The sequence below is a fragment of the Schistocerca piceifrons genome, chromosome 1, assembly GCF_021461385.2.
Source record: "Schistocerca piceifrons isolate TAMUIC-IGC-003096 chromosome 1, iqSchPice1.1, whole genome shotgun sequence".
Lineage (NCBI taxonomy): Eukaryota > Metazoa > Arthropoda > Insecta > Orthoptera > Acrididae > Schistocerca > Schistocerca piceifrons.
Window position 1 is genome coordinate 535,319,399 of NC_060138.1, and position 109,736 is coordinate 535,429,134.

The 109,736-nt window shown below is 40.2% G+C and overlaps 2 protein-coding genes across 2 annotated transcripts; one reads left to right on the top strand and one right to left on the bottom strand.

Moving 5' to 3' along the window:
- Positions 1 to 852: 852 nt before the first annotated feature.
- LOC124799026 (serine/threonine-protein kinase S6KL) lies at positions 853 to 83,903 on the bottom strand. The gene is made up of 9 exons (XM_047262566.1): positions 83,709 to 83,903; positions 54,803 to 54,915; positions 54,589 to 54,715; positions 20,141 to 20,242; positions 7,762 to 7,885; positions 7,530 to 7,637; positions 6,873 to 7,031; positions 1,082 to 1,170; positions 853 to 934 (listed from the first exon to the last, which is right to left on the bottom strand). Exons 1-9 carry the CDS (start codon positions 83,796 to 83,798, stop codon positions 872 to 874), a joined length of 975 nt encoding a protein of 324 aa, XP_047118522.1. The 5' UTR covers positions 83,799 to 83,903; the 3' UTR covers positions 853 to 871.
- Positions 83,904 to 84,240: 337 nt separating this feature from the next.
- Positions 84,241 to 89,352, top strand: LOC124799037 (cytochrome c oxidase subunit 6A, mitochondrial). Its single transcript, XM_047262578.1, has 3 exons — positions 84,241 to 84,398; positions 84,479 to 84,630; positions 89,167 to 89,352. Exons 1-3 carry the CDS (start codon positions 84,335 to 84,337, stop codon positions 89,254 to 89,256), a joined length of 306 nt encoding a protein of 101 aa, XP_047118534.1. The 5' UTR covers positions 84,241 to 84,334; the 3' UTR covers positions 89,257 to 89,352.
- Positions 89,353 to 109,736: the final 20,384 nt, after the last annotated feature.

Genomic DNA, 109,736 nt, shown 5'->3' on the forward strand with positions numbered 1-109,736 from the left:
TGGCAGAAATCAAACCTGCATTTGGATTGGACTTCCTTAACTCTTGTGCAGAAAGGCATGCAGTATACTGCTGCAACCATTTTCGATAAGCTACCACTTGAATTCAAAAATCTTAGCAGTAATCCACACACTTTCAAATTGAAACTGAAGAGTTTCCTCATGGGTCAGTCTTTCTAGTTTGTTGAAGAGTTCCTTGAAAAATTAAGCTGATTCTTGTTGTATTGATGATTGCATTTACTTAAACTTATGGATTGACTTTTTTTGGGTTCACAAACATTTTATTTTTATCTGTTATTACTTTAATGTTGTCATTTCATGTATTGACATGGTCCATGACCTTGGAGATTTATTCTTCAATTTGGTCCTATGGAACCTGACATGTAAATAAATAAATAAAAAATATATTTTCTACGTAATTCTGATATTATCTTGTCTTGCTGTATGTCAACTTTTGCATGATGACTAGCACGTAACTGTCACTCAGGTGCTGACACACAGATGTATTCATATTTTCAGAGTAAATGCCTAAATTCCCAACTTTCTTATGGGATATGCTGGAAAGTAATGCCTCTGAGTTTTTATATGAAAACTCTTAATGCTTTTTAAACTGAATGAGCGTTATTAATATTTTACATCTTTATTATTTATATCTACATGTTTGTTTCTCAACCTAATCACTCTAGCTATGAACACATTTCTCCCAATGAGAGATCAGTCTGTCAATATCGTTGCCGTAGAATGTTTGCCTTTGTTGATGGAGCCACAATCTCACCTCTACTTGCACTGCTTCATCACTAGCTAAGGGAAGTCATCAAAGGTTTCTTTAGGTTTTAAAACAGATGGGGCTGAGCTGTGACTGTATGGAGGATGATCAACTTTTCAGCACACCCTTGAAGACTTGGGCAAGCTGTGTTATGATGTTCGTAACAAAGCACTGTTGAGAAATTTGCCTATGACACACAATATCAAGAAACAATACACAATCTGAACATAGCTAATGTTAGTATCAGATAAAACAATGTTCACCTATTCATTTTTGAATTAGATATTGCAGAAGTAGTGTGTGTTTCAACAATCCTACCTCTCCGGTGAGTAAACAGCACATTATCACACCCAGGGACCACCAATCCACAGCATGACCATAGGGTTCCATACTAACTATGTCAGGAGCTGGAGAAAGAAAACAGAAAGTATGACATGATCAATTCAAACTGAAGTACAACACACAGATACCAAATCAACAGTTCCTGAAAGCAAAACATACAGATAGACATATTTGCAACGACTACAAATTTACATGACATTACAATGAAACTAATTACTGCACTATTTCTTACACATTTTGGAAGGTGACTGTCAACAGCCATTAAGTAATGTATAAAATACAATCTGAACCATCACCTTTTGTTATTTTAAACCCAAATATCTATAGGTTTTGGCCTTGGACCACCCTCATTAATGCTATCCAAAGATACCAATAATTTTTTGTATCTTTGGATAGCATCCGTGAAGATGGTCCAAGTTTGAAACCAGTAGATATTTGGGGTTAAAATAAAAACAGCTGATGGTTCAAATAAGCATTTTATACACTATTCTTTACAAGGAGCTGCTTTCTCCTAGACAATACAAAAAGCTTTAAAGTTAACATAGAAATGAAAACAAAGCAAATTTTATCCACATTTTATCAAGATACAGAAAATAAAAAAAATATTTAAACATCTTTAAGCTATTTCTTGTACCATCAGTAGTGATGCAAAAACAGGAAGGAAGGAAGATTAAGGTTTAATGTCATGTCAACAATAAGATCATTTAAGACAGAGCATGAGCTCAGTTTAGGGAAGAATAGGAAAGGAGAAACCATCAATGCTCTTTGATAGTCACAGTACAAAAATTTGCTTAAAGCAGTTTAGGGAAATAACAGAACATTGAAATTCAATGGCCAGACAGTGATTTGAACTGCCATCCTTTCGAATAAAAGTTCATTGTCATACCAGCACGCCACCTCGCTCAGTGGAGTGTTGCTAACTGTGCTAAGATCATGTGAGGTGATGGCATTCTCATCATAGGTGTGACCTTCATTTAGCGGAACAACCTAAAGCTACTATGTGCATTAGCAGTAATGAAAAAGAAAAAAGAGCAAATGAAAGTTGTTAGTACTAAGATACAAGCAAAAAATATATATCAAATGATAATACAAATTCCTACAAACAGTTAATATCTGCTTTATCACTATCACCAATCATAATAACGGTTTTGCGAGTCAGTCCTGGGTGAAAGTATGTAGCTGGGTAACTGTATGAACAAAGTGTTTGGAAATGCAGTCCAAAGGGATAAACCAGAACATAATCAGTGAGCTCATAAAGGTGTCAATGCTTCCTTTGTACACAGAAGGAACACCATGGCTGTATCATGAGGCTCTCTCTTCATTTTCATACAAGTTATGTAATTCTTGTAATAGACCAACTTCAGTGAACATTACAACACCCAGGAAGAATGCTCTGAATAATTCAAACTTAAAGGCTGTGTAGTGCAGTGCATCAAGAGTAAATGGGTTGGGTTGGGTTGGGTTGTTTGAGGCAGGAGACCAGACAGCAAGGTCATCTGTCTCATCGGATTAGGGAAGGACGGGGAAGGAAGTCGGTCATGCCCTTTCAAAAGAACCATCCCAGCATTTCCCTGGAACAATTAGGGAAATCATGGAAAACCTAAATCAGGATGGCTGGACGCAGGATTGAACCATCATCCTCCCGCAACAGTAAGTGACAAACACTGCAGAGATGATGTACACAGAAGTTTATAAGCACCCTCTTTCGTGTGACCAGGAAATTCAATGTTACATCAAGTTCAGTTGAAGGGCCAATAAAGGAGGCACAAAAGTAACTAACAGTATGGTTCCATGCACATAAAGACACACTATCACTATGTTAATGAGTTCAAACAGGGCAGAATAATCAGTCTCTGGGCAATAGGATTACCAAGTGTGATATGTTGGTTCATTCAGAGCATGCTGCTATTGATGCACGTGAAAAGCCAGTTATCAATAGCCACAGGACTATGCAAAGTGATCAGTGCATGAGATGATTGCTATATTCTGAGACTGGCTGTAATAAACTGTGTTACTTTCTCCACAGTGTTGGCTTGATGCTAGATAACTGTAATAGGTGTCTACATAGTTTGACACATATTACGATGGACATGTGAATTCCATTGATGACATACTGCCCTATCTGCAGTTGCTGCATGTGAGGCATATTCAACCTACGTGACCATCATCTGACATCTGCATTGTTCAGTGGCACTGCATCACGGCTGGAAAAAACTGGTTCTGGAGACAGATGACAACAACAGTGAGGGCATTGCCAAGACAGGTGTACAGCCAGCAGACATAACAGACATAAACAATGAGCTGGTTATGGAATATGCTGACAACAACATAGAGAGCACATTGACCCTGTCATTAGTGCCCATGCTATCAAAATGTTGCCAAAAGGTCATTGCATATCTTCATGTGATTTCCAACCCACATTGTTTGCGCATGTGACCCAGCCAGCTACACTTCTCCAGCACTGCATACGAGGCTTGCCAGGATCATCTAGAGGTACTTTGTGTTTGGTCAACAGAGCTTTTTGGACCAATGGAGACTTTGAGGAAAATCCAAGGTCAGGACACAAGCCATGGGGCAAATGTGATGTCTCCTTGAGCAGAGGCGACAGTGGAGGAAGTTGTAGTTCCGAACAGACACACTGGAGGTATGCAGCAATTATAAACCCAGTTCTGGGTCGCTGCTGTGAGAGGTGGGGCTCCTTTACAGGGAAAAGGACATGGTATTTGGGATGTTCTGGGGAGCTATGAATGTGTATAGAATAATTCAGCAGCTGTTGTTGGCGCCTGACATAATGGAGGGACTCCAGCCTCAACTAGTAGTGCTATTTCGAAAAGCTCATGTCACAAGTCAGATCTCAGATTGATGAATGGAATCCAATATCCACAATGCTGAGGATGATGCAGAACTATATGCAAGACTCCCATAGTCAACACAGGACTGAATAAGGGCTTTGTAGAGATGCAGACGGGTAAAATGAGCTACACCCCAACTAGTAATACTGAGGCAGTGAAGTACAACGTGGTGTCGCCAGCATTTGCGCTTAAATTAGCAAAGGTAGGGAACCTACATCAGCTGGGAATTAAAGCTAGTCCCAGAAAGTGGTGCATCTCAACTACAAGAACTAATTGATCATCTACGTAAAGCTCTGGATGTGGGTGGGCAGTACAATGATGACAGAAGTGCATGACTTGAGTCTTGGTGGCTGAAAACCAAAAGCCATGGGTGAGAGCCCATTACTGCGCCTTTCATATGGCACCCTGTAGGTGATGCTCAGCAACAACCATACTACAGGAGCAATAATAAAATCAAAAATTGTCAGCATATAAGAAAGACAATGCCAAATATCCCACAGCCACCACTACACCATTCATGGTCACCAGGAAGAAGAGGACGCTCCATACAGAACGCTGTTCTCTTGGATATGGCGGTTACTGAGTGAAGTGTCCACTTGAACTTGGAATGTATGTTGCAACAGGAAGTTCTTGCCAAAAATCATGGATTTTGGCAGCATATAGTGGCCTTGACAAGAACATGAAAGGTGTTTTGCTACACAAGTCTCCTATAAAACTGTTTCAAAGAAACTTCCCTTTTCGTCTGTTACTTCTGGTAATGTGGAAAATATACTTTAGTTAGGTGCATTCAAACAATTTGGTTTTTCCATTTCAAAGAAGGTGTGTTTGGCTTCCACAGAAATTCCATTTCATGGCATTGAAGGCTTAACTACTTCATTCCGATCTGTTTACTTGTTTACTCCTGGGTTAGGATGGGCTATGGATGTAATAGTAAAAACTCAATTAAAACCATAGTCTGTGCCTCACTTCTCGCGAGTGCTCCCGAGCCCACACATCCTGTGGGATGTGGTTAGGGCAGCATTGGACAGATTGAAGGCCCTTGAGGTGATTAACCCTGTCTCGTCAAGCCAACGGGCTTGTCCCCTTGCAAAAGAGAGGGGGGGAGGGGGAGGGGGGCAGGAGAGAGGAAAAAAGGATGGCTTTCTCTCCAATTACATGGCACCATTAACACCCAGTTCATCATCGATACCTTTCAAATTTACCACCCAGAAGATCTGTTTTCCAAGACAGAAAATGGTGTCTTCTGTACTAAGTTTCATTTGTCACAGGCATACTTACAGTTACCACTACATCCAAAATTTCAGGATCTGTTGGTGCTCAATACACCCTTTCACCTCCACAAGTAAAACAGGCTGCCCTTTGGTATTTTCAGCACTGCAGCAGTCTTCCAGCATTACTTGGAGAATCTGATACAGGATACTCTTTGATGTGGCAATTAGTGAAGTGACATCGTAGTGATGCGGATATCAACCAGAACCTTCAGAAATTGTAATCTTTGTTTGCTTAGTTAACCAAGGCTGGCCTCAAATGTAGCCTCCAAAAGTGTAAATTTTTCCAACAGTCTGTTGAGTGTTTGGCTTTATAATCAGCAAGCTGGTCATCCATCCTACCAAGCATCATGTCCGAGCTATTGCAAACATGCACAGGTCTAGACTCAAAAGGAACTGCAATCCATTATGGGAAAAATTAGCTACTATGGCCATTTTATCCCCGGTGTCACAAAACTGTCTAACCACTCAATGCACTGCGGAAAATAGGGGTTCTATTCCAGTGGTCCCCAAAGTGTGTGACAGCTTTTTCCATAAGTAAATAAGCCCTCCAATCAGTATCATGTCTTGCCCTGTTTCCATCATGGAAGCTTTTTCTTCTTATCACAGATGTCTTGCAGCATAGTGTTGGGGCAGCTCACAAGGAAGCGAATGGCTCCGAGCAGGCATTGGCCATCGTTTATGCAGTTAAGAAATTTGATACCTATCTGTATGGCATCAAATTCCAGCTGCTCACTGACCACAACCCATTACTCACATTGTTTGAACTGTGTTCTAGCCTTCCAGACAGAACAGCACAAAGGCTACAATGATGGGCATTGTTCATATCGGCCTATACCTATGGCAAAAACAACAACCACAATTACAATGTTTTCTGGAGAAGTGCAAAGTGCTTTTACGACCTTATTTGTTATATTTATGTGTGCATCACAACACCTCACCATGATGCTGTGAATAAAAGGGCTTGCCACACAAAAACATGACAAGCTACCTGTAATAAATAATAAACAAGTGGTCCTAAAAAATCATGCACACCAAGTGTAAAGGTTAAATAAAATGGAAACCCTCTGATAATGGCACAGTAGTGCTGAAACATGTTTGGGTACTTGAAAAAAATGATGTTTTGCGTAACTGGCAGACCTCACATCCTACAATTTTAACTGCAAACATGTTAAACACAAGGAGCTGCAAATCCAAAAGATGAATAAGTAGAGCAACGATTTTCTGTAAGGGAAACCAAAATTCTTTGATGTACATCTGGTCTGACACTTCATGATCATGTGAAAAATACATAGGCATATCTTCAAGAAGATGAAGAACAGCCATCTTTGGTGGCATGGACACGCAATTCGAGCACACCCAAACACAAAAGCAAAACAAAAATTTTTGTTGAAAGTCAATATAGGTAGTCAGTGACCTACTGGGAGACCACGGGAATATTAACTAGATCCCTCAATCACTCCTCAAGATAGTCAACCCCCATCCTGCCCAAGCACACGATTGTGTCAAAATAGAGTCAAAGAGCAAACCCTGCAACATTGTGATACAAATGCTGAGGTGGAGAAGGAGAAGGAGAAGAAGAAGAAGAAGAAGAAGAAGAAGAAGGACTAATACATCAGAAGAAAATAAGAATAACAGGAAACCTACCCATGTACTGAATAGTGCCACAAATGGTAGTAGTGCGAGATCCATATTTCAGCCATTTTGCTAGTCCAAAGTCTATCAACTTTAAATGGCCTTCCTCATCCAGTAACAGATTTTCAAGCTTCAGATCACGATATATAATACCAGCATTGTGAAGGAAATCTGAAAATATAAGTAATACTTATCCAGTAGCACATCACATTAGAATATGTAAAAAATATTTATAATCAAGGAATTGCATTTATTATTAGTATATAACTTGCCCATCACTTACCTATGGGAAACAGAGAAGATTATACAGAAAGTGATAATGCACATAGTGTAATGATTGTCACTGACTGAAAACAAACTGCAGTCATGCACATATTTAGGTAACTTTGTTAATGGACATTACTTGAAGAAAGAAAAAATTATAGTTAGCAGTCTTAATTAAATATCAAACAACGTATTGCATACACATTGGCAGTTATACTATCGCTAAAATCATTTCATGAACTTAGTGCCTGGTATTCAAAAACTGAAAAACATGCTGCCAGATTTTCTACAACTGTAAATAGTACAAAATATTAAAAGCACAGGGGTGTCCTTGAAAACCTTTCGTTATTATCAATCTACACTGTTAGTTTCTAATTGTTTGGCAAATGAATGTATGGTAATTACCTAAAGCCAGAGCAATTTCTGCAACATACACCCTCACAAGTTCTTCTGGTAAGGGTCCATAATCTTGACATATCCGTAATAATTCTCCACCGGCAATATAATCCGTAACTGTAAACAGATTTCAAAACAATCTTCATTTAAATTCTCTTCAACAAATTCAAATTATGGAATACATATGTTGTAAATTATTCTTAGAAAAATTATGAATCACAACTGAATGCTTAACACAAACCAATGAACAGCCGTTTTCGATTCTGCCAGAAATATGGACAGTTTACAATAAATGGGTGGTGTCCACAAATTGACTGGATTCTGACTTCATCTTTCACCTGTTCAACAGCATTTTGTGACAAAATCTGAAATAAAATAATTTTACATTAAAGTTATAATTCATATCCAACATATTTCCTACTTTTGAATATCTTTGTTCCATAAAAATTCAGATGTAACAGTTTTTACTTCTGTAGCAATACTAACTTTTAATCCATTTAAAATATAATTCAACTGGACTGTATTACATATACTTTCTGATCCAAATTGTAATTTTACAATTAACTTAATTGAAATGGCAATCAAAGTTTAGTTTCAGTTTTGTCTTCATTATAAAAGCTAAGACACGTACGCAAATAATTTGTGTATGGCAAGACTTAGATGAAGCAACATTAGTAGCCCTGATGGATTTACAAAACGAAAATACAAACATATCACTATGTGAAACATTGTCCATGTCCAGTGAAGATGCCTACAGATGGACACTGTCAATATTGCTGGCTGGTTGACTGAATTTCTGTAGCAGGCAAACATAAGGCCACTCAGTGTCAGTCTCTTCCTCAGTTGCTGTTATCTGACTTTCCTCTATCGCTGGACTCCAACTGTCACAACTCTTCACTGTGTATGTAGCGTTATGAACTATAAATGCATGGTTTCTACTTCTGCAAAGCTTAATGGAACTTCGTTTATTACCAGGCTTACTAAACCTGTGCATAGCAATGAGGTGGCCACAGTTCATCAAGCACTGCTATGGATACTACATTTCTCAACCAGTGGCAGTAGCAACTTAACTAGTACCAGGAAATGATCAGGCACTTAATTTTTCAATGCTGTTTCAGTACAGGTGCTGCCAGGCATACTGCCATTTCAGCCACTGAACAAGATTAGGAAGCATATCAAAAATGTCTTGCACTGCCCTTCTTGGCAAGTGATATCAAACAGCCAGACCTCCAATGGGCCTTTTTGTCATCCACAAATCCACAATCATTTTACTTACTTCCAAAGCTAGCCCCCTTCTCCAGAATATCTGTGTTACCATTGTCTGAAATGTTCTCTTTATTATCTCATCATTTTTCCAACAAAATGCATGTGATACCAGCAACACTACAATTCTTACAATACTGAAAGTCAAACACAGTCAGTTACATATCTTGGAGAGCAGATTCCCAGAAGTTAAGTTTAAAATGTAAATTCTCATGTGAGTGTAGTAAATCATACATAAGAAGTTTAATACTTGCTGTAATGATCTACTTATCCCCAGATAAGAATGTCCGCACCCAAGCCTAAAAACAAACTGACCATTCCCTGTCTGATACGCTTTGAACAGGGAATGCATTTGAAATTTTCTAAAATAATTTTTCAGCAGACTGTAGTGATACAATGCAGTTGGTTGCTATCATAGATTCTCTAATGACAAACATGCGTTCCACAGCAGTCACTTGGCCTCATTTTCTGCAATCCAAGGCTAGTTCCAGGCATCATTTGCAGCAACATACTTTGGTTCCAAGTTGTCCAGATTGATTTTCCTTGCATTCCAGATGGGTACATCCACATTATGAAGACGAGTGTTTTATGTTTTTGCACAAAGGTCACACTGCAGAAGTATACTGTAGAATGATGGACACCTGGCATCAGCCCCAGTTGATACAAACTAATAACATTTTAGTCACTGATAATGTGCTGGTTCTGCATACAGTTTTGTTACATGCAACAGTGCAGGACATTCCAGTGACCACCCTTTCACTACTGGTGCATTGGTCTCAACCATAAAGCAGTCTATGCATTTTAGTGTGAGCGCTCCCTTGCTCAGCAAGATGGAATCAAAGTTACTGGTGTATGCAGAGCTTGATTTGTAAAAAAGGAGGTTATGGTACTGGGACCTTCCAGGTGTTTTTGACTTCTTAAAATATAATTTTGCTGCTTTTCTGAGCATTTTAAAAATGTGAATACAACATTTGTTTTACGTCATTGCAACTTCAGAAAAAGTTCTGTCATATCATCAGCCCGCATCTCGTGGTCGTGCGGTAGCGTTCTCGCTTCCCACGCACGGGTTCCCGGGTTCGATTCCCAGCGGGGTCAGGGATTTTCTCTGCCTCATGATGGCTGGTTGTTGTGTGATGTCCTTAGGTTAGTTAGGTTTAAGTAGTTCTAAGTTCTAGGTGACTGATGACCATAGATGTTAAGTCCCATAGTGCTCAGAGCCGTTTGAACCATTCTGTCATATCATATCTCAAAATCTGTGGTTCTGATTTTTTTCCTCAGACATACCAGAACTGCATACCGATGTGTACTGCTACAAATCAAGTACTGAGTCCACTCTTAGGTCAAGTGAAATTAGTGATGACTTATAATCAGATGTTTTGTTCGTACATTGTCATTTTCAGTTGTAGCTGATCCTTTGGTCAAGAATATTTTGGTCTTGAGGCGTATTCCACCTCTGGAATATGATGTGCACACCGTCAATTAACAAGCACCCCATGCTGTCATTAAAACAATTCGTTTGCATCTGCATCACTGACTGAACAGGTGTTAGGTAAAGCAGTGGATTTTCAGGCCTACATTCGAGAGGTTTCTTGAACAGACAGTAGCAGGGATTCCATGTCACATCAATTATCTTGACAATATCTTTGTCACTAGCCATACAACAGAAGGAAATTTACACAATCTATATCATATTTTTGCAATCCTTGCACAGAGAGGTCTTTAGGTGTACTTTTTCCTAATGAGTTTTTCTTCAACCAGTGGTCACTTATTTAGGTTACTTCCTCAGTGAAGAGGGCCTACAGCACACCACAAAATATGCAAAGGCCATTTGGAATATGCTGTGTGTAAAACCATTAAGGATCTTCAAGTATTCCTAAGAAAAATGAATTACTATGCACAAATTATTCTCCAGGCAGCCTCCACAGCTACTTGCTAAATCATCTGTAAAAATGGAATCCCTTTCCAATGCTCTGAAGAGTGGCATAGGGCTTTTCATAACTTAAAATCAGCCCTCCAATGAGCACACTGTCATGTGACTTACCAGCCTCATTTGTCGTTTGGTATTGGCAACATATGCATCTCCACATGACATCAGGCCTGTTCTCTTTCATAAAAAAAAGAGTTGTTTATGTCAAAGATGCTTACACCAGCTCAAGAACATTATTCGCAGATGAAAAAGGAAGCACTGGTAATTATTTATGGTGTCCATAAATTTCACATTTTTTGTATGGTCACAAATTTCATCCTATTAGCAACCATTAAGCACTCTTGTCCCCCCATGAACCATGGACCTTGCCGTTGGTGGGGAGGCTTGCGTGCCTCAGCGATACAGATGGCCGTACCGTAGGTGCAACCACAACGGAGGGGTATCTGTTGAGAGGCCAGACAAACATGTGGTTCCTGAAGAGGTGCAGCAGCCTTTTCAGTAGTTGCAGGGGCAACAGTCTGGATGATTGACTGATCTGGCCTTGTAACATTAACCAAAATGGCCTTGCTGTGCTGGTACTGCGAACGGCTGAAAGCAAGGGGAAACTACAGCCGTAATTTTTCCCGAGGACATGCAGCTTTACTGTATGATTAAATGATGATGGCGTCCTCTTGGGTAAAATATTCCGGAGGTAAAATAGTCCCCCATTCGGATCTCCGGGCGGGGACTACTCAAGAGAATGTCATTATCAGGAGAAAGAAAACTGGCATTCTACGGATCGGAGCGTGGAATGTCAGATCCCTTAATCGGGCAGGTAGGTTAGAAAATTTAAAAAGGGAAATGGATAGGTTAAAGTTAGATATAGTGGGAATTAGTGAAGTTCGGTGGCAGGAGGAACAAGACTTTTGGTCAGGTGATTACAGGGTTATAAATACAAAATCAAATAGGGGTAATGCAGGAGTAGGTTTAATAATGAATAAAAAAAATAGGAGTGCGGGTTAGCTACTACAAACAGCATAGTGAACGCATTATTGTGGCCAAGATAGACACAAAGCCCATGCCTACTACAGTAGTACAAGTTTATATGCCAACTAGCTCTGCAGATGATGAAGAAATAGATGAAATGTATGACGAGATAAAAGAAATTATTCAGTTAGTGAAGGGAGACGAAAATTTAATAGTCATGGATGACTGGAATTCGTCAGTAGGAAAAGGGAGAGAAGGAAACATAGTAGGTGAATATGGATTGGGGGGAAGGAATGAGAGAGGAAGCCACCTTGTAGAATTTTGCACAGAGCATAACTTAATCATAGCTAACACTTGGTTCAAGAATCATAAAAGAAGGTTGTATACCTGGAAGAATCCTGGAGATACTAAAAGATATCAGATAGATTATATAATGGTAAGACAGAGATTTAGGAACCAGGTTTTAAATTGTAAGACATTTCCAGGGGCAGATATGGATTCTGACCACAATCTATTGGTTATGAACTGCAGATTGAAACTGAAGAAACTGCAAAATGGTGGGAATTTAAGAAGATGGGACCTGGATAAACTGAAAGAACCAGAGGTTGTAGAGAGTTTCAGGGAGAGCATAAGGGAACAATTGACAGGAATGGGGGAAAGAAATACAGTAGAAGAAGAATGGGTAGCTCTGAGGGATGAAGTAGTGAAGGCAGCAGACGATCAAGTAGGTAAAAAGACGAGGGCTAATAGAAATCCTTGGGTAACAGAAGGAATATTGAATTTAATTGATGAAAGGAGAAAATATAAAAATTCAGTAAATGAAGCAGGCAAAAAGGAATACAAACGTCTCAAAAATGATATCGACAGGAAGTGCAAAATGGCCAAGCAGGGATGGCTAGAGGACAAATGTAAGGATCTTGTCTCACTAGGGGTAAGATAGATACTGCCTACAGGAAAATTAAAGAGACCTTTGGAGAGAAGAGAACCACTTGTATGAATATCAAGAGCTCAGATGGCAACCCAGTTCTAAGCAAAGAAGGGAAGGCAGAAAGGTGGAAGGAGTATATAGAGGGTCTATACAAGAGCAATGTACTTGAGGACAATATTATGGAAATGGAAGAGGATGTAGATGAAGACGAAATGGGAGATAAGATACTGCGTGAAGAGTTTGACAGAGCACTGAAAGACCTGAGTCGAAACAAGGCCCCGGGAGTAGACAACATTCCATTAGAACTACTGATGGCCTCGGGAGAGCCAGTCATGACAAAACTCTACCATCTGGTGAGCACGATGTATGAGACAGGCGAAATACCCTCAGACTTCAAGAAGAATATAATAATTCCAATCCCAAAGAAAGCAGGTGTTGACAGATGTGAAAATTACCGAACTATCAGTTTAATAAGTCACAGCTGCAAAATACTAACGTGAATTCTTTACAGACGAATGGAAAAACTGGTAGAAGCCGACCTCGGGGAAGATCAGTTTGGATTCCATAGAAATGTTGGAACACGTGAGGCAATACTGACCTTATGACCTATCTTAGTAGAAAGATTAAGAAAAGGCAAACCTACGTTTCTAGCATTTGTAGACTTAGAGAAAGCTTTTGACAATGTTAACTGGAATACTCTCTTTCAAATTCTGAAGGTGGCAGGGGTAAAATACAGGGAGCGAAAGGCTATTTACAACTTGTACAGAAACCAGATGGCAGTTATAAGAGTCGAGGGGCATGAAAGGGAAGCAGTGGTTGGGAAAGGAATGAGACAGGGTTGTAGCCTCTCCCCGATGTTATTCAGTCTGTATATTGAGCAAGCAGTAAAGGAAACAAAAGAAAAATTCGGAGTAGGTATTAAAATTCATGGAGAAGAAGTAAAAACTTTGAGGTTCGCCGATGACATTGTAGTTCTGTCAGAGACAGCAAAGGACTTGGAAGAGCAGTTGAACGGAATGGACAGTGTCTTGAAAGGAGGATATAAGATGAACATCAACAAAAGCAAAACGAGGATAATGGAATGTAGTCAAATTAAGTCAGGTGATGCTGAGGGAATTAGATTAGGAAATGAGACACTTAGAGTAGTAAAGGAGTTTTGCTATTTAGGGAGTAAAATAACCGATGATGGTCGAAGCAGAGAGGATATAAAATGTAGACTGGCAATGGCAAGGAAAGCGTTTCTCAAGAAGAGAAACTTGTTAACATCGAGTATAGATTTAAGTGTCCGTAAGTCATTTCTGAAAGTATTTGTATGGAGTGTAGCCATGTATGGAAGTGAAACATGGACGATAACTAGTTTGGACAAGAAGAGAACAGAAACTTTCGAAATGTGGTGCTACAGAAGAATGCTGAAGATAAGGTGGGTAGATCACGTAACTAATGAGGAGGTATTGAGTAGGATTGGGGAGAAGAGGAGTTTGTGGCACTACTTGACTAGAAGAAGGGATCGGTTGGTAGGACATGTTTTGAGGCATCGAGGGATCACAACTTTAGCATTGGAGGGCACCGTGGAGGGTAAAAATCGTAGAGGGAGACCAAGAGATGAATACACTAAGCAGATTCAGAAGGATGTAGGATGCAGTAGGTACTGGGAGATGAAGAAGCTTGCACAGGATAGAGTAGCATGGAGAGCTGCATCAAACCAGTCTCAGGACTGAAGACAACAACAACAACAACAAGCACTCTTGTCACTTTTTGGACCTAAGGCAATATTGAAAGAATGTAATCATATTGCTTCATTGATTGGCTCTATATTTGACAATTTTTAATATTTCATTCATTATCACATTTACTCTCATCGTTCTAACTCTGAGGCACTTCGTCACAATCCAGAAGATCCCAAACCTGAATTTGAGTTTGTTTCCAGTTCAAGAGCCCCGGAGCAATTGCTTGATGATGTCCTCCTCAATTCCTGGGAAGTTGTGACAGCATCTAAGAATGACCAGCTGCTTCAATAGGCTTGCAATATGTCCAGCTGGGCTGGTCTACCACACTCTGCAATGCAGAACCACCTAGTCTCTATTAATTTTGTTCATTTTTCATACCAACTTCAGGTTAAGCAAATTGAGCTGCTCGTAGCAGAAGAAAATCAGTGCCAGGTGCTCGTGGTGCCATACTCCTTCCAACATCATAGCGCTGACAAAAGCCTTGAGACCAACTTCACAGGCCCTCTCTTGGGGTCCATACACTTAATTGTTGTGGACTCCTTCTCCCACTTCCCATATGTCATCCAATTTCAAAAGGTTTTGCACTAATAATGTAAGTAAACACCTTACCACATCCCCTTTCCATTCAGCCTCAAATGGACTGGCAGAATGATTTGTATGCACTTTCGAGATGCAAATGTTTAAAATCTTATGATTTGCCAAGTGCTCGAATGCTAAATACTTTCCTAGTTTCTTACAAGTCCATGTCTGCCATTGTAAAAGCCCAGCAGAGCTTCTTCTTGTGCCCTCACAGGACGCTTCTGGATCATCTCCTGTGTCCATCACAGAACATGAAGCACTTGTAGCCAAACTATTCCATGTGAGTACTCCCCCAAGAACTAGCAACAAAGGAGTGTCCCTTCATCACCCAGTACCATCCCAGAGTGGAAAAACTGAACCACGTCCTTCACCGGGCTTTGATCACCTATCATCATGCCCAGAAATGAGGTAATTCAGAAAACTGCCATTCAACCAATACTTGACTATTCCTCCTCAGTCTGGAGTCCTTACCAGGGAGTATTGGCAGACTGACATATTAAGTGCATAACACATGCTTACCAACAGTTTCTCCTGCTGCACACTATTTGCAACAGTGTACCAACTGAATTTTGATGTTTCTCAACTGAATTTTGATGTTTAACATCCAATTAAGTTATGGTTTTATGAATTATAGGTAGCATCTTCCAGTTCCAACCTCATTTCAGACCATACTTATAATGTTTATTTTCTCTGCATGGTAAAACTATTACGCTATGAGTGTTTCCCATTTTGTATAAGAAGCAGTCAAATGAAATGTGGTCTCAAGTATAAAGCAACAGTAATGATTTTATTAACTCAAAAATGCAGCTAAACACAGTACACATACTCAAAAATAGTCACAAAAACTGTTGGCACATTTATGCCAATGTGGCACTAGCTGGTCAATTCCATCCTTGAATAAGCTAGTAAGCTGCTGTCGGATCCAGGCCTGGACCCAGTCACACACTTCGTTGTCAGTTGTGAATCAATGTCTGCAAATACGTTGCTTTAGAGGTTCAAACACATGAAAGTCACATGGTGAAAGGTCGAGACTGTACGATGGATGTTCCGGCATTTCCCACCAAAACTGCTGCAATGTTGTCTTCATCATATTCGCTGTGTGTGGGTGGAAATTATCATGCAGGAGGATAACGCCATTGGAGAACATGCTTCAGTGTTCCAACATGATGGCTCGTCTAAGGTTCTGTAAAGTTGCTTGACAATGCTGAGCACTGATGGTGGTTCCCTGTTCCAGGAACTCTACAAGCAGTGGGCCCTTGTGGTCAAAGGAGGACATCATGAACTTTCCAGCCTTTGATTTCTTTGGAGGTGGTGAAGACCCATGCTTCCACTGCTTGCTCTAACGCTTGCTTTCCGGTTCAAAATTGTGACACCATGTTTTGTCACCTGTGACAGTACGCAACAGAAAGCTGTATTCCTCCTCATGATAACATTGCAGATGACTCCAAGACAGTGCCATTCGAGTACTGCACTGTTCTGCAGTCAGTTTGTGGGGAACCCACTGTGCACAGATTTTTCGAAAGCTCAAGTGTTGAAGCATCATGGTGTGGGCACTGGCCAGTAACAGATGGATCTCGTCCATGGTGAATTTGGGGTTTGCGACGTTTGCCTGCTTTATTTCTTCATTGATGGTCCTCGGTATTGACATGCTGTGTTGTGATACTGGCTGAAAAAATAGGGGGTGGAAGTGGGATACTGACTATTGTAAATGATGTAGCCAACAGGTGCACAGTTGCATTTCACTGTTCTTTACTTTCACTGTTCACAACACCCCCAATATTACATAGTTATATGGCCAGCGCACTATTGGTTAACTCTCAATAAGCCTCATTAATAGTTTGCAAGCAAACATCCACATACTACTACAAAGATTTACTGTTGAACATCTATGAGCAGTAAAAGCCTCACCACACAGTTCACAGTTATTGTAGAATGATACAGTACACACTGAACAGAAGCTGTCATTGTTTTAACACACGGCTTAATTGTGTTACACTTATTTCACGGATGCATTGTTGTTGATCTAACCAATACAGGTTTCTCATCTGAAACTCGGCCGTGGACTGACTGTCTCGGGACCAAAAATCGAGCCCTCATATATCCTCACAATAATAGGCACTGAAACTACACATTGTTTGATGTTTAATTTACATACATTACAATTAAAACTTATCTCATTAAATTAACTGAATACATCGAAAAATTTGTTCCTATTAACGGTTTCTTCTACTACAAGGGTTAGGCCAAATTATTTGTTTAAATGATGAAATTAACAGATATCGTTATGCAAACTATACTTTTGACAAAACTGTTAATTACTCTGAAATTAATTAAGGGCTGGCTTTGCTAACATGTTTTCGAATAGAGCAAAATAGAGCCTTTAAGAATACTATTATTAGTTGTTCATCCAAATGTTTATAATTAGAATGGAACTAATATTTGTTTGGAAATCAACAATAAGTAACAAAACTATCACTGACTTTCACCCTATAATGAAAGTATTAACTAAGAATAGTCAAAATAAATTAGAATATCAATTACATACTGGTACATAAAACTAAGCATAATATTAGATCTGGTGTTAAATTCTTTAAAACTGAGGGCCAACCTTTCTCTTTTATGAAAATGCAGATTATACTCATGTATGTTAATGGTAATCAGGTCAAAAATGAAGAAAATGAATCTTAAGGAGGAAGATGCCAAAACAAGAGGGGAAGTGAAAATATCCCAGCTTCCTTCATCACAGATTGTCCAAGACTAAAGCATTCACTTCCGCAACCATTTCCGGTGTGATGACATGATGAGCCTGTCCAGGACAAGCATCATCTTCCAGTGACTCATGGCCCTCAAAGAATCATTTGCACCATTCCACAACACTTGAACAACTCAGACTGTACTCACCGTACACAGCCTTCATCCTTTGATACATTTCACGGCCTTCAACTCTCTCCGCCACCGAAAATTGAATCACTCCTCGTTGTTACTGCTTACTCGCCTGCACGTTTGGTAGTGGACGATAACTTGTGTGACCACCTTCTCTTCGGCATGAAACCATACTGACTAGGTTTCACTTGAATGAACTTCATGTATATGGTTTTCAAGTACAGGCAAACTATTCACAAATACAGTCTGCAGTACAACAGTTTTCACATGAATCTGTGGTAACTTGTGGCAAGTCTCCTTGTTTGTATTATTTTTCAGATTTCTTGCATATGAGTCTGTACAGTTGGCATCTTTCACCTGATAAATAGTTGGCAAGAATCCATACAGATGTGACAGGTATTATTTCTTATCAACCCTATGGTAATAATACTCATACAGCATAACAATAATCCCCTCCTCCTCCTCTTCTCCTTTTCACTTCATGACTAGGCTTTAAACCATGTCCCATCTTTGATGAATAAATGGTGGATAGGGAATCATGGATGCTTTTCTTTCTACCTTAATGTGAAGTCTAGCATCTAGGATGGCTGCAGTAAGTATCAATACTTCAAAAGCTGAAGAGATGAATGAAAATTTGTACCAAGGATGGGATTCGAACCCAGGTCTCCTACGCACTAGGCAGATGCACTAACCACTATGCCATCCTGACACAATAGCTTTGTACAATTATGTGGACTACCCTAGGGCAGTGTGCAAGAGTAGTCCTGCTCACTAGGTAGATGTACTAACCACTATGCCACCCTGGCACAGTGGCTTTGCACAACTGTATCGACTACCCCAGGGAGACATGCTAGGTTAGTTCAGGCAGTTGTGTGAAGCTGCCGTGCCATAGTGGCATAGTGATTAGCACATATGCCTACTGAGCAGGAGACTTTGGTTCGAATCCCAGCCTTGGTACAAAGTTTCATTCATTGCTTCAATCTGAATAAATACATCTTAGTGTCTGATACTTGAAAGGGTCTCTGGAACCATACAGTATCCCCCATTTTGTTCAATGCTGACATGCTATTCCAGTATAGTCAGAGAGCCTCTGCAGTGCTGTTCAAGTTTAGCAGGAATACCAAGTGGGCTGAGGCATGAATAACAATTTGGATTGAGGAAGGAGGCAAGCTAAGATAGTCCACGCAGGTGTACAAGGCACTGCTCAAGGGTTTAGTGGTTAGCATATCTGCCTAGTGAGCAGGTGAATTAGGTTCAAATCCTGGTCTTGATGCAAATTTTCATTTGTTGCTTCAGTCCACATAAACACAGCATGAATGTAAATAGTTACAGATTTCTGTAATCACAACCCCCCTATTTGTAGCTACTAATATTCAGCAGGAATGATGTTCTTCACGGATTCAGTCACAGGTAATTTACTCATGCTTTCCTGCAGAAGTAAGATACTGCTCATTTAATTTCTTTTCTACCCTGTCAACTGCTGCAGACTTAACAAAATTCTGGCCATTTTTGCTTTGGAATGTCACTGACTACAGTTGATGTGATGAGTAAAAAACAAATAACTTAAAACGAGGTCACTTTGACATCCAGAAGAGACTGGTGACCTTGATATCTACATAAATCATAGAATTCACAGCAGTGGTCACATTTTCTTTTATTTTTTAAGCTAATCACACAGTCATTAGCTCAAAAAATAGCTCTACTTCTGGTGCCCAATTCTTAACAATTTACTGAGAATTATTTGGAAAATAGTTATGGTAACACCACTGTAAGTCTCTTAATTGTATTACCCAAATGAAATCAACAGGAATATTTCAAAGAACTATATATTGGCCAGGGGATCTGCAGTCAGCCAAGTTGATAGCTTTTCTGAAACTTCCGTGAACGTAATCAGTATAATAATAATCTCCTATAAAGTAGAATTTGATTAATGGCTACTATTTCACTACCTATCTGTCTCATAAATGAACATTGTGGGTAACAAAGTGAATACAAAATCAAATAATTTTACATCACTGCTTCATAGATTTGTCGCCAAAATTGATATTTTTCCAGCCACATACAATTTTCAGAATGTCACCTCACACACAATTCAAACATGTAATGCCCACAATGTTTGTAATGCGGAATTCTATGGTCCTCTACTCTATGATACACACTATGACAGATTAGTATCAATACAGTTAAACTGAGTCTACATCTCAGAACCAAGATGTCTTCACTGAACATTTCTGTCTGTATTTTAAAGGCTTCACATAGGTATACTCTTCTAGGTGATACACTGCTCACACATATTAAGGAACATAAACTATATTCCATAGAGAATAATGGTTTTCACTCCACTTACCTGAGATTTGGAGAGAATTTTCAGAGCATATTTCTGATTGGTATCTCTCTTACAAGCTAAGTATACTTTTCCAAATGCTCCACTTGATATAGTGTCAAGTACCTGAAATGGAAGGAAATAGAAAGTAAATGTAAGATACAAGGTCAATAAATAAAAATACAAATTATTGAATCAGATTTGAGAAAAAATGTGTTGAGTCTACAACATGCATTACATAAAAGTCGAAAACAAAAATGCATGGGAGACTGGAGAGAAGGAATATATAAACAGCTGATATTATTTTATCGCAAATTTTATCACTGAAATTCAATAATAACATAAAGGTGCACACAAATTGTCTCTGAGACCCTCTGCAACTCCTGAAAAAAGCTGCATTAAAAAAAATATAGCCTATTCACAATGTCAGAGTACAGAATCAAACAAATAGAAATTATTTACTGGCAGAGATAGTACAAAACTGGAACAGCAGTACAGGGGCTGAAAAGATGAGGAAGAGTATAAGAGAAAAAAAAATGCAAACTGAAAAGTGGAACTGAAGTACAGAAAACACAAACACACAAAGATAAATTGAAAGAAAAAAAGTAAGTGCTGTAAAGCAAGATAAATTAACTGCTGTAAGTAAAAAGTGATAAATGGAAAACTTCACCTAGAAGTGAAGAAATGTTTCAACAGAGCTGTCAGGAACATTTCAAAAGCATTACACAGTGTGTGGATAACTATTAGCATTGTACGTTCAGTCTGACTACTAAATTAGCTGTGAGACAAAAATCAGTTTAATCTGGAATATAGCTTTTTTACGACAAGTCCCTCTGTAATCCTACTTAAAACTGATTAGAAAAATACCAACTGCAGTCCATCACAGTATATTGCCGCAGTAGAGTTCACAGTGTGTCAGTGTGCTAACAAATTTTGTGAAAGGTGAATATACAACACACCACTTACTCATTATATACCATAGGTCCCAACAAGAATGGGAACACTAAACAATGTCAGACAATTCAAAACGTACATTAACAGAACATTGTAGATGCCAGAAACTAATTCCACAGGTCTATTAACAAATTAATTATGATTAAATTGATATATTCTATTTGTTCTTACACAGTCATAACTGAATATCATACAGATAAGATTGACAGAAAGCCACTGATTTCAAAAATGTTTGCCGGCTAAGGTGGCCGAGCGGTTCTAGGCGCTGCAGTCTGGAACTGCGCGACCGCTATGGTCGCAGGTTCGAATCCTGCCTCGGGCATGGATGTGTGTGATGTCCTTAGGTTAGTTAGGTTTAAGTAGTTCTAAGTTCTAGGGGACTGATGACCTCAGAAGTGGAGTCCCATAGTGCTCAGAGCCATTTGAACCAAAAATGTTTCTTCCTTACTCATTACTGCTTTCTTAATGTTTACATGACTACTGTAATGTTTATTAAAAAGCTAGCTGCATCCTGTGGTGTTACCCATGATTAAACAGTTATTTATAAAGAAACATTAATGCCAAAACTCACTACACACACACACACACACACACACACACACACACACACACACAAACACAAACACAAACACACACACACACACACACACACACGTTTAAGGAAAAACGTTTTCACATGGCGAGTATCGAATTACAAAATATGCCAGGAATGGGAAAGAATAATTTCAGGACTGTTTGCAACATGCCTAGCATGGAAAAGATCATAATTGTCTTGATGTGTATGGAGAGCCAGAAACCTATTGCAATACTTCTCTGTAAACAATGTTCTGAGACTTCTTGTTCACTGTGTGTATGTAGAAATTTCTGACTCTCGACACATGCAAGCAGCCAACATAAAGCTACCCATGTGAAAAATATTGTGTGGCCAGATGAATACCTGCCACTTTTAACATTTGTTCGTGGCTGTTATTTACAGTGATTGAGAAGGCCACTTTCAAGTGGAACTGCAAGTGTTTGGACTGGAAAGGCAAGCTTGGTACTATGATAGGAATTTGTGGTACAACACTGTCCCTCCTTTGGCTCTGCTGGTAAGGATGGTGGGCTGCTAGATAAGCATTCTCAGCTTTGTGATGCATAGCCTGCTGCCATTGCAAAATCTGGAATGGTTACACATCACTATGACAGGCGCACCCACTTTCAGCTCCAACTTGTAGCATGCCACCCCTGCCACCTTTAATGAGTTTACAAAATCATGATGTGAAGATGGTCACCTCACTAGTTACTTGATCAATAATATGTTTCTTGATGTTTCCCACTGATTCGGTCTTGGGCACCAGTATTGCTCTTTCACATAACCACTCCTCGCTGCTCAAGGTTATCTTCCAAGCTTACAACATTGCAGAAGTGGCTTTCAAAATTTATTAAGTCTTCTACAACCATTGCCATGCAGCCCAGCAATCACAAGGAGGTATTGGGCAAAGAGCCCAGACTCAATAGCTGCAGAGCAGTTGTGAGGTATAATTTTTCTACAGTGGCATAGATTTGAGGCACACAATGATCTCACCTGCCACAGTGCCTCATCTGATGACCAGTAGCATTTGTTAGAAGTTGCGTGCAAGCAAGACAACCACTCCAACCATCAAGATTTGGTTACCATGGATGCCCTGCACATTTTGACTGTGTGCCTTGATTGCACGCTTGTGTAACACTGACCATTCATCCCACAAGATCAATTTGTACTGTGGCAATATAGTGGAACAATCCCTGCTTTTGCTTATATTGCAAGTGGGTGTTTCCTCATTCGCAAGGTTCAGCAGAAGCTTTAACACTGGCAGTCCTTCCTCTGCTGAGCAAGGCCACATCCACCCCACAAGAGGCACAGCTATCACAACATTCCTGTCCCTGTAGAACTGCACTGTAGCAATTTTAACATGAATGTCTTGCCAACACCCCAAGGTTTGTCCAAGAAATTAAGACTCCCTTCTCCATTCTCCATGCAACTCAAAACGTTATTAAAATGTGCTTTTGCTCTGGTAATAGCTGGGGCTCAGTCTGGGCAACTTGATCCCCCAAGATTGTGGTGTCATAACTGAGCTCCCTGAGCAAATCAGTGGAAAACTCTCCTGTACACTGTCGGAGGAAGGGGGGGGGGGGGGGGGCATGCCGAAATTAGACAGCCATTTTCACACCACTGAGAAAACTTTGTCATCAATAAGTGTCAGCACTCATCACTGGCCTGTGCTGTCCCTTGGTACCAGTGTGCAATCTCTACTAATAATGTAGTTTCATATTTTGTTCCAAAATGTCATGAGGTTCATGAGTCCACAGCTGTTCAACATGATAGCGAGGATGTCTCTCAACCTGGATGGCAACTGGCACAATATGGCATCTTCCATCATAATGTCCCAAAGGCTATCATCTTCCAAAAGTCCCATCACTTCACATGCTTCCTGGAACATGGCTTTTTCCTGTCCATCAACTATTTCGAGGGCCTGAAAATTGATGTGGTCCAGACACAGGTCAGGAGCAAGTACACACAATAAGAGTGTTACATGCACAGCGTAAATTCTGCCCAGGGCATTTGCCACCTTCATACAATGCCAAACTTCAGTGGCGACACCCTGCACGAGGCAGTTCCATTCTTTCCGTGACACATTCCATGTGTAATATTTTGGCACTTCCACACACAGCAATGTTTGGGCAACATAGTCCATTTGGCACAGATGGAAAAATGCAGTGAGGGCAGCAGAGGGCAGTGTTGATACTCGATCACACAAGTTGGTCTCAATGAAGTACACGCGCACACCACTGGGAAGATACACCACGAGATGTGTTCAGTGTTGGGTGTCTCTTGTGAAATGGCAAGCCCAATATCCATCTTGCACTTTCTTGCTGCTCACATTTCATCTCTTGGGTCAATGAAAGCATAGCCATTATGATTCACAATAAATATCACCTGTACACTGACAGAAAAAAGTCACAACACCAAAAAGTAATTAATGTAGAGTAATTAAATTTGGGGAATACATTTGTTTAGGCAACATGTGTAAGTAATTAACATTGCTAGATCACAGGCTAACGTATGCGTGAGATAAGCCATTGCAAATGTGAAATGCTAGTACATTAATAACAGGTTTCACCACCAGAATATTGAATGCAAGCATGTAACCAATGCACAGATGCTGGATGTCAGTTTGTTGGATGGGGTTCCATGCTTGCTGCACTTGGTCAGTCAGTACAGGGACAGTTAATGCTGTTTGTGGATGATGCTGGATTTGTTGTCCGATGATATACTATGGCGTCGAGTATAGAAGTGTTGATGAACTGCTCAGTGAAAATTAGTTTTATAACATTGGTAAAGTGTGTATTATGTAATGAAATAGTTGAAAATGGAATAAGGATATGTTCCATTTCTCAAAATGATATCAAACAGAGTGCTTCAGTGTTTCAAATTTTTGTAATTCGTTTTGAGAATGTGGAGTACAAAAGTGTAATGGCCATCAATCTGCAGTAGAAATGTACACCACCTGACTCAAAGAAATTATGTCAATGTCTCTTCAGTGTGATATGGAGACATGTGAGCAGTATTTACATGTAATTTAAAAAACCATGAAAAGTGTCACAGGTATTTGAAATACTATTATTGACAAAATCAGTCATGAGTTTGATAAGCCAAAGAAGGTTGCGCATCATAAACAATGTGAAAAAAATGTGCCTACAGAGACACATAATCAATTCAGTATACTTGATGACGAAATAAGTACAGAAATGACTGTAAACAATATAAACAAACATGTGCAGAAAGAAAAAACAACAAGCCTAAAATTGCAAAGTACCAAGCTCAAAATGAATATACACTCAGTCACAGACATACCCCAGTGGAAAATTTACGTATTGAACATGGAATAAATGCTACTTCTTCTGTAAAACCAGGTGCACCAATGACTGAAGTATCAAGAAACACAAAAGATGAAAAAGTCTAATTCTAATCGACGTACTATAATAATTGGGGGTGCTAATGACATATATAAAAATGAATTAATTAAAGCCACAAATAACTCGAAACGAACCTTGAGTTGCAACACGAACGCATCAGCAGTTTTTGGAATTCCACACAGGCATGATCTGACAGAAAGTTCTAGTTTGAATGTAGAAATTGCTAAGGCAAACAGACAGCTCAAAAAAATGCAAAGCATTCCTCAACACACATTTCTTATCTCCTGATTTCTTGCAGAGAGAGAACTTTACTAAACATGGTTTGCATTTACATGTAAGTAGAAAGTCACTCCTTGGACATAAAATTGTAAAACTGCTAGATAAAAAAAGAATAGAGAGACCATTGCTGTACTGAGTACTCCAACATCAGCAGCAGTACCCAGTCAAGTAAAAGCATAAACAACAGCAGAAGCCCAACCAACACTACAACCAGCTTCATCTTCAGCAACACCAACAATGTCAGCAATGAGTACTCCATGAACCACCACAACAGTCTTAGGAACAACACCAGAAGCCCAACCAACACCACAATCAGCTTCAGTAACCACTTCATTAGAACCAACAGCAGCAGCAGCAATATTTTCTGGGTTACCAATTGGAAGAATTGTGAGGCAGCCAAATCACCTCAAGGATCTTTTTGTGTCTAAGAGCCTCAAGAAGTCAGCATTAAGATAAGTAATAACTTATTTAAGTTTGCATCTCATAATCAGCTTTCAGTCCTACATCAAAATTTTAAGGTTTATGCAATAAGTTGGGTGATCTTGAAGTCTTCTTAAGTGACACTTTTAACCAAGTATCTGTTAAATGTGTCAGTGAACACTGGTTACAAAACTCTCAAATATGTTCAGCAGCCCTCCCCAAATTTAAAATCATAAGCAGTTTTTGCAGACAAAAGTACAGATGTGGAGGTGTATGTATTTATGATAGAGGCAATCTTAATTCTAAAGAAGTAAAATTATGCAATGTGAAGTGTACAGAAAAAGAATTTGAATACTGTGTCTGTGAACTAACTGACAGTGGTTTGGTAATTGTCTGTATACATACGTCACCTTTTGGGAACATTCTTTTTTTTTTTATTTATTTTTTTTTTTAATCTTGAGGATGTTATGAACGAATTGAGACATAGGTCAAAATCAACAATTGTACGGGGTGATTTCAATGTCAATTTTAGAAGTTATAATTAAACATTTCGCTGACACATTTAAGTCTCTTTTTATCATCTAACAATAATGATCAAAGTAGATGAAATGAATTAAAATTTGTGCTGCGGACAGGACTTGAATCCGGGTCTTCTTGCTTGCTAGGTAGAAATGCTAACCATTACAACACCACAGGACAATGGTCAGCATTACTGCACAAACTACCTAAGCTGAGTGCCCTCCACTCATTACCCCACTGTACTGCAGTGGTGTAATGGTTAGCATTTCTGCCTAGCAAGCAAGAAGACCTGGGTTTGAGTCCCGGCCACAGCACAAATTTTAATTCATTTTGTCTGCTTCGATCATTAATTTTAGAAGTAATAATAATGCACACAAGGAACAATTGCTAAATCTCTTCAGTTGGTATAATTTAGAAGCCACAGTATATGATATCACCAGGTATGGAGATGGGTGTGAGACAACACTTGATCAGGTGTTTATTAACAAAGAGACCTGTAGTTATGAGGTTGAAGTAACAGATACCAGTTTCTCTGTCTACATGGCAATCAAGCTCTTACTAAAAAATATGGTTAGGAAAACACATAACAGTGGAAACTATATAGAAACAAGACACATTAATGAAAGTAGCCTTAGGAATCTTCATAGCATGTTGCATGGTGTTGAAGTCCACAGCTCGTGGTCTAGTGGCTAGTGCTGCTGCCTCTGGATCACGGTGTCATGGGTTTGATTCCCGGCTGGGTTGCGGATTTTCTCTGCCCAGGGACTGGGTGTTTGTGTTGTTCTTGTGTTGTCCTCATCATTTCATCATCCTCATGCTCATTTACGCAACAGGGTGGCGACAGAAAGGGCATCTGGCCTACCCTTAAATTAACCCTGCCAAATCTGATCATACCCATGCCGACCCTGCGAAACTGTTGGACAAAGGCATCAGGAAAAGAAGAAAGGGAGAAGTTGCATAGTGTTGAATGGGACAGAGAGACAAACAAAGCTGTAGACTCTAAATATTAGTCATTTTTCTCTGATTATAAATACTGCTTTGATGTCACTTTCCCCCTTAGAGAAGTAAAAATCTCTCTCAAATCTAATTAATGGTTAACTGTGAGAATTAAGAAATCTGCAGGCACTCTTAGAAATCTGGGTTGGCATTCAAAGTGTAATGCAGCATTAAAGCCATATCTTAAGTGCTACAGGAAAGTCTACAGAAAAGTTATTCATGCAGCAAAAAAACTGAACAATGATTTTAAAAATGTTCAAAAGTGTGTGAAATCTTATGGGACTTAACTGGTAAGGTCATCAGTCCCTAAGCTTACACACTACTTAACCTAAATTATCCTAAGGACAAACACACACACTCATGCCCGAGGAAGGACTCGAACCTCCGCCGGGGCCAGTCGCACAGACAATGATCTAATTATCAGAAAAGGCAGCAATAAAACCAAGTCAGTCTGGAAGGTCATAACCATAACATAGGTAAATCCAAAGTGACAAACAATAATCTTACCATAAAAAAGGAAGGAAAAGTTGTTGAAGACCCTCTATGTGTTGCCAATATGTTCAATATCTACTACATTAACACTGCTCAAAATCTCATCAAGATCCTGTGGAACTCAAAAGTTAGTAAGTCAAAAGTTCCCACAAATGAAAAGACAATGGTTTTGTACCCAGTTACGCATTCATAAGTAAGAAATGCAATCAATAAGCAGACAAATAAAATGTCCTGTGCATGTGATAGTACTCCTCAAAAGGTCACAAAACATATATGGTTATAGGCTATGCCCATTCCAAGGTTCATCCAAATCCACCCAGCCACTTCATTGTGGAGTAGTGACAAACATACTAACTAGACGACGAAAGAAAATAATCATTTCCTACTTTGGTGCAGTGTAAATTTTTTATTTGTATGTGCAACAACATCTGTCACGTGTGTACCTGTCACCAGTGGATACGCTCATATATCATAAATCCAGCATCACTAAAAGCCCACTATGTTCTTCATGTACAGGCACGATGTCTCTCTGTCATACAGCATTTAAATAAGACTGTCGTGTGTCTTCAAGCATCTCAGAAGTCATAACATACGACTGAGACTCAATGGTTAAAACACATTGAGCTTTCATGGAAGAGGACTGTATTAATTACGTTGAATCATATTATGTAGTGCATATTAAACAATAAAATCATTTTCACAAATACGATACAGTTCGAAAGTCAAAGAGTAAATAACTTTTGCTATGAGTAATTATTGTTCAAGATTTGGCACTCTATAAATATCATGTACTACACATTTTTAAAAGTAGCCCATGTTTTAATTCACTGTATAAGCTAACCCCATCAAAATCTGTACAGCCATTTCTGCGTGAAGGAGTAACAAACATACTTGCACACACACTTTTGCACTTATAATACATATGTGATAACAGGTACCTGCATGCTATAAAAATAGGGGCCTATTTATGGTGAAAAAGAGAGTACTTCAGTCACTGAATCTAAATAACAAATATACATGTGCACTCCATTGTTATTGGGACTGAACCTTGCTGCCACCATTGGGAAGCAATTGTGCAGTGGTCTATGATTTAAATGTGGCATCATTACTGTCACATTTACTCCCTGGAAACTCAGTTTCACTTGTCTCACTGTATTTATAATACTCTGGATTGTGAAACTTCTACACAGATTAAAAATGTGTGTTGGGCTAGGACTATAAGCCAGAGACTTGTCTTTCGTGGGCAATGTTCTTACTACCTAAGCTAATCAGACAACTCTTGATGCACCTTGTCAACTTCAAATTTGCTGGTTTCTCTCTTATATTTCAACATTCCAGACTAATTTTGGTTTATTCTTAGGCTAAAACCACACCACAAACCAGGGTAGAACTTCACATGGAGGGACGGTTTGTATAACTCAACGATACCAGTAACCATCATCTACATCTACGTCTATACTTTGCAAACCATCATGAGGTGTGTAACTCAACGATACCAGTAACCATCATCTACCTCTACGTCTATACTTTGCAAACCATCATGAGGTGTGTGTGTGTGTGTGTGTGTGTGTGTGTGTGTGTGTGTGTCAGGAAGTCGTTTCTGGAAGTATTTGTATGGATCACATAACTAATGAGGAGGTATTGAATAGAATTGGGGAGAAGAGGCATTTGTGGCATAACTTGACGAGAAGAAGGGACCAGTTGGTAGGACATGTTTTGAGGCATCAAGGGATCACAAATTTAGCATTGGAGGACAGCGTGGAGGGTAAAAATCGTAGAGGGAGACCAAGAGATGAATACACTAAGCAGATTCAGAAGGATGTAGGTTGCAGTAAGAACTGGGAGATGAAGGAACTTGCACAGGATAGGGTAGCATGGAGAGCTGCATCAAACCAGTCTAAGGACTGAAGACCACAACAACAATAACATGAGGTGCATGGCAGAGGATGCATCCCACTGTACCAGTTCTTACAGTTCTCCCCATTCCACATATGGAGCACAGGAAGAAAGATTGTTTGAATGCCTCTGTGCATGTAGTAATTATTCTAATTTTATCCTCACGATCCTCAAGTGAGCAATACACAGGGGATTGCAGTACATTCCTAATCATCATTTAAAGCTGGTTCTTGAAACTTTGTTAGCAGACTTTCTTGGGACACTTTACACCTATCTTCAAGAGTCTTCCAGTTCAGTTCCTTCAGTATCTCTGTGATACTGTCTCACAGATTAAACAAACCTGTGACCATGCAAGCTGCCCTTCTCTGTATATATTCAATATTCCCTGATAACACTTTTTGGTCCAGGTCCCACACATTTGAGCAATATTCTAGAATCGGTCACAAGAGTGATTTATAAGTTATCTTCTTTGTAGACTGACTGTACTTCCCCCTTATTCTACCAATAAACGGAAGTGATCATTCAATTTCATACTACTGCAAAGTGCTACATCCAGGTATTTGTATGAGTTGGCCAATTCCAACAGTGCCTAATTGATATTATATAGTCATCGGATACTATGTTTTGTTCATTTTGTGAAGTGCACAATTTTACATTTCTGAACATTTAATGCAAGTTGCCAGTCTTTGCACCATTTTGAAATATTATCAAGATCTGACTGAATATTTATGCAGCTTCTTTCAGATACTACTTCATTACAGATAACTGCATCATCTACAAAAAGTGTTAGCACACAATGAATATTATCTGCAAGGTCGTTAATATACAAGATGAACAGCAAGTTTTCCAACACAATTCCCAGAGGCACACCTGAAGTTACTTCTACATCGGACAACTCTCCATCCAAGATAACACGCTGCATCCTCCCTACCAGTAAGTCCTCCATCCAATCACAAATTTCACTTTATACTCTGATGATCACACTTTTGACAATAAGTGTAGGTGTGGTACTGAGTTAAATGCTTTTTGGAAATCAAAAAATACTGCATCTACCTGACTTCCTTGACCCAAGCTTTGATGTTTTTGGAATCAATGCTGGTTGGCATTGAGGAGGTCATTCTGTTCAGAGCACAGAAAATGTTATAAGATTCTATAACAAATAAATGTCAAGGATATTGGACTGTAGTTTTGTCGATCAATTTTACTACTCTAGACGGGTGTGATATGTGCTTTTTTTCAGGAATTGTATATAGTTTTTTGTTTGAGGGTTCTACAATATATTACAGTTAGAAGAGGGGCTGACTCATCCACAAATTCAGTATAGAATAACATCATAACATCAGAGAGGTATTTGGGAGAGGCCACAGAAAGATACTGTTCCTGAAGAGAAACAACAGTCTTTTCAGTGGTCACAGAGCAACAGTCTGGATGACTGATAGATCTGACCTTTTAATACTAGTCAACTTGGCTTTTCTATGCCAGTACTATGAATGGCTGAAAGCAAAGGAAAGCTACATTTGTTATATTTCCTGAAGCCCTGCAGCTGTACTTTATGGGTTAATGATGATGGTGTCCTCCCACGTAAAATATTCCATAGTTAAAATGGCACCTCATTTGGATCTCTGGGTGGGAACTACTCAGGAGGGTGTTGTCATACTGCCTTTGCACAAGTCAGAGAATAGAATGTTTGATACTTTAAAGGGAAGAAAGAGAAATGGATTGGTTGAATTTGGATACAGAGAGGTGACAAAAATCATGAGAGACCTTCTAATATCATGTCAGACCTCCTTCTGCCCAGCGTAGTGCAACAACTTGACATGGCATGGGCTCCAGTCATTGGGAGTCCCCTGCACAAATATTGACAAGGGAACCTCCCCATCGCACCCCCCTCAGATTTAGATATAAGTTGGCACAGTGGATAGGCCTTGAAAAACTGAACACAGATCAATTGAGAAAACAGGAAGAAGTTGTGTGGAACTGTGAAAAAATAAGCAAAATATACAAACTGAGTAGTTCATGGATAGATGGGCAACATCAAAGACACAGAGACCGCAGGAGCGCCGTGGTCTCGTGGTGACGTAAGCAGCTGCGGAATGAAAGGTCCTTGGTTCAAATCTTCCATCGAGTGAAAACTTTAATTTTTTATTTTCAGTTTATGTGACAAACTCTTATGTTTTCATCACTTTTTTGGGAGTGATTATCACATCCACAAGAAAACCTAAATCGGGCAAGGTAGAAGAATCTTTTTACCCATTCGCCAAGTGTACAAGTTAGGTGGGTCGACAACATATTCCTGTCATGTGACGCACATGCCGTCGCCAGTGTCGTATAGAATATATCAGATGTGTTTTCCTGTGGAGGAATCGATTGACCTATGACCTTGCGATAAAATGTTTTCGGTTCCGATTGGAGAGGCACGTCCTTTCGTCTACTAATCGCACAGTTTTGCGATGCGGTCGCAAAACACAGACACTAAACTTATTACCATGAACAGAGACGTCAATGAACGAGCGGACAGATAATAACTATGCAAAAATAAAGAAAGTAAAATTTTCACTCGTGTGAAGACTTGAACCAAGGACCTCTCCTTCTGCAGCTGCTCGCACTACCATGGGACCACGGCACTTCTAATCTCAAGTTTTCCTTGATGTTGCCTATGTAGCCCATGGACTACTCAGTTTGTATATTTTGCTTATTTTTTCACAGTTCCACACAACTTCTTCCTGTTTTCTCAATTGATCTGTGTTCAGTTTATCAAGGCCTATCCACTGTGCCAAGTTATAACTAAATCTGAGGGGGGTGCGATGGGGAGGTTCCCTTGTGAGCCATGCCGCCTATATAGCCATCCACAATTGTGAAAGTGTTGCCAGTGCAAGATTTTGTGCAAAACTGACCTCTCAATTATGTCCCGTAAATGTTCAAGGGAAGTCATGTCGGGTGATCTGGATGGCCAAATCCATCACTCAGAGTGACCACAATGTTCTTCAAACCAGTCGTGAACAACTGTGAACTGGTGACATGGCTGTCAACATAGAATTCATGAATGGCTGCAAATTGTCGCCAAGTAGACAAACATAACCAGTTTGAGTCAGTGATTGGTTCAGTTGGACCATTCCATCTAAACATAGATGACTGTATTATCCAGCTACCATCACCTTGCCACCACTGGCTTGCATAGTGCTTTGCTGACAACTTGGATCCATGGCTTTGTGGGACCTGCACCACATTCAAAGCCTAACATCAGCTCTTACCATCTGAAACAGGCACTCATCCGATAGAGACTCATCTGACCAGGTCACAGTTTTCCAATCACCTAGCGTCCAACCAATATGATCATGAGCCCTGGAGGTGGACTGCAGACAATGTCAAGCTGTTACCAAACACACTAGTGTTCATTGTCTGCTGTCATAGCTCATTAATGCCAAATTTCACCACACTGTCCTAATGGATATGTTTCTCATAGATCCCACATTGATTTCTGCAGTTATTTCACACAGTGTTGCTTGCCTGTTAAATCTGACAACTCTACGCAAACTCCACTGCTATTGTTCATTATGTGAAGGCTATTGGCCACTTTGTTGTCCGTGGTAAGGGGTAATGCCTGAAATTTGGTATTATCAGCAAACTTGGCGGCTAATCTCAGAATATTAAATTCCCTATTGATTTCCAAAATGGAATGTCGCATGAGTCTAGTTCCAACTACTATTCCACATTCAAAATCTGTTAATTTCCATCATATGGCCATACTCATGTTGAAAACCTTTTCATATAAATCATCTGAGAACAAACAACAGATCTGCCAACACACTGCCCTTCTACACCTTGTGTATACAACACTATTGCCATCTCTATAAGTGCATATTGCTATCCCTTGACTTTTGTCACCTCACTATATAGTGGAAGTTAGGGAAGTGTGGTAGCAGGAGGAAGAGGATCTCTGGTCAGGTGAGTACAAGGTTATCAACACAATATGCAGTAGTAGTAATGCAGGAGTAGATCTAATAATAAACAATGTGTTGTGTCGTTCCGAAATATATGTGTTAAACTTGAAGTTCTAACAATTGGCGATGAGGTAGTGGATTTTTCCTTTTCACCATTGACTCACAGGATTCCATGGCTACTGTCGAGCAACTATTGCAAAATCTCCTTGAACAGCAAATGCTTCTAACAGCGGCGATTCGCGATTTCGTCGCAGCGTCAAATGCGGGGCATTTCTCGTCGTTGGCTATACCTCCTTTTCCTCCTTATGACGAGACGGCGGAAGACTGGTCTGATTATGAAAAATGTCTTTGACAGCATTTCTTGGCATTTCATGTCACGGACGAACAACCATGTAAGTCTCTGTTCCTTTCCTGGATTTCACCTCAAATGTATCGGTTGTTGTCGCAATTGGCTCCTTTGAAGGATCCTGCGTCTTTGTCCTTCGCTGAAATTTGCTCACTTCTGTCTGTCTATTTTCAAAAGCAAATGCATGTGGTAGATTCTCGTGTTGCCTTTTATCGTTGTCAAAAACAGCCACATCAATTCTATCGCGCTTGGGCTGCTGAACTTCACGGCCTCAGTCGAAAGTGTCAATTTGTTACTGACGTTCACAAAGAATCCTATGCCGATTCCATGGTACGGAATGCTATTATCCGGTTGGCACCCGACAAAGAAGTTCGGCAACGTGCCCTTTGGTTGGCGAATCTGACTCTAGATGAAGTTCTCTCCATTGCGCAGTCTTTTGAAATTTCTCGCGCCGCTGGGTCGCAAATAGAGGCATGGGGTGACGTCGGGGAAATACAACCTCTGTGTGCTGTTGACGATGCGTGCGGCGCGTCCCCGCCGGCCGACGTGGCCGCAGTGCGCTCCAACGCGCAGCCTCGGCCTAGCAGTAAACAACCCGCTAAGAAACTGCAGCAAAACCCCCGGCAACTTCCTTCATGTCCGCAGTGTTTTACGAAACAATCACGCGAGGATTGCCCCAACGTTGGGCTGTGTGTCACAATTGCAAAAAGAAAGGTCATGTGACTTCCGTTTGCAAATCCGACCACATACACGATGTTCATGAACATGACGCTGATTCTGATTCTGTATTGTCTGTCAATTGCACTTCTTCCCTTTCAGGGAAGTTATTCCTCACTGTCCAAATCCTTGGTCGAGATGTTCGCATGCAAGTGGATATCGGTTCTGCTGCCACTATAATTAATTCTCAGACGTATCTTCAGTTGGGTTCTCCACTCCTATCACCTGTCACTCGGCAATTACGGACGTACAATAAACAGAAGATTTCTCTCTTGGGACAGTTTAATGCTGAGGTATCTTACAAATCTGTTGTTCGCACTGTTCCCATATTTGTGGTTGACCAAAGCAATGCAGAAAATCTTTTTGGTTTCGATGCCTTTTGCGCCTTTGGGTTCTCCATAGATGACTCTGTCAATATTGTCTCTGATGCTATTCCTTACGCTCAACTGGATTCCTTGTCGACGACATTTTTGTTCCTTTTTTCTCCTGGGTTAGGCCGTGCAAACGACTTGGAAGCTCATATCATGCTCAAACCCACTGCTCGGCCTAAGTTTTTTCGGGCTCGGCCCATCCCTGTGGCCCTTCGTGATCGGGTAAAACGGAAGTTGGATCGTCTCACTACTTCAGGGATCTTGCTTCCTGTCACTTCCAGTGAGTGGTCCTCTCCTGTCATTGTCGTTGCAAAGCCAAATGGTGATATTCATCTCTGTGGCGATTTCAAAGCCACTGTAAACGCTCAATGCCTCATCGACACTTACCCTATGCCCCGTCCTGAAGAACTGTTCACTAAACTTGCTGGAGGCCAGTATTTTTCTAAAATTGACCTGTCAGAAGCTTATCATCAACTTCCTCTCGACGCTGCTTCCCGGCAGTTTCTGGTCCTTAACACGTCTTTCGGCCTCTATCAATACCAACGCTTGCCATTCGGAGTTGCTAGCGCCCCTACTCTCTTTCAGCGGTTCTTGGAACAATTATTGCTCCCTGTCCCTGGGTGTATCAATTACATGGAGGACATTGTTGTCACTGGTTCCACCACTGAAGAACATCTTCAAAATCTCCGCACACTTTTTCATGTCTTACAGACTGCCAGTCTTAAGTGTAATCTTCAGAAATCACAATTTTTTCAGGCATCTATCACGTACTTGGGGTTTCAACTCTCTCGGGATGGTATCCGTCTGCTTCAGCAAACTGTCGCTGCAATCGATGCCCTTCCTCGTCCTACATCTGTTAAGGAACTGCAGACCTTCTTGGGGAAAATAGCATACTATCACAAGTTTTTACCGTCTGCGGCTTTGGTGGCTCAGCCGTTGCATCGCCTGTTGCATAAAAACGTGCCTTTTCACTGGTCCGCGTCATGCGAAGCAGCTTTCCAGAAATTGAAGACTATGCTGAAACAGGCCCCGTGCCTGGCTACTTATCGACCTGGCCAACATTTTGTTCTTGCCACAGACGCCTCTCAATACGGGGTCGGTGCAGTCCTTGCGCACCGTTTTTCTGACGGTTCGGAACAACCCATTGCTTATGCCTCCAAAACGCTCACGGATGCCCAACGAAAGTATTCTCAAATTGAGAAAGAAGCTTTGGCCATCATTTATGCTCTTCATAAGTTTGTTTTTTTTCTCTATGGCTCAAAATTTCATCTTGTTATGGATCACAAACCACTTGTTTCCTTAATACTGGCAGAAGTAAAGCTGTGAATACCGGGCGTGAGTCGTGCTTCGGTAGCTCAGATGGTAGAGCACTTGCCCGCGAAAGGCAAAGGTCCCGAGTTCGAGTCTCGGTCGGGCACACAGTTTTAATCTGCCAGGAAGTTTCACTTGTTTCCTTGTTTCATCCATCAACGTCACTTCCCGACAAGGCTACACACTGCCTCCAGCGTTGGGCTCTTTACTTGTCTCGCTTCAATTATGAGATTCATTTCCGGCCAACGGCTCAACATGCAAATGCTGATGCTCTGTCTCGCCTTCCCATGGGTCCTGATCAAGCATTCGATAGGGACGAACTTCTGTGTTTCCACCTGGATGTTGCCAAGCAGCGGGTTGTGGACGGGTTCCCCATCACTGGGGACAGGCTGGCGGCTGCTAAGGGTTCTGACCCTACCCTCTCCCGGGTTTTACGCTGTATTCAGAAGGGTTGGCCAGATCGCCTGTCAGCTAGGACTTCTGATCCATTGCGGAACTACTACACTTTGCGCTAACGCCTCACGGCTAGGGATGGTGTTATCCTCCTCTCCACTGACAATGCTTTGCCGCATGTTGTGGTACCTGCGTCTTTGCATGCTTCGGTCTTGCGCCTCCTTCACCAAGGGCACTGGGGTGTGTCTCGCACAAAATCTCTGGTGCGCCGTCATGTGTACTGGCCTGGCATCGACTCTGAAATAGCACACATGGTCGCTGCCTGCGGCCCTTGTGCGTCACAGGCCACTGCCCCGAAGTCATCTTTGTCACCGTGGCCTTCGCCTGAGAAGCCCTGGGAGCGCATTCATGCTGACTTTGCGGGACCCTTTTAGGTACTTATTGGCTCATCGTAATTGACGCCTATTCTAACTTTCCTTTCATTGTCTGTTGCATGTCACCTACCACCGCGGCAACCACCAGTGCTCTCGCCCACATTTTTTCTTTGGAAGGCCTCCCCTCTACTCTTGTTACAGATAATGGTCCGCAATTTGCCTCTTCCGAATTTGCGGATTTTTGTGCTCGCCACGGTGTTACGCATGTCACGGCCCTGCTGTTCCATCCACAATCCAACGGTGAGGCTGAACGGCAGGTCCGCACATTTAAGGCTCAGATGCGGAAACTTCTGACTTCTTCTGCTGCTGATGATGATGCGCTTCTCCAGTTTCTGGCATCTTACCGTTTCACCCCCATGGGCAACCACAGCCCGGCTGAGCTCTTACATGGCCGACAGCCCCGCACACTACTTCATCTTCTGCGGCCTTCCACCTCCCGGCCGCGGGTGCCTTCACTTGGCCGATTCACCGCCGACGACCTCATCAGGGTACGGGGATATGGCAGGCGGCCAAAATGGAGCCCGGGCCGCATCTTAAGACACCGTGGCCGATGCCTGTATGAAATCCAGACGGACACGGGTGTTGCAGTGCGTCATTCGGACCAGCTTAGGCCTCGTGTGCCGGCAACGCCTGTTCCAAATGCCGCCACACAACCTTTGGCTCTACCTGACGCTCGGGATCTTGGCATCTCTCAATACTCCCAACGCAGCCCTCTCAATGTCATCGCGCTTCCAGCACCAGAACGGACGCCACCAGGAGACGTGCCCATGCAGGAACCAGAGGACCATCCTCTGTCAGAGCAAATCTACTCGCCTCCTCCTCCAACGGACGCCGACACATCGCCCATGTCCCCTGTCATATCAACTGGACTTGCCGCAATGGGCAGATTGGTGCATGGGGCCCCAGAAGATTCGACCCCTACGTCTCCTGTCATCTCGACTCGTTGTCATCGGGGACACTTCCATCCGTACGGGAAGCCACCTCCTTGAGACTTTACGGCGAGTCAAACAACGCCTATGGACATTAGACATCTCCAGGACACCTCCATCAAGACCAGTGCAACAATTTTAAAGGGGGGAAAAGTGTTGTGACTCGCCAATCATTCAAAGTGCCGCCGCGCAATTACGCGCATCCTCTATGTGCGGCGCTGTCTGCCAGCCATGCAGCAGCTGCGCCACCTAAGCAGCCAGCCGAGCAGCGGCCGCTAGACTGGGACTCAGTGTTCATTCTAATGCTAACATGTACACATGTCTTACTTGTCAACTTACTCTGTGACTTATATGTGTTGTGTCGTTCCGAAATATATGTGTTAAACTTGAAGTTCTAACAGGAAAAAAATAAAAAGTGAATGTGGGGGAGAAATGAAAGGGAAAGTTGCCTGGTAGAATTATGCGCAGAGTTCAATGAAATCATTGTTGACCCATTGTTTAAGAAGCATCGTAGTATGCTGTATACATGGAAGAGACCGAGAGACATTGGAAGGTTTCACAGATTATATAATGGACAGCAAAGATTTAGAAATCAAATTTTAAATTGTGAAACTTTTCTACTAGCAGATGTGGTCTTTGGTCATAAAATGATGGTTGCAAAATGCAGATTAAAGCTGAAAAAATTGAAAAAAGATAGTACATTAAGGAAAGGCGACCTGAAAAAGATGAAACAAACAAATTTTGTTAAGAGTTTCAAAGGGGACAGTAGGCAACAATTAACTGAAAAAGGCAAAATAAATACTTAAAAGATGATTTGGTATCTTTGCAAGGTGGAAACTTATACGGGCCATGCACTAAGAGTGCTAGGCCCACATCAATCACCACGTTGCAGTTTTGAATAAGTAATTAGGACAGTAATGACACATAGCAGCACTGATGTGAACAACTTTACAGTTCCTCATCCTATGCTAACAGAGGGTGAGCAATGAGAATTTACTGCATTGCGTTAAGTGCAAATAATTTTGCAGACAGAGTTTTGTACAGGAGTTTACTCAGGGAGCCAGTGGCACGAAGCCAGCTGCACATTAGCCTGAAGGTTGAATTTTAAAATGTCTTCAGCGGCAGGGCTTTGATGTGGCATCATGGGCAGACAGTGTTTCCAGCTAAACACAGTGAGATAAGCAGAACTTCTCTCCAAAACAAGTACACTGGGAGATGCTGTTTCTCCTCTCAGCTATGTCTCCCTGGGTTCACAAAAGCATCACGGGTGACATTGCCAGTGAGGAACAGAATGTGTCTGTTTAGATACTGGTACCAAGGAAGCACCTGGAAAGTTTTTTGAATGAGCTGTGTCTCCCATAGGCCACCACAATTGGTGAGATCAGTGTGACATTAGCTGTGTTTCCTGTACACCTGCAGTCGGGTGGGAGAGGCATTCATTGGTTAAAAATTTGTTAAAATGTTACGACTGGACAGCTGCAGTAGCAGAGTGGCAAGCTGCACTAGATTTTGGTAGAAATGAGACACTCATGTTTCGGTGTCTGTCTGATAAAGGCACAGTACCCTGTACCGTGCAATATGGAGTTATTGTGGAGTAGTTTGTATCTTATCCAGAACTCCGGATAATATCACAAAATTGTGTCATGCATGTGCAGAGAAGTAGTTGCTATAACATCATACCTGATATGCATAACAGCATGATGAAGACAGCCAGCTGGGAACCCTGTTCTTGAGCAGCAGAGTAGAATAGGTAATATAGCCAGCACTGCCCATAGTACATAAGTCTTGCAGTTTACAGAAGTTAAACATGTGGCCATTGATCCATTGAGCATTGCAGCACATTCTCATATTTAGTTATGTGATTAGATTCTGATGGAAAGAACGTGACCTAGAATCTTGTGCTCTCATCCTGTTAAGGGGAATTGACAACCTGCATTGCTAGGTTTAATAGTTGTAGATTTGTGTTATTCTCCCCTTCCTCTTTATTAAGATATTAATTTGTCCACACTCAAGAGATATCACCTCATTCATTCAATTTGTTCATATGTGTAAATTGTGAAAAAGAATAAATCTGAGCATATTTCCTAGCATTTCAGGCTACATGTATTGACACTCCAACCCTTTCCAATGACCAAGTCGCAAATTTTGGTGGGGTTAACTTTGTTGTTGTTGTTGTGGTCTTCAGTCCTGAGACTGGTTTGATGCAGCTCTCCATGCTACTCTATCCTGTGCAAGCTTCTTCATCTCCCAGTACCTACTGCAACCTACATCCTTCTGAATCTGCTTAGTGTATTCATCTCTTGGTCTCCCTCTACGATTTTTACCCTCCACGCTGCCCTCCAATGCTAAATTTGTGATCCCTTGATGCCTCAAAACATGTCCTACCAACCGATCCCTTCTTCTAGTCAAGTTGTGCCACAAACTTCTCTTCTCCCCAATCCTATTCAACACCTCCTCATTAGTTATGTGATCTACCCATCTAATCTTCAGCATTCTTCTGTAGCACCACATTTCGAAAGCTTCTATTCTCTTCTTGTCCAAACTAGTTATCGTCCATGTTTCACTTCCATACATGGCTACACTCCATACAAATACTTTCAGAAACGACTTCCTGACACTTAAGTCTATACTCGACGTTAACAAATTTCTCTTCTTCAGAAACGATTTCCTTGTCATTGCCAGTCTACATTTTATATCCTCTCTACTTCGACCATCATCAGTTATTTTACTCCCTAAATAGCAAAACTCCTTTACTACTTTAAGTGTCTCATTTCCTAATCTAATTCCCTCAGCATCACCCGATTTAATTTGACTACATTCCATTATCCTCGTTTTGCTTTTGTTGATGTTCATCTTATATCCTCCTTTCAAGATACTGTCCATTCCGTTCAACTGCTCTTCCAAGTCCTTTGCTGTCTCTGACAGAATTACAATGTCATCGGCGAACCTCAAAGTTTTTACTGCTTCTCCATGAATTTTAATACCTACTCCGAATTTTTCTTTTGCTTCCTTTACTGCTTGCTCAATATACAGATTGAATAACATCGGGGAGAGGCTACAACCCTGTCTCACTCCTTTCCCAACCACTGCTTCCCTTTCATGCCTCTCGACTCTTATAACTGCCATCTGGCTTCTGTACAAATTGTAAATAGTCTTTCACTCCCTGTATTTTACCCCTACCACCTTCAGAATTTGAAAGAGAGTATTCCAGTTAACATTGTCAAAAGCTTTCTCTAAGTCTACAAATGCTAGAAACGTAGGTTTGCCTTTCCTTAACCTTTCTTCTAAGATAAGTCGTAAGGTTAGTATTGCCTCACGTGTTCCAACATTTCTGCGGAATCCAAACTGATCTTCCCCGAGGTCCGCTTCTACCAGTTTTTCCATTCGTCTGTAAAGAATTCACGTTAGTATTTTGCAGCTGTGACTTATTAAACTGATAGTTCGGTAATTTTCACATCTGTCAACACCTGCTTTCTTTGGGATTGGAATTATTATATTCTTCTTGAAGTCTGAGGGTATTTCGCCTGTCTCATACATCTTGCTCACCAGATGGTAGAGTTTTGTCATGACTGGCTCTCCCAAGGCCATCAGTAGTTCTAATGGAATGTTGTCTACTCCCGGGGCCTTGTTTCAACTCAGGTCTTTCAGTGTTCTGTCAAACTCTTCACGCAGTATCTTATCTCCCATTTCGTCTTCATCTACATCCTCCTCCATTTCCATAATATTGTCCTCAAGCACATCGGCCTTGTATAAACCCTCTATATACTCCTTCCACCTTTCTGCCTTCCCTTTTTGAGACGTTTGTATTCCTTTTTGCCTGCTTCATTTACTGCATTTTTATATTTTCTCCTTTCATCAATTAAATTCAATATTTCTTCTGTTACCCAAGGATTTCTATTAGCCCTCGTCTTTTTACCTACTTGATCGTCTGCTGCCTTCACTACTTCATCCCTCAGAGCTACCCATTCTTCTTCTACTGTACTTCTTTCCCCCATTCCTGTCAATTGTTCCCTTATGCTCTCCCTGAAACTCTCTACAACCTCTGGTTCTTTCAGTTTATCCAGGTCCCATCTTCTTAAATTCCCACCTTTTTGCAGTTTCTTCAGTTTCAATCTGCAGTTCATAACCAATAGATTGTGGTCAGAATCCACATCTGCCCCTGGAAATGTCTCACAATTTAAAACCTGGTTCCTAAATCTCTGTCTTACCATTATATAATCTATCTGATACCTTTTAGTATCTCCAGGATTCTTCCAGGTATACAACCTTCTTTTATGATTCTTGAACCAAGTGTTAGCTATGATTAAGTCATGCTCTGTGCAAAATTCTACAAGATGGCTTCCTCTTTTATTTCTTCCCCCCAATCCATATTCTCCTACTATGTTTCCTTCTCTCCCTTTTCCTACTGACGAATTCCAGTCACCCATGACTATTAAATTTTCGTCTCCCTTCACTACCTGAATAATTTCTTTTATCTCGTCATACATTTCATCTATTTCTTCATCATCTGCAGAGCTAGTTGGCATATAAACTTGTACTACTGTAGTAGGCATGGGCTTTGTGTCTATCTTGGCCACAATAATGCGTTCACTATGCTGTTTGTAGTAGCTAACCTGCACTCCTATTTTTTTATTCATTATTAAACCTACTCCTGCATTACCCCTATTTGATTTTGTATTCATAACCCTGTATTCACGTGACCAGAAGTCTTGTTCCTCCTGCCACCGAACTTCACTAATTCCCACTATATCTAACTTTAATCTATCCATTTCCCTTTTGAAATTTTCTAACCTACCTGCCCGATTAAGGGATCTGACATTCCACGCTCCGATCCGTAGAACGCCAGTTTTCTTTCTCCTGATAACGACATTCTCTTGAGTAGTCCCCGCCCGGAGATCCGAATGGGGGACTATTTTACCTCCGGAATATTTTACCCAAGTGGACGCCATCATCATTTAATCATACAGTAAAGCTGCATTCATAATTTACATGCATAACTACTTTCTATGAGGCAAGTGACCTCACCCAATCTGACTCTTCAACAGACTCCTCAATTGCATAGTCAGATGTCATTAAGCAAGAATTACATTCGGGGAATTTATAATACACACATCAATAAAAGTTTTGCATCACCACAGTTTCAAGAGTTTTGGAACCTGTACAGAAATTTGGAATAGAGATCAACATAAACATCATTTCTGCCCTTTTTATTGCCCCTGAAAACCACACACTGCATGTTGTACCACCATACAGTGAGACCTTCAGAGGTGGTGGTCCAGACTGCGGCACACACCAGTACCCCTAATACCCAGTAGCACGTCCTCTTGCATTGATGCACATCTGCATTCGTCGTCACTACTATACACAAGTTCATCAAGGCACTGTTGGTCCAGATTGTCCCACTCCCCAACAGCGATTCAGGGTAGATCCCTCAGAGTGGTTGGTGGGTGATGTGGTCCATAAACAGCCCTTTTCAATCTATCCCAGGCATGTTCGATAGGGTTCATGTCTGGAGAATATGCTGGCCACTCTAGTTGAGTGATGTCATTATCCTGAAGGCAGTCATTCACAAGATGTGCACAATGGGGGTGTGAATTGTTGTCCATGAAGACGAATGCCTCGCCAATATGCTGCCAATATGGTTGCACTATCAGCCGGAGGATGGGATTCACATACTGTACAGCCGTTAAGGCACCTTCCATGAACACCAGCGGCCCCACATAATGGCACCCCCAAAACAGCAGGGGACTTCCACCTTGCTGCACTCCCTGAACAATGTGTCTAAGACATTCAGCCTGACCGGGTTGCCTCCAAACACGTCTCCGATGATAGTCTGGTTGAAGGCGTATGTGACACTCATCTGTGAAGAGAACATGATGCCAATCCTGAGTGGTCTGTTTGTCATGTTGTTGGGCCCATCTGTACCGCACTGCATGGTGTCATGGTTGCAAAGATGGACCTCGCCACAGACATTGGGAGTGAAGTTGCACATCATGCAGTCTATTGCACACAGTTTGAGTCATAACACAATGTCCTGTGGCTGCACGAAAAGCAGTATTCAACATGGTGGTGTTGCTGTCAGGGTTCCTCTGAGCCATAATCCGTAAGTAGCGGTCATCCACTGCAGCAGTAGCCATCGGGCAGCCTGAATGAGACATGTCATCGACAGTTCCTGTCTCTCTGTATCTCCTCCATGTCTGAAAAACATCACTTTGGTTCACTCCGAGATGCTTGGACACTTCCCTTGTTGAGAGCCCTTCCTGGCACAAAGTAACAATGCATGGGCGATCGAACCGCGGTACTGACCATCTAGGCATGGCTGAACTACAGACAACATGAGCCATGTACCTCCTTCCTGGTAGAATGTCTTGAACTGATTGGCTGTCAGACCCCCTCCAATAGACACTGCTCATGCTTCGTTATTTACATCTTTGGGCGGGTTTAATGACATCTCTCAACTGTCAAAGGGACTGTGTCTGTGATACAATATCCACAGTCAACATCTGTCTTCAGGAGTTCTGGGAACCAGGGTGATGCAAAACTTTTTTTTGATGTGTGTAGAATTCCAAGTTCATAAAATAGTTCATTTGTGATATCACCTCACAGTAGCAAAGGAGAATTCGAAGGTCACTTCCCAGCTTTGAAAGATCAAATAAAGAACACAATAAACAGTAGTAAAAACGACTAGGTCCAGTAGGAATCCTTGAATTGCATACAAGGTTTTCAATTTAACTAATGAAAGGAGAAAATTAAAAATGAAGGATGCAAAAGGGAATATATATATCTAAAAAATTGTTGGGAATGGCTACACGACCAAGGCAAAGCTGTAGAAGCATGCATGACTATGAGAAAAGTAGAAGCCACATATTGGTAAATTAAAGAAACCTTTGGGGAAAGGAGAAGCAGCTGTATGAACAAGAATTCAGATGGCAAATCAGTATTAAGTAAAGAAGTGAAAGGTAAAACATGGAGGGAAAATTTATAAAAGAGAAAAAATTAAGACAACATTATAGAAGTGGAAGTGGATGAATATGAGAATGGGGATGAGCCACTATGAGAATAATTTGACAGAACACTCAAAGACCTAAGCCAAAACAAGGAGTCCAGGGTAGAAGACATTTCTTCAGAATTATTAACATCTTCGGGAGAACCACCCCGAGATAAATCTGTTCTCCCTGATAAGCATGCGACAAGTGAAATATTCTCAGATGTTAAGAACAATGTAATAATCACAATGCAAAATAGGCGAGATCTGACAGGTGTGAGTCTTATCGAACCATCAGCTGCAGAACACTAAAACGAATTATGTACATAAGCAGGGGATAGCTGGTGTATGCTGACCTGGAAGATGATCAGATTGGCTTCCAAAGAAATGTCATGAACACGTGAAGCACTATTGAACCTATGACTTGTCTTAAAAGATAGGTTGAAGGAAGGCAAACCCACATTTATAACAAGTTTCTTGTCCAGGCCAGAAGGATGTCAACCAGCTGCTGTGTCATCCTCTGCCACGTGGCATCATTCAATGCTGTATGGCGGCACATGTGATCAGCACACTGCTCTCCCAGCTGTTTTGTTGACTTTCCAGATCATGGAACCACTATTGCTCTGTCAAGTAGCTCCTCAATTGGGCTCTTGAGGCTGAGTGTACCCCATACCAGTCCCCCCACAAAAGAAAAATCCTTGACAGTATTCGGGATTGAGCCCGGTCCTCCACATGGCAGCCATCTATGCCGACCACTCAGTTATGGAGGTGGCCAAAATTCCATTCTAGTACTGGGAATCACACCTGACCCTCTTGGGTGAAAGTCAGGTATTCTAACCACTATACCACACCAGAGCTACACACATTTAAAGCATTCATAAATTTAGAAAAAGGTTTCAAAAATGCTGACTGGAATTCACTTTATAAAAGTCTAAAGTTATTAATACAGGGAGAGAATGGCTACCGACAACTTGTACAGAACCCAGACTGCAGTTATACGAAATGGAGAATGTGAAAGGGGGACCGAGATGAGGCTCCAGCCTATCCCCCATGTCATTCAGTCTGAATGTAGAGCAAGCACTAAAGGAAACCAAGAAGAAATTATGAAAATGAGTAGAAGTTCAAGAAGAAGAAATACATTTTTTTTCGTACAGCAGAGATGCTGAGTCACAGGTAGGCACAACAAAATGACTGTCAGAAAGTGAGCTTTTGGCCAACAAGGCTTTCATCGGAAAGATACAACATACACACACACTCACACAAATGCGACTCACACACATATGACCACAGTCTCTGGCTGCTGAGGCCAAACTGTCACATGGCAGTCTGGCCTTAGCAGTCGGAGACTGTGATCATGTTTGTCTATTTGAGATGAAGGCCTTATTGGCTGAAAGCTCACTTTCTGGCAGTCTTTTTGTTGTGTCTATCTGTGACTCAGCACTTCCACCATATGGTGAGTAGCAACCATCCTTTTCATAATATTGCTACATTCCATCCTGGAATTTCCATTGTTTGATACATTTCCTTTTGCTTTTTTTTTTTTTTTTTTTTTTCCATAGACATTTTCACGGCCTCCTATCTTCAAACTGAATCCATATTGCATCATCATAAACATTTTTTCCACAAATGGACATTTCACATTCTGCCTTCAAATATTTTGTCACAGAATACTGTCTAATATGAACATTGATGTTGGCCATTTTATCCAGCAACTGTAGTACTGGCATCTGTTGCATAAAGTTACTATTTCAGTGGAATGGGGAAGCAGCTCTGCAGAATGGCACCAAATTCAAATTTTTCACTTAACAAACTTTATTTTAGAAGAAAAAAAAGGAGGCCTTACTCTTTGACTGACTCTTGTAATTCTGTAAGAGACAGTAAAGAACTTGGAAGGTCTGTTGAACAGAATGGATAGTGTCTGGAAATGAGATTGTAAGATAAATATCAACAAAAGTAAAAACAAAGGTACTTCTGTGAGATGTAGGTATATGTATTTAAAGATGAGCTAAATTTGAGGGATTCACAAAGTTTTAACACTCTGCATTCCACACAAACTCTGTAAATGGACAACAGGTAATCTGTACCACTCTATCCCGAAACCTGGAAACATAAAAATGGCATCTGACAAGGAAAAACAGTTCAGAATAAAGCAGTGGTGTGGAATATTATTTTTTGCAGTGTCTAATATGTTTTTGTAGCTTAATGTCAATGGCAATAATCTGAACCCCAGTTAAGCAAAGGCAGCATTAGGATAAAAACCCACCTAGAATAAACTTTCTGCAATTTAATACTGATTTATTTTACCCACAAAGAGTGCTAAATCTACAGTGTGACAAGGTCACAGTCTACCTAAACATATTTCACACTCATATAGGAGCATGGCATGTGGTCTCTTCACCTATGAATAACTCTGCAGAGATTTTTTGATGTCAACTTCCATATGCATCATGCAAAGGAGGAGATCCATAAGGTCGGCATAAACCACTCATTTTCTGCCACCTGCTCCCAGGCATCTAGTTCAAAGGTCACTGTGAATTCTTTTCATTGTCATGCAGTTATTGGAGAGTATTCCTCTTGGAAAAAATTACTCCATTATGATACAGTTCTCATCCTGATGTAGAAACTCAAGATTCAGAACAGAGGCTGGAGCAGAGGAAGCCACTAGGTGTGGAAATAGGGATACATCATGCAGCTGTCCCACAGCTGAGTAAGGTGTTGTATCAAACCACATACCTGGCCAACCCAAAACGGTTACTGCAAGTGACCTACTGCCAGTTATAGCACCTGGCCCCCTTCAGGAAGATAACAATACCTTACCAAATATGGCCACAATGAGAGGCTTCCACATGACACATAAATGACACCACCATCAAGCAAACAGTAAACGGCATCACATTTACGTCCGATCCTGACATCATTTTTGTCACTCATCAGTTTTGTAGACTGTGATACATGGTCAGTCCGTGAGGCTCTGTCCCATGCAAATGATGCAGCTGCTTCTGCCACCACTTGGCCCCGAACCCTTGCCCCTCAACTAAGTGCCCGCCCTGGGAGCCATGCTCAGCATGCCACCAGCTGATGGGACAAGACGAGGGGTTCCAGCCTACTCTGCCCGTGCCAGGGTTACAACACAGGTCTCTGAGGCTCACAGCATGATACAGCCAGGGTCTTCCCCATCATTCCCTTCCATGGTGCAAGCCGGTACTATGGCCTTTCTGCAATGCAGCAATAGCAACTGCCACTAGCACCCGGTCAGCAGCCATGGTCCAAAACACCCAGCCTAGTGCAATAAATGGCTATCCATTGTATGCATTGTTAATAAAGTAGGATTGCACTTCATCAGTGCTTCCCATAATTGTTGGACCTCCTGTTTCATTGGCAGCAACCCACAGCCAACTACCTGCCATTCCTGTACCTCCTACAATTAGTGTCAGTATCCTGCTGAGACTGAAGATGCATGATGTCCAAAGTTCAACAACAGGTCATCCTACGCTATGCTACCTGTAAGTGTCATGTTTTAAGAATTCTTTTGGGTTCTGTTTGGTTGTCTGCTTTCCTTCCTTATCTTTCATTATTTTGGGGGTATATTTGTACTGGTAGCTAACAGGCATTATGTATACAGAAGATCAGGTAAGGAATTTTCAGCACAAAGCGCGGCATAACAAAGCATACTAAATCAACTGAGCTACAAGATCACTGTCCACTTAAACATATTTCACACCTGCACAAGAGTATGGACTGTAGTGTTAGCTCAATTAAGGGAGGAGAAATGGGAAACATCACTCACTACTTGACCTTTCCTTGGTACTAGTACCCCAGTATTGGGAAAACAGGGGAAGATATATTTGTATTCTTGGATAATCTGCATAATGGACGTCCTTAGGGAATGAGGATGAAGATCAGTTATTAAGCAAGGCCCAGCTTAACCTAACAGGTGATGCTATAGTTTATCTGATGTGCCACGAGAAGTTAGGAGAGGCTCGATCTTATGATGCACTCCAGGAAGGGCTACTTGATAGGTATTGAAGGAAGAAACATGGAGAATACCAGGAGAGTTTGGTCAATTGCAATCATAAAATCAATGTCAATATGTACAAACTCATGAACAATGACAAAATGAACAAGGCCTTTCTGCAAAAAGCTGAGCAAAGAGCTCTGGATACATACTAGAGGGGGTTACATGTTGATATTTAGTGGAAGGTACGAATGAAGTCACCAAACACACTGAATGAAGCAACTGAGGTTGTAGTGGTGTTAGCAGAAATAGATGCATTTGCTGGGGCAAAGGAAAGGAAGGTAGTATTTAACATGGACATTCAGTAAGTGTGGTTGCACAGGACATGTGAAAGGGAACTGTAGAGAGCAACAGCATCGCGCATGCAGGCGGTTTGGGCACTCAGACAGGAACTGCAGCACCAGGAATTTGCACAGGCATGGAACAAAGTCTCCAAATAACCATGCAACCCACCATTAAGCGAAATAGGGGGCGCTGTGGCTACTGTGCAACACGCCAGCTGAGGGTTAGCATGGGGCACCTCTGTGAAGAATCAGTGGCAGATCTTCATCTGACCAGGTGTGTGAATAATAATTAGGCAAATTTCTATTGGATATAAGGTCTAAGGTGCCTGTAGCCAGGACGGGTATACTTGGAGAAGCTGAATTAAGTCCACCACACTGGACACTGAGAGGTGTAGGTGGGGGTCATATAGATTCACTTAGGTCAACGGTAATGAGCTTCCGAGTGGGAGGTGTATCTTCTGGATGGATGTAGAAGTTCTTCCTAAGGTGGGCAGTGGCTATGATGTCGTACTCAGGTTGGATTTCCTAGTTATGCATCATGCTAAAGTTTGTTTGAAATGGCATGTCATAGAGCTGGATAGGACTCCGTTTCATCTCAAATGTATAGCCGGAAAACCATTACTGCACCAACACACACCTCTACGCCAGAGGGAGTCACATAAACGGCATTGTAGGTCCCTTAGACTCAAATCATGGGATATTATACCAAGAAGTACTGAAAGATTGATCTGGGTTGATGTGGCAGCTGATCTGCTGCTAAAATTAATTGTGTTTGGTGGATCCATTGTCAGAAAATGAGGAACTGGATGAAATTCAGTGTTTTGCACAACATAGCTTGTCCTGTGTCAGGAAATTAAAGGACATAAAGTGGTACCAATAAGTACTGATAATTTCAGCCACGATGACATGAAACTACCACTTGGTATTCAGTAGCTATTTTAGAAATAGTGGATGAGGATAAGATGGAAAGATAATTCTTGCCTTACTGTGCAGCTTCGAACGGTCCATCAGTTTGTCTGCACAGGAAGGAAAAGTAGCACATCTGCAGGAGAGAGACAGGGAAAGCATGGAGAACATGTTGCAGGAATATGTAACCTATTTGACCCTTCTAGGCCTCTGCCTGCCATCAGAGACCAAAGCACCTGTCTATAGGGATTCATAGAGAATAACACAGCTTATTATGGGAGAATTCATTAATCAATAGCTGAGAGATGGCATCACAAAACCTAGTATTAGTCTGTGTTCGGCATCTTTAGTCACTGTACCAAACAAAGTCACCACACACCTTGAATGAGAAAACTGTTTCAGATGCATACCATATGTCTAACATTAATGATATCCTAGATTATCTGGAAAATGCTGATGCTTCATGACTATGGACCTTAGGTCCACATATCACCAGTTAGAGGTAGCACCTGAAGATCGAGCAAAAACTGCATTTTCCATCCCATCTGGGCGTTATCAGTATCAGTGCATGCCTTTCAAACTAAACAATGTGCCAGCAACTTTTCAGGGGCTTTTGGATGGTGTACTGAGAGGTTTAAGGTCTAAACAGTGCCTCGTACATTTGGATCATATAATAATATTAACTAAATTCATCTCCCATGATTGCATGAAGTTTTTGATTAATTACATTCAGCTAGACAAACACTTAGTTTAAAGAATTTCCATTTCATTTTGACTGAAGTTCATTATTTAGGACACATCATTGGACAGAATGGTGTGTGCACTGACTCTTGTCTGGTGGAAGCAGTAACAAATTTTCTAACACCATATTCAATTATAGTGTTACAGTTGTATCTTGTCTCGTCGTATTTGTATGGAAAATTTGTGCCACACTTAACTGAAACTGCAAGACCACTTACACAGTAATTGCACAATGGGATAATATTTCAATGGTCTGAAGGCTGTGAAGTGACATCTCAAGAATTAAGAGACTTATTAACTTAAAGGCCAGTTTTCAAAAACAGTTAATATTATCTTGTGGTTCTACCACCTTTGCTCTTGGATGTGTTCTGAATCACTAAATCAACAGCCGTGAGCATCCCACAATCTACACTTCTAGGGAATTAAATTCAGGTGACAAAAACTATTCAGCAACTGAGGAGGAAATTCTTGCACTGATACTTGTTACAACACATATCAAATGTTATTCGTAAGGTAGATTATTTCGAGGTCATTACAGATCATGCAGCACTTCAATGGCTACTAGGTCTTGAAGACCCAACCAGCAGATTGACAAGGCGGGGTTTACGTCTCAGTGAATTTGATTATAATGTGATACATCATCTGGGCCAGTGATACATAAACGTAGATGGCCTGAGTTGCAAAATTCATATTGTGCAATGTGCTGGTGTCAATTTTGATGTTTGGAGGCAAGCACAGAGTCATTACTCAGATTCTCAACAATTCACAAGGCAAACAAGATGCGGGTTACATGTGGTAGTGTCAGCTGAGTTGTGAACAGAAGTACTGAGGCAAGCTCCTGACAGGGCCAGTCATGTGGATGTATAGCAGCAGAATGCAGAGTGTCGTGAACATACTGGTGGATAATACATAAGCAAGACACCAAGCATCACGTCAAGAACTGCATTTCATGTGCCAAAAAAGCACATCAAAGCCACTGAAAGATTTCATTACAATGACTACCTGAAGCTGGTAAACCTTTTCAAATGATTGGAATTTATGTGTGCAGACCATTTGCCTGCACACCGGCAGAAATCCAGTATGTGCAAACACTTACCAGTCAGTTCTCAAATTTTATAGCTATGATAGCCATGCCTAACCAATAGGTAGAAACTTTAGCTCAAACACTGGTGAATCAAAGGTCGCAGAAGTATGACACACTAAACCATCATAACTGATCAGGGAACAAATTTCATGTCTGACCTAATGAAACACTTGGGACATTTATTGAGTATTAAGGAAATATGGACCAATGCTTCACCCACAGCTGAACAGCTGTACTGCGATGATCACAGAACAATAAATAAAATATTAAGTTATAATGTAATTAAAGTGCACAGACTGGCATGGTCTACTTCCTGATGTAATTGGGGCATACAACTCAGAAGTCCATCAGAGCATGGAACTATTCCCATATAAGGTTAATTTTGGTCAAAATATGCCTTTGTCCTTTGACTTTGTCAAGCCATCCCAGGGAGAATATGCTTCACAACTAAAATATTTTTCAAAATGTTTGAAAGCGATTTGATGACAGTTATAGAAACTGAACTCATAAGCTTTAGAGCAACAGGAGGGGGCTCATAACAAAAACTCAGTATTACCAAAATATTGGGTACACCAAAGGGTCTTGATAACCAACCCTTATCTACGTAACGAGACAATAAAGAAATTTGTTATATGTTATCAGGGGCCATTTCAGGTGATTGAGGTGCCATCATCATTAAATGTACTGGAGCTGTCATAGATCTGCTACCTCCTCTGTCAGCAGTCTCTCTCAAAGGAAAGCAGGGACTAATTGAAATGTATATGAGAAAAAAAAACTGGGCTGCACAGTCACTAACCTGACGCATCACTACACGCTTCGAGCCTGAGGTGGGACAATAAACTAACATTAGGCTTTCCTTTCCCTTAGGGAATGGAATGGTCTGATCCCAGGACAAGGAAAGGCAGTTCCAGCACCTTAGGGAATGGAATGATCTGATCCCAGGACAAGGAAAGGCAGTTCCAGCACCAGGCATCAAGCCCATGATGATGGGGAAAAGGAACATGAAGATAATCATCCTAATGGGACTCATGAGCTGGTGCACGATGATGGAAGCACTTGAGGCATGGGAGGAGTTTTATTCATGCAAGCCAGACATAATTGTGTCAGACCACTTGTGGACTTTAAGGCTATATTTCAATATTTGGGCAGTAAAAAATGAAATCAGGTAGCTTGAAGGTACTTTTGACAAGCAACAAGCTATGATAGATAACAAGACAGAACTCAGAGACGTGCAGGGAGAGAACCAATTACTGCGATCACCTTTTACTCAACTACATAGTCAGTTTTGCCAGACCATCGAGATAGTCCTGCAGATACGACAAAAAAGGGGTTGCATAGATGCAGGTGGCTACATACTAAAAACCATCTTAGTACATCCATCTCAGAGGACATTGAAAAGATCAACAAAACCTTGCAGCAACTGCAAGCTGCTGAAGATGCTAATTAATAGATGTGTTGTGGTTGATGGTCACACTCAATAATAAATGTTAAATTCTAATCACCAGAATTAACAATGCCTTTACCTTTAAAAATCAGTCAAGACTAAAGAAAATGTGTAGAGACAGTAGAAAAAGTACAGAAATGGAACAATAAAAACAACAAAATGGGGCATCTCCAACACTTCATTCATGCATAAACCAAAAATAACATTAGAAAACGACATTGTGCCTTGCAGAAACCATGATCACTCTCGAATCTTAAAAGATTATTTACTTAATGTCAGGATCAAAATAGAAGGCTTTGGTGGTTGCCAATTTCATGTTTTTACGCTGACCAACTTTGGACCACATCACTTCTTCTACTCATTACTTATACATAAAATGCCATATTGTGTGCTCAATGAATAGATGCACTACTATAGTTGGAGACATGAATAATGCAGTAGAGTTTAAGCTGATTTTGCACCTCTAAGTCACTCATTCTCCAACAACCAATGAGCACTCTGTTGTGAATGTCATAGCAAATGCAAGCATTAAACACGATTGCAGCAAGTTTTTCAGTGAATTATTATTCTATTTGTTGAAAGTTGTCATTGCTGATGGTGGTGACAAGTGACTCATTCTACATGAAGAAGTGAAAGATGTAATTTGCAGGCATACGCTTTCTTCAAGCACACATAAACATCTACAGCAACTGTCACCTGGAATGGGCGACAATGTAATTCCCGTTGATGCCTTGACATGCATGAACTGCTATTGTTCTTAAATCTGGTTACAGTAGAAGGAATGAACTAACCTGAAGATGGTCCATATGATAAAAGCTTAAAACTTGCTTTGTAATTCTCATGGTAAATAAATACTCTGTTAAATAGCAATAACAACTTAGGGGTCACTCGAACGTATTAATAGACTTGCAATTTTTGACTTGAGCCGAGAGGAAAGGAAACAATAACTGAAGGAGATAAGTGGGACAGATGTGCTTCAAAATGAAATTACATTTTGTAAAACAGGTTACACACACACACACACACACACACACACACACACAACATAAAAAAAACAGTTGTAGCACTATACTAATTACCTCAAAGCTGTTTTCAGTAACATCACCCTTGATTTTAAACTCTGGAAGAAATGCAGCTTCTATGTATGGCACAGGCCATGCAGTCTTTGAAGCTTCAAGAGGATCTGTGAGTGTTGAATTATTCCATCTGAAAAAGACCACCAATAGATAAATATATCAAGCTCAAGCGCTTGTCCTTAAACTAAAGAATTATTTGTTAGTTTCACTCGCTAACCTGCGCCGTGATACTCTTGACCAAGGCCTTGACACACTATACGTAGACTGTTGGCTTGTGGCACTAACAAACGATCTACCACTTAGGTCCTTCACAAAAGATGACAAGCTAAACTGTAAATAGGAAGAAACACATAGTAAAACATAAAGCTCTGGTGTGAATTTCTGTATAAACACTAACTGATAAATTAATAAATTTGCAAGTGGTTATTTTGGAATGTGTTGGTCCTCCTAAGTGAATGAAATGCATTTAATATGGATCAAGAAGATGAGATCAAGTTTAAGTTCATATATTAGAAACATAACAGTGATGCGGAATGTTCACAAATCTAATTTGGCTTTTAGTCATATTGCTGAACCAAATTCATCAAAATAAAACCCATACATGTTTACCATTTCCCATCTCCAAGTACAGGGCTATTCAGAAAGAAGAAACAGATTTCAAACATTTGCAGCTTCCAAATTACAAAAGGTAGCACCATAATTCAAACGTATCTGGACAGACAACAGTTTAAAATTTGAACAGTCTGGGTACACATTTCAATCATGGCCACATTGGTGCTGTTAGTTCCCTCTTCAGGAAGAAAACTGTGACAGGTTATGCTTCAAAACTAGTTATTTCCTCAACTTCAAGATAATTCAAATGATTTCATCTTCTACATCTACATCTACATCCATACTCTGCAAGCCACCTGATGGTGTAAGGCGGAGGGTACCCTGAGTACCTCTATCGGTTCTCCCTTCTATTCCAGTCTCGTATTGTTCGTGGAAAGAAGGATTATCGGTATTCTTCTGTGTGGGCTCTAATCTCTCTGATTTTATTCTCATGGTCTCTTCGCGAGATATACGTAGGAGGGAGCAATATACTGCTTGACTCTTCGGTGAAGGTATGTTCTCGAAACTTTAACAAAAGCCCGTACCGAGCTACTGAGCGTCTCTCCTGCAGAGTCTTCCACTGGAGTTTATCTATCATCTCCGTAACGCTTTCACGATTACTAAATGATCCTGTAATGAAGTGCGCTGCTCTCCGTTGGATCTTCTCTATCTCTTCTATCAACCCTATCTGGTACGGATCCCACACTGCTGAGCAGTATTCAAGCAGTGGGCGAACAAGCGTACTGTAACCTACTTCCTTTGTTTTCAGATTGCATTTCCTTAGGATTCTTCCAATGAATCTCAGTCTGGCATCTGCTTTACCGACGATCAACTTTATATGATCATTCCATTTTAAATCACTCCTAATGCGTACTCCCAGATAATTTATGGAATTAACTGCTTCCGGTTGCTGACCTGCTATTTTGTAGCTAAATGATAAGGGAACTATCTTTCTATATATTTGCAGCACATTACACTTGTCTACACTGAGATTCAATTGGCATTCCCTGCACCATGCGTCAATTCGCTACAGATCCTCCTGCATTTCAGTACAATTTTCTATTGTTACAACCTCTCGATACACCACAGCATCATCTGCAAAAAGCCTCAGTGAACTTCCGATGTCATCCACAAGGTCATTTATGTATATTGTGAATAGCAACGGTCCTATGACATTCCCCTGCGGCACACCTGAAATCACTCTTACTTCGGAAGAGTTCTCTCCATTGAGAATGACATGCTGCATTCTGTTATCTAGGAACTCTTCAATCCAATCACACAATTGGTCTGATAGTCCAAATGCTCTTACTTTGTTCATTAAATGACTGTGGGTAACTGTATCGAACACCTTGCGGAAGTCAAGAAACACGGCATCTACCTGGGAACCCATGTCTATGGCCCTCTGAGTCTCGTGGACGAATAGCGCGAGCTGGGTTTCACACGACCGTCTTTTTCGAAACCCACGCTGATTCCTACAGAGTAGATTTCTAGCCCCCAAAAAGTCATTATACTCGAACATAATATGTGTTCCAAAATTCTACAACTGATTGACATTAGAGATATAGGTCTATAGTTCTGCACATCTGTTCAATGTCCCTTCTTGAAAACCGGGATGACCTGTGCCCTTTTCCAATCCTCTGGAACGCTACGCTCTTCTAGACACCTACGGTACACCGCTGCAAGAAGGGGGGCAAGTTCCTTCCCGTACTCTGTGTAAAATCGAACTGGTATCCCATCAGGTCCAGCAGCCTTTCCTCTTTTGAGTGATTTTAATTGTTTCTCTATACCTCTGTCGTGTATTTCGATATCTACCATTTTGTCATCTGTGTGACAATCTAGAGAAGGAACTACAGTGCAGTCTTCCTCTGTGAAACAGCTATGGAAAAAGACATTTAGTATTTCAGCCTTTAGTCTGTCATCCTCTGTTTCAGTACCATTTGGTCACAGAGTGTCTGGACATTTTCTTTCAATCCACCTACCACTTTGACATAAGACCAAAATTTCTTACGATTTTCTGCCAAGTCAGTACATAGAACTTTACTTTCGAATTCATTGAATGCCTCTCACATAGACCTCCTCACACTACATTTCGCTTCGTGTAATTTTTGTTTGCCTGCAAGGCTTTGGCTATGTTTATGTTTGCTGTGAAGTTCCCTTTGCTTCCGCAGCAGTTTCCTAACTCGGTTGTTGTACCACGGTGGCTATTTTCCATCTCTTACGATCTTGCTTGGCACATACTCATCTAACGCATATTGTACGATGGTTTTGAACTTTGTCCACTGATCCTCAACACTATCTGTACTTGAGACAAAACTTTTGTGTTGAGCCGTCAGGTACTCTGTAATCTGCTTTTTGTCACTTTTGCTAAACAGAAAAATCTTCCTACCTTTTTTAATATTTCTATTTACGGCTGAAATCATCGATGCAGTAACCGCTTTATGATCACTGATTCCCTGTTCTGCATTAACTGTTTCAAATAGTTCGGGTCTGTTTGTCACCAGAAGGTCTAATATGTTATCGCCATGAGACGGTTCTCTGTTTTAACTGCCCAAGATAGTTTTCAGATAAAGCACTTAAAAAAATTTCACTGGATTCTTTGTCCCTGCCACCCGTTATGAACGTCTGAGTCTCCCAGTCTATATCCGGCAAATTAAAATCTCCACCCACAACTATAACATGGTGGGGAAATCTACTCGAAATATTTTCCAAATTATCCTTCAGGTGCTCAGCCACAACAGCTGCTGAGCCAGGGGGCCTATAGAGACATCCAATTACCATGTCTGAGCCTGCTTTAACCATGACCTTCACCCAAATTATTTCACATTTCGGATCTCCGTCAATTTCCTTCGATACTATTGCACTTTTTATCGCTATAAACACGCCTCCCCCTTCACTGTCCAGCCTGTCTCTGCGGTATACATTCCAATCTGAGTTCAGGATTTCATTACTGTTTACGTCTGGTTTCAGCCAACTTTCTGTCCCTAGTACTATATGGGCGTTGTGACCATTTATTAATGAGAGCAGTTCTGGGACCTTCCTATAGACGCTTCTGCAGTTTACTATTAGCAAATTAATATTGTTATTCCCTGTTGCATTTTGCCTACCTCTACCTTGCCGCATCTCAGGAGGCGTCTTGTCGGGCCTAGGGAGGGAATTCTCTAACCTAAAAAACCCACATGTGCACCCACACGTACTCCGCTACCCTTGTAGCCACTTCCACCGTGTAGTGCACGCCTGACCTATTCAGGGGGACCCTACATTTCTCCACCCGATAGCGGCATGCAAGATGATGCCCCACCTCATTTCTCTAAGCACATTCAACGTTATCTGAATGGTACCATTCCAGGACATTGGATTGGATAGGAAGGAGCAGAAGATGAACTTCATCACCAGCAGCCTCCTAGGTCTCCAGACCTTGTGACTTCTGTGACAAAAAATAAAAACACCTACAGCCGTCCTTATGGTTTTAATTTAGCAACCATCAATGGTTGGTGTGCTGACACATTCTCTGCATATCCAGCAATGCTGGCAACTGATGGGTTATGCATGGGGATCTTATCAACCTGTACCGCATCGAAGACAGCCTGAAGATGACGCAATGATGCGTTGAAACTGGTAGCGACAAAATAAATTAAAACCATAAGGACGGCTGTAGGTGTTTTTATTTTGTGTCACAAAAGTCACTGCTGACACATTCTCTGTGTATCCAGTAATGCTGGCGATTGATGGGTTACGCAAGGGGATCCTATCAACCTGTACCACATCAAAGATAGCCTGAAGACGACACAATGAAGCATTGAAACTGGTAGAGACAAAATAAATTAAAATCATAAGGATAGCTGTAGGTGTTTTTATTTTTTGTCACAATAGCAAACAGCCGTCATCCCAGAGACCTCCTGCTAAAAGGATGGACATACAAAAGCTTATGACATTTATCTGTGAGGTTACGTAAAAGACCGTATTTTTGTCCTCCCTATGCTGATAATCTTAAAAGTCTGCAACACTGCATTATTGAAGCTGTGTATTCAATAATGAGAGGCCAGCTGCTTCATGTGTGGCAAGAAATGAGGCAGCATTTTGATATTTGTTGTGTAATGCATACTGCTCACATTAAATGCATAAAAATTTGAACTTTTCTCTTTCCAGGAACTTTGGAATTTTTTTCTATTTTTTGTAGTTTGGAAGCAATTATTGTTTGAAATCTGTTCCTTCATTATGAATAGCACTGTACATTTCATATACACAAAAAGGTGAAAATATACAAAGCAAATGTGACATGATAGTCATAAAAATAATTGCAGTATAGGCTTTTCTTTAATGCAGCATTATACAAAATACCTAGTAGGAGCTAGAAATTGTAAACTCCAGAATAAAATTTTCACTCTGCTGCAGAGTGTGTGCTGACATGAAACTTCCTTGTAGATTAAAACTGTGTGCCAAACTGGGACTCAAACTCGGGACCTTTGCCTTTCAAATTGTAAACTGTCCACACAGAAATTATATACACCCCTGATTTGCTAAAATTTGGTAAATGCAAATGGGGGAAACAGAGTGTCTTTCAATGGGAGTTGTTGTTGTTGTTTTTCTTAAAAAGAAACATAGAAACTTCATACGCAGGTAATGCATGGAAATTGTCATACTACAGGGTGGTTGTGTTCACTAAACGGAATCTTCAAGACTGGTTAACATAGAGTGACACTAAGATGAGTCTCTCTAACTGTGTGAGAATCATCAGAGACTAAGTACTAGACCACTGGTACGAAAACAGCAAAACAAATATATTATGACCCAACGGAAGGTACCACACACTGTTAAATATTTGACTGCTGAGCTTTTGGTATGCACTGAGAGTGTTAGGAATACTTCAAAAATAAAAAAAAGTTAAAATAAAAAAACCCGAAGTAACAAGGTCAACAAGTCCCAAGTGACTTCATTTTATGACTGAGGAAAGTTTGTTTTTAAAGTTTACGCCATTTACATTCATATCTGACATGTTTTCATTGGCCAGGCATATAAATATATTTGTAGCTGTGATATATTCAAACACTCACAAAATGAAAAGCCTTAATCAGGTTATTTGCAGCTGATTAGTTTTTGGTTAGATGTTACACCACAAAAAAGCTACTCCAATCTCTACTACAAATCAAACATGTTCTGTTTGGTTTACAGGAAACAAGAAAGTATTGTGAGGGTTGACTATTCATTGAAGCTATCATCATGTTTTGTAGGTTCCACCAAGAAGAGGAACCCACAGGGATGTGGAATGAATCAAGGTATACATTAACAAAAGGAAACCAGGTAACAGAAACTAAATCCGTATATTGTATTAACAATAAGGTATCACTATAATGCTTAAACACATGCTAACAGTAACTGAACTTACATTAGAAAGGAAGACAGCACTTTTTTGGGGTTGGGAGGGAGGGGGGTTGTGGACCTTCCTATACAGTTACATTAAATAGTTATTATTTATCTTTTGTGGTAGTTTAATATTTATTTGATTACATTTGTATTTTTTGACAAAACAAGTTGCCTATTACAGTAAAATTACCACTTGTCATGCAGCTTAAAATAAACATGTGTCAAGTAGCTAATGGAATTTTTCAATCCTTGAATGTGAATATTCAGACAATTTGTAAAAACAGTGGCTGGTGGGGTACGTTTAAAATTTTCTTTTGACCTGATAATATCCACAATTTCTAACTTTCCGTTAGATGGAAACTTGTTGAATACTTTCACAACTGAGTGCATATTCCATTCTGAAACTAAAATACGGGGACAAAGTATGCATTAACATTATTTTTGGGTCTTATGGTGTGGTTTTGTAAATCACAGTTCAGCTGAAACCAGTTTTTATTGTTGGCAACAAAAACCCTTAAGGAACAAATGTCTTGCGAAATGTTTGTAAGTATCACAAGATCCTTAAAAAGGCCTTCTGCAAGACGTGTGGTCATCTTCTTTATTCAGTCTCACATCTCCTTCTTACAGAATGGCCACTTTATTTACTATACATGGACTACCCCAGATGATAATTGTTTAATATTCCTGCTAGCAGAGGATATTAATAGCAGATCGGAGGCATTCCAATTGTTATGGACCCCTAGTCTGCACCCAGCAGGGACAGCACGCTGCTCTCCTGCAGCTAGTGGTTAAGCACCAACAACTATGTCACCTGGTTGTCACAACTGTGACCCCCCCCCCCCCCCTCCCTTTTCTGCATTTGATGAGTTGTCAGAGAGTTGAGACATGTATCTCCAACATCTTGAACTGCATTGTCATGCTTATGACATTCCAGTGAGCGACAATGTGATTTATTCTTGTCACCTAGTAGTCATTTATACTAAGTGCTATGGAAACTGCAAGCACTCTTGGACGACAGCGAATTGTCTTTCAATTATTCCTATGCTCTGTTAAAAAATACTACAATCAGCAGATATACAAGGTGCGACAATAAAGTAATGAGACTGATTTTCTTTGCAAGATGTGACAACCCTGCAGACTTGTGTAGGCACAATATTTTTGACCTTGGCCTATAAGCTGCTTCTAGTCCACGTCTCACATCAATGCAACTGCTCAGTCGTGAGTTGTGCTGTAATAAGTTAACACATGTTTGTGTCTCTCATCACGGAAATGGAATCGCATAATATTGCACAATGGTATGCCATTTCTTTTTGCGTTAAATTGGGTGAAAACGCGACGACAACTTACGGTAAGCTTCAGAAGGCTTTTGGAGAGGAGGTTATGTCAAGAGTTCAAGTTTTTCATTGGCATAAAATGTTTAGTGAAAGCAGAACGAATGTTGAAGATGAAGCCCGCACTGGACGACCATCAACCTCACGGACGGATGTCAACTTGGCCAGGGTGCGTGAACTTGTATGATCTGATCGAAGATTATCCATGAAAATGATTGCAGAACAACTGAACATCAATCGAGAAATGGTTTGTCTTACAATAACTGAAGATCTTGGTATGAGAAAGATTTGTGCAAAAATCTCACACCACAACAGCGAGAAACACGGAAAAATGTGGCAGCTGATCTGTTAGAGCAAACGGAAATCAATCCAAAATTGTTGAGCCATGTTATTACTGGTGATGAAAGTTGTTTTTTTACAGCACGATCCAGAGACAAAACCCCAAAGTTCGCAATGGTGCTCAAGGTGCTCAAAGGGACCACCCAGACCAAAAAAAGCTCGCATGTCAAAGTCAAAAGTGAAATGCATGCTGGTGTGCATCTTTGATTCCAAGGGAATTGTTCATAAAGAGTGGGTGCCTCCTGGACAAACAGTTAACCAATATTACTACAAAGAAATTTTAGAAAGACTTTGTAAAAGAGTTCTTCGTGTCCATTTCAACATTGCTGATAATTGGATTCTGCATCACGATAATGCACCATCCCATACTGCTCTGTCAGTACAGCAATTTTTAACCTCAAAACAAATTTCAGCACACTACAGCCACCTTATTCACCAGATATTGCTCCCTGCAACGTTTTTCTATTTCCAAGAGTCAAAATGGCAGTCAAGGGACGCCGTTTTCAAACAACACAAGACGTCCAAAAATCTGTGACAAGGGTCTTAGAGGATATTACAGAAGATGAGTTCCAGAAATGTTACCATCAACGGCAGAAGTGCTGAAAAAAGTGTGTGCAATCAGAAGGGAACTACTTTGAAGGAGACAACACTAAACTTGACTAAAACGGCAAGTAACATTTTTTTCCACATCAGTCTCATTACTTTATTGTTGCACCTCATAAATTGCTGAGGTAAGCTTAAAGTTTAATCAATGTCATAAACAACACGGACAGTCTTACTCCATTTGGGCAGCCAATTTGCAGGATCTTGCATGCAAGTGCAACTTCATATGCCAGAATTGTAATGTTTTGTATGGAGAACCATTGATTCAAGATGTGATTGTATGCTTTGGCCCTGGCATGGCAGGAGGGAGGGAGCTTTGGCTAAGTCTGATCCTAGTCTTGGTGAAGTGCTTAAACTTGCTAAATCTTTTGAGGTTTCCCCAAGTTGTTTGTTACCATCACAGGCAGCAGTCAACTGATGATTTTGACTCATCATACTCTAATCGTGCCTCCAAGTTTCACTCCAGTTTAAGACATCTGGATCACTGGCTTTCCATGAGATACTTAAGTACATCTATCAATCAGCTCCCCTCTCAGCATGGAGTGCACTTTTTTGTACTGTTAACAGGACATGTCATAAATGCTCTTCCCTCAGCATCACATAATTTGTCACACACGTCAGTGAAATTCCAATCCTGTCCTGAGTGCGGCAGTGGACATGACAGAAGCTATAGCCCCAACTGTATGGCAACCTGTTGGGCCTGCAGCGAGTGCAGTTACCTGGCAGCCTCCCGCGTGCTCAGTTGTGGCAAGGCGACAATATGGCAATCCACACTGACACAGCTGCAGTGCAGTAGATGCCTGTGCCACTGTGAAAGACCACTTTGGACTTGATGCTGTTTGGCCAGTCAGAGGAATTCCAGCTGGACTCCAGTGCTGCCATATCTTTAATCAAGAGGACACATATAGCTGGCTCAATTTGCTTCCATTGTGTCAGACCCAGTGCCAGGTTCTGTCTTACTGCTGCAGGACCATGCCTCTCCTCGGGGCACTGTCACTAGTGACTAAGTACAGAAACTAAAGCTTTTAGTTGTGTGTGCTCCCCTACTGCTACTAACATTTTAGGTTTTGAGATCAAAGTGGAGAACCAAGTTGATCTTGTGCCAGACACACTGTTTTTTGTTTTTTTTTTTTTTTTTCCCCCCATCTTGATGCCCTGTGTACTTCATGTATGGGGATTTTTGAACCAACACTCATGTGTCCCTGTAACGGTTCACATTTCTCTGAGGCCCTCTGTGGTGCCTAAATTTTGCCTAGCTCACCTATTTCTGTATGCAGTCCATAAGGCTGTTTGGGTAGAACTCACACAGCTTTAGAACCGAGGCATTAATTCCTCATTTTCCACCATTCAATGGGCAGTGCCTATGGTTGTCATTGAAAACCAAACAGTTTGTTATACACTCCTGGAAATTGAAATAAGAACACCGTGAATTCATTGTCCCAGGAAGGGGAAACTTTATTGACACATTCCTGGGGACAGATACATCACATGATCACACTGACAGAACCACAGGCACATAGACACAGGCAACAGAGCATGCACAATGTCGGCACTAGTACAGTGTATATCCACCTTTCGCAGCAATGCAGGCTGGTATTCTCCCATGGAGACGATCGTAGAGATGCTGGATGTAGTCCTGTGGAACGGCTTGCCATGCCATTTCCACCTGGCGCCTCAGTTGGACCAGCGTTCGTGCTGGACGTGCAGACCGCGTGAGACGACGCTTCATCCAGTCCCAAACATGCTCAATGGGGGACAGATCCGGAGATCTTGCTGGCCAGGGTAGTTGACTTACACCTTCTAGAGCACGTTGGGTGGCACGGGATACATGCGGACGTGCATTGTCCCGTTGGAACAGCAAGTTCCCTTGCCGGTCTAGGAATGGTAGAACGATGGGTTCGATGACGGTTTGGATGTACCGTGCCCTATTCAGTGTCCCCTCGACGATCACCAGTGGTGTACGGCCAGTCTAGGAGATCGCTCCCCACACCATGATGCCGGGTGTTGGCCCTGTGTGCCTCGGTCGTATGCAGTCCTGATTGTGGCGCTCACCTGCACGGCGCCAAACACGCATACGACCATCATTGGCACCAAGGCAGAAGCGACTCTCATCGCTGAAGACGACACGTCTCCATTCGTCCCTCCATTCACGCCTATCGCGACACCACTGGAGGCGGGCTGCACGATGTTGGGGCGTGAGCGGAAGACGGCCTAACGGTGTGCGGGACCGTAGCCCAGCTTCATGGAGACGGTTGCGAATGGTCCTCGCCGATACCCCAGGAGCAACAGTGTCCCTAATTTGCTAGGAAGTGGCGGTGCGGTCCCCTACGGCACTGCGTAGGACCCTACGGTCTTGGCGTGCATCCGTGCGTCGCTGCGGTCCGGTCCCAGGTCGACGGGCACGTGCACCTTCCGCCGACCACTGGCGACAACATCGATGTACTGTGGAGACCTCACGCCCCACGTGTTGAGCAATTCGGCTGTACGTCCACCCGGCCTCCCGCATGCCCACTATACGCCCTCGCTCAAAGTCCGTCAACTGCACATACGGTTCACGTCCACGCTGTCGCGGCATGCTACCAGTGTTAAAGACTGCGATGGAGCTCCGTATGCCACGGCAAACTGGCTGACACTGACGGCGGCGGTGCACAAATGCTGCGCAGCTAGCGCTATTCGACGGCCAACACCGCGGTTCCTGGTGTGTCCGCTGTGCCGTGCGTGTGATCATTGCTTGTACAGCCCTCTCGCCGTGTCCGGAGCAAGTATGGAGGGTCTGACACCCCGGTGTCAATGTGTTCTTTTTTCCATTTCCAGGAGTGTATATTGGTGGTGACTTTAAGTCCGCTACTAATTCCCAATCCTAATACTGATCTATATCTACTGCTTCCCCCAAAGTAGTTGTTGGCTAAACTGAGTGGGAGCCACTATTATTCAGACACAGATTTAAAGAATGCATATCTCCAAATGCCACATGATGCTTCACATAAGTTTCCAGTCTTAAATGAGCTGTTCAGCTTATTTATGTACAGTCGCTTACCGTATAGGGTTGCAAGTGCACTCACCATTTTCCAGAAGTGTTTAGAACAATTCCCATAAGCTGTCAGATGGTTCTGAGTGGCCAATTTCTTTTGGCTCCAAAACATTAAACACTGCACAGCTCAAATATTCCCAAGTTGAGAAAGGGCCTTTAGTGATCATTTATGGGTTCAAGAAATTTCAAGAGTATTTGTATGGCAGCAAATTCCAACTGCTGACCAACCACAAACTGTTAATTTCCTTATACCGGCATCGTTCTAAGCCCCCGGAGAAGATAGTACAGCATCGGCAGCACTGGGTGTTGTTCTTGAGTGGACACCACTACAAAATCCCAAAATCCCCTTTTTTGCCCCTCCTCTCCCCCCCCCCCCCCCCACACACACACAAGCACCCCTCTGCCCAACATGCCATCACAGATGCCCTGTCCTGGACAAATCTCAATTGGCAGTGCATATGGTAGCCTCAGCAAGGCCCTGCACCCTGTCCTGAGGAAGATTTTGCAACAGTCCAGCAATGGTGCCTGGAGAAAGTTTCCCAAAAGGCTTTTTGAAATTATTTTGCACCACACTACCACAGAGGTCTCTGACTGCTCATTCCCCAAACCACCCCAACTCTAGCCCCACATCCTCCAGTTCTTTCATGTGTAACATTGGGGGATGACACACACAGAGGCATTGGTGAGGCAGCATGTTTATTCACCAGGCACTGATGTCAATATTGCACACATGCCAATATTGCACACACTTGCATGTGCTCCTACTATGGCTACTCCCTCAGTCAAGTGTCCCCAGCAAAATGATTTTCACCATGGCTCCATACCAACCACCTCTGGGAGAGGGTCTATGTTGAGTTCACCAGTCCGTTTCAAGGGACTACATGATTGGTGGCAAACCACCCTGCTACCACCTGTGTCCTCGAGGGAACTATCATCACTGAGGGGGAACCTTGCACCCTGATGTTAGAAAACAGGCCCCAATTTAGGGTGACTCATTTTCAGGCCTTCTGTCATCGTAATAATATCAAACATGTGACCATTTCCATTTTTCACACCAGCTCCAATGCAAAGGGTAAGTGGATGATTCTCACGTTCAAGATCCAGATGGGGAAGGCCTTACAGACATCATTGAGCAAGGAGGTTTTGCATGATTTCCTGATGGTGTATAGGTCCACCCCTGTCAAGATACTGCAAAGAACCATCATCACACCCTGTTAGACTTCCTGCATCCCAAGCAGTGTGTCCATCTCCCATACAACCTCACCTACTTTTTAGGGCAGCTGTGTCGGGACGCCCATTCAGCTGGCATCCACGGTGGTCTGAAGGGGTCGCCATAGACAACAGAGGCTGTCAGCTGTATGACGTCATGGCCGGGCATGTCATCTGACCCACCATTGCAATCAGCCATGGCCACGACCACAGTCGCAATCAGTACCCCTGCTCTTTCCTCTGCCTCTGACCTCTCCACCAGACACCAGGGTCACAACCAGCCAGGCCCTCTTGCCCCCTCTCACTGTCTCCTGCACCTTGGTACGACCTCCTAACCCATGCCACATTTCACTGGCAGGTACGCAAGGCAGTCATGGTTTTGGAGTCTATGAAGATGGAATCACTCCCTCTGGCCCATCTGTCCCTCACCCCGATGGTACTAAGGCAATCTGCTTCCACGAGCTTGCTGAAACCTCTGCCACCCCCGCCATCTTCAACTGGTGCTCCTGGCGGTGTAAATATTGAATCAATGATACTGGGTCTGACTGCAGAGAGTTCTGACATCCCTCCCATTCCTGAACACTGACATTCTCACTGATGAGGACATGTTTGGACCTACATGCCAAATTTATTATCCCTGCCAGTGGAGGACATCAACAGCAGATCAGAGCTGTTGCAGCTCATGAGTGCGGAACACTGCCAGGGGTGCAGCATGTGGGTCATACAGGCTGCGCCACTGACAGCCTCAGGCTAAGCCAGCTGTCACAGCTCAGTTTAGTATAGTATGATGCATAAGTAAACACTTTTCATATCTAGTTGCTACTGTGGACTTGGATTTTGTGGATATCATTATTGGCATTCTTCCTGCACCCTGCTCACAACAAACTTGGCTTTGCATATTGACAGCACTTTCATCTGTGGTGCAATTGCTTTAAATTGTATACAACAAATTGAAATAAAAAATATGTTAAATAAGTGTAGTTACTACATAGTACACAATACCAGACCAAAGTAACCCAAATAAGGCTTTATTCATAAAGCACTAAACTACAACAGGAAACAGACTCCCGTGGATTCCCAAGTAACAATTCCCGAGCAACAAGACATAGTGCACTAATGTGATAAGCACACTGGGAAGACACAAAAGAGAGCCAGTTAGTGCTGCTCCATGCATATATATATATATATATATATATATATATATATGGACACCACACAGATGGCATACCCAGCAGTGGAAAACTGTAGGTAATATCCTCTGGGGCTGAAGAACCAAACCTGCGTCCATGCCAACAATCCTGGTGTGAAGAGACCAGATGAACCTTACAATGGAAGGTGTGGCACAGGCCACAGAAGGTAGAGGAGCATGCACGGCTGCCAGCTGTGAAGCAACTCAGGCAGGCTCTGCTCCCCCATAGGCATGCAGCAATAGATACTCAGAAAATGGAAAAGTGTGTCATCTGATGAAGAATCCACAACAAAGTTTTTAATTTGGGACATGAATGTACACACTAGTCATTCTGCCTTGCCATTTCATTGTTGGTGGAATGGTGGAGCCAAAACATATGAATGCTGAGATGGGAACAAACCAACTGAAACGTATGAGAAATAAACTGGGGGCCACTATCAGAAAGTAAGGCATAAGGCAACCCCTCAATAGAAAAAAAACTCTCAACATAATACAAATTGTGACCTCAGCCAATGTCGACAAACACCAGAGAATATAAAGAAACTGAGAAAATGCATCCACAACCAAGAGCCAATAGGAATTCAAGAAGGGACTCACAAAGTCTACACCAATGCATTCCCATGGCTGGCACGAAGCAGGCCAGGGGGACAGAGACACTCAGAGGGCTACTTGTTGTCGGGCACACTGTGATAAAATGGACAATTTTGCCATCAATCCCTGGCCAAAAAACATGTCTTCTAGCTACAGTTTAGTGTGCAAAATTCCCCAATGTCCCAGATGTGGAAGAGATGGAACGTTGTGCCATAATGCAGCAGGAATAACTGCTCTGGGAGATAGGCCTTCCATGGACAACAGCAAAACACCATCAAAACAAACAGGCAATACCACACAGAAAATTAGTTGCACAAAGGGTCCAAAGCCCAACCCAGCTATTTATCTGGCCAGCCCTTTCGCACAAACCAAACCACCTGGCAGAGAACAAAGTTGGCAGCAACAGCAGCTGCTATGTGCGAGCCCATAACTGGGAAACATCGATTGCTGTGTGCATTTCAGTGGAAGCAAAGCAATTCTTCACGATCAAAGTTAGGATCAGACCCACAGGAAGGTGGGGCATGATGTCTGCATAAGCACGTTTAGACATAGGTCAAAAATGGATTTCATAATTGTAGCAAGAAAAGAAAAGCACCAGCAATGTAGGCAATGTGCTACCCTGTCAGGCAAGGAAGTGTGAGGGTTAAACGAGGAAACAAGGGTTTATGGTCAGTAATAAGGTGAAACTTGGAGCCACACTAAACAACAAGAAATTTCTTGAAAGTATGGGCGATGCCAAGAGCCTTTTTTTCCACCTGAGAGTAACACCAGGCCAGTGTCAGAGATTTAAAGGCAAATGTAACAGGTCGTTCAGAGCTATCAGCATACTGGTGCGCGAGGACCATGCTGACACCATACTGTGAGGCGTCAGTCACCAACATTATATGGTGGTCTGGAGAGAACGTAACTAAACAAGGGGCCAAAAGTAGTTGGATTTCAACATTTGAAAAGCACACTTGCAATCTGGGCTCCAGCGGAAAGGTATATTCTTGCATAACAATGCATGTGACGGGTGGGCCAATGTGGCTGCCCCCAACAGGAATTTATTATGGTAGTACGCTATCTTCCCTAGGAAGGGCTGAAATTCCTTCATGAACAAGGGGCAAGGCACAGACATAACAGCAGAGATGTGGTCCAGCAGGGGGAGAGCCCCATCCTACGAGACCTCGAACACCAAATAAACAATAGAAGGTTGAAAAATCTGAGATTACATTACAAGAAAGAGAACAAAGTGTACAAATTTTCCAAATGATCAGCTGTGGAAGAGTGCATCACAACAATATCGTCCAGAAAATTAATGCATTCTGGGACAAGCACAGTCAATTGCTCTAAAAATTGTTGGAAAATAGCAGGGATGTTAGCTACATCAAAAGGAAGGTGCAAATATCCATAGAGACCCAAAGGAGTATTTAAAACCAGAGCTCGCTGATGTACTTAGTCCACAGAAACCTGCAGATATGCTTCAGACAAACCAATTTTACAAAAGTGCTGGCAACCCGATGATTTTGCCAACAGTTCCTCCTGGCATCGAAGAGGATACGTGTCCACGATTGCCTGCATGTTGACAGTAGTATTGATGTCACCATAGAGAAAACGTTTCCCAATGGTTTCCAACCTACAGCCAGCAGAGACAACCATTCAATACCCATAACAGGTTGCATCATCGCTAGAGGTCGAAGTCTGTCCAGTTCTGCTTTCACTTGATCTTTCAGGTTGATAGGAATAGGACAGACACAACAAAAACAAGGCCAAGCCATGAATTTCAAAGAAATATGAGCAGAAAAATTCATAGCACACCCTGTGTCTTCCAAAAACTACTCCAAAAACTCCTCACACAGTGTTTCCAATTGGGAATACAGTACCTGATCGGACACAAGGTGAATTGTGTCATTGACAGAAAATCCAAATGCCTGAAATGCCTCCATCCTGAACAAGTTCTCAACACCAGCATGAGCAACCACCAAAAATGTAACAGAATGCCGTAAATTGTCCCAATAGTGCAATGCTCTGTGTGTTATAGCTGACCAGCTTCTGTGTGAGTGGTGTCATCAGTGGTGACCATAAACTCAAGGGGGGTTGAGAAATCCATAATGTCACTGCAGCACCTTTGTTGACCCGTAGCTGGGTCACTTGGCGAAAAACACTTAACTCACTAAACAATTTGGGGGAAGTCGCAAGCATTAGAGTCACACAGTTTACGTCCATGCCCATATCCTGAGCAACCGTTGGTGACCAACACACGGAGGCAGTGTAGCCTTTCTTCCTGCAACCATTACAAGTAACCCAGCGTTCATGGCATGCTGAATGTTTGTGCTGGATAAAACAGAAAGGACAAGATGGAAATGGAGAATGCTGACACAGGTGCTGTGGCAGTTGTGGCTGTGACTGCTTGGCCCAGCCTTGGTCAGCTTGGCACTGAGCCCGCATGTTTGCCACTGCTACTGCCACTTCCTCGTGTAAACTATCTGTCCACCTAGTGGGAACATCTTTTGACACTACTGCCGCATCACCCCACACTTCAGTTTGGTCACCTGCTGCCCAAGAAACCTCAAAATATAGTGCTATTTGCAAATCTTCAGCCAATGGGGGTTTCAACACAGTAAAGCCTTCTGGTACATTTTCTTGTCCAGAGCTAAACAGATAACTTCATCATGCACCACAGAGACCACATAAGAGCCATTATGGGGGTCAGTAATGGATTGATACTTACAGTTAAGGCCATATAGTTCGGTTGCCCAGGTCCTGTATGACTGGCTTGGTTTCTTGTGGCATCAGTAGAATTCAACTCACGCCACTGTGACATGTGTTCATTTATGATTGGAAAATAAACTGCACATGTGATCAAAAGTAAGAGCTGCCAGCTCTTGTAAAGCAGCAAGTTGACAAAGTAAGGTAGAATCCATGAAAGGAAGAAGGATTTGCACAAATTTGAGTCTGTCACACCAAAAGCCAAAAAATGCTGACTTGAGCCTCTTTTTGTAAATGTACCAATCTTTGGCTGAATCATAATATGTAAGGAATGTGGGTGGGTGGACTGGAGGAACAATACCCTGTCTGTTAATGGAAGTTAACAAGGTTGTCACAGCCAAAGTACACTGTTAAATCAGGGCTGGTATCATGGTGTCCATAATGAATAAACCCAATGAAACTGCGCATAAAGATTGCAGATGCAGAAACCATCCCATCCTCGTCACCAATTGTGTAGGAACTGTGTAGTACACAAGATCAATCCAAAGTAACCTAAATATGGCTTTATTCATAAAGGACTCAACTACCATGGAAAACAGACTCCTTTGATCCCCACGTAACAAGACACAGTACACTAATGTGAGCGACACACTGGGAAGATGCACAATAGAGCCAGCTAGTGCTGCTTTGCACATATGTCTGCAAGAGTTGCTGGTAGACAGTGCAGTAGAGATCTCGCCATGCACACGCGACCCACAGGTGACCTCCAGCGGCCAGCCCATGCTGATACAGTTGGGGCTAGTTCTAACTGAAAGCAGGACGACACCTCCTTCAGCGCACATGCGCTAGTCGCAGAATATAACAATAAGAAAATATGTAAAATAATCCAACACTCTTATCTTTTTGTCTACACAGCGAGAGATGTTTCTAAACTAAAACATTCTAAATTGAGCTTTCTTGGTTATTTTAACTATTTGTTGTCTCCATTTTAACATATTATCACACTGAACCCTAAGGAATTTTATAAAGGATGTTTCACTTAGTGTATGACTATTAATATTTACTTCCACTGCGAGGAGGTTATTTTTGTTTGCCTGAAATCACTTAATATGAGTCTTTCTGAGATTAATAGTTAAACTGTAGGCCGATTCAGCTTTCATTACAACTGTATCTGATAAAGTACATTTGTGTCATCAGAAAAACACAGTTTTTAAGCATCCATTAAAGTCACTGGAAGATCATTTACGGAGGTATATGTAAGACCCCACATTATATTTCTCTGTTCTTATGTAGAACCCATGCCTGTGCAACAGACCCTCTGCTTACTGTTATGAAGATAAGACTACACCCACACAAGAGGGAAATGTAGTGGCTGGTTGAATTTTGTAATCTCCTTTGTAGTTTTGTTTCTGAAACTTGCATCCATTGGTGGTGCATGCAATATCTGTACAAGTGAACCTAAAGCATCTGTATTTTTTTGCAACATTTGCTGCCACAGTGAGGAACTGATCATTCAGTTTGGTGCCCAATGATTTGAAAGATCACCATTTCTGCCAGAGCTATTTTCTGGAGAATTGATTTCATTTGGATCACTATTTTTTAATAATATTCTGAATTGGTTTTGCCTCATTCTTAGGGTGTTATTTCACCTGCTTCACTTTTTTAAATAACAGGTTGAACAGTTTAAAATATCAAACATAATGGAGATTCAGCTCTTGACTACAGCTTCTCCACTGGCAAATACTTTTATCCCAGAACTAATTCACTCTAATCCTTGCTTCTGTATGATTTCACTATTATTTGTTTTTGAGGAAAATAAGATTCAAAGTGTTGTAGAAATATGTTTAAAAAAAGAATTAAATTTTCCATTTATCCTGCCTGCCTTACAAATTTCTCTTCAGTGTCCTGCAGTTTCTCTCTGAACACCAGGACTGAGTAATTTTTTTGATTAACAAAGAGATAGAGGGGCTGGCCAGTACTTACCTCAGCTCAGTGCAGCCGATAGATACACAAAAAACAGAACCGAAAATTTACGTTCCTAGCTTTCGGAACAAATGTTCCTTCATCAGGAAGGAGAGAGGGGAAAGAAAGGGGAGAAGGGAAGAAGGGAAAGTGGATTCAGTTACTCACAACCCAGGTTATGAAGCAACAGGGAAAGGAAAGCAGGGAGGGTAGCAAGGATGGAGGCATGGTTGTCAGGGGGAAGCCAAAGATATTCTACTGTAAGTACTGTGCCAGCTTCAAACCAAAGAGGATTTTCCATTAATCATTTGATTTTTTTGATTCTATGATACAATGCTTTTCTTCCATGATGAATAACCAATATATTTCATTGTTAGATAGTGCTGACATTAAGTTGCCTATGAAGTTGTATACTTTAAACCAAAACAGCATCTACTGCATTCAAAGCAAATGATAAACTATGGTGTGTGCCCACCAGTAGCACTTCCATCAATGTGTCATCAAAGCCAATCTGGGATAAGTAACAGACAAGCATGGGTCTCAAAACTACTACTGCAATAAAACATACTGCAGATGCATAGGGTGTAAATTTCTGTAGCAGTCAACTACAGTCCCAAATACATTTGTAGTACCATCTTAGACATTAAATAAGCATTTTTTGGTATTAGTCTAGAGGATTATTTTGCACTGTTGTGAAAATTCATACCAGCAAAAATCAAACTACAGAATAAATAAACACATTTCTTTAATTCATGAATTCATTCCTACAGCATCTTAAAAATATCTCAACATAAAGGATCTCCAATATTGAGGAGAAATGTACATCAACAACTATATTGCAACAACTATACCCTATTTGAAAAAATACAGCTTGTAAAAATAACATGCTGGTCTTATATTTCCATTAAATAATAGCTTTTTATCTCTACTGCTCATTTAAAATTTATCCAGGCAATAGTTTTCACAATTATCTACACAGTAAGCAAGGAGGATTGTAGTAGAGTGAATTTTTATTTATAATGCTAACAACAGAGGTTTGAAGTTCCAAATCACAATAACTGGGTAATTTACAGAAGTGGCTAACACTATGTGACTGTAATTCATTTTTGAATCAATTGGGACTCAGTTTTTTGCCTTTGTATGCTTGCAGCATGTTAAAAGTAATTTAACAGACACTTGGAACCCTAGATCAGGAAACATAGTCGACACAGATGTTACGTGTCTTGTATTAATGTTGAGTAAAACTAAGCTATTTTGAAACTGTTTTTCATTATTAGCCAGGAATAGCATTAAGGAGTAAATAAGCTGGAAAGTGGGAGTAACATTTCCAACATCTTTCAAAAGGTGTCTGAAAGCTTTGAGGTTATCTACTTTACACAACATTATTATTGGTCAGTTATACTAAATAAATGCTTTACTTGCTTAAGGTATAGAGAATAATTTCATAAGACAATAGTATCTCCAAGTAAAGTTAACATCTTTATTTGCAAGTTATCTCAATGAGAAATGCATCAAACTGCAAAAAATACTAACATCAAATTTTTCATGTGGTTATCTGTGTACCTTTTTTGTTACTGATCTGGACACCAAGGTTATGGCCACTTAATCGTTTTATTATCTACAAATCAATGGATATTTGGAATGGATCCTCTTTAATGAAGATGTATTACTATTCACCAAACAGGAGAGAGGGAGGGAGAGAGAGAGAGAGAGAGAGAGAGAGAGAGAGAGAGAGAGAGAGAAACAAGGCCCCTTGAGTAGAAGACATTCCCCAGAATCACTGAGATCCTTGGGACAGCAAGACATGGGTGATATGCAAGATATACGAGACAGGTGGAATACCCTCAGAATTCAAGGAGAATTTAATAACTTCAGTTCCAAAGAAAGCAAGAGTTCATGGACGAGAATATTACCAAACTATCAGTATAATAAGTCTCGGTTGCATAATACTGATGCAGATTCGTTATAGAAAAATGGACAATTGGTAGAAGCTGACCTCGAGGAAGATCAGTTTGGATTCTGAAGAAATGCAGGAGTACATGAGGCAATACTGACCCTTGGACTACATATTAAAGAAAGGCAATATTTACAACATTTGTGAACTTAGAGAAAGCTTTTGACAATGTTGGTTGTAGTGCATTCTTTAAAATTCTGAAGATAGGAGGGGTAAAGTACAGGGAGTGTACAGTTATTTACAAGTTGTACAGAAACTAGATTGCAATTATAAGAGCCAAATGGTATTAAAGGCAAAGCAGTGGTTGAGAAAGGAGTGAGAAAGGGTTGTAGTTCATCCCTAGTGTTATGAAATGTGTACGCTGAACAAGAATGTAAAGGAGACCAAGGAAAAATTTGGAGAAGGACTTAAAGTTCAGGGAGAAGACATAAAAAAATTTTGAGGTTTGCCAATGATATTGTAATCCTGTCAGAGACACCACAGGATCTGGAAGAACACTTAAAAGGAATAGACAGTGTCTTGAAAGGAGAATATAAGATGAACATCAACAAATGCAAAACAAAGTCAATGGAATGTAGTTGAATTAAATCAGATTATACTGAGGGGCTTACATTATGAAAGGATGTTATAAGTAGATGAGTTTTGCTATTTGGTACTAAAATAACATTACAAACTTTCAGCATGCTGGAACAGCTGTGGGTCAGCAACTTATGTTAAACGGTACAACAAAAAACCAGTCCAAAGTTGTAAGTTCCACTTTTTTTATTCACTCAACAACTAATTTCAAGCCGAAACCATTTTCAAACCATTGCAACATAGTCAAAAATGGTATTTCCAAACATGCATTTATCAGTATGCACTGTAACTGTTCATTTGCACATTTTTAACATGCTTTTTTTTTACATTTTCAGAAATACCATTTTTGACCATGTTACAATGATTTGAAAATTGGTCCCAGCCCAAAATTAGTCATCGAGTGAATAAAAAAAGTGAAATTTGCAACTTTGGACTAGTTCTCCATTGTACTAGGAAAAATAACTGATGATGTCCAAAGCAGAGGGTCTGCATTTGTGGACTACAGTGGCGAGAAGAAGAAAAGAAATTTGTTAACACTGAATATATATTCAGGTGTTAGTTATTTTTTCTGAAGATACTTGTCTGGAGTGTAACCATGTATGGAAGTGAAATGTGGTCAATAAGCAGTTCACACAAAAAGAAAACAGAAGTTTTTGAAAGGTGGTGCTACAGCAGAATGTTAAAAATTAGATGGATAGATCGCGTAGCTAATGAGGAGGTACTGAAAACAAGTGAGGAGAGTAGAAAGAAGGGATTGGTTGACGAGTCGTATTCTGAGACATCAAGGAATCATCAGTTTAATATAGCAGGAAGTGTGAGGAGTAAAATTTGCAGAGAGAGGCCAAAAGATGAATATGCAAGCAGGTTCTTATATATGCAGGTTGCAGTATTTATTCAGAGATGAAGAGGTCTGCACAGGACAGAGTAGCATCGCGAACTGCATCAAATTTGTATGTGGACTGTAGACTACAAGAACAACAACGATGTTCATGCTTTCATTCATAATTTTTATGTGAAACTGGTTAAATGCTTTTTGGAAGCAAGGAATACTGCATCTACCCAATTGCCTTGATCCATGTTTTTCAAGATAGCAAGTGAAAAAAATCACACATTGGGCTTTACATGACCATTGTGGATTCCATGCTGGTTGGTATAAAGGAGATTATTCTGTTTTAAGATACCTCACTATGTTTTTAGATCAGAATATGTTCTACAATTTTTCATGAGATGAATATCAGTGTTATGCTCAACGAAGACACTGTATATTAAGGTTGGAAGAGGGGCTAATTCAGCCACAAATACTGTATAGAATTTGACAGGGATCCTGTCAGACCCTATGGCTTTGTTCAATTTTCACGATTTCAAAGTTTCTTTATGCCACTTACAACAATATCTACATCACACGCCTTTCCAGTAGTCTGAGTATTGAACAGGAAAATTGCTACTACATTTTCCTTTCTCAAGGTCTAGAGATGCATTGATTATCACTATTACTATATAATAAAGAAAAAAGAGCAGCTTATCTTAAAACATCAAGTTGGCTAGGCCAAATACTGGAGTACAGTCAATTTTTCCAAATCAGAGAAAAGATCAGGGAGAAGCTGCAGAACTCTTTACGACACGATAACCATGTAGAGTGCTCATAAAATATCTTGGCCTGTACCTGCACAGATGGCATGGTAGGAGAGAAAAAAAAATTAGTAGTGAGGGTTCTCTTGTGAACAAAATGTGCAAGTTGAGCAGCATGATAAGTCCTGGATGAAGTATTTGGTGGAATGTACAATGCAGAGCTTGAAAGATCACCCAGGGAAGACGAACATTAACACATAGGTGTGACTGATGCAACTCTCCTAATTTAGTCAGATCAAACTTAGTATGATTTGCACCTGAATGTGTCTGGTAAGACACTACCAGCACAGTTAATTATTAAAGGTATCCTGTCTCATCAAGGTAGTATCCACCCTATCCCAGTAATTTCCAATATGCTACCTAAGTTTTTTTTTTCTTTCTTTTGTTTTCGAAGGGCAAATTCATTCAAAAGACAGAGAAGTATAGTAAATAAAACAGATGCTGGAAAAAGAAAGTTCATTAATAAAAAGAATGAACTACTCATATCCATACAGAAAAATGTAAGGATATATGGAATGTCAGCAGACTTTTGTATATCAGAGCATTACACGGAAATCACTGAAATGCAATAGATTAATCTTGATGTATACCAGATAATATCACATTACTGTAGGACTAGTAAGAAAAAATGGAGAGTAGCTTATGCAGTTAAAGAAATCAAGTGTCAAGTCCTTCCGGTTAATGATTGTTATGTTGAACAGCTCTTTGCATGTTGAATAAGATCATTCACACTTAACTGGATAATCATAGTTGATGAGGAATTTGATGTTGATTTTCTGTTAGATAGTGCTGAACCTTAAATATTTCAAAAACCAATATCATACAGTTTCTGACAAAAAATAAAAAAAATAAAGCTCCTGAAATACAGGTTAACAATCACAAAATTAACGAAATCACACATACAAAATTCCTAGGTATCCAGATAGACAGTCACCTAAGATGGAAAGAACAAATTGATCAGCTGGTCAAGAAACTTAGCTCATTGTGCTTTGCACTAAGAGCTCTCCATCAGTTAGTAGACAGAGAAATAAAGTCTTCAGAATACAAAAATGAGCAGTGAGGCTAATATGTGGGGTCCCTAACGGGACATCTTGCAGAGGTCTCTTCAAATCTCTCAGGATACTTACCATCACAGGTCAGTATATATACTCACTGATGTTATTTGTAGCCAATAACAGGGAACTGTTTCTGAAAAATTGTGACATCCACAACCATGACACAAGACAGGTGAAAAATTTTCATCAAGGCTCTGCAACTCTCACTAAAGTACATAGAGGAGTTACTGAGTCAGGTATAAAGGTCTTCAATAAGCTCCCCATCAATATAAAAAAGGAAATAAATAATGTACAGGTTTTCAAAAGGAAACTAAAACTATTCCTCATCGAACAAACTTTCTATAAAATGAATGAATACCTAGAGTTATGATGTACAAGAGTGGGGGAAACTGCCTAAGAAAAGCACTCCCTTAAAGATAAAGTGTGATGCTGTTACTTGTAGTTTAACTGAAATTGTGGTGATAAAATGTAAATCTAACTGTTTCATTACGAGAAAATGTGAACTCCCATGTATCCCACTCTCTTGAGCCTCCACTTAAACTTCTTCTTAAGGAATACAGTTATGCACTGTCACTTATTCTACTATTTTAAACAATCACTTAAACTCTTTTTGGCATAATGCAGGCTTTAATACTGCATGCAAGTAATTGTTCTTGCAAAATAAACCATTGTCTGTGCAATGTGATGTATAAATGTTAATGTACTACTGTAATTGCATCAATTGACTTGTCCTATACTACTTGTACTCTGGCTGTATAATACGTAATCAACAGGACCAAATAAATAAATAAAATAAAGATCAAAGGCACCTAGAATTTTGGTTATTTATTTACCACTTGAACTTTAGCCACATTTTCTATACATGCTCATTGCCCATAAATAATGCTATCTCCTGGCTGGGAAATGTGAAAACCTCATCATTATTCATTTCATGGAACATGCCAATTTTTTCTTTTTAGTTTTGTACTCCTTTAAAGCATGGAGGGCATTGTTGCTACAACTATGTCAAGGTCATCACAGTCATTTATCACAGACTCTAGGCAAACATGAAAAGAGAGAATCAATCTCTTTTGTTAGTGTCAAGTCTACTCGATTTACATCGTGCCTTGTCTCTTCTACTAACATTACAAAGAATGCTTTTAGATGTTTATCATCTCTTTTGCCACTTGAAAAAGTATAATTTTTACAGTCAGTTCTTTTATAGGAATGTTGCCTACAGGAAAATTAAAGAGACCTTTACAGAAAAGAGAAGGAGCTGTGTGAATATCAAGGGCTCTCATGGCAAGCCAATGTTAAGCCAAAAAAGGAAAGCTGGAAAGTGGAAGGAATATATAGTGGTACTATATAAGGGAAACAAACTAGGGTGCAATGTTACAGAAAGACATGTGGATGTAAGTGGAGATGAGGTGGGGGATATGATACTGTGAGAAGAATTTGACATGGCACTGCAAGGCCTAACTGGAAATAAATGGCACTGAAAGACCTAACTGGAAATAAGGCCCCTGGAATAGATGACATTCCCACAGAATTATTGAGATCCTTTTTAAAGGTAGCCATGAGAAAATTATTCCACCTGGTGTACAAGATATATGAGACAGGCAAAATATCTTCAGACTACAGGAAGAATGTGATAATTCCAATTCCAAGGAAGGCAAATGTTGCAGGTGAAAACTATCATATCATTAGTTTAATAAATCATGGTTGCAAAATACTGATAAATGAAAAGAAAAACAAGAAATGCAGAAACACGCATGGCAATACTGACCCTATGACTTCAGGTTGAAGAAACCCTAACCTACATTTCTAGCAATTGCAGATTCAAAGAAAGCATTTGACGGTGTGATTTTGATTAACTTTTTGAAATTTTGAAGGTATCAGAAATAAAGTACAGGGGCCAAAATTACGGCACAACTTGACTAAATGAAGGAATCGGTTGATCGGACACATCCTGACAGATCAAGGTATTGTCAGTATGGCAATGAAACAAAGTGTGGGCAATGGGAAGTGTGTCGGGTAAAAATCATGGTAAACAAGTTTAAATGGCTGTAGACTGTTAGTTATACAGAGATGAAGAGGTTTGCACAGGGAAAACTAACATGGAGAGCTATATGAAACCAGTCTTAGGGCTAAACAGTTTTAAGTGGGTATAGTTTTGCAGAGAAGAAGAGGATTGCACTGGACAAACTAGCCTGGAGTCTTCAGACTAAAGAGAACACCACAATGCCAACAACACATCTGCTGGGAATTAATATCACCTCCAACTATGTGGGATGGCTTACGTACATACATACTAGTGGTATTAGGGGTTCTATGAAAATTTTAGTTACCTCTGCAGTTGTGTGTGCCTAATGGTAAACAGAAGGCTCCAAAAGCCTTTATTCTGTGTTTTATAGTTACTCTTGCCAAAATCAAATATAGATTCAATATATATCCAAGTTAATTTAACATTATCTTCTATTGTTATAAAGACATTATCTAGCATCCTATGGAGCATGAGTTTCAGAAAGAAGATCTCACTACCATGTATTTGTTGAATCCAACTTGGATATATAGTTATATTATTATCCCTGTAGGCTGAGTAATTTCTTAGATATTAGACCTGCCAAAATAAAACAAAGTACAGAACACTGAATTAATCCCTCATACAGACCTAGATATAAATAAATCTATCATGCATGGAGCCTTTATTACTTCATCCCAGAAGCTTCTGATGATCTGCTTACTACACAGTATTATTATCAGTTGGTTAGTTTCATGTTCCACAGATCACTTTGGATGATACATCGTAATGATGTGGAAAGAATCATTTCACATTCACATCACAAATTCATTTGTACATATAGTTACATTCTGAACATTTCTAAGGGCTTTTCCCAAAAAGAAAAAAAGATATACAGATGTTATGAGTTAGTAAGTCCTATCCACCACCTTTCACACATTACAGTAATAGAAATTCTTCTATGGGACAGAAGGTGTTGCCAAGGTGAAATTTACTCAGTTTGTTTTCAAATTTTACTTTGCTGTTTATCAGACTCTAAGTCCACCTTTGAAGCCTTTAGCTTCTCTGTTACTTTATGTGAATATTTAACTTCATCTGCAAATCTATGCTTCTGTGCAAATCACTGTGAAGTGTATGGCAAAGGACACTTTTCTTTGCACTATTTATTAGGTTATTTTTCAGTTGCATTCACAGATGAAACATTGGAAGTGTGACTATTTCATGTCTCTGCAAGACCTGTTATTTACCTTATTTTTTCCATGCAGTCTTTACGGGACAGATATGTAATCTATCCAGCCCTGAATTGTCAATGACATAGGATTGGTACAAAATGGGAGCTGAAGAATATTCATAGTTTTTCCCCTGAAAGGCAGTGCTTTAACTTTCCTTAGCAGATTCTTTTAAGACATACAGTGAATTTCTTAAACTTATTGCCTGTTATGATTCATCAATATTTCTGTTGCACTTTATTACAATTCAAATGCACCCTACTTTGTATACACTCAGTGTCCGTTGTTAGTCTGACGCGATATGGATCCCACTTACTCGAACAGTGTTCAAGTACAGGCAATGCGATCTCTTTTGCAGATGACCAGTAGCTTCCTAGTATCCCACCAATGAATGCATTAACTGTAGCTATAGGCCTATCGTCATTCCATTTTGTCGTCTCTACACATTATTATTCCCAAATAGTTCTACGACATGACTGACTCATTAACATGGCAGCATTTCTGTATTGTGAATTGCACAACTTTATATTTCTTTACAATAAGAGTCAGTTGCCAGTCTTTAAACAAGGATACTATTTTTTTGAGGTATAACTGGATAGTACATCAATTTTTAGCAGACAGGAATCCCTCATAGATAACTATATCACCTGTGAAATATTTTAGTTTGTAACTAATGTTATCTGCTAAGTTGTGTTGTTGATGTGATCAATCCAAAGACACACTTGATGCAGCTCTCTATGCGGTTCTGCCCTGTGCATCTTCATCCGCATACTTATAGCAGCCTTTACCATCTTGAACACAATTACTGTGCCTCAGGATGCATCCTATCAACTGATTCCTTCTTTTAGTAAGTTGAAGGCCTACTATAAATTCATTTTCTCCCCAATCAATACAGTACCATTTCATTCACTATCTGAAATACCAGTCTTATCTTCAGCATTCTTCATTGGTACCAGATTTCAAATACCTGTAGGTTATTGTGCTGATAGTTATTTATTGATGAAGTATGAGCAACTTTATAATTACATTATGATTAATTTCCTCTCTGTTTGTATCACAGGAAATAAAAAAATTCATCTTTACATTCAAAAGATTAGCCTATATGCAGTCCGTCAGGAGCTATATGACAACACAACTGATTATACCTTGGGGGCAATACCAATTCTGATTGGATAAATCAGCTGTAATTAACATTGTGAACACACAATGATAGGAAAGGGTAAATGATTCTTTTTCCGCAAGAAGAGCTAACTGTTGCAACTTATACTATTTCATTATCTGTTTTTATACAACCATTCACGAAACGCGTTATTTTGTGGTTGGTGGTATTTAGACCAGTGTTTAAACCACAGTGAATGAGCAATTATATTACTCCTGCGCAAGTGAAAATACGTATGCAAGATACAGACTAAACGCTGTAGAATCTGTCAGTCGCACAATGGCCAAAAGCGCTGGACATAATGACACGAACGCTCGTCGCTGGACTTCAGCGGTCCCTCAGAATCCTTATCGCTTAACAAAAAGGCAAAGATTTGTCCACTGCTTGGCGCTACTGATGTTATGTTGTACTGTGTTATAGTAGTAGTTTTCCACTAAGCTGAAAAGAAGAACTTCGCATTTGTCCAGTTTGCATACGATATGAAATCTACGACAGTATTAATGCCATAATAGGCAAGAAAGTTATTTTATTGGGCATTTCATAGTCATAAATTATATGCATAACATTAACTTGTTCAGCAACTAATTCGATTTGTAGGCATACATTAGGTTATATTTTTAAATTTACCTCGCTTGAGTACTGCTCATGTGATTTATTAGACTTTTTGGCATATTTTGGCGTTATTTCGCAAGATTTCTTCCGGTTAGTGTTACCCATAAATTTTAGGCATTAATTATAATGCTTTCCCAGGCAAATAACAATACTTTATTACTACAAGAAACACACTTAGTCAACGGACGGAATAACAGAACGTGCAGTGGTCGTAGGATTCCCATGCAGTGGCATTTATTTTTGAGAAGTAATATCCACAAATTGAAGATTTCACATTTATTAGAGTTAGAAAGCGATTGATTTTGTCCCTTTTATTTTCAGAGCTGACCCATTTCTCAGATGTTCGTGATCTCACATCGTACTTTGCAAAGTAAAATTAGACATTAATATCGTTGCAAGATACAGTAGCGAAGTGGCAATAATTTAAAATAATCTATTATTTCAATAACTGCAGCAGCTCTTTAATTGAACAGTACTAAAGTACATATCTGTTAAATGGAGCGCTTTAGATAAGGGCGACACTGATTTTTTTACATGACAAATGTTGGCGACAATTAGCCCTTCAATTTTCATCTTTGTCGAAGGAAGTCCTAGAGATTGTTCGTGATTCGTGTTTCAAGAGACTCATTTGGAGAAGAAATATGTTGCTGTCTGCAGCGAGATATGCAGCTGTGAAAGGCCCTTCAGCTGTTGCGGGCCATGGAGGTCTTAATCGCATATATTATTTTGAATTTTGGCCATTTGTATAAGTACTATTATCTAATGGAATATTGAAACTGTTGCAGGGGGTGGCGTTAAGCTGTGGAAAAATCTGTCTTTCTTCGTTGCATTACCAGCGGTTGGTCTGTGTATGTTAAATGCTTGGCTCAAGCATCAGGAAGAGCCTCACCACCGACCAGAATTTATACCTTATGAACATCTGAGACTGAGAACAAAGGTAGTTTGATATGTAATGAAACAGATCATTCATATTATCTTATTGCCTAAAGGTTTCAGAATACATATAGACGCCCCGAGAGGCTAAAAAAAGTAGTTAACAAAAAAAGTTGTAAATTATCGAACAATTCAGGCGTTATGCTGAGCACATAATTTAGGTTAAGTTAGCCATATATATGGAGTCATAGGTGAATCATGTTGTAAGTATGAAAATCCTCATCCACGTAATGTTGGAAGGATATGCTGTGGTAACCCAACTACTTCCTACATATTTCACTTATTTTGGAGACAATGTTTTCTTACCTATGGTATAGATATTTGCAGAAACCTGTATTTTTATCTATTCTACATTGCATGCACAGCAGTGACAATGTTCATAGTATTTATAAGGTAACTGGTTTGTATGCTATATGCTTTGGGCTTCTGCCAGAGTGCTTTAGTGTTTGATTTGCAGTAAAAAAGATAAAACTGTTGATTTGGTCTCTATAGCCTTCACCCCCACACATCAGAATTGAATGACCACTTCAGTTACGGGGGGGGGGGGGGGGGGGGGGGGGGGGAGGAGGAGGAGGAGGAGGAGGAGGAGGAGGAGGAGAAGTGTGACATGTCAATATGGACTCAAAACCATTCTGTTATCTGGTATTTATTTCATTAATGGAAATATTGCCAGAGGCGAAACCCATAAGTGATAGGAAAAAAATCCTAGGATCAAATGGGAATTGAATCCTATAGTAGTTCACCAAGCCTCAAAAACATGACGCAATAAAATATTTGTGCTGTAGCCCATTTGGTTATCAGTGCCCAATGGTTCAAGTGGAAATTGCAGCAATTATTTAGAAAGTGTGTTAAGATTGATAGTTTATGAAGCATATAATAGTGCAATCAATTGCAAAAACTAATACCAGTAATAATACTCTCAACACCAGTGTACATTATGCATTGATGACAAAACAAATTATTTCCATTCCTGGGATGATTGAGCGGTAGTGTTAAAGTAACCCCATAAATGGAAGGTGAAGTCACATTGTGACAATTGGGAAGAGGTGTATATGAAGAAATGCAAGTTAGCTAATTAAAGACACAAATCAAACATTGCTCATTGTTTGCCGAATCAAGGAAGTAATTTTTTGACAGTTTTTTCATCTCTTCATTGCATGGTAAGTAATTGACAAAGTGAGGCAACAGTCTCTCTAGTTGTTGCCAAAAACTGATATATTGTGGTGCGTTTTTTATTAAGTACATAGGCACCACATGACAAAAGAAGCAGAAATCTTTGTTGAATAGTGGAACACTTAAATGGAAATTTGGAAGTATTATGTGGAAAAGTAAACAATATTGTCTGAAACTATCATTTTTGTTCTTCTGAATGTCAGTAATCAAAGTAGTTTTTGAAAGTATGTGTTATTTCAGCAAGTTTAACTTATTTTTGCCTGTGTAATTTACGGTACTCAGTGTCAAAGATGCTTGTGTTAGGTTTGCGAAGTTCACAAATACTATAGGAATTAAATATAAAGTCACCTCCTTTATAAATAAATGTTAATAATAGCCTTCCAGAGTTTTGTTTGCTTTACCTTGTAAATGAGTTTCGTACCCATAAATGACAAGGAAATAATAGGTGAAGCATGTATTAAAACTATCACCACCTTGGTGGATACTTCCCTACACAGTAAAACTCTGGCACACTAGGACTTGAGCCTGAGACCTAACAGTGCACACTTTACTGGGGAGTGAAAATTCATTCTGGAACCACAATGGTTATTTGAAATTAGTAAGGCATGCATGATGTGTGCAGTGGTCATAGCAGAAGTTGGAGATTTAACAAAACAGAATCTGTGAGCACAGGTATAAAAGCAACCACTTCAGGTGAAAGAATGGCAGGATAATTTCTTTGACAATGACATGGTCTAGTTTCTGCCCTATCCCTAACACTTCCAAGCTTGTGATCATTCTCTCTTGAAATAATGAGCTTTGGTAAACTTAAGTACAATGAAATCGGCAGTTCGTACAAAAGTGTTTAGTCAGTTCCAAAATGAGAATATGCACCATCCGCATCTATGCTCTGTGAACCACTGTGAGATGCATGGCAGAAGGTACTACACAAGTCATAGTTTCTTCCTGTTCCATTCGCAGATAGAATGCAGGAAGAATGATTGTTTAATTATCTCTCTATCTCTATCTCTGTCTCTGTCTCTATCTCTGTCTCTGTCTCTGTCTCTATCTCTATCTCTCTCTGTGTGTGTGTGTGTGTGTGTGTGTGTGTGTGTGTGTGTGTGTGTGTGTCTAGGATGGGATGTACTAATGTTTTTTATGCAGTCTCTCTTGTGACTGAGTGCCCTTCCCTAGTATTCTACCAATAAACAGAAGTCTACCGCCTGCTTTACCCATGGCTGAACCTATGTGATCATTCCATTTCATATTCCTACAAAGTGTTATACCCAGGTATTTGTACGGGTTGGCAAATTCCAACAGTGACTCACTGATATAGTCATAGAATACTGCATTGTTTTCATTTGGTGAAGTGCAAAACTTTACATTTCTGGACATTTAGAGCAAGTTGCCAGCCTCATCACATTGAAATCTTATCCAGATCTGACTGAATATTTGTCACAGCCTCTCTGATAGTATTTCATTAAAGATAACTTCATCATCTGCAAAAGCCTTATTTTACTATTAATATTCTCTGCAAGGTCGTTGATATACAACTAGAACACAAAGGGTCCCGACATACTTCCGTAGGGCACACCTGAAGTTACGTCATCTGGCAATGACTCTACACCCAAGATAACCTGCTGCACCCTCCCCACAAAAAGTTCTCAATTCAGTCACAAATTTCACTTGATACCCCATATGATTGTACTTTTGACAGTAAGCATAGGTGTGGTACTGAGTCAAATGCTTTTTACAAATCAAGAAGCACTGCATCTGCCGGTTGCCCTGATTCAAAGCTTTCAGTATCTTATGTGAGGAAAGTGAGTTGGGTTTCACGTGATTGATGTTTTCAGAATCCATGGTGGTTGACATTGAGGAGATTCTTCTGTTAAAGATACCTCATTATGTTTGAGCTCAGTACATGTTCTAAGATTCTATAACAAATGGATGGCAAGAATATTGGACGGTAGTTTTGTGGATCACTTGTACTACCCTATTACAGACAGGTGTGACCTGTGCTTTTTTTCCAAATACTGACAACAGAATTTTGTTAAAGAGGTCTGAGGTAGATTATAGTTAGAAAGGGGATAATTCAGCCACAAATTCAGTGTAGAATTTGACAGGACCTGCAGCTTTGTTCTGTTTTAATGATTTCAGTTGTTTCTTAAACACCACTGAGGATTAAATTGGGGCAATTCTACTTGGTTTTCCTATATGAAGGAACATTTGAAAAGCATTTCAAGCTTTTGCTTGGCTAATCTTAATTTCAGTTCCTATCTCATTTGCTAATGACTGCACACTAACTTTGATGCAAGTAACAGCGTTTGCATAAGACCAAAATTTATTTGGATTTTATGAAATGTCAGTTGACAGTATTCCATTACAGTATTTACTGAAGGCATCACTCATTGTTCTCTTGATAGCCAAACACATTTCATTCAGAATCTCTATTTATAACCCTACACTTTTACACTTATTATGCTGTAATCTCTGTTTCTTTAGAAGTTTCTTTAAAGTGACTGTATACCATGAAGGTTCCCTCCCATTATGAACTGTTTTAGTGGGTACATATCTATCCAATGTGTGGTCAACTATTCTTTTAAACTTGAGCCAGAGTTCCTAGTTACAAGCTCCGGATCGGTGCTTAAAGTGTAAAGTTCAGCATTGAGATGACACCAGTAGATTTTTAATCTAGTTTTCTGTACATATATATCTTTCTGCTTATTTTAGTTGTCCGTTGTACTTTGGTAATCATTGCTGCAACAGCTGCATCATGGTCACTGATACCAGTTTTGACGTGGACATCCTCGAAGAAATCGGGTCTATTGTTGCCATTAGATCCTACATATTTCCATCATGAGTGGGGTTTCTATCTTATCTGTTCTAGGTAGTTTTTAGAGAAGGCATTTAGTTAAGTTTCACAAGCTGTCTTATCATGCGCACCACTAACAAAACTGTAATTGTAAGGTGATTAGTCTACACTGATGATCACAGTATGATTGGGGAACCTACATCCAAGTGAACTGGTAACACCAGCCTGATGACTACTTACCAGATAGGGCTCTTTAGAATAATGTTTGAAAAACGTTCACAGGACTGTAATAGGTGAACTGCAGAGTTAAGGGGAAATATATGTGTGTATTGTACAGTAGAGGTTTTACCTTGAATAGATACATGAGTTTAAATCTTGGAGAATGGTAGTTGTATATGATTGTGTTCAATATTTAATAATACATATTTTAATGACAATATTTGTTAGTCAAAAAGCAGTACTATATTTACTTGTGTAGTCTTGTAATTTTGTTGTAACAGTACAAAACAGCTCATGTTTTTGAATGCATAACTAACTATATATGTGACTGAGGTTGTAATAACTTTTCTTTTTCAGCGGTTCCCATGGGGTGACGGAAACAAGAGCCTGTTCCATAATCCTCATACAAATGCCCTCCCTGAAGGTTATGAAGATGCCCACCATTGAATTGTTTACTTATTTCAAAATGCTGTGTAGTGAACCATTATTGTATTGGATGGATGTTTAATATGTATATAGCAATAAACAACTTACAATAAAGGACATATCTAGTTGAGGTTTAATAAATCCTAATCAAATTTTGAAAATGGGTGCTTCCAATCCAATGCCTCGTGTACTTTGAACATTTTCAAGGATATAATATAGCTCGACCAAAGTGAATGCAAGGAGTTGCATATAAACCAGCTTCAAATGAGAAATGTAAAATAATTTTACTCTCAGTTCTCTTTAGAGAAGAATAATGGACATGAATATATTGCACATTAGATCAAAGCACACAGATCTCTTGTTTGGGTTAGTTTGCTGTTCCAATGGTTTTAAGCAACAGTTATTGAATTCTTAGGAAGTAAATGAACAGTATGCTGTAAAATAAACCTAAGAGAAAGTGCTGGCCCATCTTTGCCTAAACATTGGTGTATGAAAGTTTGTGATGAGTTCGGTAAAATTTGTAAATATTGTTTCATCAGAAACAATATGGGCTGCGACATCTTTGTGAAATGAGATATTGTGTAGTTCTGGACGTCTAACATGGGCAGCTTTGGTGAACTGTGAAAAACACAGAACTGCTAATGTGGATTGCTGTTACTACTGTAGCTGCAGTGACTTGCAGCAATGATGACAATTTATTGCTGTGTGATGTGAATGGTCCAAAATGAACATACACAAACAAGTACTAAGATTCAATAAGGAAAGAGGCGAAATTAAATTTGCTTTCCTTACAAAACCCCAAAGTTAATTTCCAGCCTGTCTATAATTAGAATTCCTTTTTTCTGAAGTCACTTTAAATTTTCATCTTATTCCATCTTTCTTCTCTGATACAACAGTGTGACTACTTTCATTATTAAAATTGTTAGCCTTTGGACATATATATTTAAATAGAAGAGTGAATGATGATCATTAGATTAGATCAAATCTGTGACTTTTTGGCTACCAACTCTTGCCTCTCAGCCCCTCCCCCGCTTGTGGGTTGGAGCTGTTTTTCTCGTTCAGCATGTACTCTCTAAAATGTAATTGTCGTTAACTTACCAGCAGTTGAAATTAAAAAAGAAAAAATAATCTGCAGAAGTGTTGACAAATGCACATTAAAAATAACTTGAAAAAACATTAAAACTCCCATCCCGACCCCTAAATCTTTTGATTCAGTTTAGAGGTAGAAAACAAGGCAGGATGATATCGAAGTTCTGCAAGGAAGGAATAGCTGCTACAAAGCCTTATGGGAGGGGGGGGGGGGGGGGGATGAATAGGTAGTTGCAATGAGCCACATTAAAACAATGAATCAAAGATAAGTAAAACTGCTTGTGAGGAACAGATGAGAGATATATGGTAGTTGGGAGGGACTAAAAATAGTGTTGGAAAGAAAAGGATAATAATGCACACACTAAAATTTAATTAGAAAATAAATATTAGGTATCCTAAGTTGAAAATGGAAAGAAAGTGGGCCATGTAATAGAAACTGAGGATGAACAACGGTAAATTAAGCCTAGGTGGATGAGATCCCATGTGTATCTGAGTGAGTTTGCAACAACATTCTTCATGTACTATCAAGATGATTCAAGCAGTGAAATATGTGACCATTATCCATTGTTTAGACTGTTGTGGGCATGACACAGGAGATTACATAAGCAGATCAGAAACTGAGATGTGAAACAAATACTAACAAAGAGAGAGAGAGGGGCTGGCCAGTACTTACCTCAGCTCAGTACAGCCGATAGATTCACAAAACAGAACAGAAAATTTACATTCCTAGCTTTCAGAACTTTGTTCCTTCATCAGGGAGGGGGGAGGGGAAAAAAGGGATGCCTTCGTCCTTGCTACCCTCCCTGTTTACTTTTCCATGTTGCTTCATAACCTGGGTTGTAACTGAATCCACTTTCCCTTTTTTTCCCGTCTCTCCTCTCTGATGAAGGAACAAAGTTCCGAAAGCTAGGAATGTAAATTTTCTGTCTGTTTTGTGAATCTATCGGCTGTACTGAGCTGAGGTAAGTACTGGCCAGCCCCTCTATCTCTTTGTTAGTATGTGTTTCACATCTTAATATGAGATTTTCCATTAATCATTCAGAAACTAATGAATCATTCTAGCAGTGATACAGGCCACAAATGAGGGAATCCATTGCTAACCAGATTATTATGGCACGACAATGATCAGTAGGAATATTATGTAGTGTTCAGCTGCAGTCATTATGTAGGTAGGTCTCCAAGAAGTTAAGCATTTTAAATGCAGCAGCATAATACATAGATTTGTAATGAAATTTGTCATAAATAATCAATTATGATTTGAGAACAACAGTGATGTCCATAATTGTAGCACCAGACAAATTATCTTTATCACCCATTATTAACACTTTCGCTGCGGCTGATGCTTATAAGCTTCACAATAAGCCATGAGCCAGTGCGGCTGACGCTTACAAGCGTCGGCGCTCACTATCGGATTACTCAGTCTAGTTGCAGTGTCTAAGCTAGCATCATAGTGTGTAAACTTTTGTTTTGTGTGGTCAGTTATCGAACGTATATTGTTCGTAACGGCGGCTAATGAACATTTGAATGACGCCTGTGTGACCCCTTTAGGTGTCAGACAGCAAACAGACTTAAAAATATGACCACAATACAGTCGAAGCTTATTTGAAGTAATGCATCTAAGGTGTCATCATTAAGTCGGTATAGAACATGATCCTACAGATCTTACAAGGTCTTGACGTCAGCCTGTAGCTCAGGTGTGCTTACGAGCGTTAGCTCCGAGCGGTTCCTGCCGTTTCGGAGCGTTACCGGCCCGCACTCACATGTTGCCGGGCCGCACTGGAGAGTTGCGCGCCTGCACCGATGCCGCAGCGCAAGTGTTAAAGTTGTCAAGTGACTTAGGAAGGAGTTAGTATCCAGCAAAAACAATTTTCAATCATTTGCCCACAAACATAAAATTTTTGACAGGTAACAAATCTTAGCCAGTCCAATCTAACATAAAATCATTTCTCCTGAACAACCCCTGTTCTGTGAATTAATTTTTATTTAAAAACTTGTAGCCTGTGGCTTGGTTTTATATATGTTAACACTAATGGTATACATGTACTGTAAACTGACTGATTCCACATTACTTTGATAAAAGAATTGTTCAAATGATCTCTGGGACATGCAACTAACTATTGTAACTGTACTCTCTCTGCTTCAGCAATCATCAGTTATTTTCCTGCCCAACTAGCAAAACTTGGCTTTTTGCATGTTGCTATCGTGCAATTGTATGGAAAGTGTCTGAAGAATAGTGAAAGGTGTGAAGGTGTTGGACCTCCATGCCTAATCACAGAACTTGGGAGTCAGAGACTTGTCCACTTTGTAAAGTAGAATAGGCTGCAGTCTGTGGCAGATCTGTTAACAGAATATAATGCTGGTGCAGGCACAAGTGATTCAGTATCTACTGTCAGTGTTGAAGATGGAGCTCTGCCGAAGACGACCTTGTGTGTTCCCAGTGACGTGATTAATATTGTTGCAGTGGGCATGGAATCATCAGAAATTGGACTGTGGATCAACGTTTCGCTGGTCGGATGAATCACGTATCTTGTTACACCAGGTCAGTGTTGCGGCCAGATATATCTGCATCCAGATGAACAACTACTCAAAAACAGGCATCATTTCACATATGCGGGCTGACGGAGGGTCTGTCACCTGGGCCTCCATGGGACCTGTAGGCATAATCAAAGACATCATGACAGCTATGGACTACATGAAAATTATCATGGACAATCTGCCTCCCTTCATGCTTGTGTCTTCCCCAATGGCAACTGTGTCTTCAGCACGATAACTGTCCATGTCTCAAAACTAGAATCATGGTTCAAATGGCTCTAAGCACTATGGGACTTAACTCTAGAATCATGCTGCAGTAGTCTGAGGAGCATGATAGTGAACTCATGTTCATGTTTGCCTGTCTGAATGATGATCACATCTGGGATACTGTCAGATGCCAGCTCTGTGGCCAGAAACCACTAACCCTAAGTTGGAACTGTGTAACATTTGCTGCCGCATACCTCCAGAAACGTATTGACTTATCAAAAATGCTTGCCACACAGAATCGCTGCTGTATTGCATTGCAATACATAATGTCTTGGCTCATCAGTGTAGGTATGTAAGACAATGTTGCTGTGTTTCATAGCATGTCCTGCAACAATGTAGTGTGTGATAAAGAATTCATGAATACTCATTCTGGCAGTGTGTCACTACAGAAACCTTAAAAAGTAGTTGTAGGGTTATGCATACACTTTCTGGTCACCCTTTTCTTGTAATTTTTTTTTTCCATTAGGGAGGCTGGTGTATGTGTTTTACTGTGTAGCTACTTATACTGACAACATCTGAGGTGCAGAGCAAAATACATTCATTTAGGTGTACATACACAATTGAACTAAGAAAAATACATGCAAGCAAAACATCTGATTGTGGAACAGCCCAAGTGTAAGAGGCGAAAATCCCATTGTTTGATTTGGCCAATTCTTTTTTAAGGAAAATTGTTTACAGGAGGTAAGGCTGCACAAAACTGATAAGCTGAATTCTTTATTCATTATTTATTTATTTATTTAAAACATCACATCAGCACTTCACAATCAGAAATACGTATACATATTTTTAAACTAAAATGTTGCCACAGTACACATCAGTCTGCAAGAAAGTATTTTGCAAACCATTCTCTTCCTGCTCTGAATAATTATTGCTGCCAGCTTGCAGGTATCAGCCCTGAGCATTTATGCTTCACCATGTTCCTGGCTGGTAAACTCCACTTCCCGCATTCCGCTGGTATATCAGTTGTGGCTGTACATATTGGTGGAGAGCTGTTTTTCTCTGCTAGTTATTACTGCACATGTGACTGACAATTTTTTCACTATTTATGGTCAAAGCGGTATTGACTTTTCAAAAGCACATAACTTGAAAACCAGAATTCCACAACAAGGCGAGCCCTCAAAAGTCTGTAATTGAATATACAGCCTTTGAAAAAGGCTTTCTTAAATGTGGTGATAACAGAAACATGTAATCATTAACTAAAACTGCATCTTCTGGCAGGCCAAGAGTTCTCGACTGTGTTAATGATTTTAGAGTATTGTTGTTGTTGTGGTCTTCAGTCCTGAGACTGGTTCGATGCAGCTCTCCATGCTACTCTATCCTGTGCAAGCTTCTTCATCTCCCAGTACCTACTGCAGCCTACATCCTTCTGAATCTGCTTAGTGTATTCATCTTTTGGTCTACCTCTACAATTTTTACCCTCCACACTTCCCTCCAGTACTAAATTGGTGATCCCTTGATGCCTCAGAACATGTCCTACCAACTGATCCCTTCTTCTAGTCAAGTTGTGCCACAAACTCCTCCTCATTAGTTATGTGATCTACCCATCTAATCTTCAGCATTCTTCTGTAACACCACATTTCGAAAGCTTCTATTCTCTTCTTGTCTAAACTATTTATCGTCCATGTTTCACTTCCATACATGGCTACACTCCACACAAATACTTTCAGAAACGATTTTCTGACACTTAAATCAATACTCGATGTTAACAAATTTCTCTTCTTCAGAAACGCTTTCCTTGCCATTGCCAGTCTACATTTTATATCCTCTCTACTTCGATCGTCATCAGTTATTTTGCTCCCCAAATAGCAAAACTCCTTTACTACTTTAAGTGTCTCATTTCCTAATCTAATTCGCTCAGCATCACCTGACTTAATTCGACTACATTCCATTATCCTCGTTTTGCTTTTGCTGATGTTCATCTTATACCCTCCTGTCAAGACACTGTCCATTCCGTTCAACTGCTCTTCCAAATCCTTTGCTGTCTCTGACAGAACTACAATGTCATTGGCGAACCTCAAAGTTTTTATTTCTTCTCCATGGATTTTAATACCTACTCCGAACTTTTCTTTTGTTTCTGTTACTGCTTGCTCTATATACAGACTGAATAGCATCGGGGATAGGCTACAACCCTGTCTCACTCCCTTCCCAACCACTGCTTCCCTTTCATGTCCCTTAACTCTTATAACTGCCATCTGCTTTCTGTACAAATTGTAAATAGCCTTTTGCTCCCTGTATTTTACCCCTGCCACCTTCAGAATTTTAAAGAGAGTATTCCAGTCAACATTGTCAAAAGCTTTCTCGAAGTCTACAAATGCTCGAAACATAGGTTTGCCTTTCCTTAATCTTTCTTCTAACAAGGGAACCTCCCCATCGCACCCCCCCTCAGATTTAGTTAAAAGTTGGCACAGTGGATAGGCCTTGAAAAACTGAACACAGACCAATCGAGAAATCAGGAAGAAGTTGTGTGGAAGTATGAAAAAAATAAGCAAAGTATACAAACTGAATAGTCTATGCATATGATATGCAACATCAAGGACAGCCTGAGCTCACGAGCACCGTGGTCCCATAGTTAGCGTGAGCAGCTGCAGTACGAGAGGTCCTTGGTTCAAATCTACCCTCGAGTGAAAATTTTAATTTTTTATTTTCAGACAATTATTATCTGCCCGTCCGATGCGATCACTTTTTTGGGAGTAATTATCACATCCACAAGAAAACCTAAATCGGGCAAGGTAGAAGAATCTTTTTACCCATTCGCCAAGTGTACAGGTTAGGTGGGTCGACAACTTATTCCTGTCATGTGACGCACATGCCGTCACCAGTGTCGTATAGAATATATCAGACGTGTTTTCCTGTGAAGGAATCGGTTGACGTATGACCTTGCGATCAAACTTTTTCGGTTCCCATTGAATAGGCACGTCCTTTCGTCTACTAATCGCACGGTTTAGTGGTGCGGTCGCAAAACACAGACACTAAACTTGTTACAGTGAACAGAGACGTCAATGAACGAACGGACAGATAATAATTGTCTGAAAATAAAAAATTAAAATTTTCACTCGAGGGAAGACTTGATCCAAGGACCTCTCCTACTGCAGTTGCTCACGCTAACCACAGGACCACGGCACTCATGAGCGCATATTCTCCGAGATGTTGCCTTCCTTAGCATGGACTACTCAGTTTGTATATTTTGCTTTTTTTTTTTTTCATACTTCCACATAACTTCTTCCTGTTTTCTCGATTGATCTGTGTCCAGTTTTTCAAGGTCTGTCCACTGTGCCAACTTATAACTAAATCTGAGGGGGGTGCGATGGGGAGGTTCCCTTGTAAGATAAGTCGTAGGGTCAGTATTGCCTCACATGTTCCAACATTTCTATGGAATCCAAACTGATCTTCTCCAAGGTCGGCTTCTACCAGTTTTTCCATTCGTCTGTAAAGAATACGCGTTAGTATTTTGCAGCTGTGACTTATTAAACTGATAGTTCGGTAATTTTCACATCTGTCAACACCTGCTTTCTTGGGGATTGGAATTATTATGTTCTTCTTGAAGTGTGAGGGAATTTCGCCTGTCTCGTACATCTTGCTCACCAGATGGTAGAGTTTTGTCAGGACTGGCTCTCCCAAGGCTGTCAATCCCAGCCTTGGGATTTTAGAGTACTGTTTGCAAAAATATGACCATCACATGCCCTTCCTGCTTCACCTATTGTGAAGGGAACAATGCTGAAGATGTGCTTGTAATTATAGAACTAAGAAATGCTCCTTGGTAGACATTTTTATCACATATTCCCCATCCACTGCACCAAAGCAGGGAAGTTCCATTGAATCCCAGAGTTCTTCATTATACCCCTCCATTCATCATCAGCATTGTAGTTCACTAGAATGATAGCAAAGCTCAAGTGCTGACAGTCTCATTCTCCGCCTTTTGGAATTATGGTAAAGTATATGAAAAAGACAAAAATCAGCAACAAATCGAGAAGACACTAATAAGTGAACCACAGTCAGCCACACCTAGCATAAGCAGAATCAGTGACAGTGTTTTCGCTCTTGCGGCACCATCTCACATTCACCAACAAAACTGGCTATGAAGAAAATACGTGTTGAAGACCCTTACCAGCATCTAAAAAATTCTGCTGATGCTGTAAGGTCAATCAGACATCAACCCGAGGAGGATCATGAAATTGCCAGTTTTTGCACGAGCATTATGAGGCAAATGCAGAAACTGTCAGAAGAGAATGACATTGAACTAATGAAGGAAATGAGTGCTAATTACCTATACATGAAAGTGTTTCTTGACTGAAAGACAAAAGGACGAACAGGCGCATTGGGGACAGTTTGTTGCTGCCAAGAAGATACTGGGTGGGGAAGAAGGGCTGTCACAGTCAGAAGCCATGACCTTGTGCTATGGCACTGCAGTGAACTTAAGTTAAATTGTACGGTGTGTCGTTACTGCAGATGTATTTTTTGATCTTTAATAATAATAATAATAATAATGATGATGATGATGACATAAATTAGTAAATGGAATTACACTTCACCTTCAAGAATTCTGTAAGTCCCATGTAGATGGCATCACAAACAGCTGGAACAAATTTGCCAAGTGTGAATTTTGGAACATGGTATGGATACTCTAGAGGTGAACATGAATCCCCACCCACTAATCAAGAAAGACAATGTGGTTTATAAAGTCCATTCTGGCAACAGTGCTTCACTAATTAAAGTATCTTTCTACCTTATTGGATTTAGAAGAAATGGTGACATTCTAAGATGATTAAAATAACTTTTATGCTTATACACTATAATTTCTTTCAGTGAAGTCACTGAGCAACAGAGCTGATGTCTTTTCTTTATTCAGTCATGAGCCCAAATGCATTTTTTAGTCTTTTTTTCTAATGCAGTGATTTCATGCAAATCAGCATTAACTCTGCAACAACTCTTATAGCTACCAACACTTTCATGTCTAACAAAACTGAAATGTATACTGGTGGCACCTTTCTGCAGACGTATACAGAAGCATTTGCGTGCAACTCATTTTGCGATACATTGGCACAACCCAGTGTCATCGTGTAAACTATTGTGAATTGTGTTTTATTCCTCTCACAACATACATTTGCAAGCCGTTTGGTTTGCGTACAGGAGACATGTCAAAAATTTATGATACAGTTACAATGATTTTTACATTAATAAATAAGAGCACTACAATAAATAATAATATAAGGATATTTCTTGGAATGTGCAACACATTGTATCCAGCTCAAATTTCCAGTTTGTCCTGCACAAATTCATCCACTTAGTAATAACACTTCAGTGTCAGTATCTCATATAGATTTCTTTTAAGTGAACCTAAATTCATCTTCATCAACTTGTTCCCTTTTAATTTCTTACAAATTTCCATTCCAATGTATTGAGGTCCCTGGGCATACAGTCTGAGGTGGTGGGCGGGGCGCATAAAATTTTCTTTGTTTCTAGCATCATGTGAATGGACAAAATGATTTACCTCAAATAATTCGTGTCTGGTGTACAGAAATATAATAATCTTATATATGTGTAAGGATGGCAGAGTTAATATTTTAAGTTTTCTAAATAATGGTCAACATGGTTCTTTGTGATTTACAGTGCACATATTTCGAATGATTTTTTTCTATATTTTTAGTATCTGCACTATGTTTGCCAAGTTACCCCAAAAAACAATACCATACCTAATGATGGATTCGAAGTAGCTTGTACATGGTGCTTTTCGTGTGTCCATGTCAGTTGCAGTTGATAATATTTCCATTGCAAATGCAAAGCTGCTCAGTTTGTTTGCCAGGTATTCAATGTGTGCCTGCCTGCTCAAATTTTTATCTACATTTGAACCTAAGAATTTGACCGAGTCAACTTATTTTATATCTTGGTTGGTGTATACAATCTTAATCTGCTCACATTTTGACTGTTTGGTTTTGAACTGTATCACTTGAGTCTTAGATTTAATCCATTTAACTGAAACCAAATTTGTAAGGTACTGAGGGTACTGATCACAGATTTGGAATTTTTTTCCAAATCGTGATCTTCAACTAAGACAGATGTATCATCTGCGAACAGAACTGATGGGGAGCTGATATTTACCGTATTTACTCGGATCTAAGCCGCACTCGAATCTAAGCCGCACCTGAAAAATGAGACTCGAAATCAAGGAAAAAAATTTTTCCCGAATCTAAGCCGCACCTGAAATTTGAGACTCGAAATTCAAGGGGAGAGAAAAGTTTTAGGTCGCACCTCCAAATCGAAACAAAGTTCGCCTAGTTGTAATATGAGACACAATTTAGGTCGAATGAATGACGATACAGCTGCAGTAGTTTGGTTCGAGTCGTAAGCTTAGCAGTTACGGTTTACCAGGTAGCCATTGCTACGCGTCACGCGCTCCGTCCGTATTTATACGGATATCCTTCCTTTTTCACGTGCTTCGTCTGGTTTGGATTGATTGCTTATTTTTCTTTGATCTGATAAGTGCCGTTCTCTTTGTTATAGGTGTTTACATCACTCTAAGCTGAAAATGCATTACTGTACTGTGTCATGCATTGTATGTCGCATTCTGATAGTGCGTGTTTACGGCCTGTCGCCGCTCGCGGTGTGGCTTGCTTTTGTGCGCGCCACCGCCGCTTACAAATAAAAAATAGAGAGGAGTCGTCTCATTAGCGAAACATTTGTTGTTACTTACACTACTTCTTTCTTTGATAATGATCAACAAGAACCAAATAATAGACTGCGTATGATAGATGTTCTGAACGAAATTTTAGCGAAAATGTTTCTCCATTTGAAAACCTTTGCAGGCGCCTCTTTAGTTCATTACATTCTGCACAGAAATTAGAGTCATCTTAGATTTAAAAATCTAGTCAGTTGCCGTGCTTCATTTCTGACTGTATCACTATCAGGCATAAGAATAATACGAATATAAACATGACATGATATGTATATTATGTATATTCTTCCGCGTTTGCTGTTGTCTCACTCTAGTTTCGTAGTTTATTAGGCTGACAGGATTTAAATGAGATAGTAGCAAACACGAAACAATACGTGGCAAAATGTTTATATTCGTATTAATCTTATGGCGAAGAGAATACTACATGTGATTCACAATTCATAAAAGCTCCCGTAGTTTATTAGGCAGACAGGATTTAAATGAGATAGTAGCAAACACGAAACAATACGTGGCAAAATGTTTATATTCGTATTAATCTTATGGCGAAGAGAATACTACATGTGATTCACAATTCATAAAAGCTCCTATTAGCAACCATCTCTTCTCACAGGTAGGAAAAAATTCAGAACGTAGAGTTGGCCATATTGACAAACATCCCAAACAGTCTTACCAGTCGGATTTTCGTAGTACATTGAAATACTGCTACATTCGAAGATCAACAATACAGAATTTGTATTTACTTCGTTGGATAATGTACCAAAACGCAGTGGTCGAAACTCTGGGCGGAGGAAAAAGGCTGGTCTTCCACTTTCTTTTAAATTTATTTACTGACGCAGAGATTTTGGTGCCAGTATTTATCTTTGTGCCTACACAGCATGCCTGCGTGGCGCTACATATATTCGACGGCAGAAGTTAGTTGTGGCGGCACCCACCAACATTTTTCAGAACTCCCGCTTGCTTTGCACTCGATTCTAAGCCGCAGGCGGTTTTTTGGATCACAAAAACCGGAAAAAAGTGCGGCTTAGATTCGAGTAAATACGGTAATGGTAAGTTATTAACATACAAGAGAAATAGGACTTGGCCTAATATGGAGCCTTGTGGAACACCCTGAGATTTTTTTTTTTTTTTTTCCAGTCAGAAAAATAATAAGCGCCGTTTGAGGAGATGCTAACTCTTTGCTTTCTGTTGGAGAAGTAGGATTTAAGCCATTGTAGGGCACTGCCGCTAATGTCATTCTTTTCAAGTTTGTAAACAAGCAATGTATGGTTTACATAATCAAACGCCTTTGTGAGGTCGCAGAAAACTCCTGCCACCGTATTTCTCTTGTCTAATGATGTACTTATTTTCTCAATGAAACTGTTTACTGCATCTATGGTGTTTTTCCCCTGCTGAAAACCAAATTGAATGTTTAGAATAACAGAATATATTACAATGAAGTTTTGGATTTGTGCAACAACAGATAGGACTGGGAGAATCGAGATAGGACAATAATTTCCCATGATCTCTCTTGATCTCTTCTTGAAGAGTGGTTTGACTTTAGCGTATTTCAGTACCTCTGGGAAACAGTCCTCTTCAAAACATTGATTTATTATTTGAGCTAGTGGGTTTGCAATTCTAAGGTGTACCACTTTAATAACTTTGGTGGGTATTCCACCCCAACCTGCAGATTTTTTTGTTTCTTAATGTTAGAATAGCATTTTCTACATCCTCCACAGAAACTTTTAAGAATTTTGTAAAGTTTTCAGACTTTTCACCTAGACCAAAGGGATTTACTTTGTTGTGATAATCTGTAACGTCTACATCAGACTTTGCTACATTTATAAAGAATTCATTAAAGTACTCAGGTATTTGAGTTGGATTTACAATAGTATTTCCTTCAATGTCAATTTCTGAAATTTCTTGGTTACAGACTTTAACACCTAACTCAGATTTAAAGACTGACCACACAGCCTTTGTCTTATTTTTATGATTTAAAATTAGCCTGTTATTTGTCAGTTGTTTTGCTGCCCTGAAAACTCTTTTAAATATGGTTCTATAGAGTCTAACATATTTAATGAAATCAATATCTTTATTACATTTTAGTTCCCTGTGCAGTTGCCTCTTCCTTACACTGGAAATTTTTATGCCCTGGGAAATCCACTTTATTTGTTATTTTATTGCTGCAGACTCTAGGTGGAAATGTTTCATTAAAGACACCAAGCAAACTATTCAGAAATTTCTCACAGTTTTCGTCACTTGAGTTACAATGATCAAAGACCATGTTTTCTCTTTTAGCTTCTCACTAAATGTTAGCAAGTTTTCTTTGCTAAAGTTCCTGCTCATATGGGTTCTCATACGTGAAATGTTCGTGTCTGTGGCAGCTCAATGAATAACGCACAATGATCTGAAATACCTAGATCTAGACAAAATTTATACACATCTTCATACACATAATTAGTTAGAACATTGTCAATACATGTTGCTGATTCCCATTGTCTCTGGTAGATTCAAAGAAATTCAATTTGAAACCATGTGATATCAATATTAAAATCAGCAGCTATTACTTTTTTTTTTCTCTAGAAAGGTCTTCTAGTATAATTTGAAGCTTCGATAGGAATAGTTCTGTTGTTGACGTCCCTGGAATTCTGTACATTGAGATTATTATAACATTTGCTAGTGAGTCCACTATTTCTACGCAACAGCTCTCAAACACACATTCTTCATTTAAATAATTAAAACAGTTTCTGGTCTCATAATTTATATCACTATGTAGAAGTATATATGAGCCTCCATGTGACTTGTTTCTTCTTGCAAAAGCTACTTGCTAATCTGAAGTTCCCTATTTTATTTAGAATTTTAATTGTGTCATCAGTAAACCAGTGCTCATTTAGTCAAGCAACACTAATATTTGTACATTCTGATAGAATGATTTCCAATTCATCTATTTTGGAACTTTTGTTGATTGAAGCATCAGTGTTTAAACCATTTATATTCCAGTGGATAACATACCTACTTTGACTATTAGTTATGGGCTTTAGTACGTTTCTTGCCAGATAATGGTTTGATTTTGTCTTTCTTATTGCTACGCAAGTTTTTTTCACCCTCATCACTACTTATCAGTTTCCCTTATTTTTTATGACCTGGCAAGTATCTACGAACATCTTACTGAATATTTTTGAGCCCAACCTATTCAGATGTAGACCATCATGGCAAGACACTTTGCATTTAGAACTTTGTTGGGATCAGTGAAAATGACTCCTAGTTTATTGCACTGTTCTTCAATATTGCCATTTATTCTCTACACACAGCTGTCACTCACCAATCTCTAGGCTGTGAATGCCTCAAATATTTTCTTTTATAAACTCTCATCAAGGTCCTTTTAGGATCCAGAAGGTCCAATTCTATTAAGGAAAGAACTTTTGGATTAAAATTGCTGCTGGTTGTTAATGGGTTTGATTCACACAGGCATACAAGTATATACGAAAAGTAAATGTTATCTATGGATCTCACGAAGATCATAAACTGATTGGAATGAGTCACTCGTATCTCCTTTACTGTGTCTCTGCTCTATTCATACATTTCATTACAATTGTGAGGGCAAGTTAATTATATGATGCTGCCACATAGTTAGTAGTGGTGCTCTGCCACATACGAGGTATAATCATTAGGTTCTACTATCACCTTGAAATAATAAAGTTACACAATTATTTTTTTGTCTGTTTGCAAGTACATGTCTGCAGTAATGGTACACATTGAAATTCCTGCACCACAGTACCACAACATGCAGCTAGAAAAGCCAAAAGAAAATGATGCAGCCCACTGATGAAGTTGAGTGTTATTTGGTAGTTCATTTTCTGCAATTAAAGGGGAATAATGCTGCAGTGATTTAACTTAAGGTGAAAGAAGTATCAGTATGAGAAGACACAGTTGTTAGATGATACAGACACTTCCTATATAGTGAAAGGTCTGAATGATGAAGAATGAAGTGACAGAACATACCTCTGTGAAGAGCCACGTATCACAGGAAAAGTGGAGGTTCTCGTGCCCTAAAAAAAGTGTATCATAATCGAGGCAATAGTTGAAAAAGTGAAAATCAGTTTTAAGAAATTTGTAAGACATTTCAAACATGAACAAAGTCACTGGCCACTGTTCATATCCACTCAAAAAGGCTGCTGAATTAAAGCAACAGTGGAGAAATTGCAGCTGTGTCAGACCAGTCCAGATGACTTCTTTAGCCAACAGATCACCACATATGAACAATGGAACCAAGAGTAAGAAGCATAACAGGCAAACAGTGGAAATGTGAATTAACCACTGACAAAAAAATGTGAAGATTCAACTGGTTCAAATGGCTCTGAGCACTATGGGACTTAACATCTGAGGTCATCAGTCCCCTAGAACTTAGAACTACTTAAACCTAACTAACCTAAGGACATCACACACATCCATGCCTGAGGCAGGATTCAACCTGCGACCATAGCGGTCACACGGTTCCAGACTCAAGCGCCTAGAATATGATATTGGCACAATTGCAAATGATGCTGCGCTGCCAATGTGCAGGTGCCAGCAGAACAAAACATACCGGTCATCAAGGAAAGAGACCATCCCAATGCTGTCGCTGTGCCACTGTGGAACCTGAGACTGCATGCCTTTCAGTCCTGTTACATTATGTTTCAATTGCACCTGCTGTTTGATGTGAGTCCCTTCTTGCCTGTTGCACAATGTAGCGGTCATCTGCTGCTGTACTTGACAGTTGTTGACCACCTTCTCTCCTTCGGGTAGCAGTGCCTGTGGTTTGGAGTGCTCCCCACGTACACGAAACAATGCTGTGAGCAATACAAAACTCCTGGGATACACTTGTCACAGTTCGTCCTCCTTTCAGTTTCCCGATAATTCTTTCCCATGTGACATTATCCAAATATTGTTTCCGGGCCATGTTGTAATGAAGACCACCACCACAGTGTACTGTAACTGCTTGCTGGTTAGTACACACAGTCTTTTCCTATTGCTTCAACTGCCCTGTGTAGTGTGGCCAGCCCCCATTTGGTGCTACGGTCATGCTGACTTCATGGCATGTGATGTCCAGCTTTTTGTACACAACTAGGAGACTGAGAGGGCAATATGCTCTTGCACTTTCATTTATTTCCTCTGAATTATCAATATGTTATTTATCTATCTTAAGTTTTGAACAGCAGTGTTTCTTTGATAACCCCACTGGGATCAGGGTACTGGAAGAAAAGTTGGTGATTCTTGAGATTGTTACTGGCATTACTGTGAGATTCCTTAGGAAATAAGTGTAGTAGCAGTAGGCTATTGAGTAGACCATCTAGACATGGCTTGCCTCTTTCCATTTCCTTTTTTCTGATGGGAAAATATCATAAAATTTCGAAAGTTTGAGATTGAAACATATTTTTAAAATTTGTGGAATTTCATTGAAAATTGAAAATGTGTGTTGCGTAACTGATTTTCACAAAAGGGCACAAGAATGTGAGGAAGTATGTATGAGCCTCCATGCGACTTGTTTCTTCTTGCAAAAGCTACTTGCTAATCTGAAGTTCCCTATTTTATTTAGAATTTTAATTGTCATCAGTAAACCAGTGCTCATTTAAACAAGCAACACTAATATTTGTACATTCTGATAGAATGATTTCCAATTCATCTATTTTGGAGCTTTTGTTGATTGAAGCATCAGTGTTTAAACCATTTATATTCCAGTGGATAACATACCTACTTTGACTATTAGTTATGGCTTTAGTACGTTTCTTGCCAGATAATGGTTTGATTTTGTCTTTCTTAATGCTACGCAAGTTTTTTTCACCCCCATCTCTACTTATCAGTTTCCCTTATTTTTTATGACCTGGCAAGTATCTACGAACATCTTACTGAATATTTTTGAGCCCAACCTATTCAGATGTAGACCATCATGGCAAGACACTTTGCATTTAGAACTTTGTTGGGATCAATGAAAATGACTCCTAGTTTATTGCACTGTTCTTCAATATTGACATTTATTCTCTACACACAGCTGTCACTCACCAATCTCTAGGCTGTGAATGCCTCAAATATTTTCTTTTATAAACTCTCATCAAGGTGCGTGTTACAAAAATCAAACTCAATTCTATTACAGTATATACATGATGCACAATTTTTTACAAAATGTTTATTTTTGCAGGAATGTTAAAAGAAGGAAGGTTGGGGTTCCCCCCCCCCCCCCCCCACATGAAAAATCCTATGACAGCACTCCACTCACATTTGGCTAGTCTGAAACTATGACAGTGCACACATCTACCTCATCAGAAATAAGTTTCATATTTAATTTTTTAGTATGTTCATGTTTTATAAACAGCATATGCTATATTTTGTACCTTTCCAAGTGCACATGAGGCTCTGAGGTGGGGGAGGCCATTTATGTTAGTTTCACGTTGAATGATAAAATGCGAGGGTTGTTCTATAAGTAACGCCCTACTTCCCCCCCCCCCCCCCCCCTCTTCTCAGAACATATTTATTGTAAAGAATCAGAATTTGGTGACAGTATACATCAACATGTCTTGTCCATGTCCTATTTTTCTACATAGTCTCCATCATGTTCTATGGCCATACGCCAACATTGTGGAATAACATGTATTCCCTGCTGGTAAAAGCTCTTGTCTTGCAGGTGTAGCCATGTTTCACTGCATGACTGACTCTTCAGAGCATAGCCAATTGTTGAGTTGTGATGCACCAGTCGGCATGAATAATGACAGCCCCACGATTCAGCATGTATGGAGCAGTGGCTGCGACAGGGCATCGCGAGTGTGGCTGATCCTGGAGCTCTGTTTCTGCATTTCCTGAGGCTTTAACTTACTTTATCCATTGCCCAACTGTACTCCTATCAACTGCACACAAATGTTTACAGATGTTCATCATCGTTTCCTTTACTGCACACAAGAATTCAATTAACAGTACATTGCTTGCAACATGAGTCGTGCGTAGACACCATTTTGACACTGTAGTATGGCTCTGCCATCTGCCAGAATGGTTTGAAACTTCACCAGTGCACAGAATAAGCATCAAATGTGAAACACCAACAAGGACATTTGTCTATCTACATTAATGGCTTTTTAAAAAAATATGGGGCATTACTCATTGAACGACCCTTATAGTTTTGAAATATTCATGGCAAATGGCTGTATCGATGGTTGTCACAATTGCAGTCGACCATGGCCTTGTTGAAGATATTGCAGTCACGTGACCTCTTTGACATGTTATCTTCTTAGGAGTGGGGAGTAATGGGCAGGCAGTGAACAGAGGTGGACATTCCGACTGGAGCAACAGAACTGTGTTTACAAGCCATTTAGACAGAAATGGTGCCAAAGGCAGGCTGATAGCTCTCAGGGAATGGCACATGGTTTCTGCACAGTGTTTAGCTGCACTGTGGTAATGGCTTTCTGGTTAATATTTGCTGGTGTTGCAGTGGTATTTGAGGGTATCCTGAGTGGGAGCAGTTCTTTCCAGATATGTACTATGGCGTACAGCTGAGCGTTCTTGATCATGTATGTCTACAAGGAAGTAAGAGCCACATTTGACAAGCAGTGTTGTGCTGGGGGAGTGGCGAGTGGGTGCTTTCATGTGATGCTTGTCATGTCACATTTGAATCGGATGATGTGATGTTGGGACCCGGGTTTGAAGGCTGTTTATGTTATGTTGTGGTCACGTCTCACTGACATTTACTGTGTGCGCCCCAATTAAAAACATAATGTGAACTGTAATTATTTCTGCTTGTTTCAAGACACATGGATTATGGAGGTTCATCTGAGTTGTTTTTAACACACTACCATCCGGCGGCATCACAGTGGTGTCGTGCACGAAATAGTGGTCAATGGCCGGCGACACCACTGTGGTGTCGTGAGCTAGTATCGCGCAGTGGCCAGCAACAGCACTTTAGTATCTTTTGCATTCTGTTGGTGTTTTGTTTAGGTAACAACAAGTTACACACATCAACAAGTTTTTTGTTTTACAAGTACTTGTGGCCTTTCCTCATGGCAGATGAAAGAGACGATACGATTACTTACGATGAACATGCAGACGTCTTGGCTGGCGTTCCAGATGACTTGGTCGATTGGGAAGAAGACAATGGATATCGAAAAAATGGAAGTGAAGCAGAATCGTCAGAAGGTAGTGAAATATGACCAAGAAGAATTTGGCGAATACTACAGTTGCCAACTGATTCAGATGAATCAGACAAGAAAGTCAGTGCATAGTGGTCAGACTTTGATATACCGAGGAACAATAATAAATTTGAAGGATCACCGGGTCCAAACATATTTCCCAAACATACACAGAGCATCGAGGATATTGTCAAATTTTATATTGGGATGATCTATTTGAATATATTAGCAATGAAACCAACAAGTACTACTGTCAATAGAAGAAAACTAGATAGGAAAAAATGCCAAATTTTTCAACGTTACAGAACCTAAACTTAGAAAATAGTTTGGGTTTTCTACCCTTATGTGAACTGTAAAAAAAGCAATGATCGATGATTATTTGTCAATGAATCCCTTGATAGACACACCAATATTTTGCAAAACGATGTCCGGCAACTGATTCAAACAAATAATATCATTTTTATATTTTTCTGACAATAACAATAAACCGAATAATGCCGACCGGCTTTTCAAAGTGCAATTTGTAATTGATCATTTTTCCAAAAAGTTTAAATAAACAAATATTTTAAACACACAAGTTTTGTATTTATGTATGTATGTACATATATCTTCGAAATTTCAGGAAAGTAAGGGAACAGGGTTGAGAATTTATGACAACTAGTGCTGCCAGCGCCAAGCGAATCAATTTGCACGAGACGTGCGGACGGCAAAGTATTAAGAATATTGTAGTGCTCTTGTTCAATGTTAATGATTTTGAATCTATCTGGGGCACCAACTAAAATTGTGATCTATGATTTTTACTGTCATAACTAATACAAAGCCTGTCAAGTAAATCTAAGGCATATGTTATGGCTGATATTTCACAATATATTTTTTGAGGCTAGATTAGATGTGTTTTGCATGTCTCACTAGACATTATTACAATTTAAGGGAACTATTGCACCTCACCTTAAAAGATTGATGATATCACTTTTCTGTATGACATTTAAAAAGTTTGTCGTATCGCAAGCGCTGCTGTCAGTATGATGTACCAGTAGCTTGTGTCCAAAGTATGCATGTTTCAAGAAATGGACTGCATTATGTTCAAAAGCATACTGTGAAGCTGGTTTATGTTGTAATGAAACTGGATGTCAATAGCCCCATTAGCCATTAAAAAATGTTCAGCGTATGTAGAATGTATGATGTGAGGGGCAGTGTGATTTCAACAGATCAAATTGCCTATCAGCCAGCCGGTCATTTTTTGTAAACGTTGTTATTGTTCTACGAATGATTTTGGATTTTATTAACAGAACCAAACAGGCTTACCTAACATTTTTGCAGTTTTTGGGGAATTGTTTTAATGTTGTTGAAACATTTTGGAAGTTTTGAGTTTTGACTCTTAGAAAAACTGACCAGGATCTGTGAATTGTACTGTTACACTGATCTTTAGAACTTCTTGGCTTGATATTTTGTAACAATTTTCAGTTTTGAAGAATATATAGATGTGTGTTAATTTTCAAGTGTATTTGTTTTTTTGGAAAGAATAATCTATCTTACATGTATATTACATAAAATGGATGCTATGAGTGAATATCAGATACCTTCAGTTGCACTACTGTCCTATCACCCCAATCAGCCACAGCAGTTTGGGTAGATTGCTTAAATTAACTAATGGCATATGGCTTTACATTTATTTGCTACTAGTCAATATCCATTACATATTACATGTTATGACATTTTTTCGAATTCACAGTGAATTGTTATGTCTGTCTATTTGGCAAGGCAGGCTGTGGATTTTATTTGTGATTTTTCCTTTTTTTTATGATGTGGCAACAATT

Bases quoted from the DNA above. Each gene is read 5' to 3' on its own strand.
- LOC124799026 (XM_047262566.1), bottom strand. From the start codon at position 83,798: ATGGGTAACACTAACCGGAAGAAATCTTGCGAAATAACGCCAAAATAT. The intron at 7,886-20,140 runs GTAAGTGGAGTG...ATTTTATTTCAG, and splicing joins AAATTCTCTCCAAATCTCAG to ATTTTGTCACAAAATGCTGT. The intron at 1,171-6,872 runs GTAGGTTTCCTG...TTCTTTCTCCAG, and splicing joins TGGCACTATTCAGTACATGG to CTCCTGACATAGTTAGTATG.
- LOC124799037 (XM_047262578.1), top strand. From the start codon at position 84,335: ATGTTGCTGTCTGCAGCGAGATATGCAGCTGTGAAAGGCCCTTCAGCT. The intron at 84,399-84,478 runs GTCTTAATCGCA...AAACTGTTGCAG, and splicing joins AGCTGTTGCGGGCCATGGAG to GGGGTGGCGTTAAGCTGTGG. The intron at 84,631-89,166 runs GTAGTTTGATAT...TTTCTTTTTCAG, and splicing joins ATCTGAGACTGAGAACAAAG to CGGTTCCCATGGGGTGACGG.